General features: G+C 42.6%; 1 protein-coding gene across 1 annotated transcript; it reads right to left on the reverse strand.

Annotated features, from left to right (window-relative positions):
• Positions 1–29,612: 29,612 nt before the first annotated feature.
• LOC140188003 (paraneoplastic antigen Ma2-like) lies at positions 29,613–92,760 on the reverse strand. Its single transcript, XM_072243871.1, has 4 exons — positions 92,087–92,760; positions 71,437–71,443; positions 36,670–37,216; positions 29,613–29,752 (listed from the first exon to the last, which is right to left on the reverse strand). Exons 1-4 carry the CDS (start codon positions 92,758–92,760, stop codon positions 29,613–29,615), a joined length of 1,368 nt encoding a protein of 455 aa, XP_072099972.1.
• Between the last annotated feature and the right edge of the window lie 51,419 nt (positions 92,761–144,179).

The raw sequence follows: 144,179 nt of genomic DNA on the forward strand, positions 1-144,179 counted from the left end.
AAGCCATCCCTTAGACATTCTACAAATTCTCTCTCTTGAGATCCAGTACTGACCTGGTTTTCCCAATCCACTTTCATGTTAAAATCCCCAACGATTATCATGACATTGCCTTTCTGACACGCCTTTTCTATCTCCTGCTGTAATTTGTAATCCACATCCTAGCTGCTGTTTGGAGGCCTTATACAACTGCCATTAGGTTCCTTTTACCCTTGCCATTTCTTAACCCTGGCAAAAACTACACCATGAAGACAAAATACACTCCATGCAATTCCATGAGAAAGTTATTGAAAAGCTCAAGTCAGGAAATGGAGACAAGAAAATTTACAAGTCACTGAATATCCTTGGAGTACAGTTAAGTCAATCATCAAGAAATGGAAAGGCAGCTGTAAATCTGCCTGGAGTAGGCCATCCTTAAAAACTGAGTGATTGTGCAATATTGTGTGAGGGATGCCACCAAGAGACCTACGACAACTCTGGAGGAGTTGTATGCTTCGGTGGCAGAGATGGGAGAGACTGTGCATACAACAACTGTTGCCTGGGTGCTTCACTAGTTGCAGCTTTATGGGAGAGTGGCAAAGGGAACGCCACTGTTGAAAAGAACTCATATGAAATCTTGACTAGAGTTTGCCAGAAGTCATGTGAGAGATTCCGAAGTCAGCTGGAAGAAGGTTCTATGGTCTGATGAAACAAAAATTGAGCTTTTTGGCCATCAGACTAAATGCTATGTTTGGTGCACACTGCACATCATCAAAACACAGACAATCCTTACCATGAAGCGCGGTGGTGGCTGCATCATGCTGTGGGGATGCTTCTCTGCAGCAGGCCCTGGAAGGCTTGTGAAGGTAGTGGCCTAAATTAAATGCAGCAAAATACAGGGAAATCCTGGAGGAAAGCCTACAAGAGAACTGCGACTTGGGAGAAGATTTGTTTTCCAGCGAAACAGAGACCCTAAGCATGAAGGCAAAGCTATACAGGAATAGGTTAAAACAACAAAGTTAATGTCCTGGAGTGGCCAAGTCAGCATCCAGACCTCAATCCAATTGAGTTTGTAACTGGATTTGAAAGGAACAATTCACTCACAACCGCCATGCAATCTGACAGAGCTTGAGTAGGTCTGTAAAGAAGAATGGGGAAAATTGCGGTGTAAAGCTGATAGACACCTATCCACACAGACTCAAGGATGAAATTGCTGCCAAAGGTGCATCTACTAAATGCTGATTTGAAGAGGGTGAGTAATTATGCAATCAATTACTTTTGTTTAATAATTGTAATAAATTTAGACCAATTTGTAGAAATTTGTTTTCACTTTGACAGGTAAGAGCCTTTTCTGTTGATCAGTGTCAAAAAGGCTCCACTGTGATTCAATGTTGTAAAACAATAAAGCATGAAAACTTCCAAGGGGACTGTAACTTGAGGGATACAGAGAAAAAGGGTGAGGGAGTCATAGAGTCATAGAAAAGTACAGCTCCAAAACAGGCCCTTTGGCCCATTTAGTCTGTGCTGAACCATTTAAACTGCCTACTCCCATTGACCTGCATCAGGACCTCTATACGCATCCCCTCCATATACCTATCCAAATTTCTCTTAAATGTTGAAATGGAACTCGCATGCACCACTTGTGTTGGAAGTTCATTCCATACTCTCATGATCTTCGTTTCCCCTCATGTTCCCTTTAAACTTCTCACCTTTCACCCTTAACCCATGACCTCTGGTTGTAGTTCCACTGAACCTCAGTGAAAAAAGCTTGTTTGCATTTATCCTTTCTATACCCCTCATAATTTTGTATACCTCTATCAAATCTCCCTACAGTCTTCTATATTTCAAGGATAAAGTCCTAAGCTATTCAATCTTTCTATATAACTTAGGTCCTCCAGACCTGGAAACATCCTTGTAAATTTTCTCTGCACTCTTTCAACCTTGTTTACTTCTTTCCTATAGGTAGGTGACCAAAACTGCACACAATACTGCAAACTAGGCCTCACCAATGTCTTATAGAATTTGAGTGTAACATCCCAACTCCTATACGGGTTTCGGACCCAAATGTCGACTATATTTTTTCCATAGATGCTGGCTATTCTGCTGAGTTTCTCCAGCATTTTGTGTGTGTTGTTCATGTACTCAGTTCTTATATTCATGAAGGCCAATGTGCAAGAAGTTTTATATATGACTCCACCTACCTGTGATGCCACTTTTAATGAATTACGGACTTGTATGTCCAGATCTCTTTGTTCTAACGGACTCCTCAGCCTCCTACCATTGACTGTATAAAGCCTACCCTAGTTGGTCCTACCAAAGTGCAACACCTTGCATTTGTCTACATTAACTTCCATCTGCCATTTTTTGCCCTTTTTTCCAGCTAGTCCTGATCCTGCTGCATCACGATACCCTTTCTCGCTGTCCACTACGCCCACAATCTTGGTATCATCTGCAAATTTGCTGATCCAGTTAACCACATTATCATCCAGATCACTGATCTAGATGAGAAATAGCAATGGACCCAGCACTGATCCTGCCGGCACTCCACTAATCACAGGCCTCTAGTTAGAGAGGCAACCATCTACTACCACTCTCTGGTTTCTCCCATAAAGCCAATGTCTAATCCAATTTACTATCTCCTCTCGAATGCCAAGCGACTAAACCTTCTGGACCTACCTCCCATGCGGAATCTTGTCAAATGCCTTGGTAAAGTCCATGTAGACGACATCCACTGCCTTGCCTTCTTCATCTTTCTTGGTAACCTCCTTAAAAAGCTCTCTAAGATTGGATAGACATGACCTACCACACATGACGCCATCCTGCCTATCCTTAATCAGTGATGTTATACAAATATTCATATATCCAGTCCCTTAGAATAATTTTCCCACTACTAACCTCAGGCTCAACTGCCTATAATTTCCTGTTTATTTTTAGCGCCTTTCTTAAATAGTGGAACAACTTTGGTTATCCTCCAATCCACTGGTACTTCACTTTGCTGAGACAAATTGTGTTGTTGCACAGGGAGATACCATGGACCCATTTGGTTAAATGACCTCCTCCTATGACCTTTATAAAATAAAACAGAAATTATGTGATGGTGTTGGGTTTCTTGTCCATGAAGTTCTGAATTGAAACAAAGATCTTAAACTCTATCTGATATAGATAGCTACGAGTACCCTCACTAAAGGGAGATTATACTGTAAACACTTACTCTTCAAAGGCTAGATGATTTTACTGTTTATGCTCCATGTTGAGTTTAGCAGCCAATATCCACTATTTAAGGTGTGGGTCCTTCTCCTGACCCGGGTGGAGATACTTGCAACTATCAAAGTAGTTTAAACACAGTTCATTTATTTTTAGTGATACTTGTTTAAATTTACATTAAGTTCTTAAAACACATTTAAAGCTCACAGAAGATTTCTATCTTATAAAAGATTTCCAAATTACGAACAATTTCAAAAACACAAAGGATTTCTAAAGCACAGGTACAATTCCTATAAACTAAAGAAATCATGAGAATAGGTTGTAGGCAAAAGAGTGGTCCTTCACAGAAATCAAAGGCAGAGGAATGAATTCTAGTCACCCTGTCTTTCTGTCATTCTTCTTGCTGTTCCTTGACCATTCCTGACAAACCTGACTGTTCTCTTACACTTATGCTGTTTTTTTATCTGCCACTTGTGCTAGCTGAGAGTATCAGTCTGGTCTGCAAGTGTAGGAGAATGAAAGAGGTATGCAAAATTATGAGGGGTAGTGTTAGGGTTAATGCAAGCAGGCCTTTTCCATTGACATTGGGTGAGACTAGAACAAGATGTCATAGGTTAAGTGTGAAAGGTGAAATATTTAAGAGGAATCTGAGATGGGACTTCTTTGATCAGAAGGTGGTGTGAATGTAGATTGACCAGTGAGCGGAACTGGTGGATGTGGGTTTGATTGCAACATTTAACAGAAGTTTGGATAAGTACTTGGATGGGAGGGGTTTGTAAGGCTACGGAGCAGGTCCAGACTGATGGAACTATGATTAATCAGACTAGACTGGCCAAAGGACATTTTCCTCTGCAGTAGTGCTCCGTGACACTATGACTCTAGAATTGGACTATTCAGCCCCATGTACCTCTACCACCATTTAGAACATAGAACAAAGAAATTTACAGTACATTACAGGCCCTTCGGCCCACAATGTTGTGCTGACCATGTAACCTGCTCTAGAAACTGCCTAGAATTTCCCTAGCACATGGCCCTCTATTTTTTTAAGCTCCATGTACCTATCTAAGAGTTTCTTAAATAACCTTATTGTATCTACTTCCACCACTGCCGCCGGCAGTGTATTCCACGCACCTACCCACTCTCTGTGTGACTAACATACCCCTGACATCCCCTTGGTACCTATTTCCAAGCACCTTAAAACTGTGCCCCCTCGTGTTAGCCATTTCAACTCTGGGAAACAGCCTTTGACTATCCACATGATCAATGCCTTTCATCACCTTATACAACTCTATCAGGTCACCTCTCATCCTCCATCACTCCAAGGAAAAAAGGCCAAATACACTCAATCTATTCTCAGAAGGTACTTCCTCCAATCCAGGCATCATCCTTGTAAATCTCTTCTGCACTCTCTCTAGAGTATCCACATCCTTCCTGTAGTGCAGGGACCAGAACTGGACATAGTACTCCATGGAGTCTGACCAAGGTCTTACATAGCTGTAATATTACCACATGGCTCTTGAACTCAGGTCCCATGGTTGATGAATGCCAACACACCATACACCTTCTTAACAACACTGTCAATGTATGCAGTAGCTTTGTGTGTCCTATCGACATGGACCCCAAGATCTCTCAGATCCTGCACACTGCCAAGAATCTTGCTATTTATATTATATTCTATCTTCAAATTGGACCTGTCAAAATGAACCACTTCACATTTATCTGGGTGGAAGTCCATCCACTGTAAACTCCGACAACCCTCCAGACTATCCACAACACCCCCAACCTTTATGTCATCAGCAAACTTACTAACTTCCCCTTCTACTTCTTCATCCAGGTCACAAAGAGGAAGAGTCCCAGAACAGATCCCAATGGAACACCACTTGTCACCGACCTCCATGCAGAATGCAAACCATCTACCACCCTGGATTCTGTTACGGTTATGATTCTATTATCAATTTATTGAGTATTCCCACAAAGGAACAAAGCTATAAAGGGTGATGTTCTCAAGATGGGCCATGAAGCAACTCCTTTCACTTCTTTCATATTTTTTTTTATTTCAGATTTGATTCTGCTACTGTTGGAGGCTGTTATTTACTTCTCAGTCTTGGCCCGAAACATGCACTGTTTATTCCCCTCCAGAGATATTGGCTGACTTGTTGATTTCCTCCAACATTTTGGTGTGTTACTCAAGAGTTAGGATCTTGATTGGGTTCCTTTTATTTTGATCCACTTCCACCCATACCTTATTGAACTTACAGCACAAAAGAAGCTATTTCCACCATTTCTCAGTTTGAAAGAACTGTCCAATGGCTCCTTCCCAATTTCCTAGAAATGCTTATACAAATACTTCAGTTCTATTTTGAAAGTTGCTTTTGCATCTATTTCCATGTGCATTCCAGTTTACAACTTCTTTGAAAGAAGTGACTTACATTAACATATCATCTTTCACAGCCTCAGGACATCACAAAGCACTTTTTATCCAAGAGTAAAGTTTATACAGTAACTGTATAAACGATTATTTTAAATAGGATCATGGTCAATATTCTACCTCTCATCTACTTCTCTAGCTTAAACCCCTATCCATTAATTCCCTTAATAGTGAAAAAAATGTCAGTCTTGATTATACTCAGAGACTGAACCTCCACAGTTCGCTTGGGGAGTGAATTCTGAAGATTCCCTAAGATTTGGGTGAAGACATCTCTGTCTTAAATGGTCATCCCTTTTCTTTTGGGATCACAACCTCTGATTCTAGTCAGGAGAAACATTAGTTTTACATCTGCTCTATCAAGCCCTGAAGAATTTTGTGCATTTCAAAATTACCTTTCATTCATCCAAACTCAAGAGAATATAGATTGATTCTGTTTAGTCTTCTCTTTGTGCTCATTATTGTCTGAACTGAACCAGTGCTCATTATTGTCTGAACTGAACCAGTTTTAAAGATTTTCGCAGAATCACCTACACATGCTATCAATAAGTGGAATTTCCTGGTGGCCAACCATTTCAATTGCAACATGTTGGTCCATGGCCTCCTCCTGCCATGATGAGGCCACCTCAGGTTGGAGGAGCAACATTTCTGTTAACTCTTACCAGGAAATGTGGGAACACGCAATTCCATATTATCTTTTTGTCATGGTACGGTCTGTGAAGTCTGTATTCCGGTTCACGGTCCGGTCCATCGACCCTTGCTCCAAGTTTTCCTGTCTACCCTGTTTCTGTTCTTGTTGAGCTCTAATTGAGGCAGCTGATGCTCATTGGGGCTGGCTGCATAAATTCCTCCAGAGACCAGGGCGTGGTGCTGGATTGTTCTTGTCCTTACTCCTTGTATCCCTTCCTCTGCTTTCTGTTTCCTCGCCTGAAGCCCTGCCTTGTCTTGCTGGTAACTCTCGCCTCGCCTGAAGTTCTCGTCTCGTCTCGCCTTGCTTTGCCAGAACCCTTGTCTTGTCTTGCCGGTAACTCTCACCTCACCTGAAGTTCTCGTCTCGCCTTGTATTGCCTGAAGCCTTGCCTTGTCTTGCTGGTAACTCTCGCCTCAAGTCTCCTGCCTCCTGCCAAGCCTTGCCTCGGGTCTCCGGCCTCCTGCCAAGCCTCGCCTCGGATCTCTGGCCTCTTGCCAAGCCTTGCCTCGGGTCTCTGTCCTCAAGCCTGAAGAGTCTGGCCTCCTGCCTCCTGCCAAGCCTTGCCTCTAGTCTCTAGCCTCAAGCCTGAAGAGTCAAGCCTCGTTCTGCCTGCCAGCCAAGCATTGTCCTTGTCTAGTTCTGGGGTCCGAGCCAGAGGCAAGACCCAGGTACTGGGTCCTTGTCCAGTCTCTGGCTCAGAGTCCAAGCCCGGGCCCCTAGCTCTCTTGTCTGGTTCTGTTCCTGGTTTTCGTGTCCATGTATGTCCTTGGCCTCACCCTGTATCCCAGTCTTGTCCCTAGTACTTCAGTGTCTGTGTCTGGCACTTGGGTCCGTTCCTAGCCACCTCCCTATGACACTTATCCAAGTGATCACTCATTCTTTGTGGTTGTGCTTCGAAAGTGAAAATTAATAACATCACCTATAAGTAAGATTTTGCAAGGATATTTAATATCCAGAAATTATAGCTCCCTAGTGGTCAGAAGCAGGCATCCTGGAGTTCTTTGATACAGGAATAAAGTATCAACACCAAGTAATCTTCTATAATCAACTATATATTTCCCCATGCTAAATAACTGTAGATGAGAAGTTCAATTTAACATAATTCAATTGTTTTATACTGGGCCACAGCCTGTGCTCATTAGACAATGCTGTTTGTTTGCAAAATTGTCCTTTTAACTTCAGAAACACAAGAGATCCTGCAGATATCGGAAATCCAAAGTAACACACACAAAGTGCTGCAGGAACTCAGCAGGCCAGGCAGCAACTATGGAAATTAATCAACAGTAGACATTTCCATAAATGCTACCTGACCTGCTGAGTTCCTCCAGCATTTTGTGTGTGTTGCCCCATATTCATCTCTGCATTCTTCTGTCCTTCCTATCAGAGCTTTCCTAACTCCTTCCTTTCCTCACAGTAGTTTGTTCATTCCATTCTAAATCACATCTCCTTTTCCTCTCTGTGCACTATAAAGAACATGTGACTTACTGTTTTCTTCAGAATTGCTTTTGACTCTTTCCCCCTTTACCTCCACAACTGATGACACAGCTCTTTGGCCTTGTGCTCTGATTTTCACCTTTTGCTGGAATGAAGTTACACAAAATTCCTTCAGCACAATACCCATATCTCCCTGTGGATTTTAACAACCTGTGGATTATCGCAAAGTCTGAAGGCTCTTAATATAATCTTACTAATCCAACAATATTTCTTAAATTAATCAATAGCTAGTCTGAAGGAAATTGATCATCCTTAAAATATTATACTTGGTGAATTCTACTGTTAAACCTTCGTTTTAATATTGAACTTTCCCAGTCTTACTGTGACCGCACTTGTTTTTTTTTCTCTGAGTGCTGTAGTATTCTCCCATACCCCAAAGACATGCAGTTTGTAGGTCAGCCACTGTGAATTGTCCATAGAGTAAAAGTAGGAAACTATGACAAGACTGTAGGAAGAACAAGGAATCGGATTAATGTGGAATTGAACACCTCATATTTTGTCTAGGCAGTTTCCAACCTGATGGCATGAACATCAATTTCTCCAGATTCTGGTAATAATTTTCCCCTTCCCTTTCCTCTTCTTCAATTCCCCACTCTGGCTGCTTTCCTCTTCTCCTCACCTGCCTCACAACCACCACACCCCTTTCTGTGTCACTCCTGCTTTCCTTTCTCTCATAATCCACTTTCCTTTTCTATCAGATTCCTTCTCCAATCCTTTGCATTTCCCACTCTCCCCTCCCAGCTTCTTACTTCATCCCCTCTGCTCCATTCACCTGGCTCCACCTGTCACCCTCTAGCTTGTCTTCTTCCCTCTCCCCCCACCTCAACCTTCTTATTCTGGCATTTTCCTACTTCCTTTCCAATCCTGATGAAGAGTCTTGGCCTGAAACATAGACTGTTCACTTCCATAGATGCTGCCTGACCTGCTGAGTTCTTCAGCATTTTGTGTGTTTTGCTTTTAACTTCAGACTGATTACTGCTTGCAATTTACATCAAGAACTGAAGACTGATCCTTGTTTATGACAGGAAGCTGAGCAAGGAATATTGGGTGGGAGTTTAACTTAACTGAAAAACAACTCCTTGCTCCCTGGAAGTATCATCTGCTGTGTTAGAAAGCTTGGCTAGAAAGACCCCTGGCCCTGGACAGTGAATATCAATCACATCTAACAGGATTGCATGGTTTATAGGGAGCGCAAAGAAGTTCAAATCAACTAACTAGTTCACATAGAGGAAAGAAAAGTATTGAGCCAAATGATCTACAATTATGCTGGAACATTTTGAGACTCTGTCACCTTGGCAGGTTGCCTTACCCTTAGTTGCTATTGTATATCCTATATTAGCCTAAATTACCCTTAGGCTAATTGTTGACATGGATTCACAACTAAATCTTATTAAAATATCACCTGATATCACCAGAATATTATGTTCCAGCATTATTGTAGGGAAAGCTGTTACATCAAAGCTCTCTGCTGACTCCTCAAGAGCTAATTGAGACTATTATCTTACTCTTGGTGTGCTTATTCCTACATATCACTCAATTTATACAAACCCTCCTCCATCTTAGCTGCTGAAGTACCTGCAGATCCAATGCTCAAGGTGCTTTTGCTGAGTTTGTGAGAATGAGTGACAATGCCTCTTCCTTCACTGTCTTCCTGCACAGTCACTGCTGATTCCTCCTACCGGATATGTGAGGTAAATGGGATTGCATTGTACTGGTGGGGGTAATAAGTCTGTTCTCCCACTGAGAAGACATTAGCAACCAAATAATACCTGGCAATCTTTGCATCCAATCTCCTCTGCCTTGTCAATGGCTTTATACTTAACTCTGCCCTTTTCCGTGAAAGGAACATTGTCTCTTTCTCAGAAATTACAACGTGTACTAGTCCTCCCTCAGAGTTTAGCTGCTGTCTCAAATATAAGGCAGTGAGAGTCATGTAGTTAGCTGACCACAACTTGGTGTGTATGAGCTCTGAATTCCTCACATAATGCTGTAGTTGTTCTGGATGTGTATGTGAGGTGATGCTCATGAATTTTGGTGTTGAATGTTCTCTGTTGGGTGACAATTAGCAGGTGGGTAACAGACTTTCATTGAATTGAGCAATGCATGAGAGTAATGTTCCAAAAGCAATACGTGAAGACCTTGACACCTTATTGAACTTTTTCTTGGGATGTATTTATAATCACAAAGAGATGACTTCACTCACCGCAAGTTCTATGAAGAGTCTGAATTTCAAGCACTGAGGTTGGCCAAAATTGCTGGCTTTCCCTGAGTGTTGGCATCACATGCCCAGAAGGGGTGTTCTTAATAATATGCTTATATCAAATCATAACATAATGCACCCTTCAGCCCAACTTCTTTATTTATTTATCGAGGTACAGCATGAAGAAGGCCCTCTAAGGCCTTTGAACCATACTACCCAGCAATCCCCCAATTTATAATGACCAATTAACCTACCAGCCGGTCGGTCTTTGGAATGTGGGAGGAAACTGGAGCACCTGGAGAAATCCCACATGGTCACGGAGAGAGCATGCAATCTCCTTATAGGCAGCATGGGAACTGAACCTAGGTCACCTGTATAGTACAACGTTGTGCTCACCATTATGCTACTTTATCTAGGCCAACCATGGACAGGTTACAAACCTTCCCTGTTGAGATCTTTTCAATGTTCTGAGGGTTGTGGATCATCTGAAAAAAATATTTCCACTGGGTAATGCCATGTTTGGGGAAGGACCAAATGGCACCTACATCTTCATGGAGGCTGAGATGCCAGATAGTTTCGATTACCTGGAGGGGTGGAACCAGGACACTAGCTAACCTCTACTTTACTGCCTCTTCACACCAACTTGCAGTCTGTCTACAGTAGCTGAGCACTTCTAAAATAAGAGCCATGTATTGTGGACATTGCCATTGCTCTTATGAAAATGAATACCTGTACCCTCCCAGGGCCCCAGCAGTTCAGAGACTTCCCCTTGTGTACTATATATTGCACAAACCAACAGCTTGAAGGCAAGTGCCTGCAAAAGAGCCCCCTTCAGACTGAGAGGTTGAGCCACTTGAAGAAAAACTGGAGGATGAGGAGGATGAATGAGGTGACTGACATAAAGTCCCAGCAACACCTCATCAGCTTCACTGCCCATAGAGTCAAAGAGGGGGACATTAGCAGCAATAAGGAACTCCCTAATAAGAAGATGGTTTCCAAAGGGAGGCTTAGACCATAAAACAGTGAGGTGCAGGAACTGAAATATGCCCTTTGGTCCATTGCTTTGTTGTCATATTTCCCAATCCAGGCAAGTTATACCATCAGTATTACCATAATTCATCAGCCTGCAGAACCTAGATAATGCAGAGACCCTTCCATCCTCCATGAATGAAACCCTGATCCAGTTACTGGAATGGATGACAGCACTCAAGCTCTCCCTGACTTCTCTTGCAACAACATGAGATTAATTTCTGCTTTGCTGCAATGAGTGGGAATTCTCACATGCGGAAGAAACAGCTGGTGTCACTTCCTGCCAGGGCCTGCCATTGGTAACCTTAACAGGTTCCTTGGATCCACAGTGCTAGCACCAGTTTTGTGGAACTTACCTTGCTGTTCGGAGTGCCGGGTCTTTTACGACACATCCTCCTTCTATCAGTCTCTTTCTTCTCCATGGTAGCCAAGGTGTGTGTTAATGCTTAGTGGAGTTCACATTTAAGAAAAAGTGCCTTTCACGGACTGATGCACAGCAGCTTGTCAGTGACTAGTTCTACTTCACCTAAACCATACTCCACCATAGTTCCCCAGCCAAGAAAGCAATAAGATGCATAATCTCTACTACCCTCCTATGCAGGACCATCTAGACTGATCAAATAAGCCTAACCTATACTCTAACCTCTGTGAATGCATGTTGTATGTAGAAAGCTCTACTACATTAGGCCTTTACCAATGTGAGCAATCAATAAAGATCATGGAGAGTGGTGGCTGTATACATAAGTTACTTAAATATGCCTCAAATATACTGCACTTTTGATTGATGCATAACTACTCTAAATTGTGACCACTCCTTCCTAAGCATAAGGTCTTATCCAAGATCTCCCAACACCTCAGTAATATCTGGTTTACTACCTAGCTGAAGTTAGTTGGACTTATTCAAGGGCTTGAAGATTTGGATCATTAAATTCGAAAAGACTTGGAGGCCATTTATTCAGCATTTTCATGTAATTTGACCATTTCCAAACTTTGGCCACTTCTCTGTACTGTTGGTTGAGAGGAACGGAGTCGTCGACACTAAGGTTTTCTTTTCTCCCATTTTTTATGATGTTAAAACAGCCCAGGTCTTTTTTTTTAGTTTAGTTGATTAATTCTGTTTAGATTATTTTTTTGGGGCGGGGGGGTGGTTATTTTTTTTTCCTTTTACATGATTTTTGTTTAGATATTTTTCATTGTTTTACATTATTCTTTGGTATCCTATATGATTGGGAGTTTTATCATTATTATTAGTATTATTTGGCTTTATAATCACTCATGTTAATTATAACAATGTATTCCCAATAACTTTCTACTACTACCATATCATGTTTATATCTTTATGAAACTAATAAAAAGATTGAAAAAGAAAGAAGATTTGGGTCTATTCACCATGGCTATCCATCTCAATGCCCATTCCCAAGTTCTCCCCAAATCCCTTGATCCTTGACCATTCAGAAAAATTTCTACCTCCTTGAACTCACTATTTCAGAGATATATATCCAAATGTCAGTATTGTCATCCCAGGAACAAACCAAGTAAACCTTTATTTTATTCCCCCAGGACAAGAACATCCTTCCTCTGATAAGGCATCCTAAATTGCTGGTGGGTTGGGAACTCACCAAAGTGCTGTACAGCTGCAACAAGACATTGTTGCAATAAAAATCTTGCCATAAATCCTCAAACCATCTTCCTTCGTAACTGCTTGCTACACTTGAATACTTTCTTTCAGTGACTTGTGTACAATTACATCCGGGTCAGTTTCATCTTCTCTTTCCTCAGTCTATCATCATTCAGATAATAATCTGTTATTCTGATTTTGGAATCAATGCGGATAACTTCACATTAGTCTACATTAATATGCCTCTACCATGCATTTTTGCACTCAATCAGTTTGTTTAAATCACATTGGAGCCTCTTTGCATCCTTCTCACAGATGAAAGTCCAATCGTCTTCCTCCTCTCTCAGAGTTTTGTGGCATCTATAAACTTAGAAATGTTATATTTAGATCCTCATCCAAATTATTGATATGAGTATGTGGGAGTCAAATATTATTCTCTGCAGCATCTCATGAATCTTTGCTGCCATGAAAAAAAATATTTTCTGCTGTTTGTTGGATGGTTCTCAATAAATACCATTATATTAAACCCAATCCTAACTATTTTAATTTGGCACACTAGCCTCTTAAATGGGATCTTATCAAAGCCTCCTGAAAGCCCGAACACGTCATTTCGTTCTTACCTATTTATTATCTGTTCTACTAGTTACTTTCTTAAAAATAGATTCCAGTAGATTGGTTAAAGTGACTTAATTCCTTAATGGATTCCAGCATATTATACACTATTCATATTAGGCATACTGGTCTGTTTTATCTTTTTCTCTTTATTAAATCACGGGGTAATATCAGCCACCCTCCAGTCTCCAGTAACTGCTCTCAGGCTCAAGTAGTTAGGAAGGTGACCACTAATGCATTCACTATTTGTAGACATTGTTCACATTTCTTGCAATGTCAGCAATCACCTGCATCAATTTCCCTTCTATTGTTTCCTTACTAATACTGATATCTTCAGCTCCTCTCTCTTTCTTGATTCCATGACTGATCTCAAAAGTTATTTGTATCATCCTGGTGAAGACAGAATCAAGTATATACTTCTTTGTTCCCAATTATAATTCCTTCTGTTTCTCACTGTGGACAACCCCATTTGCCTTCACAAACCTTTTTCTCTTCACCTATTTATAGAAGCCTTTACGAACAATTTTGTGTTCCATGCAAGTCTACTCTCATACTCTAACGTTTTAGTGCTGCTTTTCAAGTTCCTGACTCCATTTGAAACCTTCCTGAACAGTACTAGCAAACCGACCTGAGGATGTTGGCCCTCGTCCTGGTCAGATGCAACAAATCATCTTATACCCTCCCCATGACTACACCTTCTCGACAAGCAAGTGTTCACCTACTACATCATCCTCCTTTTCTCACTAGCACATGCATTCAAAGTAATCTTTATGTTAACACAACACACACAAAAAATACTGGTGAATGCAGCAGGCCAGGCAGCATCTATAGGAAGAGGTACAGTCCACATTTCGGGCCGAGACCCTTCGTCAGGACTAACTGAAAGAAGAGATATTAAGAGATTTGAAAGGGGTAGGGGAGGAGGAGATCTGAAATGATAGGAGAAGACAGGAGGGGGAGGGATGGAGCTAATCTTTATGTTACTACCTTTGATGTCCTACTTTTTAATTGACCCCTTAACTCCCTGAATTTAGCTTATAGGATTTCATCTTTTTTTTTTAACCTATGCAATTGGTATTGATACCATGACAACTGGCTCTTCACTCTCCTCTGCGGCCCTCTGTTGGTCAAGGTTGACCATGGATGTTGTGTCCTAGCTGTCTATGTGATACATCTCCCCCTCTAGAATGTTCTAAAACCACAACAAGATATCCTTGACCCAGTTGATCCTTGATCATATGGATTATTTTTTATAAAATAAAGGATATTTACTTAATAATCCTTTGGTAAAATCATTCAAAATATGTCTTTGTTGGTTCCTCTTAAAGTCATTCACTTCTGATTCCGCGTTTCTAATCTTAACACCTGATAATGGAAATTAGTCCTGAAATTGGATCTATCAGCACTTGCTTATCTTGTTCAATATATAAATAAATCTAGCTTTATTCAGGACAAATTATGTTAGCAATCATTGTAGGTGAGATCACACCAATTTGAATTTGTCCTGGATATGTCCATACATTAAACCAGCTTGCAGAGGAAAGGAGGAGGAATGAGATGGTGTAAAAAGATAAAGGGAAGAGTGTTTTGGTTGATAGAAGGGAATAAGGAAACAATATATGCATAGGAATTGCCATTTCCAGAGGCAGTAAAGACATATTAAGATTTAATTGTGATTGAGTTGAAGCAAGTGTGGAACATTACAGTGATAGAAATAACACACATAAAAGTCGCTGGTGAACGCAGCAGGCCAGGCAGCATCTCTAGGAAGAGGTACAGTCGACGTTTCGGGCCGAGACCCTTCATCAGGACTAACTGAAAGAAGAGCTAGTAAGAGATTTGAAAGTGATAGAAATAGGCAGTTTTAATGAGTGCAGTTTTATGTTAGTTAGATACAGTGGCATGCAAAAGCTTGGGCACCCCTGATCAAAAATTCTGTTACTGTGAATAGCTAAGCAAGTAAAAGATGACCTGATTTCCAAAAGGCATAAAGTTAAAGATGACACATTTGTTTAATATCTTAAGCAAGATTACTTCTTTATTTCCATCTTTTACAGTTCCAAAATAACAAAAGAGGAAAAGGGCCTGAAGCAAAAGTTTGGGCACCCTGCATGGTCAGTACTTAGTAATACCCCCTTTGGCAAGTATCACAGCTTATAAATGCTTTCTGTAGCCAGCTAAGAGTCTTTCAATTTTTGTTTGGGGTATTTTCGCCCATTCTTCCTTGCAAAAGGCTTCTAGTTCTGTGAGATTCTTGGGTCGTCTTGCATGCTCTTTTGAGGTCTATCCAGAGATTTTCGATGATGTCTAGATCAGGGGACTGCGAGGGCCATGGCAAAACCTTCAGCTTGCGCCTCTTGAGGTAGTCCATTGTGGATTTTGAGGTGTGTTTAGGATCATTATCCTGCTGTAGAAGCCATCCTTTTTTCATCTTCAGCTTTTATTTTTACAGACGGTGTGATGTTTGCTTCCAGAATTTGCTGGTATTTAATTGAATTCATTCTTCCCTCTACCAGTGAAATGTTCCCTGTGCCACTGGCTGCAACAGAAGCCCAAAGCATGATCGATCCACCCCTGTGCTTAACAGTTGGAGAGGTGTTCTTTTCATGAAGTTCTGCACCGTTTTTTTCTCCAAACATACCTTTGCTCATTGTGGCCAAAAAGTTCTAGTTTACCTTCATCAGTCTTGCTTCTAAAATGCATCAGGCTTGCTTCTAAAATGCATCAGGCTTGTTTAGATGTTCCTTTGGAGACTCCTGATGCGGAATTTTGTGAAGAGGACACAGGAAAGGTTATCTTCTGATGACTCTTCCATGAAGGTCATATTTGTGCAGGTGTCTCTGCACAGTAGAACAGCGCACCACCACTCCAGTCTGCTAAATCTTCCCGAAGGTCTTTTGCAGTCAAACAGGGGTTTTGATTTGCTTTTCTAGCAATCCTATGAGCAGTTCTCTTGGAAAGTTTTTTTGGTCTTCCAGACCTCAACTTGACCTCCACCGTTCCCGTTAACTGCCACTTCTTAATTACATTACAAACTGAGTAAACGGCTACTTGAAAACACTTTGCGATCTTATAGCCTTCTCCTGCTTTGTGGGCATCATTTATTTTAATTTTCAGAGTACTAGGCAGCTGCTTAGAGGAGCCCATGGCTGCTGATTGTTGGGACAAGGTTTGAGGAGTCAGGGTATTTATAAAGCTTTGAAATTTGCATCACTTGGCCTTTCCTAACGATGACTGTGAACAAGCCATAGCCCTAACAAGCTAATTAAGGTCTGAGACCTTGGTAAAAGTTATCTGCGTGCTCAAATCTCTTGGGGTGCCCAAACTTTTGCGTGGTGCCTTTTCTCACTCTAAAATTGTGTACAAAACAAAAATAATATACTAACCTTGTTTAAAATGTTGAAAAGAATGTTTCATCTTTAACTTTATGACTTTTGGAGATCAGTTCATCTTCTACTCACTGAACTATTCACAGTAACAGAAATTTTGACCAGGGTGCCCAAACTTTTGCATGCCACAGTATGTGGTCCAAGACCTACTTCATAGACAAACCTACCAATCAACTATTCAATAATAGTTCAGCTTTAGAGAGACACTCTGTAATTTTCAAGTTGGTGTTTACTGAACAGTTTGCTCTGGCCACCAGAGAAATGGAATTTATAAGCAAAGAGTCTTATGGTATGTTGGGAGCTGTGGAGCTGGAACTTTACAACAAACTCTCAGTTGGGGGCGCTGAAAGTACGGTGTTTCTTGCAGTTTAATGTCGGATGCAGGGATCTCACTGCTAACTGTGGCTTCTGGAATGCTACATGCCCAAAATTTATTGTCATCCTTTCCATTCAGACATCCCAGAGAGTTATGGGTGAGCTGAACTTTGTAATGGAGAATTAGGCAATATAGTTTTTGAGCAGTATGTACCGTGGATGATGAGCAGACAGTGGGGTCTTTTACAGAGGACAGAAATAATCAGGGTAGCTTCACTTATCGGTAAACATTCTGGGATTTTGTAGTGAAAAAGGTCAGCATAGACATGATGGGTGTGTTTCTGTGACTTAATGACCCTAAAACAGATTGTTGTAATCTCCCTGATAACAGATTGAGATTATTCACATGTAATTAAAGAAGGCAGCGGTGGATTCTTTTTCTTATCTGAAAATTTATAATCATCACTTAAATACAGCAAAGGGCTCTTTGTGACTGTAGCTGATTGCAAGTCACGAACCATAAGGCAACACCTCCAGTGAAGTAATATAATTATAGAGTTGTTACACTAGAGGAGGTGGAAATAATGATAACTATCTTAATATATGAATTCGTAATTTGAAGAAAGTTGCACTTCATTTCAATGGGCACCGATTTTCTTTATCATTTCCTTCAATAGCCTCATTAACAATCAGGATTGCTGTGACTGTTTGCACATTTCTTTTGTGCTTAGCAAAGGTCTTGATGAACAATCTGTACTGAAACAGTGATCAGAAAGCTGTAGAGTTGTCACTACAAGGAACAGTAAGGTAGAACTTATGGGTTCATGCTTTGTTCAAAAACCTGATAGAAGATGGGAAGAAGCTGTTCCTAAAATGTTGAGTGTGCATCTTTCAGACCCCTGAAAGTACCTCCTCCTTGATGAGAAGGCATATTTCAGATGTTGAAGGTCCTTAATGATGGATGCTACCTTCTTGAAGTGCTGTCTTTTGAAAAAGTCCTCAAAGGCGGTGAGACTTGTACCTAGCTCAATCTACAAACCTCTGCAGCCATCTTTGATCCTATAGATTGGTGCCTCTGTAGCAGGCGGTGATGCAACCAGTCAGAATGCTCTCCATGGTATGTCTATTGAAGTTTGCTGGAGTCTTTGGCGACATTCCAAATTTGAATGCTGGAAACACTCAGCAGGTCAGGCAGCATCTGTGGGGACAGAAAAACAGTTAATGTTTTAATTTGGTGACTTGTTATTATTCCCATATGGCTGAATCTTAACATCTTCTGGACTGGCCCAGCAGATTACTCCCTCATTTACAAAGGAGGCTTACCACCACCCTGTCATGGATGGCTGGTCTGGAAGTTAGTGCCAACACCAGCAACAACATTAGAAGATATTGATGTGAATAGACTCAATGGCTTGGATGCAATAGAGATTAGATGTAGACATCATCTCAAATTTATTAGATTAGGAACATCTCCCAGGAAAATTATTCCTCTTTCAAAATTCATCTGTTCACACTTATGAACGTTAGTGGCGTTCACGGATTGATTTTTTTTTAGTTAGAATTTTCCAGGAAAATCTTCAGCAATCTATGTTTATTACAACAATGAAGAGTGAGAATAATCCTGTTTGGTTGTTAAATGAACACTTGGACAGTTTACTCTTTGATGGATTACCCATTCAGGCAGAAGTCAGGGTTTATGGGTTGTCATATGCTGGCAATTGGAAACAATGTGGAGCTCTGATCCTATAACGACTTCTCATCAGAAACCTTTCTTTCAATTTTTCAGATAAGATTCAGTAATTCCACACATTCCTCAGAGTATAAACCATGCATGATTGTCCAAGGTGCATTATTGGTCTGATGTGTGAAATTCAATCCATTCTGATCTTGACACCACAACCTATTGGTTGCTTTCCTTAAATTACACAATTGCTTTATGACTGAGAAGCTTTATGGAACATAGAAATGAAATAGAATGGTGCTGGGACTCATTTTTTCCAATATATATTTGATAGGGTTGGAAATGGCTCCCAAAGTAACAAGCAAACAAAAGCAGCCAGTCTTCAGCAGGCATTATTATCAGTGAGTGAAATCATTTACATGTGAACTGATTGCAGTGAATACTTCCCGACAGCTAATTGTGTTCAGTTTAATCACAGCAACTAAGACTTAATCACCTGTGTAATATGATTGTGGATGTCAGAACCATCTGGTTATACTTCTGCTTTATCTGATAAACCCATTAAACCCTGGTTAATTTATAAAAGGAAGGTTTCTTTTACCTCTGCTAATAGTGCATCAGGACACTTAAGCTGACTGTGGGATAAACTACAAAAGGTGGGTTTATTCCATCCAAAACATCCTTCTGCCTTTCAACACTATATATCAAACTTGACTCATTTCCCAGTTTCCAGTTTATATCAATCTTACCCATAATTTCAAGATTTCACGAAATTCTGTTTCTTCCGTTTTCCCCTCCCACCTGCAATCTCATACTTTGAACTAAATTATGTAATAATCAGGTGATAGTGTGGAATTTCCAATTACAGTGCTGGAGGCATCGTGGATCAAAGCTTATTGTGTTAACTTTTCCACCTTTTGTATATTTCAAAGCAAACAAAGTATATTTCATATCCCAAAAACAGTTTATTACAATATTTTCAAAGCATTACAAACTGGAGCAAATAGAACTTCATGGATGGAGAGAATATTACTATCTTTATATAGTTTAAAATGACTTTGTTGGTGATTCTAACCCTGTTTAGGAAAGCGCATTAGATAAGAAGTTTTATTGTGAGATCACAGAATCATTCGGTTTCCCTGTGTGATATTGCATTGAAGATATTGTTTACATCACTATGATATTTGCTATTTAAGTGTTGCAAGTTGTTGTATATGTCATAACTTAGCCCAACTGGAGCAGACTTTACAGCTATCTTGTAAAGAGAGAAAGCAAATTACTAGAAACACTCTTCTAGGTACAGGGGAGTGTTGCTACTGAAATATTGGACGCTGCATTTTATTTTATTTTTTTTATTTAAAGACACAGTGCAGAACAGGCCCTGCCAGCCCTTTGAACTGCACTGCCAGCAACCCCTGATTTAATACTAGCCTAATGAAAGTTCAAACTTCAAATTCAATTTATTGTCAAAGTACATATTGGTCACCATATACATCTCTGAGAGCCGTTTTGTTGCAGGCATTCTCAATAAATCCAATAACTATAATAGAATCAATGAATGATCATTTAATTGAATCAACGACTTTACAATGATCAATTGACCTACTAACTGGTAAATCTTTGGAATGTGGGAGGAAACTGGAGCATCCAGAGGAAACCCACACATTCTATGGGGAGGATCTACAAACTCCTCACAGAGGATGCCATCCAAAACATCATAACATCTATAATATTAGCGAGAAGAAAGATGTCTTGACCAATGAGCTTGGAAAAAAAGGACATTCAGGGGAGCACTGAACAAGTGGAAATGAGAGAGACAAGCAAAGTTGCAATATGGACAGAAACAGAGATTGGAGTGGAATGTTGAGATAGGATAACATTGGAAAACATTTTTTACCAGAGAGGAGTTAGTTCACTAAAAGAATGTTGAGCAATATTGTGTATTTCTTGCACCCAATATGTTCCAAAACACTTCCACACTCAATAAATTATTGTTGAAATGGAACCACTGTTATTACGCAAGCAAATATTTCAATTAATTTTCATCTGTCATAGGTCCATTAACTGTATTGGGGTAATTGACAGGTTTAGTTGTCATGGTTAAGGATAAATTACAAAAAGGCTTGGCAGAAGATGTATCTGCAGATAAAACTCTATCTTCCACAGAATGTACTGATGTATTATAAAGGGAATTATAGAGGCATGAGAAAGGAGCTTGCCCCGGTGGATTGACAGCAGAGCAGAGATGGCTCAAGTTTCTGGGATCAGTTTTCAAGGCACAGGATAAATATATCCCATAGAGGAAGAATTTCTCAAATGGCAGGGATAGGCAGCCATGGCTACAAAGGAAGTTAAGGACTGCATAAAAGACAAGGGAAGGGCAAATAAGGTAGTAAAAGTGAGTTGGAAGTTGGATGATTGGGAAACTTTTAACATTCAACAAAAGGCAACTAAAAAAGCTATAAGAAGGGAAAAGGTGAAATATAGGGGCAAACTACCCAATATTATAAAGCAGGATACCAAAAGATTTTTTTCAGTTATACAAAGGGTGAAAGAGAGCTGAGAGTTGATATTCGACCACTGGAAAATGCTGCTGGTGAGGTAGTAATGGGGGACAAAGAAATGACATGAATTTAATGGGTACTTTACATCTGCCTTCACTGTGGAAGACACTAGCAATGTGCCAGAGGTCCGTGGGTGTTAGTGAGCAGGAATGAGTGCCATTGCTATTACAAAGGAAAAAAGTGCTAGGCAAACTCAAAGGTCTTAAGGTGGATAAGTCACCTGGACCAGGTAGAATATATCCCAGAGTCCTGAGAGAGGTTGCTGAAGAGATAATGGATTTTTTGGTCATGATTTTTGAAGAATCACTTGATTCTGGCATGGTCTCAGAGGACTGGAAGATTGCTCTTTAAGAAAAGAGAAAGGCAAAAGAAGGGAAATTGTAGGCCAGTTAGCCTAACCTCAGTGGTTAGGAAGGTGTTGGGGTCTATTATTAAGGATGAGGTTTCGAGTTACTTGGAGACTAATGATAAAATAAGTCAAAGTCAGCATGGTTTCTGTAAAGGGAAACCTAGCTTGACAAATCTGTTAGAGTTCTTCAAAGAAGTAACAAGCAGGTTGGACAAGGAGGAGGCAGAGGATGTCATTTACTTGGATTTTCAGAAGGCGTTTGATAAGGTGCCACATATGAGGTTGCTTAAAGGACAAGATAAGATCCTATGGCTCTAGGATGTTACATGCCCATGTAAGATGCCAGGAAAGATACTGTCATGGATAATGGAATGGCTGACAGACAGGACACAGCGAGTGGGAGTAAACGGGGCCTTTTCGGACTGGCTGCCGGTGAATAGTGGTATTCCTCAGGGGTCAGTATTGGGACTGCTGCTTTTCACATTGTTTGTCAATGATTTAGATAATGGAATTGATGGCTTTGTGGCGTTTGCGGATGGTATGAAGATAGGTGAAGGGGTAGGTAGTGCTGAGGAAGAATGTGATTGCAGCAGGACTTGGACAAATTGGAAGAATGGTCAAAAAAGTGGCAGTTGGAACACAGTGTTGGGAAATGTATTATAATGCATTTTGGTACAAGGAACAATAGTCAGGACTATTAACTAAATGGGGAGAAGGTTCAAACATCATAGGTACATAGGGGGACTTAGAAGTCCTCGTGTAGTCCTGACGAAGGGTCTCGGCCTGAAACGTCGACTGCACCTCTTCCTAGAGATGCTGCCTGGCTTGCTGCATTCACCAGCAACTTTTATGTGTGTTGCTTGAATTTCCGGCATCTGCAGAATTCCTGTTGTTTGAGAAGGTTAATTTACAAGTTACGTCAGTGGTAAAGAAGGCAAATGCAATATTGGCATTTATTTCAAGGGGAATAGAATATAAAAGCAAGGAGATAATGCTGTGGCTTTATACGACACTAGCTAGGCTGCACTTGGAGTATTGTAACAGTATTGTCAACAGAAAGGATGTATTGTCATAGGAGCATGTCCAGAGGAATTTCACAAGGATGATTCTGGGAATGAAGGGATTAACATATGAGGAGCCTTTGGCAGCTTTGTGCCTGTACTCACTGGAATTTAGAAGAATGCAGTGGATCTCATTGAAACATACCGAATTTTGAAAGGACTAGATAGAGTGAATGTGAAGAGGTGGTTTCCTATGGTGGGCTGTATCCAGAACTAGAAGGTAAAGCCTCAAGATTGAGGGGCAACCCTTTAGAAAAGAGGTAAGGAGGATTTTTTTAAGCCAGAGAGTAGTAAATCTGTGGAATGCTCTGCCACAGCCTGTAGTGCAGACCAAATCCATGTATATATTAAGGCGGAAGTTGATAGTTTCCTGATTGGTCAGGGCATCAAAGGATTTGGCAAGAAGGCAGATGTATGGAGCTGAGCAGGATCTGGGATTAGCCATGATTGAATGGCGGAGCAGACTCGATGGGCTGAATGGCCTAATTCTGCTCCTATGTCTTTTGGTCTTATAGTGTTACTCTGCACTGCCATCATAGAGAGCATCCTCTACCATCACTGCAGGACTCTCTACATGCCCAGGATAAAGAAGCAGGCAGGAAAAATTATTGTGGACACTACCCACCCTGCAAGCTGCCTTTTCCGAAAACCCCTTTCTGGAAAAGTGCTATAGGGTTATTAAAACAAAAAATTTACACTATCTTGAAATTTTCTTCCCTCAGGCAGTTAATATGATCAACTATTCTAGGTGTCCCTCACCTACCTATTACCCCCTCATTGCATTGTAGTCATTTTAAACCACTTTTTGTAATGCTGTTTATATTGTAATTACCTGCTGGCATTTATGTGTTTGTCTACATTTTATTCCATATCCATCCATTAGCCACTAACTTTAGTTTCTATATATTTATTTATTCTTTATATTTGTTGAATGTTGTTGTATTCTGTTGCATGTTGTACCCTATCGCAGCAAGTTCCTAATACAAGTAACTGTATATGGTGAATAAAGTTGATCTTTGAAACATTGAGCAGAACCATGGGAAGAATAAGCAAACATAAAACAGAGATAACATGTCACCTGTTAACACCTGAATAGAATCTTTATTGTCTTTTAGAACTAGCCAAAGGACTTTGTTTAAAGACACACATAGATTTTTTTAATTCAGTGGTAGTCTTTCAAAAGAATATATTTATTCAACCTACGCATAAGATCAGAACACCATACAACATAGGGGCAGAATTAGGCCATTCAGCCCATCAAGTCCACTCCGCCGTCCTATCTTGGCTGATTTATGTTTGTCCTCAATTCAATGCCATTCACCTGCTTTCTCCCTGTAACCTTTGACACCCTTACTAACAAAGAATTTATCAAACTCAGCTTGAAAGATACCCAACGACTTAACCTCCACAGCAATCTGTGGCTATAAATTCTAAAGATTCTAAATTCATCACTGGCTAAATAAATTCCTCCTAATCTCCGTCCTAGCAATCAATAAACTGGGTACAGGATAGGATTTTCACTTGAGACTGGCAAAAATTTTAACAATACTAACTTACCTAGAAAATGGAGTCTATCTGAAGAAGAATGAAACATGAACTTTGGAAAGAAACTGTGGCAACTTCTCTCAATTCAAGCAGAATATTTCTAGCAAAAAATACAAAAAAGTTTGTTATGCATGATTTTTTGCCTCAATTTAGCCTTATCATTGCAATGCAAATCATCAGCTTCAATGACAAAGGAGTTGTGCAAATTCTTACATCTCTTTGTTTCCCTTTTTAAGTATTTCAAGGTAAGTAATGCACAACTAGTTGCCTATATCCTCCTTTGCACATCATCATCAGTATTGAACTTCTCTCCCAATAATTATGGAATGTAAATAAATTAAGAATTTATTTAAAAAATTAATTATAGCAATGTTATAAGGTATGTGTAAGGAATAAAAGAAAGTTTTGAGCAGTCCTAAACTACTTGGGTAGAATAGTCTATCATTCATGATGAGGAACAGAAAAGTACCAGGATGATTTGACCCCACAATTACCTGATTCAGGAGGGAAAATGCAACCATTTAACCAAGCTGTGCATGTAAGAACTAGGAGCCCTGAGGAAGTGGAGTCAACAAAGTGTTAAATATGACTGCTGTCTAATATAGCCACAGTGAAGGCATATATGCATTAAAGAGTAAATTGGCGTTTGCTTTATTCAGTTGTGCATGGGGAATTTAATTCTCTTCATCTTTCAAATTACATGGAATGTCAGGATAACACTGTGCAAATATATTAAAATGATCTTTGATTGCATGCACTTTTTATCTTCCATTTGCCAGCGAAATTTCATTTAAAATGTATCAAAATTAATGAAAGTAATTGAAATATGAATATTGGATTGAACTGTAGCATTTCTTCTAAAGATTAAAGATTAATTTGTTTCCCATTAGTGGGCCATGCTGTAAACTAGACTATTTTTCAGGATGAGGCAGGCTAATCATTTTTTCCTCCTTTCTCTTGCCATTCCTTTTAAATCTTGCTGAATATTTTGAGGCATGGTTCCAGGAATGCTGCTGACTTTCAAGGACTTACTACAAGGTTGCAATTCATTGTACAGAGATAGTCTGATTAGAGGAGGGATAGACTGGACTTAATTTAAGCAAATGTAGCTGGGCAAGTGGTTGGAGTGTCAGAAGGAAAAAGTGACCATAACTTTCTATGACTTAAGATAGCTATGTATGGTAAAGGATAAGAATGGTTCAGAGCTGGGGGAAGGCTGATTTTAATATCAAAAAATAACATCTAGCAAAAGAGGATTAGAAGCACTTCTTGCTGGTAAACATGAATCTGACAAGTGAGAGTCATTCAAAAGTGAAATAGCAAGGTTTCAGTGCCAATATATTTCTTTAGCATGAAAGGTGAGGACAACAAGTCCGAGGAACAGTGGACTGGGTAAAGAAGAGAAAGAAGCATATGACAGGTATAAAGAATTGAAGGCGGGAAAGAAAGAAATGAGGTGTGGGAGGGAGGGGACTTTAAAATTACTAGGACAGAGTAGAAGCATCAACTATCACTGTTAGATACTATTGAGGAAAACCCTGAAGAATTTTACAAGTATACTGAGGGCAAGAGAGAAACCAGAGAAAGATTAGAATTTAATAGGGACTTGAATCCAGAGGATACAGGAGAGGTCTTAAATTAATATTTTCCAACAGCATTCACTAAGGAGATGGGAACTTTAGTTGGAGAATTAAAGGGGATGATGAAATACTAGAACAAGTTATCATTAAAAAGGAGTAGTGATTAGATTTCTTAGCAGGCTTAACAGTAGATAAATCAGCAGGACCACATGAGATGGATCTTAAACTGACAAGGGAGGTAAGAGAGGAATTCTTGACAAAATATTTTATAGTTTCACAGGCTATAGGTAAAATGTCCCTATGATTGGATGTCTGGAGGACAGCAAATGTGTTATCTTTGTTCATGAAGAGTAGTAGGAATTAACCAGGTAATTTCAGGATTGTCAGTGGGAAGTTCATAGAAAAGAAAACAAAAGGTCAGGGTCTCGGCCTGAAACGTCGACTGCACCTCTTCCTACAGATGCTGCCTGGCCTGCTGCGTTCACCAGCAACTTTGAGGTCAGGATTAATCTGCACTTGGAAAGGTAGAGATTAATCAAAGATGGATATCATTGTTTTATTAGAAGTCTGAGGATGCTAAAAGTGGGAACACAGGTAAATGAGGTGGTCAAGGAGGTGTTATGTTTTGTAACTTCAAAATTAATCTAAAGAAAAACACAGGGAGACCAGGTATAAATGTGTGTTTACTTCGTTTTTACTTTCGTGAAGCGCGGATTTATGATGTGGCGGCATTAAGTATTCCGTTCATGTTCTTCATACATATAACTTGTAAAAGATTATGTAAACAAGAAAGTAGCTTAATCAAATGATATATTTACAATATTACTCAAATTTTACTGAAATATTAAATATACAACACTCCTCCTTGTTTAGCTATAAACTTCAACTCAATATGGAATGCATCTCAACATGTATCTGAATTTGAATTTATTTGAACTTATTTAAATCTGTCCCACAATGTGAGAGAATAAAAATTGTTGTGTTATGAGTCCATCGCAATGTAGAGACATGTGAATTTATAAGTTTAATGGTTGGTGCGGTTCCCATAGCCAGTCAGGATGCTCTCAATGGTGGCCCTGTGGAAGGTTTTGAGGATTTGGGGGCTCATACCAAACTCCTCAGTCGCCTGAGGTGGAAGAGATGCTGTTGTGCTTTTTTTTGCCACACAGCCAGTGTGAGACCTTCAGTGATGTGTATGCTGAGGAACTTATACACACAAATACACACACAAATACACACACACACACACACACACACACACACACACACACACACACACACACATATATATATGTTACCCACATTTCATCACCTCTGTAGTCTCTCACCAGTACTAATGCTTCAGGAATAGAACCTCCTTGTTTAAGGAGCCCTCAGTTTGTCTCAACTGTTTGTCCTGCATACTCCTTCTGAGATTGGGTTTGAGGAAATCCAAGTGCGATTGCAAGTTACCACCCAGGAAAAGCATTGCTGGTGAGTTGTTGGTTGTGGAGTGTGCTGCATTGCAATATGCCAGGAGGAAATTAGTGAGCTCAGCGTTTGTGAAATGTGTTTTGCTGACATTACTTGTGGTGTGTTTTTTATACACTGGGCAAACCTTTCTACCACCCTATTTTTAGTTGGGTGGTACTGTGCAGACGTAATCTGTTTTATTCCATTCATTTTCAGCAATGGCTGAAACTGTTCTGCGACAAACTGGTCCATTGTCACTGACTTAACGTTCTCGATCACCAGTCCTTGAGAAGAAGCTTCTCAACACATCAACTGTGTACGAAACTGCAGTGGAGGTCAATTGGGAACACGCCTGGCCCCTTTGTTGCTGCATTCACTACTACCAAGAAATTTGTGCCTATGAATGATCTGTGAAAATCCATATGAATCTTCTGCAAGGGCAATACACACCATTGCCAGGGATGGAGAGGCACTGACCTTGGCATCTTCTGGGCTTGTTTGCATCCTGAACAGTGCATGGAAAGTTGCTCGATCTGCTGATCTATCCCAGGCCATTAGACAAAGCTTCAAGCTAACACTTTCATTTTAACCATGCCTAGATGACTGGCATGTAGCTGCTCCTACAGTTTAGCTCTCAGCTTGGATGGATCAACAACCCTCAATCCCCAAATAAAGCAACCTCCGTCAAGGACAAGTTCATCCTGGCAGAGGTAAGAATGAGAGAACTAGAGTTTCCGCTACACATTCCAGCCATTTGTGGTTAACATTTAACCATGGGACTGGGGTCTCATGTGGGGTCTTGTTTCCCTTTGAATCATCTCTGCTGTAAAAGGGAGACTTCCATTTGCATTAGGAAGAATACGTCAAGTGGAGTGTTCTGTTTTGTAAATTCTTTTGGTATCCATCAGCATATCCATGATTAGTTATCCTCTTGAATTCGATCTTGTAATTGTGTCCTCTAAGAAACAGAGCCCATCACTGCATTTATGCTGCTGCTGTTAGTGGAACACCCTTCTGTGGATTGAAAATGGAACTAATGGTTGATGATCAGGAATGAGTACTTGTTGAAACATTTTACACCCCAAACCCGACTCAAGACCTCTCTGTCAATCTGTGTGTAATTTTTCCCTGCAGTGGTAAGGGAACATGATGCAAAGACTATGAAGCATTCACTTCCATCACTCATAACATATGTCATGACTACACCTGTACCATAAGACAAGGCATCGCAGGTAAGCTTCACTGGACAATGTGGATCATAACGTGTGAGGGCAGTGAAAGGTGCGACCATCTCCTTTGCCTTTTGGAAAGCCACCTCACACTGCTTTGTCCATTGCCATTTCTTCCTGATCTTCAGTAACGAGTTCAAGGGGTAGGGCACAGTAGCCAGGTTTGGCAGGGTACCTGTTATAGTAATTGACAAATCCTAAAAAGGACTGCAACTGTGACACGTCCTTTAGCCTTGGGGTATCCACCACTGCTTGAACTTTCTCAGCACACTTGTGTAATCATCGTGCATCAGTAAGTAATGTTGGTTTGAAGAATTTACACTTGTTGCGTTATGCTCTGAGCCCAGAGTTTTCTAACTTCTTTAGCACAGTCTTGAAATCGGAGATGTTCCTCGTCATCCTCACCAGTTACAATGACTTCATTGAGATAACACTACATGCCTGGTCTGCTTTACAGCACCTGCTCCATAGATTACTGCCAGAGTGCTGTCACAAGGGGGTGTTGGGAGCGGACCCAAATGCAATACAGAGACACTGAAGTACTAGGAACAGGACTAGGGTTATCGAGATAGGAAGGTGAGTAAGGAAGAAACAGTGCTGGACATTGACACAGGCCCTAGACGAGACTAGGATTCAAGGCCTGGGCTAGGACTGGGACTAGAAACACGAGACCCAGATGGGGAATTAGGAATGAGGAGCCTGGACTAGGAACACAGAACTCTGGAACCAGATCCTGGACAAGGACCCAGAACCTGGGTCTTGGTTGGGACTTGGAACCTGGGTCTTGCCTCGAAACCAGAACCTGGGTCTAGGCTAGGACTTGGGACTAGGATCTTAGCAAGGACAGGACATGGCTACAGGACAGGACTAGGTACTCCAGCACAGGATGAGGTACCCCAGCACAGGACGAGGAATCTCCAGCATTGGGCTGGGTGAGGTGTCAGAACTAGATAAGGACACGAAGCTCAGATTTGGACAAGGCTGAAACACGACACTTGGTTTTGGTCTTGGAACACAGGAACACGGAGCCTTAGACATGGACTGGACACTCAGAGCCTTGGACGTGGACTGGACGCTAAGAGCCTTGGATGTGGACTGGACGAGGTACTCCAGGGCAGGACATGGCTTTTGGACTAGGTTTGGCTCAGCTCTAGTACTCGGCTTGGTTAGGCTCTTGGGTGCAGAGCTGGGACTCCTTCTAGGAGTGCAGGGCCGGGACCCTTTCTAGGACGCAAGGCTGGGATGACTGCCAAGGACACTTGCCGAGGGAACTGCCGAGGTAAACTGCCGAGGTGTTCCTGGACTGGACGAGAAGATGAAGCCTTGACTTGGACAGGACTGGAACACAGCACCAGGAACTTGGAACACAGGAACACAGAATACAGAGCCGGGACCGCTCCTCGGAAACAGGACTTAGGGCCGAGGCTTTATACAGAGTCAGGACCCCTCCTTAGGAACAGGACCTAGGGCCGGAATTCTCCTTTGACATGGATACTAAACATGGGGACACAAAGAGATAGTTCCAAATTCAACGATAGATAGTCCCTTAACTTGGCGTGGCAAGGCTCCGGTCTCACTCCAGCGGTTGAACTTGACAGGGATGCAGGTGAGGCTTCAGAAGGAAGGGGAAGGGAACAGTCCAGCCCAAAACAAGAATCAGGTGGCTCAATTAAGGCACCCAATGGAACAAGGGAAAACAGGAAAACCCAGAATAAGGGGTAGACGGATTGGACCGTGAACCGGAATGCGGACTTCATGGACTGGACCATAACAGTATCCCCCAACTCTATGGGAGAATCATGGCGACCTAACAGGATTTCCTAGACTATAGACAACCTGGGTGGTTGGGGGGGTATTCAACAGGAGGGAACCCAGGATAGCGAAAGTTAAACAACAGTGTCTGTGTCGCTGGGTCCATGTATGGCTGGACCCTTCCCCTCCCTTCCTCGCCTGCTACCTCACCAGAATCCTTGTCAAGTATCCTCGGCAGTGACCTCATCAAGTATTCTCGGCAGTTACCTGGGCAGTTACCTCGGCAAATATCTTCAGCAGTCATCCCGGCCCTGCGTCCTAAAAAGGGTCCCGGCCCTGCATCCCAGAAAGGTCCCAGTGTCTCCGAGCCCAAGTAGGTGTCCCGGCTCCGTACCCTAGAGCCTAACCCAGCCAAGTCCAAGAGCCGAGCCAAATCTAGTTCAAGAGCCATGTCATGTGCTGGAGATTCCTCGTCTTGTGCTGGAGATTCCTCACTAAGCCCAGGAGTACCTCACCCAGCCCGGTGCTGGAGTTCCCTCATCCTGTGCTGGAGTTCCCTCATCCTGTCCAGGAGTCTTTTGTCCAGTCCAGGAGCCCTCGTCTAGTCCAAGCCACGTCCAAAAACCTTGTCCTGTCCAAGCCACGTCCAAAAACCTTGTCCTGTCCAAGCCATGTCCAAGCACCTCATCCTGTCCAAACCACATCCTAGAACCTCGTTCTGTCCACGTGCCTCATCCTGTGCAGGAGTTCCATGTCCAGTCCTGTAGCCTAGCCACGTCCAGTCCTGTAGCTACGTCTTGTCCTCACCTAGATCCGGGGACCGAGCCTGAGTCAAGACCCAGGTTCCAGGTCCCTGTCCATTCTCTGGCTTGGAGTCCTAGTCAAGGCCTCATCAAAATCCACTTTGATGAAGTGTTTCACTCTAAAAAGGTTGGCAAAGATGTCCTCTATCATTTTCCAATGTTCTATAGATTCAGGATCAGTTCCTGTGGATTGGAGGGTGGCTAATGTTGTCCCACTTTTCAAGAAAGGAGGAAGAGGGAAAACAGGGAATTATAGACCGGTTAGCCTGACGTCAGTGATGCTGGAGTCAGTTATAAAAGATGAAATTACGACACATTTGGATGGCAGTAACAGGATAGGTCTGAGTCAGCATAGAGTTACGAAGGGGAAATCGTGCTTGACTAAACTTCTGGAATTTTTTGAGGATGTAACTATGAAAATGGACAAGGGAGAGCCAGTGGATGTAGTGTACCTGGACTTTCAGAAAGGCTTTGATAAAGTCCCACATAGGAGATTAGTGGGCAAAGTTAGGGCACATGGTATTGGGGTCAGAATACTGACATGGATTGAAAATTGGCTGGCTGACAGGAAATAAAGAGTAGCGATTAACGGGTCCCTTTCGGAATACCAGTGGGGTACCGCAGGGTTCAGTGCTGGGACCGCAGCTGTTTACAATATATTAATGATTTAGATGAAGGGATTAAAAGTAACATTAGCAAATTTGCAGATGACACAAAGCTGGGTGGCAGTGTGAAATGTGAGGAGGATGTTATGGGAATGCAGGGTTACTTGGACAGGCTGGGTGAGTGGGCAGATGCAGTTTAATGTGGATAAATGTGAGGTTATCCACTTTGGTGGTAAGACCAGGAAGGCAGATTGTTATCTAAATGGAGTCAAGTTAGGAAAAGGGGAAGTACAACGAGATCTAGGTGTTCTTGTACATCAGTCACTGAAAGCAAGCATGCAGGTACAGCAGGCAGTGAAGAAATCTAATGGCATGCTGGCCTTCATAACAAGGGGAATTGGGTATAGGAGCAAAGAGGACCTTCTGCAGCTGTACAGGGCCCTGGTGAGACCACACCTGGAGTACTGTGTGCAGTTTTGGTCTCCAAATTTGAGGAAGGATATTCTTGTTATTGAGGGAGTGCAGTGTAGGTTCACAAGGTTAATTCCCAGGATGGCGGGACTGTCATATGTTGAAAGATTGGGGCGACTGGGCTTGTATACACTGGAATTTCGAAGGATGAGAGGGGATCTGATTGAAACATAAAAGATCATTAAGGGATTGGACACGCTGGAGGCAGGAAGCATGCTCCCGCTGATGGGTGAGTCCAGAACCAGAGGCCACAGTTTAAGAATAAAGGATAGGCCATTTAAAATGGAGTTGAGGAAAATTTTTTTCAACCAGAGAGTGGTGGCTATGTGGAATGCTCTGCCCCAGAAGCAGTGGAGGCCAAGTCCCTGGATGTTTTCAAGAAAGAGATGGATAAAGCTCTTAAAGATAGCGGAATCAAAGGTTATGGTGATAAGGCAGGAACTGGATACTGATTGTGGATGATCAGCCATGATCACAGTGAATGGCGGTGCTGGCTCGAAGGGCCGAATGGCCTACTCCTGCACCTATTGTCTATTGTCTATTGTCTATTATCCTGTGCAGAGGATATTGATTTACTTTCAGTACTGTATTGATGGCCACCTTAAAATCAGCACAATCCCTGACAGATTCATTCTTCTTGGTTACTTGACTATTCTTCTGACCATTGGCATGGCTCATGGGCTCCACTCAACTTAGAAACTCCACTCATCCTGTAAGACAGTATGGGTGAACCACAGTGACATTCTGCAGGCTACATAAATACTTCTAAATATACCTCTTTTGACTTAATCTCACTGCAATCTGCAGCATGTAATTTCCCTTTAAGCAGTGTCCTGTTAAAGAAACACAATGAATTATAGATTTCACTATCTTCTGAAGGACTTGGCAGACCTAACTCTCTAGCAAGCAGGTATGGCACCTTTAAGCGGACAAAGGTTCATCAGGATGGCCAAAAACATGGCAGCTGGGGGGTGGGGAGGGGTGATCTCCAGGCAGGTGGAGACACAGAGGAACGAAGCCCCCTCCACCCAGCATCTTGATAGCAAGTGTGCAGTCACTGGAGAACAAAATTGAGGACCAAAGGACAAAATTGCTCTATCAAAGGGAAATGAGAAATTTTTGTATTCTATGTTTTATCAAGATGTGGCTTACTCAGAGTATGCCAAATATGGCTTCTCGATACACAAGATGGACCGAACCATGGATTCAGACAAGGCTAAAAGTGGAGGTGTGTATTTCCTGACAAGCTTAATGTGTTGCTCCGATGTGGCAGTTTTGTCGAACTCGTGTTCCCCTGACCTTGAACAGCTCACAATCAAATGTCATCCACAGGAGTTCTCATCCATGATCCTGACTGCATTTTATAGACAGCCAGTGGCCAACTATAATCAAACTCTTGAGATACTGCATGATGTCAACATCACACAAGAAACAGACAATTCCAAAGCATTTCTTATCATAGTTAGGGAGATCAGCCAGGCTTGTTTGAAGAAAACCCTGCCAAATTACCATCAGCATATAACCTGTAGCAGTAGATGTCCTAGCACAGTAGACCACTCTTATCCTAAGATAAGGAATGCCTACTGTTCCGTGCCCGGATCACATTTTGGGAAATCTGATCACTTGGCTGTTCTTTTTCTACCTGCATACAGGCAGAGGCTAAAGAGCAAAGCTCCAGAGACGATGACAACAAAGGGGTGGTCACAAGAGGCAGAGGAGTGATTATAGGATTGCAACAAGGCAGTAGACTGGCCTGTGATCAAGGACTTATCTGTGGATCTGAATAAATACACCACTGTTGTCACGACATAATAAAGACAGCTGTAGATGAGTGTGTTCAGACAAAATCATTCAGTCTTCCCCATCTATCAACCCTGGATGAACCATGAGATCCACAATCTGCTGAGAGCCAGATCAGAGGCATTCAAATCTAGCAACCAAAAAAATTACAAGAGGCCCACTTAAAAGAATACTGGCAAGGAAGCAATTCAGAAGGCACAGGATATATACATCCCACACCTTTAACTTCCCACTAATCAATTCTGGCTAACTCCTCTCTCATGTCTCTGTAACTCCCTTTACTGTAATACTATAACACTGATATGCCAGACTTTAGCTTCTCCTTCTCATATTTCAAGATGAATTTGATCAGGATCTATTGCCCCCGAAGATTCTTTTACCATAAGTTCGAATCAATTCCAGTTCATTGTACAACACCCATTCCAGAATAGCTGATCCCCTAGTGGGCTCAACCATGAGCTGCTCTAAAAAGCCAACTCATAGGCACTCTAGAAGTTGTCCCTCCTGGAATCCAGCACAAACCCAACCTTCTCAATCTACCCGTATATTGAAATCCCGCATGACTATTGTAACATTGCCCTTTTGGCATGTTCATGACTTCTAGCTATTGTTATGCTGAAGGTTCACCCACAGGAGTCTTAAATATGTAATTTGAGGATACAACACTGTCACAACGGAGGTTTCCAACTGTGATTGTTGAGTTGCTTGGAGGTACTGTATTATAACAAAACGAAGTTCCCATTCCCACACTGACTTCCACTCCCCCATTGTTCCTGTCTCTGATGCACTGACATCTTCTTCTCCTGCTAATTGGAAAATAACTTACTTTCTTGATTGATTATTTTTTGATTGTCAGTCAGGTTGTTTTTTTATAATCACTATTTCCAATATTTTTATTACTAAATATATCAAATCTATAACTCTTGGAGCCTCTGGAATGATCCTGAAGAGCTGCCCAATCATAAATCACCAGTAGTATTTCTGCCAAAGGCTCTCTGACCATTGCTGCAATTTCACAAAAAGATTGCTTGCTTTTTGGCAATCTCACCACAAAGTTGTGAAAAAATGTTGGGGATGTTTCCTTTGTAAATTGCTGGTGAACCTTCTCATAAATCTATATCTCAGGCAGCGGCCATTAAGATATTGCAGCGAGTGATTGCACCAGTCATGTGACTAATTCCAGATACATGAAATTCAAACAAGAAGCTAAAAGGCTTTGAGTCGATTAGTGTGCATAATAATTTCCACTGATCAGCAAATCAGTATCATGAGGCTATTAAGAGAAGACTCCCATTTCCCAACAGAGGGGAAAGGTAGAATAGATTTTTATTACTCATTATCATTAAAGCATGAAATGCTTCACCATAAATGGCTACTCAACATGAGATACAGAATTATTTCTCCTTGAGATAGATACTTGAAAAGAAGAATATAAGGAAAGGTCACAGTCTTGAGACTAGGTAATTAATTTCAATTATTTGACTAATTTTATTCCTTTAATCAGTTTTACATGTTCCTACTCAAATTTTTCGCCTGCACTGACACATGCCAAATGTCATGACTAACTTTTTTCATCTGTTGTAATTTTAAGGGTCCTCAAGTTTAAGAAATATTAACACAAGTACAATTGAGTTGGTTGGGCTTTATAGACAATAGTTACCTGGTCTATATGTAACGCTCAGTTATATTGGCTCGTATATGTCTCGGGGAAATCCCACCCAGCACCTGCCTCAACGCTTCCCACGGAGTCGGTTGCCGCCTGAATCAATCCCAAACATCAATCATCAGCCAGCACACCCTGTACGTTTTACCAAGTACACTTTATAGATATTACTAATTCTATGACATTAATATAAATTCGATACAGAAAAGGAAGTAACGAAAGAAAAGGCACCAAGACTTATCAAAGTCCAAGTTCTTCATGCACAACCGTTGGAGCTCAATCGATTCCTGACGACCACCCGGATCCTGTCGACTCACAGCTCAGGACCACCCGAAGTGATCGACCGGAGCCTTTCCGCACGTCCGCCGTCCTCCCCGTCTCTCCTCCGACTCCCCGTTTCTCCTCCGACTTCCCCCCAAAAACCCCCGTCCGCCGTCCTCTCTGTCTCTCCTCCGACTCTCCCCAAAAACCCCGTCCACAGTCATATGATACAACATTATCATCCGAAAACAAAACGATACATGACCACCCATTGGCTAATAGCACCCTGCTATCTGTATTAACCCAAGCAAGTGTCTAGCTGGAGACTTTCTCAGCATTTAACATAACAAAGAAGCATTCCCCAGTATAACATAACAAAGAAGCCATTTTAAATTTAACATATAAAAAAAGAAAGACCCCGTACACTCTACCCCCACCAATAAAAGTCATGCCCTCATGACGTTAACAGGGTTCAGCAGTGCTCCTTGTAAAACACAAAACCCAACCCAGGTGCATAAAGCAGTGACATAACTTCCCAGGGCTGTAGAGATCACACCCTGTTCTCCCGGCGCCGTCAACCTCTCCAGGGGGTGCCTACTCCTCTGAGACCTCTGTACTTCCTTTGCAGACTCTTCCTGTTCAGACACCTCAGGTGACACCCTGGGCCTACCTGTCAGACCCTCACCCTCACAGGGACTCCTCGGCACCTGTGAGCCCTCTGCCTCAGGTTCTGGCTCCACCCTGTCCTCCCCCAATCTGGCTGTAATACAGGCGGCTCTGCAACACCCTCCCTCGTTTCCCCTAACTCAGTGAGGGAAGGGCCAGGAGCCTCTTCTCCCGGCAATTCTCCCTTCTTAGTGGCCCGGGTGCCCTCCCCCTTCAGAGCATCTCGTCTCTCACGATCCCTCCACAAGTGACCCGCTTCCCCACAGCGGTAGCACACCCCCGGCCACCCACACTCCCGCCGGAAATGCCTCTCCCTCCCACAGTGATGGCACCCGCTACCCGCCGCCTCTCTCCTCTCAGTATGCCCCCCCCGGGACCCCTTGGATTTCTCTGATCTCAACCCGGCTACCACCTCCTGAACCACTGAAGGCCATCTCTGGGGGTCTGAGCCTCCTGTTCGGCCCGAAGCACTCTCCTCCACCTTCACCTCTCTAATCAGCTGCCCGAATGATGGAGGGGGGCTCCTCTTATATGACTGCCGGATACTCCAAGCCACCCTGTCATCCTCCTGGGAACCTCTGCATATCTGGCTCATCCTCAACTTCGCCACTTCGTCCGCCTTCACTACCCCTCGGCGCCGCAGCCCCGTAAGCTTCCCTTCCAGCCAGAAAATGTATTCTGAGAGCTTTTCCCCTCTTCCCTGCCCCATTTGTTGAAACTCCGCTAAATGTTGCCAGGGATCTCCTGACAGTCCAAACACTTCCTCCAAAGCGTCCAAACACTCCGACAGGGAAGCCGAAGGGGCGTTCCACTCTCAACTCGCGGACTACACTGGCTGCCCCGCCCCTTAAGCTTTCCACCAATCGCTGTCTCTTTTCCTCATCTGAAACTGACCACACCTCTGACAACTGGGACTTATTCTCAATCCAAGCCTCATAATCATCCTCCCCTTCCGGGATGGGCCTGGCTCCTGAGAAAATTCTCAGCTTCGGGCGGGACCCCTCAACCCTCCTCACCAGGGAAGTAATGGCAGCCACTAACTCGGAGGTCTTACCCCTAACTGGGGGACGGGGCCTGGCCAAGCCTTCGCACTGTAACCCTCCACCTCTGGCTACTGGCACCCCCCCGGGGGCCTCATCTAGCTCCTCCTCCGGTACCTCCTCACTTTCGTTCTCCAGGAGGGTGTGGAGACCCCACGGCCCCGCCTCCCCCTGGACATGGACTGTAGCTGGTAGCTCCAACGTCATGACGTCGGCACTCGTCTGAACCAACATCCAGCTGGACTCCAGTTCTTTCCCACACCTTCCAGCTATAAGTTCTACCTGCCCTTTACCTTTAATCAAACTCAACCCTCGCACCAGTACATCTGCCGAAATGCGGAAATCGACCCCACTTAGCACGCACACATGACTCACCGGTACCTCCTCTAATTCACACCAACTTACAATCTTATCTCGATCCATCTTCACACCACTTAACGCGACGACTATTACAGCTTTACCGAAAATCCAAATCCGGGATGGTGCCCCCACTTGTAACGCTCAGTTATAATGGCTCGTATATGTCTCGGGGAAATCCCACCCAGCACCTGCCTCAACGCTTCCCACGGAGTCGGTTGCCTCCCGAATCAATCCCAAACATCAATCATCAGCCAGCACACCCAGTACGTTTTACCAAGTACACTTTATAGATATTACTAATTCTATGACATTAATATAAATTCGATACAGAAAAGGAAGTAACGAAAAAAAAAGGCACCAAGACTTATCAAAGTCCAAGTTCTTCATGCACAACTGTTGGAGCTCAATCAATTCCTGATGACCACCCGGATCCTGTTGAATCACGGCTCGAGACCACCCGGAGTGATCGACCGGAGTCTTTCCGCACGTCCGCCGTCCTCCCCGTCTCTCCCCCGACTCCCCGTCTCTCCTCTGACTCCCCGCCAAAAACCCCGTCCACCGTCCTCCCCGTCTCTCCTCCGACTCTCTGCCAAAACCCCCGCACGTCCGCCGTCCTCCTCGTTTCTCCTCCGACTCCCCACCAAAAACCCCCGCACGTCCATGTCCTCCCCATCTCTCCTCTGACTCCCCTCAAAAACCCTGTCCCCAGTCATATGAGACAGCATTATCATCCGAAAACAAAATGATACATGACCACCCATTGGCTAATAGCACCCTGCTATCTGTATTAACCCAAGCAAATGTCTAACTGGAGACTTTCTCAGCATTTAACATAGCAAAGAAGCATTCCCCAGTATAAGATAACAAAGAAGCCATTTTAAATTTAACATTAAAAAAAAGAAAGATGCCATACATATATAATGAACAAAGCCAGACTTCAGGGGATCACAGCTGGCACTGATCTTTATCTAATCTTGGGAAGTCCACTGAAGATTTGAGCCCCAAACAGAGGCTTATACAAAATAGTTATTGCATGTTTAAGGTTCTGCTGAAGAAAATATTAAACATTTAACAAACTCTCTCAGAAGGGAGTAAATTGTCCCAAGTTGGTATTCAAAATTGGAAAGAGGTGGGGGAGGGGTGTTATCCTTTTTAAAAACAGAAAATGCTAGAAATATTCAACAGGATAAGAAGCAGTTGTGGAAAGAGAAACAGTGAATTTTTAGGTTAGCAATTCATTTTTTTTCTGTTTATAAACTGGACTTCCAGTGTCTTCAGCTGTTTTAATTGTCAGGGGAGTTCTCCTTCTTACCCAGGCCATATTTTCCCTTGGTCATTAACACATAGGTAAATTTTCTAAGCATTATCTGTTTGTTGGTTTTGCACAGAGAATTAAATGCTATGCTTCTTATATTTAAATATTGTATGTAAAATTTTGTCTATGGGCAAAAATTATCCTTTTAATGCTGTTTTTCTCTTTAAGTATTCATTCATCCGGTCAACTACAAGAATTTGGTGAATAAAGTTCAAGGAAAAGGCTGTTGTATTGAAAGCAACATTAACCATGCTAAGATTCAGTTGTTCATGTAAGAAGTAACTGTGATTAATTGTGACCGTTTCCAATATCTTAAAGATGAATACCGACATATTTCCTACATTGCAACAATAATCTCATGTTCAAAGAACATAGTTGACTCTAAATGACTTAGGGATGTTCCGTGGTCATTAACTGTGCTGGATAAACATTATTGCATTCATTCTTCTATCGATCGTATGTTTAGCTATTTCATATAAAACACCAATTAACAGTAACTGGGAACCCTTGCTGTCCTCTTGCTTTCTGGCTCGAAGACAGTAGACTTGATCTCACAGAGACAGTATTAACTGAAATGAAAACAAAAAGATACTGGTATTTGTTTATTATTGTCAGAGGTAAAATCTTTTTCCCATCCAGTCAGAATGTGTCACATAGATCAGGCAGCTTCTGGAAATAGCAGCAATTAATCTTTCAGATCTGCAATCTATTGCCAGAACTGTGAAAATAAGTTGGTTTTTAGTTGGAGAAAGGTGGGGGAGAGGGATGGAAAGAACAAAAGGAATATCTATGATAGCATACAGTATGTCAAAATGCATTCATGAGTATGAAGATGTGATATTCCACACATGTGCCTCTGAAATCTCCAAATCTCATGTACATCCCACACCTTTGCCCTCACTCACTCTCCTTCTGACAGAGCAATGTCAGAAGGATTCATGAATACCTTATATTAAGTCTGACGGAATATTTAAAACTTCTGCATCCTTATCAAGAATTATTTATGCTACTTTTTAATGTTATTATAATCTAAATCCCCAGCAGATCAACTGATACCTATGAGTTAAAATCCACTGGTTTATCATTGTAGAGTGCTATCTCCCAGTTAAACTTTTCAACCTGAATTATTAATAATAATTCCATTTTTTTTCCTGCAACTGGTCCATAACATTCATTATTTCAGTTTCACATTTCCAGAATCTAGAGTATGTTGCTCTTTATTACATTTTAGTTAAAATGACCTTCTACTCCAGGTTTGTTGTTGAGTTGGCTGATTTCATTTGAGATATTAAAAAAAGTCAAAAACTGCATACTGGAAATCTGAAAAAAAAAGAAAATATTGGATGCAAAAAATATCAGAAAGGTCAATCAGAATCTATGGAAGCAAAAAGTTTCAGGTTGAAGACTTTCCAGCAGGACTCAAGATGATTTGAATTTGTAAATGAGAATATATGACTGTGTAATATCATCATCTGAAGAGCTGTGAACCACCACCCACTCACCCCTACTAAGCTTGAAATGTTCGACAATCACTTCCAGCTCAGATGTTACAGTGGCACAGCTGGTAGAGTTGGTGCCTCATAACACTAGAGAACCATGGCCAATTCTGTCCTCCTGTGCTGTCTGTGCCAAGTTTGCATGTTCTCCTGTTGACTGTGTAGTTTTCCCCAGGGTGATATAATTCCCTCTGAAAACCCTGCTGGCTGCTGGTCACTGTATGTTGTCCCTACTGTGGAGTTGCGTGGTAGAATCTGGGAAGAATTGACAAGGATGTGGTAGCATACTCAGTGGGCTGAAGGGCTCTTTCTGTGCTGCAGCTGTCTATAACTCTTTTGTCCCCAGCAAAAGAGCCAGAATGTAAAGGGAAGTAGATAATCCATGCGAAGATTCACATAGATTTGAGTTTGTCTGTGAGATTTGAGTTATCATGCAAAATAGGCAAGACAAAAGTATGATTTTATTCTAAACTGAGTAAAAAGGTCACAAGAGAGTAAAATATTTATGTTCTCATGCAAAATTAATGAGTTAAACATTATTTCCTGCCAGATTTTCTCCCAATGTAGGTTACTGCTGAAGAACATTTTTCCTTATTGCCAGAGATATTCAGTATCTCATCATTGGTGAGGATTGTCAGACTCAGACTGTGCAGGAGGTACACCAGCCAGGTCTGGAACTGGAAAGAATTAACTATTAATGTTTCATGGAATCCAGGCTAAAATGCCATATCTTGTCTTTACAGGGAAGGGAAACCTTATTAGAAGCCATTCTGAGAAGGTGTTGAATTGCGTCAGTCCCCATACTGTGGGGATTACGGACTGCACCCCTCTGTGGACTGTGAAACTCTATAGACTGTAAAAATCTGCACACCGTGAGAGTCCTTTAGCTGCAAAAGTGCCTGCACTGTGAGGAATCACTGACTGGAAGGACATGTATCTGTTTGGAGGATCCTACAACAGTGAGGGACCTCTGACTGCAGGAATACCCACAGCAATGATCACCTAGAGACTGTGAAGGTCTGAATGCTGAACATTGTCATATTATGAGCTTTGGTAGACCAAACGGAGACAGTGACCATCACCAGATTTTGAGGATCCATAGACTGTGTGGATTGCCAGATGATGAGGAATCTGCAGACGTTAACAATCCACAGGGAATGAAAGTAAGCAGATGCCAGAAGCCTAGGGTTAAAGCAGAAGATCAGAAAAAATACTCAGCAGGTTAGTCAGCATCTGAGGAAGGAGGAATGGAGTTAACCTGTCAATTCAGACAAATTTCCTCAGATATCATATGCAGATCTGAAGCTGTTGAGGATACACAGAATGCAACCACATATTGGTAAGTTTGTTAGGCAGGTAAAGAAGGTTGATGGCTGGAGGTTATGACTTTGAGTGGATGGCACACAGAGAGTTGTTATGTAAGTATGCCAAATGGGCTTGCCTCAATTATCCCTGATCTCACAATCTAAGAGCAGGCCATCAGGAAGTCGAGAATAAAAATTCCTGCATGAATGACTTGCAGAGAAGTGGTGCTTCTTACTGGCTGCAACTACATCTGCCCGGGTTCTTGCCACCGTACTGCTTCGGACACAGAACGTAAGACATAGAATTTGTGCAACTTGCGTAGAACTCCTGATTTTTTATTAGCAATGGTTTGTCACTGAAACTGAATCATATCACTTTGGAGATGTGTCAGAAAAATTATTCAAGAGAATCTGTCCGACATTTTGCTCGTCAATACAATGTGGAGCCATCCACATGTAACAAACCTTCAGAACTGTATCTCTTTGCTAGCATCTTTAAGCTAAACTCCTGTTCTGTTTCCTGGTTACATTTGTCTTATTGTGCTATGCCTGGATCTATAGCCAGTACTAGAGTGAGCATCACTTTCTTAATGAAAGCTGCATGCCCATTTATGCTGAAGCCTAAATGAGTTGATCCACTAATCATTCCTCTATTTCCTTACATCTGCACTTACAAGCTGAATTTTTGTTATATCAAGAGAGCATTGCCCTTCTTACCTGTACATGCCTTAGGCTTAGGAATTCATGTCTACAGCTGAAGTGATTCAATCTCTTCAAAGATCTCATCAGGACTTTTGCTTTCATCTCACTTATTTCCCAGCTGTTCATATGGTCCAAATCTTTTCCCTCTTGTCCACAAAAGTAGATATGGCTTGAGGCACATCATGATCCTGCTGCCCCCCTCACTGGACCCTCTGCAGTTCGCGTACCGTCCCAACCGTTCAACAGACGACGCCACTGCCATCACCCTCCACCTGGCCCTAACCCACCTGGACAAGAAAGCCACATACCTTCGAATGTTGTTCATAGACTTCAGTTCAGCATTCAACACAATCATTCCTCAGAAACTGATTGGAAAGCTGAGCCTACTGGGCCTGAACACCTCCCTCTGCAACTGGATCCTAGATTTCCTGACTGGGAGACCTCAGTCAGTCCGGATTGGAAGCAGCATCTCCAACACCATCACACTGAGCACAGGGGCCCCCCAGGTCTGTGTGCTCAGTCCACTGCTGTTCACTCTGCTGCCCCACGACTGTGTTGCAACACACAGCTCGAACCACATCATCAAGTTCGCCGATGACACAACTGTGGTGGGTCCTGCCTCGTGCTCCACTGCGTTTTTCCCCACTGCGATGCGCAGCCTCCCCTTCCCTCGCATCGCCGGTGACTGTAGCCAGCTGGACCGCTATCATTGTCTACCCAGGCGGTGATGGCTGGTCCACGTTGGGAAGAACATTGGGACGGATGGTAGTGATGTCCCATGTCCGCTAACGCATGGCATCTGATACCCTCCACCATGCAGTCCATGTGTAAGCCTTGCTCGTCACCCAAGTGGCCCACCTGGGCATTGGGGGATTCGGGCGACGCTGCCTGCTCAGCATTTCCCAATGGCTGCACTAGACTGTGGCGTGGTGCCAGTGCAAGGCAGTCCCGGGCCGAGTGACCTGCCTCACCGCACGGGTAGCAGAGATCATTTCGTGGCCCGTGGCGGGGTCGGCTGACCCCTTAGGTGGGGGCAGTGTGATGCTCTTGGGGGGTTGTGTCATGGTTGACAGCCTGCCCTGCATTTCTAATGACCAGTACTGTTTATTGTTCTTGCGTTAAAATGCTTTCGTGGGATTATGGTGGGAATTCCAGTTCATTTATTACTACATTTTAGCTTGAGTTATACAGTTATTCACTTGTATATTTGTGGGTCACCCTAACTGTAACCAGGGTGTGTGATGGTCACCTCCCCTATCTGTATGAGACTGGTTGGGTTCACTCTCCGGGTCATGGTGCCAGGTCTACTTTGTGTTTATTACAATAAAATGCTTGTTGGGTTAATGGACTTCCTTGTCTGTCCTTATGGACCAAATGCTCGCCACAATATACTCTATTTTGCTGATCCCTAACTCTACACGTATGTTTCTATTGTTTGACTATCTTTGATGGAACTTCTTCTCTCTGCCTTTTTTTTAACACTACTACTTTTGTCCTATCCTCCCAAGAATGCAGAAAGATAGAATATTTTGTTTGCAATCATGTACTCCTGCTGCTTGATCTTTGCAATGGTAATAGAGAAAACATTTAGGAAGGTTAAAGTAAGAAAGAGCCAAGAATTTATGCTGCTTAAATTTTGAAGACAAGTAAGTTATGTACATTAGATTAAAAATATCAAATAATAAAATTTACACAGAAAGAACAAAACAAACTAATAAGATAGAATCTGAATCAAAATTATTATCACTGACTTAATTGTTTTGTTTTGTGGCAGCAGTACTGTATAAAGACGTAAGATTACTATAAATTGCAAAAACAAATAAATCGTGCAAACTAAACGGAATAATGAGTAATGGCCATGGGTTCTTGGACTATTCAGAAATTTGATAAAAGAGGGGAAGATGCTGTTTCAGAATCATTGAATGTGAGTCCTCAGGCTCCTATACCTGATAATATAGTATTAAGGAAAAGAGGGCATACTCTAGATGGTGAGGAGCCTGAATGATGGATGCAGACCTACTGAGGCATCACTTCTCGAAGATGTCCTCAATGGTGGGGAGTGTTGTGCCTGTGATGGAGATGGCTGTGTACAACACCGCAGTTTCTTATGATCCTATGCTTTGGAGCCTCTATCCCAGACTGTGATACAACCAGGCAGAAAAGTCTCTTTTGTACTTCTATGTAAAAATCTTTTGGTAACAAACCAAAAAGGGGAGGGGAGGAGAAGATGGCGGCATGACGCAGCGCGTGCGTCCGCTCCTAATTGATATCGTATTTGTTAAAAAGGGGCCATGCACAATCCTGATTTGATGGAGACGGACGTGAGAAGCATGGAGGAACATCTGGAGAAACTTCTGAAATGCCTGCTTTGCTGCCACTGCTACTGTGCGATCAAGAATCTCCAGAGGGGAAGGCTCCAAATCCTCGGTTTTGCCTATTGCTTGTTGCCGGGGCTGGGGTCAAAGCGCTCGGCAAAGATGGTGCTCGGTGTCGGAGGACTGGTCAGGGGTTCGAAGTTTTCAGACGGACTCAGAGTTGGACTGTGGTCGGGTGCTTCCCGGAAGCTGCATCGGCAAGTTTGCGGCGCTGGAAGCTCATGGCTGGGAGAGCTTCTCCCTTCAACCGTCTGCGTGAGATGATGGGACTTTCGAGAGACTTTGAGACTTTTTTTTACTGCGCCCATGGTCTTTTCTTCATCGAGTTATGGTATTGCTTTGCACTGTTGTAACTATATGTTATAATTATGTGGTTTTTGTCAGTTTTTTAAGTCTTGGTTTGTCTTGTGTTTCTGTGATATCATTCTGGAGGAACATTGTATCATTGCTTAACGCATGCATTACTAAGTGACAATAAAAGAGGACTGTGTGTCCTCATAATCTAAAAAAAAAATCACCTCACACTGTTAATGAAGTAGAGTTGTTGTCATGCTTTCTTCCTGATGGTAGCTCAGTTTTTGAAGTTCAAATCCATTGTCATTCAATGATACACGTTTATAGAGTTAAATGAAACATTGTTCCTCTGGGGCCAAGGTGCAAACCATAATATATGTTGTCACACACAACACATATAGTTACAATCCAGCACACACAGTCACAAAGCAAAATTAGCTCAAGTCCCGGAGTGGCATGGCCTGAAAATTGACAGGTTGATATAATGTGCAAGGGGTATGTCTATGTAAGGCAGTATAATGTTACTGGCACTACTATAATAAAACAAGCAGTCATATAAATATGTAAAACAGCAACAATAAAAGATGAAAAGTGATTAATGGAGGATGGGAGTGTGTCTGTGCTTTGGGGAATGGAGTGGGGGGCAGCGGCTGGGCATTCAGACAGGGTGTACATGGGTGCTGGGTAGCACCAGGGTGTTAAGAAGTCCAATGACCTGGGGAAGAAGCTGTTACCCAGCCTGACAGTTCTGTTTCTTATACTGTGGTACCTTCTGCCTGATGGCAGGAGGTCAAAGAGTTTGTGGAAAGGGTGGGAGGGTTCTTTGATAATGCTGGAAATTAAGGTCTGTTTTGTAGGCAGGAGGTGTCTTCTGATGTTGAAAGCACTCATTTTCACATATTGGAGGACTGTTTAAAACAGAAATATAACAAATTGCAAACCTCGTGGATATGGGCTAACATTAGCCTATCATACTTCTTGTGTGAGCGTGTTTCAGAAAGGAGAATAATTGTTTGTAGTGTGCAGTATGCCACGTTAATCTTTTAGTCACATTAGTGATTTTAGAGAAGGATTAGAAATGAAAATATGGGCAGAAGGAGCAGCTGAGAGGAGTCTGATTTTGTTTTAAATTTTAAATGGTATTTCTGGACTTAAATCAGCAACCTAAGCTGGCATTTAATGTCTCAAATCAAGCAATTCCAGCCTTGGCTTCATCTGGATCTCTATGCTTCTTGGTGAGCCCGGGGAAGTTAATTACTCCTTCCTTTTGCCCTTTTTGCAAAACCTCTGCTGGAGATTAGACGAGTGAACTTCGGGGAGGGCAGGATTTCTCCTAGCTGTGATACTACCTGCAGAAAGGGTATAGGAAAGCATTTAGCTTCAGAGGAACCATATCTACCCAAGACCATAAAAGTAAGAGCATTAAGTTAAATATATTTTGATCCTACTGGCTGAGATATACAGAGAAAAGAAAGTAATGCTTTCTGGTGTGTAGTGATCTAATATTTTATCAAAACTATAATGCTCCCATTAAAACTTAAAATTTGATATCTCCTAATGATTGACAGCTTGTATTCACTGTACACAAATAGGAGATGCATCTGGGAGACCAGCCTTTTAAGATTCAATCTAATTCATGTGGTAATGGAATTCAGTAAAGCAGAACATGCATCCTGCAGAAGAAGCAAAAAAAAAGGTTCATCTGTCATCCCTCCAATGTACTTGAATCTGCTGCTGTCCGACCCTGTGAGCATCCTTTATATTTAAGTGAGGCTGCACCCATCATTTCTGCATTAGTCACTGCACAAATGTGAATGATTAGTTGTTCTGTAGATAGATGAGAAAGGCAGGTTGCAGATTTAATAATACTAGCATTCACAATCGTTCATCATATTGTTATGATATTTCATATTACACTTAACATTTGTGGCTGTCCTGATAGGTATTCGTAATTTAAAATGTTGTTTTGCTTAAAGGGAAAATTCCCCAAGGCTATTGTACTGCAGGATTTTACAATCTATCACCCATTTTTCGCTGAGATGATAGAAGTGAATAAAAGACCTTCTGAAACAGGCAGAAGCCTGGCTGCAGCTTCAGTCATGGAGATTTGACCAGTTAACTGGATGGTGGAAGTGAAATTGTTTTTCGCATTGTCTGTGCAGCCTGTAACTTCCTGAAACAGAGAGGGGGAGCTTGAACAATGTCAGTAGTGAAGTGTCCAATCTACACTCTCGCTTGGAGGAGTGGAATGTGGGAACATAAGCAATGGGGGCTCCACATCAGTAATGAGGTCCTGCGCAATCATATTAAATGTTTATGGCAGGATTATTAGCCCTACCTTTGATGGGGTGACAGGCTGGTTCCAAAATGGCATCCAATGTCTTTGACGTATTTGTGACATGAGATGCAAAAGTATCACATTGATGGGGACTTTAATGGACAGCTAAAACCAAATCATGAAATCAATGTGCAAACTGATTCGAACCCAATGTTGCTATTGTGGAACTCAAACATGGTTATTTTATGTGCTTATGAGTAGGACTTGCTGGAAATAGTACCAGCAACAGATAAAAATGATGAGGTTCCAGCCTAAATTTGCTGTTTACATTCTAAAAGGCAAAACCAGCATTCAATAGTGGAGCCAAATAACCTCACAAACAACGGATTAAACCAAGGTTCTGCTCTCCTACCACATTCAGTTATGAAAAGTGGTGGAGAATTATTCTTCACATATATTTCCATCTTTGTTCCTGCCAAGGCCCAGCACATAAGTGCAGATGACAAGGCTAAATCAGCAGTTTTGGTCAGCTCAGAAATGCTAAATGGATGACCAACTTTGCTTCCTCTTCGGATTTCCAATCTCACAATTCAACCAAAATGACTTACTCCACTGTAATGTCAAGAAATGGCTGACAGCACAGGACACAGCAATGGCTATAAGACCAAGCAGCATCCCAATTGTTGTTCTGAAGATCTGCACTCTAGCTATATTGATCCAGTATAAGTTATGGTGCTGACATCCTCCCTCATCTTCTTGTGTGTCCTATTTACAAATGTAGGATAAATCTAATCCAAGTAATTACTTCTGTGTCAGGCTTCTTTCAGCAAAGTGATGAAAGCTGTTGTCCATGTTGCTATCCACTGACACTTACTCAACAATAATCTGCTTACTTGATGCCCAGCTTGATTTTGTCAAGACCCTGCTGCTGATACAGACCTCATCACGGATGGACCAGAGAAGTGAAATCCAGAAATGATTATCCTCAGCATCAGTTCAGGCTGTGACTGAACATGACATCAAGGTATGCTGGTAAAACTGAATAGGAATTAATGAGGAAAAAAGTCCAGCAGTTAAAATCATTTCTCACAAAAGGAAAATGGTTAAATTGTCAGAGATCAGTCATCTCTGCGCCAGGACATCACTCTCAGGTCACCTTGGGTGGATCTGCTTGCCGTCCCCAGGGTCAAAAACAAACACGGTGAAGCAGCTTTTAGTTACTATGCTCCACATATCTGGAATAACCTTCCAGATGATCTGAAGTCTGCCCCAGCTTTAAGCTCTTTTAAATCGAGGCTTAACATTTTTCTTGTCACTGTAGCTTTTAGTTAGAATCTCCTGTGCTGTAAGTACTATTTATCATATCTATTTTTGTGTGATTTTATTCTCTTATATATTGTCTGAAATTTGATGTTTGATTTTTATATCTTGTTTTGTGTAAAGCACTTTGAACTGCCTTGCGTAAAGCACTTTGAACTGCCTTATGTTTGAAAAGTGCTATACAAATAAACTTACTTGCTTGCAAGAGTTCCTTAAGGCAGTGTCCTAGGCTCAAACATTTTCAGCTTCTTCAGTAACTCCTTAGAAAATTAAGATACCCATGTCTGCATGCAGCCATGCTGAATATTTAAGCTTGGCCTACTAAGTGACAGGCAACATCTTTATTCTACAGTTCTAGATAAACAAATTGTCCCCAGATATAATGAGGAATTATTCACATTAGAACAAAACATGTCTAAGAGAACAAGCAGAGTAATGCACAATTTTAACAGGGAGGGGATGATGATAATGAGGGAGAGAATGAGGAAGGGGTGGAGCATAATTCTCAATAAAAGTATTCAGGGTGCAACCATCCAAAATGAATTTCAATATTAATCTAGTAATAAACTCTTGCACATTGAGTTCTACCAGGATAAATCTGAGATGTTTACAGTGGTTTGTAGTCCACTGTTTGGTGTTTCATTACACACAGATATTGCTTCAAAGCTACCCTCTCCAATATGTAAAGTGCCACTATTTGACTACTGTGAATGTGCATGTCAGATGGATAATGGGATGTTTTCATGCTTGCTCTCCATAATTTTATGGAAAAAAAGGATTCTGAACCAAGAATTGGATTGTGGAAACTAAAAGCTGGTTTGTGAGGAAGGTAGAATAATTTTAAGTGGTGTTTCTTTACATCATCTGCAGATTATTAATGAGAACCAAACAGGATGTGAAAGAACAGATTAGCTATGAGGGTATCATCATGTCTTATTGCTTCATATCTGTTGATAGTCAGAGTCTCAGCAGCAGGCATTCTAAGGATGGTGTACAACTCCCTTACACTGTTGGATTACACAGTCAAATATTCATCCCACTACCTCTGATTATGCATCAACTTGCCTTGCAACAGCGAGGGAAGCATTTAGAAATGGAATTGGCTTAGAGAGTCAGGCTGAATGGTTCCTTGTCGAGGTGAAGAAAGGTATGCCAGCCTGTTCTCTGATGAGTGACAATGCATTTCAAGAGATATCGTCATGTCTTGGTCCCCATAGTAATGTCTTGGGCATCAAGTCCGACTCTGCAGATGAGGCAAAACCTGGAAATGGGGTAAACAATGAGGAGTAGAGTTTCGAAAATATGTATAGAAGAAAAACATTGCCTGCTGGAGCGGGAAGAGAATTGAAATTTAATACATATAACCAATACATATTTTGGTCAGAAGAATGAGCAAATCTAATATAATTCAATAGGAATATAATCCTGTAGCAGGATAAGGAAGACCATGTATATATACACATATGCTCAAAGTGGCAGGATATTTGAGAAAGTGATTTTAATAATTAGCATGCATCCTCCTGGGGCTTATATGTACAAGAGTGCAGTTATGTTGAATGTCTTAAAACACAGGATTACAGTTAGAAATGGCCAGGCAATTCACGTTGAAAATGTATTGTTTGAAATTCATCCTCCTGCTGGATCCACGGTTGCTGGTGGCTACAGTGCCGATAATGTTTGGGCAGTGGTAGGGGTGGGACAAGAACACTGACAATGGGTTAGTTTGGTCATGGATATGAAGAGGGGTTTGGCAGATGGACACTTTGAATGGTGACAGTAAGGTGGGATAGGGACAGTGAAAGGGGACTTGAAATCTGATTGGTCAGCAGCATGAAGAAAGAGTGGTGGGTGATTCAGACACATACAGTTTGATGTAAAATTGGGAAAAATAAGAAACCAGTAAATTGAATGGCATTGACTGAGGGGTGGAAGGGAAGAGAGGCAATGCTTTGGCAGTGGGTATGAAAATCAGGCCTAGGTCTTGGCAAGTCTAAATTTTGAGGGGGGATCAACAAGATTGGGGATTATCATACACTCTAGAGCTGTACAGCGCAGAAATAGGCCCTTGGCCCATCATATCCACGATGACCTTTTTGCCTATCTACACTGATTCTATTTGCCTGCATTAGGAACATATATTTCTATGTCTTGCCAATATAAGAGTTTATGTGCCCCTTAAATGTACTAATTTTTGTAACTAGCTCTATCATATCCTCTTGCAAAAGGTTCCAGATATCAACCACTCTCTTTGTTAAGCTTACAGGTGATTGTAGGGATGGTGGTGACTTAAGGATAAAAGGCAGGTATTTGACTTACCCTACAGATCCCATGGTCCAGCAGCTCAGTGGAACACCAGACCTGTTCACAATGGTGGTTGCTCTTAAGGCAGCTGCCCCGATCTCCCGCCCCCACCCTCCACAATACTTCAAACACAATATTACACAGGGAATCAGCAGTGCAATGGTAACTTATCCGAGAGTGTTAGGCTGAATTTCTAGAATGATACAATGACTTGGATTTTTGTTATTGTGTTTTATTCCATCTGAAAACTAACTTTCAATTGCTTAACACCAAAAATAAGTATCATGTGCGTCTCTTCTATCCTGTGCCAATGGCCAGCAGTGCAAATCAGCCATGTTTCTGTACATTTCATACCATTTCGACAACCATCATGGTGTCCCTAGACTTCCAAAAAATCGCACTGCTGATTTCATCCACAATATTGAACCCTTTCAGAGGCTTTCTCTAAATAACACAGGCTGCATGCAATATTTATCTGAGCAGGCACTCAACATGAAAATTGAAGATGCTATTTGGTCTGGACACAATAGTAGTAGATAAATCACTTGGATCTTTGGTCTATTTTTAGAGTCTCTCAAAGTTACTCCATTGTCTCTTTCAAATCAGTTCATGGATTTCTTGGTTAAAGATGAGAAGGCTGTTTAACAGGTTCTCTAAAATGTTTTTTCTTAAAAATCTCAGACCTGAAGAAGGGTCTCAGCCTGAAACATTCATTTCCGTAGAGGCTGCCTGAATTTTCTGAGTTCCTCCAGTGTTTTCTGTGTGTTGGTTTGGATTCCAGCATCTGCAGACTTTCTCAGGTCTCTGCGTGGAGAGGGGAGTTTGCCTTTTTATGGCTGGTGAGATCACTCTGCTACGGAGAGAAAGAATGTTGCCCAGGTTTTCTGCATTTTGGATGTTGACTTTTTTCAGTCTTACTTTTTTTGTATTCTGTGTTTTTCGCTTGATCGTTCTCATTTTCTTGTGTGTGGGGGAGGGGGATTTGGGGATCGACGTGGGCCTGTTCCATTTCAATTAGGGTTTTTTTGTGTAGGGAGGAGAGATTTTGGGGCTGACGATCACGCTGTCTTTTTTTTTCTTTCTTAGCTTCATGGCAATCTGGAGAAGACAAATTTCGGAGTTATATACTTGGATAATAGATGAACCTTTGAACCTTTGAAAATGTTTCCTGGTCCTTATATTGCTGCTAACTTCCTCTCAGTGAATAGGTTAATGTCCTTTTGCAGGAGCATGATGAGGAATTTGAATGAACATGTAAAGTGCCCAGAAGCTATTACTCACAATACAAACTCAGAACAAGAAGTTCATTATTCTTTTATGTTTTATGTCAGGGTTGTGATGTACGTATATTTATCATTTGTGGTTGCATTCACCTCCTGGGTACACTAGCCTTCCTTTGCATGTGTGAAGGGTTGCATTTGTAATTAAGCTTACATTATGTTAATAAGGAAAGAAATAGCTATCAAGTATGTTAGTTGAACTGTTGCTTTTCATTAGCAGAAGCGCCAGCCTCTAAACTCAGACCATGAAGAGATCTCCTTCCGAATTAGGACTGACTCAGAATTCATAATGTTAAATGCATGATGAGCAGCATTTCTGATAGTCATGGTCACACTTTATCGATCCCGGGGGAAATTGGTTTTCGTTACAGTTGCACCATAAATAATAAATAGTAATAGAACCATAAATAGTTAAATAGTAATATGTAAATTATGCCAGTAATTTATGAAATAAGTCCAGGACCAGCCTATTGGCTCAGGGTGTCTGACCCTCCAAGGGAGGAGTTGTAAAGTTTGATGGCCACAGGCAGGAATAACTTCCTATGATGCTCTGTGTTGCATCTCGGTGGAATGAGTCTCTGGCTGAATGTACTCCTGTGCCCACCCGGTACATTATGTAGTGGATGGGAGACATTGACCGAGATGGCATGCAACTTAGACAGCATCCTCTTTTCAGACACCATCGTGAGAGAGTCCAGTTCCATCCCCGCAACATCACTGGCCTTACGAATGAGTTTGTTGATTCTGTTGGTGTCTGCCACCCTCAGCCTGCTGCCCCAGCACACAGCAGCAAATATGATAGCGCTGGCCACCACAGACTCGTAAAACATCCTCAGCATCGTCCGGCAGATGTTAAAGGACCTCAGTCTTCTCAGGAAATAGAGACGGCTCTGGCCCTTCTTGTAGCCAGCCTCAGTGTTCTTTGACCAGTCCAGTTTGTTGTCAATTCGTATACCCAGGTATTTGTAATCCTCCACCATGTCCACACTGACCCCCTGGATGGAAACAGGGATCACCGGTGCCTTAGCTCTCCTCAGGTCTACCACCAGCTCCTTAGTCTTTTTCACATTAAGCTGCAGATAATTCTGCTCACATCATGTGACAAAGTTTCCTACCGTAGCCCTGTACTCAGCCTCATCTACCTTGCTGATGCATCCAACTATGGCAGAGTCATCCGAAAACTTCCGAAGATGACAAGACTCTGTGTAGTAGTTGAAGTTCGAGGTGTAAATGGTGAAGAGAAAGGAAGACAAGACAGTCCCCTGTGGAGCCCCAGTGCTGCTGATCACTCTGTCAGACACACAGTGTTGCAAGCACACATACTGTGGTCTGCCTGTCAGGTAATCAAGAATCCATGACACCAGGAAAGCATCCACCTGCATCGCGGTCAGCTCCTCCCCCAGCAGAGCAGGGCGGATGGTGTTGAATGCACTGGAGAAGTCAAAAAACATGACCCTCACAGTGCTCGCTGGCTTGTCCAGGCGGGCGTAGACACGGTTCAGCAGGAAGACGATGGTATCCTCAACTCCTAGTCGGGGCTGGTAGGTGAACTGGAGGGGATCTAAGTGTGGCCTGACCATAGGCCGGAGCAGCTCCAGAACAAGTCTCTCCAGGGTCTTCATGATGTGGGAGGTCAATGCCACCGGTCTGTAGTCATTGAGGCCGTTGGGGTGTGGCATCTTCGGCACAGGGACGAGGCAGGACGTCTTCCACAGCACAGGAACCCTCCAGAGCCTCAGGCTCAGGTTGAATACATGGCGAAGTACTCCACATAGCTGAGGGGCACAGGCTTTGAGCACCCTGGTACTGACACCATCCGGTCCTGCAGCCTTGCTTGGGTAGAGACATTTCAGCTGTCTTCTCACCTTTAGAGCTGTGAAGCCCACCATGGTGGTTTCATGTGAGGAAGTGGTATAGTAATGAGAGCAGGGTGGGGGACTGTGAGGAGGAGTAGGAGGGGAGAGTGGAATATGTGTTGGTTGGGGGCCGACAACAGATGGCTCGCGTGGGGGATGGGCAGGGGCCACAATGTCAAATCCGTTAAAGAACAGGTTAAGTTCATTGGCCCTGTCCACGCTGCCTTCCGCTCCTCTGTTGCTAGTTTGCCGGAACCCAGTGATGGTCTTCATCCTCCTCCAGACCTCTCTCATGTTGTTCTGCTGGAGTTTCCACTCAAGCTTCCTCCTGCACCTGTCTTTAGCCTCCCTGATCCTGGCTTTCAGGTCACTCTGTATTGCCCTCAGCTCCTCCCTATTTCCATCTCTAAACACCCTCTTTTTAGCGTTCAGGATGTCCTTAATGTCCTTTGTCACCCATGGCTTGTTATTTGAATAACAAAGGACAGTTCTTGTCGGAACATGGCAGTCCACACAGAAGTTGATGTAATCAGTGGTGCACTCTGTGAGCCCATCAATATCCTCTCCATGTGGCTCACAGAGTGCCTGCCAGTCTGTCACCTCAAAACAACCCTGGAGCGCCTCATAAGCCACCTCCGACCATTTTCTCACTGTCCTCGAGGTTGCAGGTTTACTCTTCACCAGAGGCATGTAGCAGGGTTTTAGATGCACCAGGTTGTGATCTGACCTTCCCAGTAGGGGGAGGGGAGAGGAGCTGTATGCTTGTAATGTAACAGGGGTGTTTGCCAGGCTGGGTTTGAACTGGGGTTGTTGTGGTGGAATTCCATATCTTTAACCAGTAGATTACTAGGAGAGACTTTGACTAGGTGGACCCAGCTGCAGAGGAGACCAGAAAAGAAGATGGAATTGAGCAAAGACTCTTTACTTGTGGGATTGTTTAGTCGAGAACACAGGCTAGGTCTCAAGAATCACTGCACTCAGAGTATGTAAACTCAGGACTGAGCAAAGAGGAATAAAACAACGAACAAAAAGGCACAGATGCATTGCCAACTAGAACAAGACACAGACGAAAATAAATAACTAATAGTAGGGGACGTTGAGCATCAGAGCCTAGAGGACTCTAGCGCCCCAGCTGATCACACTGAGGTATGACAGGACCAACCCCCTCCCATCTCCTCACCTACAGTCGGCACCTGATGGCCCAGTATGATCTGGGTGGCGACCGTGGAAGTCTCTGCCCAGGATATCATGACAGGGAACCCATAGCCTTTCTCCTGGGCTGTAAACCTCCCAATCCACCAAGTATGAGAGCCAGCTATGAACCAGACAGGAGTCCAGAAGCCAATGGATGGTGTGCACTGGTAGGGTGTCAATGATGTGAGAAGATGGAGGCAATCTCAGGACTGGCACCAGCGGACTGTACCCAAGGGGCTTTAGATGGGAGTCATGGAAGGTGGGGTTGATACATATGGCATGTGCCTGGGAGGATGGGTTCTAGGATGGCAACCAGGTCTGGTGGTTCATACTGCCTGGGGATGGTGTCCATTTTCTGATTCTTTCAAACTGGATGGTAGGTAATGATAAAATCAAAATAGTTATAAAAGAAAGGCCATCAAGTCCAGTGCAAATTTAACCGCTTTGCCCCTTGAATATACACCTGGTTCTTGCTGTCTATCCAGACCACAAATGAATGTTTAGTCCCCTCCAGTCAATGTCACCACTCCTCCAGGGCTAACTTGACCACCAACATCTCACCATTCTGGGAGAAGAAAGCACAGGGATGTAGTTTCTGGTCAGACAGTGTGGCGTGGGGGTGGTTGGTTGCAAGAGAACAGCCACAGCCCCAAAGTCTGAAATGTCTACTTGTCTATTTCAACAATGAATGACACTTCTGGGTCAGGCAGAACAAGAACAGGAGCCCTTGTGAAGCAATGGTTCAATTCCTGAAAAGCCAGCTTGGCTTCTAGGGTCCAGTGAAATGGGCCAGAGGTTCCTTTAGCCAGAGCAGTAAGCGGGGGTGGGGTTGGTTGTAGGTTGTGATGGACCTGAAGTTGCAGATAAATCTCTAGTGAGAAATTGTGAATCCCAGAAATCGCTGGAGCTGCTTGATCAAGGTGGGTTACAGCCAATCTCTGATGACCTGGGTTTGTATTTCCCCCTTGAGACAATAAACCTGAGGAGAGAGACTGTGGAGATGTGGAACTCACACTCCTCCAGCTTGATGAATAGCTGGTTCTGGAGTAAACACTGAAAAACCTGTCAAACATGTTGGATGTGTTCATAATAAGTCTTGGAGAAGATGAGTATATCATCTGGGTACATGAAGACAAGGTGATGTGGCATTTCTCAGAGAATATTGTTGACAAGGTTCTGGAAGGCCAAAGGGTGTTGACTAGACCGAATGGCATCATGCTGAACTTCTCCATTCAAACCGTTTCCCCCTCCGTGATTCTACACTCTTTTATACCCTTTGTTATCTCCTGTATTCTGTTCTTTCTTCGTGCAGGATAGAAAATTCATGTTTGCCGGTGATATAGGTAGAAGGGCATGCTGTTGCAGCAATGATTGTGATTAATTCTGTTTTATGTTAGTACATGCTGCTTTAGCAATACAAAATATTTAAGTTAAAGCAAAACCATGTCTATGCCCAATTCAACTTAAATATTGTTGACGTCTGTGATTATCTTTTGTTGTAATATCTTGATGAATTATCTCAGCCCAAAACATCGACTGTTTATTCCATTCCATAGATGCTGCCTGAAATGCTGAGTTCTTCCAGCATTGTGTGTGTGTGTGTGTGTGTGTGTGTGTGTGTGTGTGTGTGTGTGTGTGTGTGTGTGTGTGTGTGTGTGTGTGTGTCTTCTCTTTAAGGATGTTTCTTTCAGGGAGGAACAAGACCTCAGAGTTCACATGGGAAAGACCGGCAGATGCACTGGCTGAGAGACTAAGACATGTCAAGTACATTTCTCGGTCAATTAGAGCAAGTTTACAGAGATGAAATGTGTGCAAAGGCCAGGTGGAAAATATAGCATTTAATAGGCACCTTCCGTATCCTTTTCAGGACCTCCCAACTAATGAAGTTATTTTTGATGTACACTCCTTGGTATAATGCAAGGAATGTGGCAGTCAATTAGTGCACAGTAAATATTGTGATATTGACTGGATAAGCTGTTTAGTTGTGCTGGGTGATCCCATGTTCCAGGAGAGCTGTTAAATCATACTTGGGAAAAGTATTGTCCAGGGCATCAGGGATGAGTGAACTGCTCAACCCGAGTAAGGGATTTTTGTCAAGATTCTGCTACTGCTTCAGTCCTCAGTAAATATGGACCAAAGAACAGAAGTGCAGAAGTGATTGTCCACAATATTAAGGCAATCTGTGACTGAATGTGACATTAAGGTATCCCGGTGAAATTGAATCATGTAGAAAGTAATGAGGAAAAGGTCCAGTGGATTGGAGTCATTTCTCACAAAAGGAAAGTGATAGTTATGGTTGTCAGCGATCAATCACCCCAGTCCCAGGACATGTTCTAATGATTGCTCTTCCATTAGACCGTAGGCCATTCAGCCCATCAAGTCTGTTCCACGTTCTATCATGACTGATCTCGGATTCCACTCAAGCCCACACACATGCCTTCTCTCCATATACTACGATGCCCTGACTGATCAGGAAATTATCAGCTTCCACCTTAAACATACCCACGAACTTGGCCTCCACCGCAGTCTGTGGCAGAGCATCCCGCAGATTCGCTACTCTCTGGCTAAAAAAAATTCCTTCTTGCCTCTGTTCTAAAAGGTTGCCCCACAATTTCCAGGTTGTGCCCTCTAGTTCTGGATACCACCACCATAGGAAACATCCTCTCCACATCCACCCTAACTGACCCTTTCAACATTCAGTAGGTTTCAATGAAATCCACCCTCCCCCACTTATTCTTCTAAATTCCAGTGAATACAGGCCCAGATCTTACAAATGCTCCTCATATGTTAACCCCTCCATTCCTGGAATCATCCTTGTGAACCTCCTCTGTACTCTCTCCAATGACAACACATCCTTTCTGAGATATGGGGCTCAAAACTGTTGATAATACTCCAAGTGCAGCCTGACTAGTCTCTAATAAAGCCTTACCATTAACTCCTTGCTTTTATATTCTATTCCCCTTGAAATAAATGCCAACATCGCATTTACCTTCTTACCACAAACTCATCCTGTAAATTAACCTTCTGGGAGTCTTGCACAAGGACTTCTAAGTCCTTCTGCACCCCTGCCAGATATCTGAACCTTCTCCCCATTTAGATAATAGTCCGCACTATTGTTCCTTTTGCCAAAATGCATTACCCAACACTGCATTCCACCTGCCACTTTTTTTGCACATGCTTTCAATTTGTCTGTTCTGCTGCAATCACATTACTTCCTCAGCACTACCTACCCCTCCATTCATCTTCATATCATCCGCAAGCTTTGCCACAAAGCCATCAATTCCGTTATCTAAATTATTGAAAGCAATGTGAAAATTAGTGGTCCCAATACTGATCCCTGAGGAACACTACGAGCCACTGGCAGCCAACCCGAAAAGGCCCCTTTTATTTCCACTTGTCTGCCTCCTGCCAGTCAACCATTCCTCTATCCATGCCAGTATCTTTCCTGTAACGCTATAGGAATTTATCTTGTTAAGCAGCCTCTTGTATGGCATCTTATCAAATGTCTTCTGGATATCCAAGTAAATGACATCCACTGCCTCTCCTTTGTCCACCCTGCTTGTTATTTCCTTGAAGAACTCTAATAGATTTGTCAGGCAAGATTTTCCTTTACAGAAACCCTGCTGATTTTGACTTATTTTACCAGTAGTCTCCAAGTACCCCGAAACCCGATCCTTCATAATAAACTCCAGCTCTTTCTCAACTACTGAAGTGAGGCTAACTGGCCTATAATTTCCTTTCTTTTGCCTTTCTCTTTTCTTAAAGAGTGGAGTAAAATTTGCAACCTTCCCATACTCTGGGACCATGCCAGAATCAAGTGATTCTTGAAAGAGCATGACCAATGCATCTGTAATCCCTTCAGCAACCACTCTCTGGACTCTGGAATGTAGTCCATCTGATCCAAGTGACTTATGCACCTTAAGACCTTTCAGTTTGTCTATCAATTTTTCCTTTGTAATAACAATGGCACTCAGTCCAGCTCCCTGACACTTACGGACCTCTGGCACACGGCTAGGGCCTTCCACAGTGAAGACCGATGAAAAGTACTCATTAAGTTCACCTGCTATTTCTTTGTCCTCCATTACTACCTCACCAGCATTATTTTCCAGTGGTCTAATATCAACTCTCACCTCTCTGTTACTCTTTATATAACTGAAAAATCTTATAGTATCCCACTTTATATTATTGGCTAGTTTGCACTCATATTTCATTTTTCCCTTCTTACAGCTTTTTAAGGTACCTTTTGTTGGATTTTAAAAGCTTCCCAATCATCCAACTTCCTGCTCATTTTTTCTACCTTACATGCCCTTTCCTTAGGGTTTATGCTCACTTTAACTCCCCTTATCAGACACGGTTTCCTACTTCTGCCATTTGAGAACAACTTCTTCTGTGGCACATATCTATCCTGCGCCTTGTGGACTACTCCTAGAAACTTCAGCCACCTCTGCTCTGCCGTCATTTCCGCCAGTATCCTCCTCCAATCCACCATGCTTCTGTAATTCCCTTTATTCCATTGTGATACTGGTACATGTGGCTTATGCTTCTCCCTCTCAAACTGATGTGTGAATTCAATCATATCATGATCACTGCCTCCTAAGGATTCCTTTACATTAAGCTTCCTAATAAGATCTGGGTTATTACACAACACCCAATCTAAGATAGCCTTTCCCCGAGTAGGCTCAAGCACAAGCTGCTCTAAAAAGCCGTCTCACTGGCATTCAACAAATTCCCTCTCTTGTGATCTGATACCTACCTGATTTCCCCAATCCACTTGCATGTTGAAGACCCGATTACAATTGTGTCATTACCCTTATTATATGCTTTTTCCAGCTCCCTTTGCAATCTCAACCCTACATCTTGGCTACTATTTGGAGTCCTATATATGATTCCCATAAAGGTATATTTACCCTTGCAGTTTCTTAACTCCACCATAGAGGTGTAATTCCACCTCTTAACAACAGAGCCACACCACTGCCTATGCCTTCCTGCTTGTCTTTTCAGGACTAAGTATAGCCTTTGATGTTAAGTTCCCAACTATGACCTTCTTTCAGCCACGACTCAGTGATGTCCATAACGTTATACCGACCAATGTTTAGTTGCGCCACAAGTTTGTCCACCTTATTCTGAATGCTGTACGGATTTAAATACAGAATCTTCAGTCCTACATTCTTTGCCATTTTGAAAGTTGCCTCTGTGGTACAATTTAACTCTTTGCTTTGTCTGCATTTGTTACCCAATCATTGGCTTCCTTCTTTACATTCATGTTATATCCATTATCTGTTTGTAAACCTGCTGGCTCATCCTGAGCTCTATCATACTGGATCCCATTCCCCTGACTTATTAGTTTAAACCACTCCCAAAAGATGTAGTAAACCTGCCTGCAAGAATATTGGTCGCCTTTGGATTCAAATGTAACTCATCCCTTTATTAACAGGTCACACCTACCCCAGAAGAGGTACCAATTATCCAGAAATCTGAACCCCTTTCCCCTGCTCCAATTCTTCAGCCACGCATTTATCTGCCACCTCATTCTATTCATATTCTCACTGTCTGCTGGGAACTTTAAAACAATCCTGGAGGACTGATAAATTCTCATCAACTTATCCAAAACTTTGCCTCTTCCTTTGTTACAAGTTGCTCTTAAGCTTTTCTGTTAATGACTCTAGTCCTACATTGGTCTGCTGTCTTAATTTTTGTGTCAGGTATCCAGGTGAGACTGAAACCAAAACCTTTTTGCGTAAAGGCTGGAATGTGACCATTTGTGTGGCAAGGGATATTGATAAAATGCAAAGGAAATGGGGAATAAAGGTGGAGGAAGATTGGAGAGACAGGAAAGTGGATGCTGGAGAAGTAAAACTTTTCTGTTACTTTGAATCTTAGAGAGGAGCTTATTACTTGTTTAAGATGCTTCTGTGTCATTATATCTACTAGTTATGTAGACAAAGCGGCTTCTGAAAATATGCTACAGACAACAAGTAATCACTTAAGTTGCCGCACTTCAGTGGCAATGAATGAGGGCTGAACATTGACACGAGAAGGATGACCTGCTCTCTTCCAAATATAGTATGGGATATCTATGGATTGTCCAGGTTCACAACAAGGATGGAAAGTCAATGGGCAGTAGTTTTAACATTTATTCCAAACTACTTCACCTACATCAATGCAGTAATCTTTTCACCCTGATTCACTCCAGTTGGCAGCCCTCCAGGATTGTTTAGAAGCATCCAGGAACTGAAGATTAATTGTTAGAACTCCACAGCAAGCAGCCAGTGAGCAAAATCAATGAGGATTTAAAATAACTGTTTTGTCTTTCATTGAACAGATTGATTTGTTAGTTAAGCATATATTGGTGAAAAGTAAAAACTGCTGTTTGACTGGCAGTCAAAAATTATCCAAGTGTATAAGGTCGGGTTATTTCCCAATTGGTGAGGTATCACATGTCTTTGTGAACAGAAGTGGAAAGCCAGAGGAACAGCCGCACTAGAATAAGCGGCACTTCGGCACAGATAGTAGAGCTGCTGTTCACAGTAGCAGAGACCTGGTTTCAATCTGGACCGTGGGTGCTGCTTGTATGGATTTTGCATGTTCTTCATTTTATTTTTTATTTATTTAGAGGTACAGTGCAGAACAGGCCCTTGTGGCCCAACGAAACACACTGACCAGCAACCCACCTATTTAACCCTAGCCTCATCACAGAGGAATTTACAATGACCAATTAACCTTCTAACCGGTTGTCACAATAGGGGCATTGGGAGTGGACCCAAATGCAAGACACAGACACTGAGGTACAACGAACAGGACTTGACTAGAGTAGGGATGTGACAGGATACACAGAACACTGAACCTGAAGAGACGGATCTCAACACAAGGTGGTGGCAAACGGCCGGACCCACCTAGCAAAGGCGAGGACACAGAGACAGTCCCCAACATTAGGTAGCGGCAAATGGCCAGACCTACCTAGCGAAGGCGTGGACACAGACAGACAATTCCACACAACGAAAGACAGTTCCTTATCTTGACCTAACAAGGCTCCGGTCTTGCTCCGGCAGTAAAACTTCAGTGATGCAGGCGGGGTATCCAGGCTAGGTGAGCAGGCAGAGAGTCAGGCGAGGTATCCAGGCAGAGAGTCAGGTAAGGTATCCAGGCAGAGAGTCAGGCAAGTGGGGAAAGACAAGGAGGGGAACAGAACAGTCCAGCGGGGAATCCCTGGTTTGCAGAGGTATTTATGTCTCAGCCCCAAAACGAGAAACATGTGCCCACAACAGAAACTGGGGGAAACCAGAAACCCTGGAATAAGGAACTATGGACCAGACCGTGAACCGGAATACGGACTACACGGACCGGACCATGACACTGGTACGTCCTTGGACTGCAGGAGGAAACTGGAGCACCCAGAGGAAATCTACATGGTTTACGGTGAGAACGTACAAACTTCTTACAGACAGTGCAGAAATTGATCTCTGAACTCTGGAGTGCCCCGAGCTGTAATAGAGTCGCTTTTACCGGTACGTTACCATGGCGACCTATGTTCTCCCTGTGGTTTTCCTCTGGTTTTGTCCTACATCCCAAAGATGTTCAGGTTGTAATTTGTAGGTAGGTAGTGGAATCTGGAGGACCTGGAGAGAATGTGGGAAGAATAAAAGATGGGATTCATGTTGGATTAGTGCCACTGGGTGGTTGATGGTTGGTATGGACTGGATGGGCCATAGGGCCAGTTTCCATGGTGTATATCTTTATCACACTTTGATTCAATGAAAGGAGGAAACTGAAAACAGCACATATTACGTTTGTTAGCCTTATGTTTGTTACTGAGGAAGTACTAGAATCTATTGTCAATCAGTTAATTGTAGGACATTTAGAAAATTGTTAGCTAATCAAGCAGTTTAAATTTGTTTTATGAAATAAATCTAAAATTCAGGAAATACTCTGCAGCTCAGACAGCCGTCTATGGAATGAGAAATAAGGTTAGTCAATGTTTCAAGTCACAAATTCTTCTCAGAAACTGAAACCATTAACCCTGTTTCTCCTTCCACAGGTGCTGTGTTTATTCCTCTCCCTGTCACATTTTGTGCGTGTTGCTTTATCAGAATAATGTGTTGAAGAGCTAATGAAGGGACAGACTTTTAACATCTGGTAATTCAGTATGAGAAAGCTTTATTTGATGATCTAATAGTTTACGGAACCGTAAGGTGATAGGCAAGTGAGGAGAAGAGGTAAGAGGTCACAGTGGGGAATAGAAAAAGAAGGGAGGGGAAGGGGAAAAACAAACAAGGAGAAAAATAAGTATTACTGGAAGGAAAAATTGACGTTTATTCCATCAGTTTGGAGGCTACAGAGATGAAATATGAGGTGTTGCTCTTCCACCTTATGAGTGGTCACATCATGGCAGAAGAGAAGACCGTGGACCAGCATGTTGGAATGGCAATGGGGTAGGAATTAAAATAGATAGGCGTGGGGAAATTCCACTTTTCACAATGGAGCAGAAGTGCATGGCAAAGCGATCCCCAGATTTAGATTGGGACTCACCAATGTAGAGCAGGCCGCATCGGTAGCACCGAATACAATAGACAACCATGGCAGAATTGCAGGTGAAGTGTTGCCTCACCTGGAAAAACAGTTTGTGGCCCTGAATGGAGGTGACAGAGGAGGAGAATGGGCAGATATAGCATTTTCTCAGTTATAGAGAAGTGCCAGGAGGGAGGTTAGTGTAGAGGGATGAATGGATAAGGGAATCACAGAGGGAGCGATCGTTGTTGAAACTGCAGAGTGGGGAGCAAGTAAAGATGTGTTTGGTGGTAGGATCCCCTTCAGGATGGCAGAGTTAGTGGAGAATGATGTGTTGGATGTGAAGGTTCATGGCATGGTAGGTGAGGACAAGAGCAACTCTAAGCCTGTTAGGACGGAACCATTAGGACGGATGTCCAGGAAGTAGAGGAGATGCAGGTGAAGGCAACATCAATAGTGGAGGAATGGAAACTCTGTTCTTTGAAGAAGGGGGACATTTCTGATGTCCTGGAAGGAAAGGTTCCTCCTGGGAACAAGTGTGATGGAGACAAAGGAACCAAGAAAAGAGAATAGCATTTTTACAAGAGACATGGTAGGAAGAGGGACAGTGTAGTCAAGATAGCTGTGGGAATTGGTAGGTTTATAAAAAATGTCAGATTATTATTAGTATTATTATTTATATTATTATTATTAATAATAATAATAATTTTTTCTCAGTCAAAGCTGATAAAACCTCAGATATGGGCATACCATCACACTAATTTCTGAAATGCTGAGAACTTTTAGACTATTCTAGTGATGTTTAGTATTGTGGCTTTCTGGAGATTTAGATAAGTATTGCTATGTAGGCCTGATTGTAGATATTAGTATACATTGTTCATGCTCCATAGTCTTTCAAGTGTCTCTTTTAATTCAGCATATTTCTGGTGTTTTTCATTTGTTGATTTCTGTACATTATGTGTGTTTGGCATGGCTATATCTATTAAGTAAGTTGTTCTTTCATGTCTACCCTGTAATATTATATCCAGATGGTTATTATGGATGGTCCTATCTGTAATCATGGATTGGTTGGAATATAGTTTGAAGGACTCTGACTCTAAATCTGGATCAGGCTTGCATTTACAGTAAGGTAAGATGTTTATTATTATTATTATTACTGTTATTTATTTTAGACCATAAGACCATAAGATATAGCAAACAGATATAAGCTATTTAGCCCATTGAGTCTGCTCTGCCATTTCATCATGGCTGATCCACTTTTCTTCTCAGCCCCAATCTCTTACCTTCTCCCCACATCCCTTCATGCCCTGACCAATCAAGACTCTGTCAAAAGTCAAAGGTCAAAGTTAACGTAAAATTTATTATCAGAGTACCTACATGTCGACACATACAACCTTGAGATTCTTTTTCTGTGGACTTACTAATTGAATCTATAGAAGAGTAACTGTAAACGGGATTAATGGACAGCAAACTGTGCAAATGCAGATATAAATAAATAACAATAAATAATGAGCGTGAAATAACAATACAACAAAGTCCTTAAATGAGTGTAGTTATCCCCTTTTGTTCAAGAACCTGATGGCTAAGGGGCAGTAACTGTTCTTGAACCTAGTGGTACAAGTCCTGAGGCACCTGCACTTCTGCCTAATGGCAGCAGTGAGAAGAGAGCATGGCCTGGGTGGTGAGGATCTTTGATGATGGATGCTGCTTTTCTACAGCAATATTTCATGTAGATGTGCTCATAGGTTGAGAAGCTTTTACCTGTGATGTACTGGGCCAAATCCACTACCTTTTGTAGGATTTTCTACTCAAAGGCATTGGTATTCCCATACCAGGCCATAATGCAGCCAGTCAGCACACTTTCCACCACACAACTAAAGAAGTTTTCCAGGGTTTTAGATGGCATGCTGAATCTCCGTGGGCTCCTGAGGAAGTAGAGGTGCTGTGATACTTTCTCCACCATGACAGTTACAGTATATGATGTGTCCAGGACAGGTCTTCCTCTGCCTTTCATATTTGTAAAGACTTGTCCTCCACAGTCAACTATGACAACAGATTCCACAGATTCACCACTCTCTGGCTAAAGAAGTTCCTCTTCATCTCCATTCTAAAAGGATGCCCCTCCATTCTGAGGCTGTGTCCTCTGCTTCACTTTGAACTTTGTGTCACTTTGAAACTGGTCATTTACCCCTAGACAACCATAGAGCTTGATTGATCCTGTTATCCTAATTCTGTGTACATGTGTGTTTATCATTGCTGAACTGTTGCATTTATTATCCTTTTGATTAGAGTACTGTGTTGCTTGTTCCTTTAATAAAACTTTCTTAGTTCTAGTAATCCAGACTCCAACTGAGTGATCCATTTCTGCTGGTTTGGCAACCCAGTTACGGGGTACATAACATAAGTGGGGTTCTCGTCCGCGATTTTGAACGCTAAATTTGGGACGGAGTAAATTGATTGGGTTAAAATTCCCGAAAGAAAGAAACGACAAACAGCAGAAATGGAGGTTGAGGAATTTCTAAAGGCGCCGACCTTGGAGGCATTAGAGGATGCCAGGAAATCGGAATTGGTAGCTGTGGCCAAACGGTTGAATCTTGCTAAGGGGAAGTCGACAATGAGGAGAGAGGAGATACACAGAGCTATCGTAGAGCACTATGTATCTAAAGGTGTGTTTCCCCAAGGGGAGCTGGAGGTGGTGACTATTGAAAAACCTGCTAGAGACGCGATACAGGTGCAGCTTGAAAAACTGAGACTAGAGCACGAGTTCCGGGTACAGCAGTTAGAACACGAAGAGAAGCAGTTAGAAAGGCAGGAGAAAGAGAGAGAATTAAAAAGGTGGGAGAGAGAGAGAGCGAGACAGTTGAAGCGAGAGGAGAAACAGAGGGAAAGGGAATTCGAGTTGGAGAAGTTAAAGGTAAGGGCAGAGCAGGGGCCCGTGCCGAACCAAGGTGGAGGGTTCCAGGCAACTCAGGAGGTTAGGCTGGTTCCCCCATTTGACGATACCAACGTGGATCGGTACTTTCTCCATTTCGAAAAAGTTGCTACAAGTCAGGACTGGCCGAGGGATAAGTGGGCTGTTTTGCTTCAGAGTGTACTGAAAGGGAAAGCCCAACAAGCTTACTCAGCTTTGTCCGCGGAAGATGCCCAGAGGTATGAGGTGGTGAAAGAGGCCATCCTCAGGATTTATGAGTTGGTCCGGCAGAGGTTCCGGAATGCGAGGAAGCAGTGGGACCGCACGTATTTAGAGTTTGCCCGTGAGATGCAGACATATTGTGAGCGTTGGTGCGCCTCGAAGGGGGTAGAGGGGGATTATGACAGACTGCTACAGCTGATCCTGATTGAGCAGTTTAAAGGTTGTGTCCCTGAGGGTATGAGACCCTACCTAGATGAGAAAGAGGCAGCTACGTAAGCCGCAACTGCTAAGTTAGCGGATGAGTATGTGTTGACGCATAAAATGAAGTTTGCCCCGAGTAAAGGCTACCAGAAGGGTAGTCAGGACGGCGGGGAGAGTCCGCCAGAAAAGTCAGAAAGTAAGCCGGGGACTAGTGAGAAGGATAGGGTAGACCAGGAGCAGTCTGGTAGGAAGTCTCCTGGGGTCGTCTGTTACAATTGTGGAAAAGTCAGACACTTTGCGTCCAGGTGCTTTGCCCCAAAGAAGGAGACGGGAAAAGGAAAAACGCGATTTTGACTGGCTGTATCGAGCTGGTAAGCGAACCGCTAGGAGAGGACAGGTCTGCCAAAGTTCAGGAAGGGCGCGAGAGGTTTATCTCGGCCGGATTGGTGTCGGTGAAGGAGGGGTTAAAACCAGTTCCAGTGCGGATCTGGAGAGATACGGGAGCGTGTCAGTCACTGATATTGAAGAGTGTATTAGAGTTTAGCTCAGAGACCCAGACTGGGGAGGTCAAGGTCAAAGGTTTTGGGGAAGGGACAGAGGCAGTCCCTTTGCACCAGATACACCTACAAAGCAACCTGGTCTCTGGACTAGTCACGATCGGGGTGAGGCCCGAATTACTGATGAAAGGCGTGGAAGTCTTGCTCGGTAATGACCTCGCCGAGGGAATCGTGTTCCCAGCCGTGAGATTGACAGGTCAGCCTGCCAGCATTGAGGCCCCGCCCATGGACTCACAGGTTCATCACGGGACCGCAGTAGTAAATTTAGCTGAGACGTTTTTGCCAGCCTTGTATGAGAAGGGGGTAGAAAGTGAAAAGAAGGAGTGTAGTGAGGCAAGAGGTAGTGAGGGAGCTAAGACAGACTTAGCATTAGCCAGGAAAGAGTTTGTGCAGGTGCAGGAGTGAGACGAGGGGCTGATGGTTTTGGTGGAGACAGCTCTCTCTGACGCAGAATTAACAAGGGAACCAGTAGGCTATTGTGTGGAGGAGGAAGTGCTAAGGAAGAAAGGGAGACCAACTACCGTACCCGCAGATGAGGAATGGGGAGTGGTGCAAAAGAGTTATGGGGATGAGATTTTTAACCTGGCCCACAAGGTACCCCCCCAGTGGACATTTTGCGGTGCTGGAGGAAACAGTTGGTGGAATCATGAAAGAGGTTTACTGGCTGCCCAGGAGGAAGGATGTTATTGATCATGGCAGACGCGAACTGAGACGGTCACAGGCTTTTGACATGCTAACAAACCTAGTCGGTGTTAGCGCGGAAATCAATGAAGCTAGGGTCCCCCTGATAAGAGAAAAAAACCATTTTGAAAAGATGAGTATGGTATCGACCAGATGGGAGAAGGCTATTGTTTTGGCCAGCTCTGCTGATAAGGTCTCTCCCTTAATCCCCGAACAAAGCGACTCTTTAGGAGAAGCAATTAAATGACTCGCACACGTGTGTTTGATTGTCCCGAGGCGATGCAAAGAACTGGAATGCTGGGTGGTGTCTGGTACGCTAGGCTAGCCTAGTGAACAACATCCCTATAGAATGAGTAATTCAGTGACGAAAGGGCTGACGAACACAGAGGTGTGTATTGGCGATGTAATACGGCTGTCTGAAGCCAGCTTGATAGTGAATCTTGAAAAAAATGAGATCGGCCACACGAAGGTCACTTATCTGGGAATTGTGGTGACACAGGGGCAGTTGGCAGCAATGCAAGCTAAAGTGTGGGCTATCTCTGACATCCCAACCCCGACAGACAAGAGGGCCCTCAGAAGGCTCTTGGAGATGGTGGGGTACTGTAGGAAGTTTGGCAATAACTCTGCGGTTACTACCCCTCCCCCTCCTACTAAGCCCTTGCGAGAGAAAACTAAGTCGGAATGGGACGACCCTTGTTATTGTGGTCCGGGACGAAACCCAATGAGAGGTTACATTGATCGCAATTCATCAGTGTTTTTGGCCACTATGAAGTTTGCTAAGTTGGAGCCTGGTCTAAGGGATTATTAATAACACATATAAAAGGAACAGAAAATGTGATGGCTGACTGTCTGCCAGGTGTTGGCAACTTAAAATTCGCTGTATTAGCCAAATAGCTGATAAAGATGTATATTTGTGTGTATCAAATAATGTATTCATGTTTGTAATTTTTACCCCGGTAAAAACCCTTAAAGGTGGGAGGTGTGATGAGAATACACATAGATTAAGATGTTAGCTGGCCTATGCTGGCACCAGTGGGATCAGCAGTTGGTCTGCCACCTGTCTTCAGGAGAAAGAGAGATAAGGAAAACAATGGAGCAGCATTTGGAGATGTTAATGAAGGGACGGGAGAGAGTAACGGAAGGAGAGCTGTCAAGATCGTCTCCCCCTTTGAACCCTGAACTGTTTGAAGTGATGGACAGGCGATACCCCAGCAGGGGGATAAAAAAGGACAGGCAACACACACGACACCCCGAGGTAACGAGACCCTGGAAGCGGTGCATCTCCCACAAATCGGTGGGAAGTTTTGGAAGGCTGGTCGCGAGACCAAGCCATAGACACAAAGGGTGGAAAGGCACGATCAGCAAGAACCTGGTGTGTGTCGGCCCTTGCCTGGGTGCCAGGTTCACTGCAGAGAAACGATCGTATCTGGAAACGGAGGGGGTCACAGTCGGTGACCTCAGAAGACATCACAAAGGGCTCGCCCGAAAGCTGACTGCGAAGAATATCGAAGGTCTATGTGGAAGCCGTTTGAATATTCATTCGTTTTGCTCTCTCTCTCCTTCCCCTCACTGTCCATCTCCCACGGCAGTGATTACGGTGAACTGAACTGAACTAAATTGAACTGAACTTTGCGTCACTTTGAAACTGGTCATTTACCCCTAGACAACGATAGAGCTTGATTGATCCTGTTATCCTAATTCTGTGTACATGTGTGTTTATCATTGCTGAACTGTTGCATTTATTATCCTTTTGATTAGAGTACTGTGTTGCTTGTTTCTTTAATAAAACTTACTTAGTTCTAGTGATCCAGACTCCAACTGAGTGATCCATTTCTGCTGGTTTGGCAACCCAGTTACGGGGTACGTAACACTATGCATGCATATTGTTCTCTCTCTTGCTCTTGCTGCAATATGAATACACCAGTTAAAACCAAGTCAAGTCAAGTCAAGTCACTTTTTATTGTCATTTCGACCATAACTGCTGGTATGGTACACAGTAAAAATGAAACAACGTTTTACAGGACCATGGTGCTACATGAAACAGTACAAAAACTACACTGAACTACGTATAAACAACACAAAAACTACACTAGAATATAGACCTACCCAGGACAGCATAAAGTGCACAAAACAGTGCAGGCATTACCATAAATGATAAACAAGACTATAAGCACAGTAGAGGGAAGTAGGTTGGTGTCAGTCCAGGCTCTGGGTATTGAGGAGTCTGATGGCTTGAGGGAAGAAACTGTTACATAGTCTGGTTGTGACAGCCCGAATGCTTCAGTGCCTTTTGCCAGATGGCAGGAGGGAAAAGAGTTTGTATGAGGGGTGCGTGGGGTCCTTCATAATGCTGTTTGCTTTACAGATGAAGCGTGTGGTGTAAATGTCTGTAATGTCCAAGATGATCTCTCAGTTGACCTCACTATCTGCTGCAGGGTCTTGCAATCCAAGATGGTGCAATTTCGGAACTAGGCAGTGATGTAGCTGCTCAGGGTGCTCTCAATACAGCCTCTGTAGAATGTGGTGAGGATGGGGGCATTGGGAGATGGACTTTTCTCAGCCTTCACAGAAAGTAGAGACGCTGCTGGGCTTTCTTTGCTATGGAGCTGGTGTTGAGGGACCAGGTGAGATTCTCCGCCAGGTGAACACCAAGAAATTTGGTGCTCTTAACAATCTCTATGGAGGAGTCATCAATGTTCAGCAGAGAGTGGTCACTCCGTGTCCTCCAGAAGTCAACAACGATCTCTTTTGTTTTGTTCACATTCAGAGACAGGTTGTTGGCTTTGCACATGTCCATTAGCCGCTGCACCTCCTCTCTGCATGCTGACTCATCGTTCTTGCTGATGAGACCCACCACGGTCGTTGTCCAGGGAGAGGAAATTGGAGAGCAGAATGGATGGGAGAGCCGGCCAGCTAGGGTTTGCTTTTTGCCTGGCACAGACTCCTGCCCGTTTGCCTCGCTTCCGCTTCCTCGCACACCGCTTACAACATCCCCACCTCCGGCCACCAGCATCGGACGACTCTGAGGACTGGAGGCCCAATCCCCTCAGCAAGCCGAGGTTGCGTAATTTAACCAGCAGATCTTCATGAAGGTCTGTTTTCGGGCGATCTCTGTATTGTAGCATTATCTGGCGATGGTAGATAATCGCTCTGTTATCCATGTGCCCTAATCAAAAATTGTGCCTTAAAATTAAATTTAAAAATTACCATCTCCTGTATGCATGCTTTTATTTAATCGATATGTAGTTGTGCATAGATAAAACACTTCCTGATGCTGTATTCTATCTCTCACTTCTTTGCCCATTCTTCTAACCTGTTGAAGTCTTTCTGTAGCCTCTCAACTTCCTCAAAACTACCTGCCCTCCACCTATCTTCATATCATCTGCAAACCTTGCAACAAAACCATCAATTCTGTCATCCAAGTCGTTGACGTGTTACATAAAAAGAAGTGGTCCCAACACAAACCTCTGTGGAACATGTCTAGTCATTGCAGCCAACCAATTAAGGCTCCCTTAATTCCTGCTCTTGGCCTCCTGCCAATCAGGCACTGCTTTATCCATGCTAGTATCTTTCCTATAATACCATGAGCTATTAACTTGAGAAGCAGCTTCATGTGTAGCACCTTGTCAAAGGCCTTCTGAAAACTTAAGTACCCAACATCAACCAATTCTCTTTTGTCTATCCTGCTTGATCTTTCGTCAAAGAATTCCCACAGATATGTCAGGCAAGATTTTCCCTTGAGGGAATTATGCTGACTATGGCCTATTTTATAATGTGCCTCCAAGTACACTGAAACTATATCCCAGGTTGGAGAATGGCAGTGGGGGAAAGGCAATCCTGGGGCCTAGTGGCAGCAAAGAAGGTCTTGGCCTGAAGATGGTGGCGGCCAAGGCTGGGGCTGGAGCTAGAGGCCGGATAATTCGTGGTCTGAAGATGTCTGGGGTTATTGGAACTGGAGCTGGTGACAGTGTGATCCGTGGTCTGGAGACTCCCTGGTTTGTTTGAATTGGAGTAGTAGGCAATGGGTCCCATGGTCTGGAGGCATTCAATTGAATTGAGGTTTGAGAGAGAGGCAGTAGGAGTGGCAGTCTGGAGACACCCAGAGTCACCTGATCTAGAATTGGAAATGGCAGGATCCAATGGTCAGGAGACGGGCGATTGTCTGATCCTTTCTGGACACAAGGAAGGCAAAGCGTTGGCGTTTGAAGGCATAGATCTGGAAGAGGATGAAATGACAGAATTTCCATGGCAGGTGGAGGAGAACGAGGCCCAGAGCTGTGGCAGAGCCTGAAACAGAGCCCACATGTATCTTCACATAGTGAAGGGAGTGGCATGTAGAATGTGAAGGGAGAAAGAACGGGAGAGCAGTCAATCAATTTTGGATAATGGAGCAGAGCTGCTCAACAAAGCAGTCCCTCAATTTATGTTGGGTTTCACCATTGTAGAGGATGAAGGCCTCATAGAGAGCACCAGATACAGTAGATGACCCCAACAGAATCAGGTAAAGTGTTGCCTCACCTCATCTGGAAGGACTGGGGCCTTGAATGGAAGTGAGGGAGGAGGTGAATGGGCAGATATAGCAGCTCTCTCACTTACAGGGATGTGTGCCAGGAGGGAGATTAGTGGGGCAGGGACAAAGACAAGGGAATCACAGACGGAGTGATCCCTGTGGAAACCGGGGAGTGGGGAGGAAGTAAAGATATGTTTGATGGTATGATCCATTGAAGTTGGCACTGGTTGTAGAGATTGATGTGTTGGATGCAGAGGGCCAGGGGGTAATAGGTGAGGACAAGAGCAGCACAAACAGGATGTGAGCACAGATCTCCTGGAAGTGGAGGAGATCAATTTTGGGTGAAGGCAGCATCAATGGTGGGGGAAGGGAAACCCATTCTTTGAAGAATGGGGACACCTCTGATTTTGGGAACAGATGAGTTGGAGACAAAGTAACTAAGAAAAGGAAATAGCATTTTTACAGGAGATGTAGTGGAAGAGATACAGTATTGTCCAGATAGCCGTGCGAATTGGTAGATTTATAAAGTACATCGGTAGACAATTTGTCTCTGAAAATGGAGACAGGGAGATTGAGAAAGGGGAGGGAGGTGCCAGAAGTGGATTGAGTGAAATTAAGGGCAGGGTGGAAGTTGGAGGCAAAGTTGATGAAATTGATGAGTTCAGCATGGGTGCATGAAGCAGCACCAATACAGTCATCAATCTAACACAGAAAAAGAATAAATACATTATTTATGAGCTTTATATGTGATGTTAAAGTTCAACAATGCAATAGGAAAAGTAGTCATCCCATTGCTATCAAGAGAATGTAAAGATAGTATTAGATCTAATGAGTGTTGCTATGGAGGGCAGTAAACCTGCGAATGGGGAACTGTATATATATATATATATATATATATATATATACACACACACACTTGGAGTACTGTGTCCAGTTCTGGTCACCTCACTATAGGAAGGATGTGGAAACGTTGGAAAGGGTACAGAGGAGATTTAACAGGATGCTGCCTGGTTTAGAAAGTATGCATTATGATCAAAGATTAAGGGAGCTAGGGCTTTACTCTTTGGAGAGAAGGAGGATGAGAGGAGACATGATAGAGGTATACAAGATATTAAGTGGAATAGATAGAGTGGACAGCCAGTGCCTCTTCCCCAGGGTACCACTGCTCAGTACAAGAGGACATGGCTTTAAGGTAAGGGGTGGGAAGTTCAAGGGGGATATTAGAGGAGGATTTTTTACTCAGAGTGGTTGGTGCATGGAATGCACTGCCTTAGTCAGTGGTGGAGGCAAAAGTACTAGTGAAATTTAAGAGACTGCTAGACCGGCATACGGAGGAATTTCAGGTGGGGAGTTATATGGGAGGTAGGATTTAAGGGTCGGCACAACATTGTGGGCCGAAGGGCCTGTACTGTGCTGTACTGTTCTAGGTTCTATATATATATAATGGGGGTCCTTAATGATGGATACCGCCTTTTTGAGGCAAAGCTCCTTGAAGATGTCCAAGATACTACAGGGGCTAATGCCCATGATGGAGCTGACTAAATTTTTAATTCTCTGCACCTTATTTTGATCCTGTGAAGTAGCACTCCACACCCCCCACCCCCCAAAACTAAGCAGTGATGCAGCCAATTAGAATGCTCTCCATGGTACAGCTGTAGAAATTTGTGAGTGTCTTTGGTGACATAACAAATCTCCTCAAACTCCTAATGAAATACAGCCACTGTCTTGCCTTCTTTATTGCTGTATCAATATGTTGTGTCCAGTCTGCAGAGATATTGATATCTAGGAACTTGCAGTTGCTCACTCTCTCCACTTCTGATCCCTCTATGAGATTGGTTTGTTTTCTCCTCGTCTTACCCTTTCTGAAGACCACTGTCAGATCTTTGGTCTACTAACACTGACTGCAAGGTTGTTGCTAGTACACGACTCAGCTAGCAGGTATATCTCACTCCTGTATGTCCTTCCATCACCATTTGAAGTTCTGCCAACAATGATCATATCATCAGCAAATTTATAGATGGCATTTGTGCTGTGCCTAGCTACAGTCATAGGTGTAGAGACAGTAGAGCAGTGGGCTAAGCACACATCCCTGAGGTGCGCCAGTGTTGATTGTCAGTGAGTTGGAGATGCTATTTCCAATTTGTACAAATTGTGGCCTTCTAGTTAGGAAGTCAAGGATTAAGTTGCAGAGTGATGTACAGAGGCCCAGATTTTGGAGCTTTTCAATCAGAACAGTAGGAATGATTGTGTTAAATGCTGAGCTGTAGTCAATAAACAGCATCCTGACATAGGTATTTGTATTGTCTAGGTGATCAGAGGCTGCTTGAAGGAACAATGAGATTGCATCAGCTGTAGACCTATTGTGGCGATAGGCAAATTGCAGTGAGTCCAGGACCTTGCTTAGGCAGGGGTTAATTCTGGCCATAACCAACCTCTCAAAGCACTTCATCATCATAGAAATGAGTGCTACTGGACAATAGTCATTAAGGCAGCTCACCCTGCCCTTAGGCTCAGGTATGAATATTGCCCTTTTGAAGCAGGTGGGAACTTCTGAGTGTAGCAATGAGATTGAAAATATCTTTGAACACACCTGCCAGTTGGTTGGCACAGGTCTTCAGAGCTTTATCTGGTACTGCATCGTAGCGTGTCACCTTGTGGGGACTCACTCTCGCGAAAGACAGTCAGATGTCTATTTTCCCTTTAAAAGTGAACGGAAAAGGCATTAAGCTTTTGATGTTTCTTTATTGAAGAAAGGCAGCAAATATAATTCGGGCATTTACAGGTTGGTGAGCCTCAAACGCTGGTAGGGAAATTATTGGAGAAAATGTGAAGGAATAACATTTCCGTACATTTGAAAATATAGGAGATTATTAGAAATAGTCATAATAGCTTTATGGGAAATCCTACCTCACTAATATAATTGAGTCCTCTGAGAAAATAATTAAGAAGACTGATGAAGACTGAAGACACTGGTGTACACATTACCATATCTAGTATTCTGACAAGGTCCCTCATTGTAAACAGGTCCAGAGATTAAGACACTTGGGATACAAAGCAAACTGACTAATTGGATACAAAACTGACTTGATGATAGGAGGCTGAGGGCAAAGGTGGAAGGATGCATTATTGATTGGATGTCTGGTGCCAGAGGTGTATTGCAGGGATCAGTTATTGTTTGTGATATATAATAATGACTTGAAAATGAATGTAGAACATGTGATTAACAAGTTTATGGATAACATGAAAATGAGAGGTGGTCTGAATGGTGAGAGAGTTTGTCTAAGGCTGCAGCAGGATATAGATTAGACAGAAAATTGGGACAAGCATAAGCAGATGGAATTTAATCCCAACAAATACAGGGTGATTGGGAAGTCAATTAGAAGTAGGTTATGCTGTATATGACATAGTAAAGTGCTAAGGATTGTTGATGAATGGAGGGACCTTCGTGTTCAATTCTATAGTTCCTTGAAAGTGGCAAAGAAGGGACATGAGATGCATGCCTTCATCTATGGCATGGGTTAGTATTCTATAGCGTTGTTTGCAGCTCTGGTTGCCACACTAGAGGAAAAAGCATGCAGGAACTTGTTAAGTGCTTTACTAAATTACATACAGAAAATGCTGCTGCCCTGCCTTATTAAATTTATTATCAAAGTACATTTATGTTAACCATATATTATGGGGAGATTCATTTTCTTGTAGGTATACACAGTAAATCCGAGAAACCTAATAGAATCAATGAAAACATGAGAAAATCTGCAGATGCTGGAAATTCATGCCTCACACACAAAGTGCTCGTGAACGCAGCAGGCCAGGCAGCATCTATAGGAAGAATTGCTTTATGTCTTTTGAGCAGTTATCTGAGAAATTTGATATGCCTAGATCCCACTTTTTTAGATGCTTACAAATAAGAAATCTTTTAAATATTACATTGCCTACCTTTCCGACTTCCAATCCTTGATAAAATTTTAGGCTTTAATCCTTTGCAGAAGGGATTAATAGCAATAATTTATGATATAATTATGAAATTACAGCCAGATATATCTGACAAAATTAAAAATGAATGGGAAAGGGGACTTCAACTTTCCCTGCCTACAGAAAAATGGGATAAAATTTTTCAATTAGTTAGTACTTCTTCTATATGTGCTAAACATACTTTAATACAATTTAAAGTAGTACACAGAGCTCATATGTCCAAAGATAAACTAGCTCATTTTTATTCCCACATAAACCCTACTTGTGATAGATGTCACTCTGAAGTGGCTTCTTTAACTCATATGTTTTGGTCCTGTCCTCGTTTGGAAAAATATTGGAAAGACATTTTTGATATTATTTCAACTGTTCTATGTTTCGATTTAAAACCCCATCCTATTACGGCAATCTTTGGATTGCCAATGGTAGAACATAGATCTTTGTCTTCTTCAGCCTGTCGAATGATAGCTTTTGTTACTTTAATGGTGAGAAGGCCTATTTTGTTGAATTGGAAGGAAACTAATCCTTCAACTACATTCCAATGGTTTTCTCAAACCATATTAAGTTTAAATTTAGAAAAAATTAGAAGAGATATTTTTGACCCTTCGGTTAAATTTGAAGAAACCTGGAAACCTTTTATGCAACATTTTCATATGATGTAATCTGACCTTTCCGAATCTTTTTTCTAAATTTAAATTATATGATGAGAGGAGCGGAGTTAACGACATTATTGAACATGTCCAATATTAGCTGTTGGTCTAGCCCTTGTTTTTTTTCTTGGGTTTTTTTTTCTTTTTTTTCTTTTGGGGTTTTTTTGTTTATATACTTTTTTTCTTTTTAGTTCTTTTTTAATGTTTAATCTCATTATGAGTTTGGAAGTCTTTTATATCTATGTTACTTAAAATTCATTTTATATATGTTGAAGAACATTTTTCCAATCTCTTTGTACCAACTCTGTTATTGAGTTTGTAATTTTGAAAAATTAATAAAAAGACTTAAAAAGAAAGAAAGGAAGAAGTACAGTTGACGTTTCAGGCCGAGACTCTTCGTCAGGACTAACTGAAAGAAGAGATTGTAGAGATTTGAGGGGGGGGGGGGGGGATATCTGAAATGATAGGAGAAGACAGGAGGGGGCTGGAAGAAGCTAAGAGCTGGAAGGTTGATTGGCAAAAGGGATACAGAGCAGGAGAAGCTGGAGAAGGGGGAGGATCATGGGATGGAGGCCTAGGGAGAAAGAAAGGGGGAGGGGAGCCCAGAGGAAGATGGAGAACACGCAAGGAGTTATTCTGAGAGGGACAGAGAGAGAAAAAAGAAAGAGAAAAAAGGCAGGGGGAATAATAAATAAGTAAGGGATGGGGTAAGAAGGGGAGGAGGGGCATTAATGGAAGTTAGAGAAATCAATCTTTTTGCCATCAGGTTGGAGGCTACTCAGATAGAATACAAGGTGTTGTTCCTCCAACCTGAGTGTGGTTTCATCTTGGCAGTAGAGGAGGCCATGGATTGACATATCAGAATGGGAATGGGACGTGGAATTAAAATGTGTGACCACTGGGAGATCCTGCTTTCTCTGGCAGTACCCTGCTGAGGCACAGCAACAGCTCGCTGATACCTCTTATTTACCCCTCGACCATGACCCCACTAAGGAGCAACAGGCATTGTCTCCCACACCATCACCAATCTTATCAGCTCTGGGGATACCCCATCCACCGCCACCAACTTCATAGTTCCCACACCGCGCACTTCCCGTTTCTACCTCCTACTCAAGATCCACAAACCTGTCTGTTCAGGTAGACCCATTGCCTCAGCTTGCTCCTGCCCCACCAATCTCATTTCGGCATACCTCGACACTGTTTTATCCCCCCCATTCAATCCCTTCCCACCTATGTTCGTGACACTTCTCACGCTCTGAATTTTTTTGATGATTTTAAGTTCCCTGGCCCCCACCGCCTTATTTTCACCATGGATGTCCAGTCCCTATATACTTCCACCCCCGACCAGGAAGGTCTCAAAGCTCTCGGCTTCTTTATGGATTTCAGACCTAACCAGTTCCCCTCTACCACCATTCTCCTCCATCTAGCGGAGTTAGTCCTTACTCTTAATAATTTCTCCTTTGGCTCTTCCCACTTCCTCCAAACTAAAGATGTAGCCATGGGCACCAGTATGGGCCCCAACTATGCCTGCTTTTTTGTTGGCTTTGTGGAACAGTCCATGTTCCAAGCCTATACTGGTATCTGTCCCCCACCTTTCCTTTGCTATATCAACGACTGCATTGGCGCTGCTTCCTGCATGCATGCTGAGCTCGTTGACTTCATTATCTTTGCCTCCAACTTTCACTCTGCCCACAAATTTATCTGGTCCATTTCTGACACCTCTCTCCCCTTTCTTGATCTTTCTGTCTTTATCTCTCGAGGCAGCTTATCTACTGATATCTACTATAAACCTATGGACTCTCACAGCTACCTGGACTATTCCTCTTCCCACCCTGTCTCCTGCAAAAATGCCATCACCTTCTCGCAATTTCTCCGTCTCTGCTGCATCTGCTCTCAGGATGAGGCTTTTCATTCCAGGATGAAGGAGATGTCTTCCTTTTTTAAAGAAAGGGGCTTCCCTTCCTCCACCATCAACTCTGCTTTCAAACACATCTCTACCATTTCACGCATATCTGCTCTCACCCATCCTGCCGACACCCCATTAGGAATAGGGTTCTCCTTGTCCTCACCTACCATCCCACCAGCCTTCGGGTCCAACATATAATTCTCCGTAACTTCCGCCACCTTCAACGGGATTCCACTATCAAGCACATCTTTCCCAGCCCCCCCTTTCTGCTTTCCGCAGGGATCGCTCCCTACGTGACTCCCTTGTCCATTCATCTCCCCCCCACCATCCCTTTCCACCGATCTCCGTCCCAGCACTTATCCTCGTAAGCAGAACAAGTGCTACACCTGCCCTTACACTTCCTCCCACACCACCATTCAGGGTCCCAGACAGTAGTTCCATGTGAGGCGACACTTCACCTGTGAGTCGGCTGGGGTGATATACTGCATCCGGTGCTCCCGATGCGGCCTTCTATATATTGGCGAGACCCGAAGCAGAATGGGAGATCGTTTCGCTGAACACCTACGCTCTGTCCGCCAGAGAAAGCAGGATCCCCCAGTGGCCACACATTTTCCACGTCCCATTCCCATTCAGATATGTCCATCCAGGGCCTCCTCTACTGTAAAGAGGAAGCCACACTCAGGTTGGAGGAACAACACCTTATATTCTGTCTGGGTAGCCTTCAATCTGATGGCATGAACATCGACTTCTCTAACTTCCGTTAATGCCCCTCCTGCCCTTCTTACCACATCTTTTATTTATTTATTTATTTATTTATCTCTCTCTCTCTCTCTCTCTCTCTCTCCCCTCCCCCACCTGTTCTTCTCTCTCTCTGTCCGTCTCACAATCACTCCTTGCTTGCTCTCCATCTTCCTCTGGGCTCCCCTTTCCCCTTTCTTTCTCTCTAGGCCTCCCGTCCCATGATCCTCTCCCTTCTCCAGCCTTGTATCCCTTTTGCCAATCAACTTTCCAGCTCTTAGCTCCATCCCTCCCCCTCCTGTCTTCTCCTATCATTTAGGATCTCCCCTCCCCCTCCTACTTTCAAATCTCTACTATCTCTTCTTTCAGTTAGTCTTGACAAAGGATCTCGGCCCAAGATGTCGACTGTACCTCTTCCTATAGATGCTGTGTTCCACCAGAATCAATGAAAGACCACACCCAACAGGACAGACATATAATCGATGTGGAAGTTCAAAAGAAAAAAAAAATAAATAAGCAATAAATGTCAAGAACATGCGATAAAGAGTCCTTGAAAGTGAGTCCATAGTTTGTGGGAGCAGTTCAGTAATGGGGTGATTGCAGTTAAGTGGAATTATCCCTGCTAGTTCAAGGGCCTGGTGGTTGAGGGGTAATAACTGTTCCTGAACCTGGTGGTGTGGGTCCTGAGGCTCCTGTACCTTCTTCCTAATGGCAGCAGTAAGAAGAGAGTATAGCCTGGATGATGAGGGTTCTTGATGATGAATGCTGCTTTCCTGTGACTGTGCTCCATGTAGATGTGCTCATTGGAGGGGAGGGTTGTATCCACCAATTTTTGTATGATTTTCCATTCAAGGGCATTGATGGTTCCATACCAGGCCATGATGCAACCAGTCAATATACACATCACCACACATCTATAGAAGTTTCTCAAAGTTTTAAATGTCATGTCAAATCTTTGCAATCTTCTAAGGAAGTTGAGGCATTGCCATACTTTTTTCATAATTGCACTTACGTGTAGGACTCAGGACAGATCCTCTGAAATGATAACACAGAGGAATTTAAAGTTGCTGACCCACTCCACCTCTGACCCCCGATGAAGAGTGGCTCACTGACCTCCTCTTTCCTCATCATGAAGTCAATAATCAACTCCTTGGTCTTGACATTGAGCAGGAGATTGTTGTTGTTGTGTCACCACTCAGCCAGATTTTCAATTTCCCTCCTATATGCTGAGTCATCAACACCTTTGATTTGGCCGACAACAATGGGGTCATCAGCAAGCTTAAATATGGCATTCAGGCTGTACTTACCTTCACAGTCATAAGTATAATGTGAGTAGAGCAGAGGGCTTAGCACGCAGCCTTGTGGTGCACCAGTGCTGATGGAGATTGTGTATCGATCTGAACAAACTGGGGTCTGCAAGTGAGGAAATCAAGGATGCAATTGCACAGGGAGGTATTGAGGCCAAGGACTTGAAACTTAATGATTGGTTTTGAGATAGTAATAGTATTCAATGCCAAGCTGTAGTTAATAAAGAACATCCTGATGTATGCATTCAGTGTTGAGTGAAGCGTTATCGAGTTGGCATATGCTGTGGACCTGTTGTGCCAGTAGGCAAATTGGAAGGGATCTAAGTCACTTCTGGAGTTGATACGTTTCATCACCAACCTCTCACTGCACTTCATCACACTGGATGTATTGAAGGTGCTACCGCACATTAATCATTGAGGCAGATTGCCATTTTCTTTTTAGGCACCAGTATAATTGAAGCCTGCTTGAAGCAGATGGGTACCTCAGGCTGTCGAAACAAGAGGTAAAGATTTTGGTGAACACTCCAGCCAGTTGATCAGATCAGACATTTTGTACTCAGCCAGGATCTATTGATCTTCCCAGTTGCCTCAAACTTACAAATCTCTACCTCTACCTATATTCCCCTGTGTTACAATTGCAATTTAATGTTAATTTTTAATTAAGCGCAGGAATAAATGGTGAGGTTTGAAGTGGAATGTGCAGGCTCTAGCCTTGAAGCCTGGAGATGGGGCGCGAGCCCATGATTGATTCCACTTTTCTCTCTGATTGAGGTGTGGAGGGCGCGAACCCATGATCGACTCCATTGCTTTCCTCTGATTGAAGGATTGAACGAGGATGAAGTTGATGAAGATGAGAGCGGAAGACGAGTGGGTGTTTGGAGCCACCTGCCTGTGTTCGACTGGTCTTCCTCCCCCTCTCGTTAGTTGTTGGAGGAAAGCGCAGGAGTCTTGGGATCCATGGTGCAAGGATTGATTGGAGAGGCTGTAGACATGTTTTGGAGGGCTCTGGGGTTCGTGTTGCATGAGTTCCTGGGTTCCAGTTACTCTTTTTTTGTTATTTTTGAGCAATTTGATCAGGGTAATTGACGCGGTCTAGGGTGCTTCTCTGAAGAATGCTTTGTTTTTCAGCCAGCAGAGGGCGAGCGGCGCGACGCTGAACTGAATTAAAATGTATACTGCTGGTCTCCTGGTTTGACGTTTGATAGCCTATATGTTGTCTGCTTGCTTTTTACCATTTGCTCAATTTGTTCTTTTTTTGCGCGTTGGGATCTTGATGTTTTGTTGACTGGGTTTCATGGTGTTTCTTTGTTTTATGGCTGCCTGTGGGAGGAGAAATCTCCAAGCTGTATTCTGTACACCTGCTTAGATGTATTTTGAATCTTGGAATCTTTGAAAAGAATCTACCTCCTGCAAGTTTCCATCAACCATTGAGGATGGTTAAAATTAATTAGGTGAGTCTCGGTCACTGAACTACTTCAGCCAAGATCTTTTTGAATGGTCAAGAGGGGCTGAATAGCCTATTCCTGCCTCTACGTATTTCTTAACTTCTTATGTTTTGTGGGGTTTTGCCTATATGCTTAACTCTAAAATGTATACCCTCCTATTAATGCTAATGTACAATTTCTATTTGCACAGTAATAAACAGAAGTTCTCCCATCAGGGACAAACCTATGCTGTGTTGTGGGTAATAATAGTGTTGGTAAGTACACATCAGAAGTCCTATGGGAGCTGTGGATCCGCCAAGTCCCACCACTATATGTGATAAATTGTCTCATTCTCCTTGTGTGACAATGCGAAGATAGAGGTCAGCTAGCTCAAACTGCAATGGCAACAGCATCAAAAAGCTTAACCTAATGGGGAAAGTAAGAGCTGTAGCCTCATCCGAAGTAGCAAAATAATAGTGTGCCTAAACAATGATCATTATTGAATTATCTTATCCTGAATGTGGCAACTTTCTGGCTCATAACCCAGATGATGTGAGCTCCATGCAGTCAGCTGTACATTGACATAACAGCTGAAGAACCCCACAGGCTGATGGCTATCAGAGCAGCAGATCAGTACAATATCTGGAAACAATTAGCTTCTCAAACTTTAGCTCTGTCGAGAGATGGGATTGATCAGGGGCATGAGAAGCTGGGCAGAGTAGAAATAGATATAAAGGAGACTTGGCAGACCTCTATTTAATGAAGAAGAAAGAATTAGAGAGATTTGAGTAGTCTTCTCTCACACATATATCCCCTGACTTTGGCTTGAAACTGTTCAGCTGGGTAGCCGGACAGCAAGATAATTTCACAATTTAATTAAATCTGAATATTGGATACAGTTAAGTAGAGAAACAATAGATAACATTACAGTTAATATTATGTGAGCTTACTTAAGATAGTATTTGGTGAAATATAGCAAACTATTTGTCAGGACGCTGAAGCAGGGACCCAATTGCAGACCAAGTACTGTGCGCACGATGATATTTACCGAGTAGCAAATCCAGAGGAGCAACAAAGTTGGTGTCAAAGTTCAGGGGGAGATCAAAAATGCCAGAGAAATCCAAAAACCGGAATTGGGAAACAGGCAGAGTCGATATTCAGACGGACAGAGTTCAGGTACAAATGCTGAAAAGGCTCAGGAAAACTCACTGGCACAATGTGGCAACAAACAGGCGAAAACACAGGACTGAAACACACTGAGCAATAAACAGAGAGGCAGGTGATAGGTGGAGCACAGTGAGACAGAAGTGGCAGCAAAACAGGTAATAATGAGAAACAGGTGAGAGACAGAGTACTCAGTAATACAGGGGCCAGAGTAGAGCAGAAGCAGGGATGGGAGCACATGGGGCATGAAAACAAACCAGAGCACATGACAATACAAAACCACAGACTGACGGCTAGGGAGAAAACACACAAAAAGGCAGTTCAACTGGAGGTACTGACACTATTGTACATTAATATGACTTCTGTAGTCATGTATCTAATTCAGTTTTAGCAATTACCTAGAACATATTATATGACATTCTGTGACACTTTACAGGCATGAACTATATTTGCAATTGGTTCCCTTATAAGCTGTTCTTAAGCATCCACCTCCATCCACAGCTATCTACAGGATGGCATGGTAGTTCAGCAATTAGCACAGCTCACTAACAGCTTCAGGGGCCTAGGTTTGATTCTGATCTTGGATGATGTGTAAGTTTTACATGGTTCCCTTGTGTCCATTTGTATTTAGTATTTTGGAGATTCATTGGTCATTATAGTTTGTAATGTTGGAAGGTGGCAAAACAACCAGAGGTCGATGGGCACAAATGAAAAAGAATAGGTTACAGGCTAGAGGAAAATAAGGAAAGGAGGGATAGCACAATGGGATTTCTGTTGTGAGCCAGCATAAACCCAATGGGAAATTCCTTTATTGGCACCTTGGTGTTCATCCTGCTTTAAAGTCACAGAGACATCCATTCACACAACATGGAATCAAACTCTTCAGCTCACCGGTCCATGCTGATTGAGATTCCCATCCATTCGCCTGCCTTTGGCCCATGTCTCTCTAAACCTTTCTGTAACCCATGTTAGTTAAACCCGAAGTAGTAATGTTAGAAAGTTCTACCTGCGGAGGGATGAAAACGAGATTTACCAATTTTTTTTAAAAGAAAGAGAATTTGAAAAAAAACACACTATACGAAAGAGGGGCAGGGCTGGACACAGGAGAGAAAGGCAGCAATGATTAGAAGCTGAAAACATGATCTGTTAACAGTGGAATTAGTAGTGAGTATCTTTACTCTACTAATGTGAAACCCCTGGATGAGAGACAATAGTGATAAAAGATTTATTGAAGCTACAGCTATAACATGCAGCAGCTTTAACGAGACAATATCTGCAGACGAGAGTCCAAAATCCCTACCGTGTAGTCGGGAATTAGTTCTGCAAAATCATACCAAGGGATTTGGCCATGTTTTGTACAAGTTTGTGAATATACTTTCTATGGATGATAAAATATTTCATTCCAACGAACCAAGAAACAAGTAGGTGAGCCACCCAAAATGAAAAGCCAGTGTGGAAACAAAATATGTAATGATGCAGAGGATTTAATACGGTTGGATGTATAAATTTATTTCCATTTGAAGAATCCAAATTTGATTTTCTGCAAGAACTGATTATTTTTGCAAAGACTTTGATAAGTTACTGAATGAGATTTACTTTGTTTAAAAGTTGTGATGTCGGAGAATTGTCATGAAAGGAGTTAATCTGTGTATATATAATTTTTGAATTTGAATTTACACTCGTAGATTTACTGCCTGGAACTGAAACTGAAGTTAACTATAATACTTGAGAATAGGAATTATATTTGGTTTTCTAACTAACTAGGGATGTAAAAAGGGAAGTTTAGTCTGTAAACTTTTAAATAGGGAATAACACTAGATCTAATTAGTTAGAGAAATTGGAGCAACAAAGGTTATTCTAATGAATATCACTGATTCTAATTAAAAAGGAATTTGTTGTGGTTTGATATCTAAGATTTGGAACCGAAACAGAATGTTTGAATTTTGAATTGTTCTTGCTCATGGAAATATTTTGTACACATTGTTTCTTTTCTTATAAACAAAAACTTATTTCCAGAAGTGTGTGGTTTCTATTCATTGCTTCCTTCTGAGACCTAGAACCATCTGATGGCCTACTAGCACCTTGTGTAATTTCATTTTCTCAAAAGAGTGCGATGAGTAGTCACACGTGGTAAGACCAGAGCTACATTTCCCATCCATGTACCTGTCCGTTTCTTTCAGATATAGTTCAAGCACCTGCCTCAACTATTTCCTTTGGTATCTCATTCCATATACTGACTATCCTCTGAGTGGAAAAAGTTACCTGTTCAGGTCCCCATTAAAGTTCCCTGCTTTCACCTTAAACTTATGTTCTTTAGTTCTTGATTTCTCAGCCCTTGGTAAAAGACTGTGTACATTTACCTTATCTATACCCATGTGATTTTATACAGTAGAGCACAAGTGTGTCCTATATCTCCTGGCTAATTTACTTGCTGTGGTAGTTTTCTGGTTGTGTTTGAGCTTTGCAAATAAAATGATGGTGGACTCAACCCCCAGCTACAAGTGTGAATTATTTAGCTGCCACACCTGCTGTTTTAGCTTCAAAATGACATCCAACACAGCGTGTGTTGCATCTCAAGTTACCCTGGATGCTGTGCTCCTGAGGACAGTGTTGTCTCTTACCAAGCACTGACAAACAAGAACTAGAGGACACAGCTTTAGGTTGAATGGAATGAGTTGTCAGAGGAGCTGGTTGAGGCGGGTACGTTAACAACATCTGAAAGAAACAGACAGTACAAGGATAGGAAGGTTTAGAGCAAAATGGGCCCAATGGAGGCAGATGGTATTATCTGAGATGGGAATCTCGGTTGGCATGGACCAGTTAAGCTGAAGGGTCCAGTTCCATGCTCTGTGACTCTATATCACTATGACTTAAAGCAGGTTGAACACCTAGGGACCAATAAAGAAACAATAACCATATTTCTTTATCTACTGTGTATCAACACATAAAAGAGATTATTTGGCCCATCGGCTATATGCTGGCTCACAATAGGAATCACATTAATGCTAGTGTCTCCATTCCTATTTTCCTGTAGCTTGTAACCTATTTTTTTTCACACCCCTCTCCCATATAGTAGGCAAATATGAAGTCAATTAGCTTGCAAGGTTGATTTGATGCCAGGTTCAGCTAATGCCTTCCCTTAATCCTGCACAGCTGAATATGTGTTCAGCAGCAGGAAGGAACACCCACTAGAGCTTCTGGGGGAGAGCCATCAATTCCTTTCAGATCTAATGACACCAGTGACGCTGCACTGAATGTGACTGAGCAGATGATTAGGGAACTGAGATCATGCTCCTGATGTGCTGGTGGAGCAGGTGGCTGCATTAAAGGAGGTCTAATTGACTTTTTCAGAATTTCACCAGAGTGCAATGTGAAGCCTAGAGCCACAGCTGGTAAGGCAACAGGTGATGGATGAGAGACTACAGAGAAGTAGGAGGAGAAGGAGAGGCGGTATTGCGGGCATATCTTTCCTTGTAAGACTGAAAGGGAGCAACTCAACTGAATGCAATGCCAAATACTAGTACGCTCTTATCGAAAGACCACAACTTACTTCCATTTGTTATGTTCCATCACGTTTCCATTAGTCAGAATGCATAAGTAAAAGGTCATGCAAAATAATCTGTCCACCACTATTATGCCCGCGTAATTTGCGAATTTATTATCCACAAACAGGTTGCCTTGAGGTGAGGTCGCCTTGAGGGGTAACTTCAATTTTATTTTTAGAACACCAGAAAAATGGAATGCGTGGCTTTACCCACGAGGTCAGTCAGAGAATGGGCTGGAGGCGGGACACAGCTGTGGGTAGAGAGAGGGAGTCCAGAGTGCTTGTACGGGTCAGCTTATTTTGATAATTGAAGCCTTAGGTAAAATGTCTAGAATGAAGCATACTGCCTAAAATGTAAAACTTGATGCCTGCCTGTCCATAGGGTGTCACTGTAGCGTAGCGAATCGCACGATGCATTAGAGCTCAGGGTGTCAGAGTTTGGAGTTTAATCCCAACGCTGTCTGTAAGAAGTTGTACGTCTTTCCTGTGAGCATGTGCATTTCCTCCAGGTGTCTGGTTTCCTCCCACATTTCAAAAACTTACCGGTTAGTCTGTAATTAGGCTAGGATTAAATAGGTGAGTTGCTGGGCAGTGGAGCTCATTGAACTGGAGGGGCCCTGCTGTATCTCTAAATAAATAAATAAAATTTGCCTATCCTGGTGATTCTAAATGGATCTGGTTGTTTTAGTTACTCATGTTATCTCTACCCATTGCCTCGGCTGTCAGCCACTCATGCCCAAAGTCTCGCTGCACTCATGGTACCTCTGAGGCAACATCATGTCTAGTGATGTTACCTGAGCAAAGACAGATGAGCGAAAGCAAGTGATGATGTCCTTTTGTTACCGGCGTCCTTTGCCGCACTATGGGCTGTTTGAGTTCTGGAATATCCAAAAGGAAGAAGTTTATGTTACATGCTTACCTGATACATGATGATTTGGTAAGGCAACTGCCCTGTCCAAGCCCGCACGAAATTGCAGAGAGTTGTGGACACAGCCCAGTCCATCATGCAAACCCACCTGCTCTCCATTGACTCTATCTACACTTTCTGCTGCTTCAAAGTGCAATGTTCAAAGTAAATTTATTATGAAAGTACTTATATGTCACCACGTACAACCCCGAGATTCACTTTCTTGCGGGCAGTCACAGTAAATCGAAGAAACACAATAGAGTCAATGGAAGACCCCACCTAACAGGACAGGCAAACAATCCATGTGTAAAGGACAACAAACTGTGCAAATATGTGTAATGCTCAGTTATATTGGCTCGTATATGTCTAGGGGAAATCCCACCCAGCACCTGCCTCAACGCTTCCCACAGAGTCGGTTGCCGCCCGAATCAATCCCAAACATCAATCATCAGCCAGCACACCCAATATGTTTTAACAAGTACACTTTATAGATATTACTAATTCTATGACATTAATATAAATTCGATACAGAAAAGGAAGTAATGAAAAAAAAGGCACCAAGACTTATCAAAGACCAGGTTCTTTGCGCGCAACCGTTGGAGCTCAATCGATTCCTGATGACTACCCGAATCCTGTCGACTCACAGCTCAGGACCACCGAAGTGATTAACCGGAGCCCTTCCGCATGTCCGCCGTCCTCCCCGTCTCTCCTCCGACTCCCCGCCAAAACCCCGTTCCCAGTCATGTGATACAGCATTATCATCCGAAAACAAAAGGATACATGACCACCCATTGGCTAATAGCACCCTGCTGTCTGTATCAACCCAAGCAAATGTCTAGCTAGAGACTTTCTCAGCATTTAACATAACAAAGAAGCATTCCGCAGTATAACATAACAAAGAAGCCATTTTTAATTTAACATATAAAAAAAGAAAGACCCCGTACACTCTACCCCCACCAATAAAAGTCATGCCCTCATGACGTTAACAGGGTTCACCAGTGCTCCTTGTAAAACACAAAACCCAACCCAGGTGCATAAAGCAGTGACATAACTTCCCAGGGCTGTAGAGGTCACACCCTGTTCTCCCGGCGCTGTATAAGTCAACCTCTCTGGGGGGTGCCTACTCCTCTAAGACCTCTGTACTTCCTCTGCTGTTCAGACACCCCAGGTGACACCCCGGGCCTACCTGTCGGACCCTCACCCTCACGGGGACCCCTTGGCACCTGTGAGCCCTCTGTCTCAGGTTCTGGCTCCACCCTCTCCCCCCCAATCCTGGCTGTAATACAGGCGGCTCTGCAACACCCTCCCTCGTTTTCCCTAACTCAGTGAGGGAAGGACCAGGAGCCTCTTCTCCCGGCACCGGGGAATCAGCGAACGGAAACAGGTACCACACGTTCGAATCATCGTCTTCTGATGACATATCCCTTTTCGAGTTGGGGACCGGCCCCGTCTCCTTCTCAGCGGGTTCTTCCCTCACCCTGCACCCTTGCAGAGTCCTCGTACTAGCCGTAAACTCCCATTCGGGCTCTGGGTCTACCTTCACCTCTCGACCCAGAGGCAACAGGTGGTTCCGATGGAGTACCTTGACAGACCCCTGCCCGCCCTCAGGTCTCACCCGGTAAACAGGGAGATTCGGCATCTGACTCTCCACCACATAAGAGGTGGCTGCCCAATGATCTGCCAACTTGTGCTTACCAGGTAGTCCTAAATTCTGGATAAGGACTCGGTCTCCCAGCAATAGCTGGACGAACTTTACTGTCTGATCATACCTCTTCTTATTCCGCTGATTCCGCTTGGTGGCTGCTGCCTCAGCCAACTCGTACGCCCTTTTTAACTCTCTCCTCATATCGGACACGTACTTCAGACATGGCTTCGAAGGTATTTCACCCGCTTCAGTCCCAAAACACAGATCAATGGGCAACCTTGTTTCCCGTCCGAACATCAGATAATACGGCGAGTACCCCGTAGCGTCATTGCGAGTACAATTGTAACAGTGAACCAAATGGGCGATGTGCTGACTCCACTTACTCTTCTGTCCGATCTCCAAAGTGCCGAGCATATCTGGCAGGTTTCGGTTAAACCTCTCGGGCTGATGATCACCCTGCAGGTGATAGGGGGTGGTTCTGGATTTCTCAACCCCAAGCATACCCAGTAATTCATGGATAAGCCTGCCCTCGAATTCCCGTCCCTGATCACTATGGATCCGTTGGGGAAGGCCATAATGAACAAAGTACTTCTCCCATAACACCTTCGCCACTGTAATCGCTTTCTGGTCCTTAGTAGGAAAAGCCTGCGCATATCTAGAGTAGTGATCCGTGAGGACCAAGACATTTGCGGTATTGCTGGTGTCTGGCTCAATAGACAGGAAATCCATACACACCAGGTCCATGGGTCCTGCACTCTGCAAGTGGGATAACGGAGCCGCCTGCGCAGGCAAGGTCTTCCTCCTGACGCAACGGCTACAGGTCTTACAGTATTCTTCCACCTCCCCCCTCATCCGGGGCCAGTAAAACCAGTCCTTGGGTAATCCATAGCTCTTCTCTACCCCTAAGTGCCCGGAATCATCATGTAGTGCCTGGAGCACAGTTTTCCGATACTTCTCAGGCATGACCAGCTGCCAGCGTCGGGGGTGGTCTGAGGGCAACGTGACCCGGTACAAGTTGTGGTTCTTCAGCTTCAACTGAGGCCACTCCTTCAGTAGTAGGGGAATGGAGGCATGCTTCGCCTTATCCACCTGGCCCATATCACCCTGTCCAACCGCGTACCAGATAGTGACAATGCTCGGGTCATTGCGCTGAGCTGCCCCCACTTCCTGGGGGCTCAACTCTGGCAGCTGCCTGTTCCTCAGAGCAGTCAAATTACAGTAAACAGTGGGTAGCGCGTCATCATCAACCCCCAATTGATCCACTGCCCGATCCGTTCCCATCGGGGCTCCTGTTTCCCCTTCCCTCCCAACTTGACACATGGCCTTTACTCCCAGGGCAGGGACACTCTTCCACTTCTCAGCCGTACCCGACTTGTCGTGCGCCCGACGAGATAGAGCATCTGCATCGATGTTCCAACTCCCCAGCCGGTACTTCAGGCTGAACTTGTAGGCAGACAAGGCCGCTAACCACCGGTGCCCAATAGCGCCCAGCTTTGCCGAGGTCAGGATATAAGTGAGGGTGTTGTTGTCAGTTCTCACCTAAAAATGGGCCCCGTAAGCATCCCTTCCAGCCGGAAAATGTATTCTGAGATCTTTTCCCTTATTCCCTGCCCCATCTGTTGAAACTCCGCTAAATGTTGCCAGGGATCTCCTGACAGTCCAAACACTTCCTCCAAAGGATGCAAACACTCTGACAGGGAAGCCGAAGGGTGTTCCGCTCTCAACTCATGGACTACACTTGCCGCCCCGCCCCTTAAGCTTTCCACCAATCGCTGTCTCTTTTCCTCGTCTGAAAGTGACCACACCTCTAACAACTGGGACGTATTCTCAATCCATGCCTCATATCCGTCCTCCCCTTCCGGGGTGGGCCTGGCTCCTGAGAAAATTCTCAGCTTCGGGCAGGGCCCCTCAACCCTTCTCACCAGGGAAGTAATGGCAGCCACTAACTCGGAGGTCTTACCCCTAACTGGGGGACGGGGCCTGGCCAAGCCTTCGCACTCCACGCCTCCACCTCTGGCTACTGGGACCTCCCCTGGGGCCTCATCTAGCTCCTCCTCCGGCACCTCCTCATTTTCGTCCTCGGGGAGGGTGTGGAGACCCCACGGCCCCGCCTCCCCCTGGACGTGGACTGTCGCTGGTAGTTCCAATGTCATGACGCCAGCACTCGTCCGAACCAACATCCAGCTGGACTCCAGTTCTTTCCCACACCTTCCAGCTATAAGTTCTACCTGCCCGATACCTTTAATCAAACTCAACCCTCGCACTAGTACATCTGCCAAAATGCGGAAATCGACCCCACTTAGCACGCACGCATGACTCACCGGTACCTCCTCTAATTCACACCAACTTACAATCTTATCTCGATCCATCTTCACACCACTTAACGCGACGACTATTACAGCTTTACCGAAAATCCAGATCCGGGACGGTGCCCCCACTTGTAACGCTCAGTTATAATGGCTCGTATATGTCAAGGGGAAATCCCACCCAGCACCTGCCTCAACACTTCCCACGGAGTCGGTTGCTGCCCGAATCAATCCCAAACATCAATCATCAGCCAGCACACCCAGTACGTTTTACCAAGTACACTTTATAGATATTACTAATTCTATGACATTAATATAAATTCGATACAGAAAAGGAAGTAATGAAAAAAAAGGCACCAAGACTTATCAAAGGCCAAGTTCTTCAAGCGCAACCGTTGGAGCTCAATCGAATCCGGATGACCACCCGAATCCTGTCGACTCACGGCTCGGGACCACCTGGAGTGATCGACCGGAGCCTTTCCACGCATTCGGCGTCCTCCCCGTCTCTCCTCCAACTCCCCGTCTCTCCTCTGACTCCCCGTCTCTCCGCTGTCCTCCCCGTCCCTCCTCCGTCTCCCCGTCTCTCCTCCGAATCCCCTCCAAGAACCCATCTCTCCTCCGACTCCCCCCCCCCAAAACCCCTGTTCCCAGTCATATGATACAACATTATCATCGGAAAACAAAACGATACATGACCACCCATTGGTTAATAGCACCCTGCTGTCTGTATTAACCCAAGCAACTGTCTAGCTGGAGACTTTCTCAGCACTTAACATAACAAAGAAGCATTCCCCAGTATAACATAACAAAGAAGCCATTTTAAATTTAATATACCAAAAAAAAGAAAGACCCCATACATATGAAAGAGAAAAAGGTAATAATAATAAATAAGTAAGCAATAAATATTGAGAACATGAGATGAAGAATCCTTAAAAGTGAGTCCATAGGTTGTGGGGACAGTTCAGTAACGTGGTGAGTGAAGTTATTCCCTCTGGTTCCAGAGCCTGATACTTAAGGAAGGATAATCGTTTCTGAACCTGGTGGTATGGGTCCTGCAGTTCCTATATCTTCTTCCTGGTAGTAGCAGTGAGAAGAGAGCAAGGCCTGGGTGGTCTGGGTCCTTGATGATGGATGCTACTTTCCTGCAAAAGCACTTTCTGTAGATATGTTCGATGGTGGGAAGTGTTTTACTCCTGATGGACTGGGCCACGTTCACTATTTTTTGTAGGATTTTCCATTCAAGGGCATTGGTGTTTCCATATCAGGCTGTGACACACCCAGTCAATGTACTCTCCACCACACATCTATAGAAGTTTGTCAAAGTTTTAGATGTCATGACGAATCTTCACAGACTTCTAAGGAAGTAGGAACACTGCCATACTTTGAACAGATACTCTGAAATGATAACATAGAGAAATCTAAAGTTGCTGACCCTCTGCACATCTGATCCCACATGAGGACTGACTCATGGACCTCTGCTTTTCTCCTTCTGAAGTCAATAATGAGCTTAACGATGTATTGTTAACATTTAGCAAAAAGCTGTTGTCGTGACACCACTCAGCCAGGTTTTCAGTCTCCCTTCTCTGTGCTGGTTTGTCACCACCTATGATTTGCTTCGCTTCACAGTCATATGTGTAAAATGAGTAGAGCAGGGGGTTTAACCAAGCAGCCTTGAGGTGCACCTGTACTGATGGAGATTGTGGAGGACATGTTGTCAATCCGAACTGACTGGGGTCTGCAAGTGAGGAAACTGAGGATCCAATTGCACAAGGAGGTATTGAGGCCAAGATCTCAAAGCTTATTGATTAATTTTGAGGGGATAATAGTATTGAATGCTGAGCTGTGGTCAATAAAGAGCATCCTGATGTATTCATCTTTGATATCCAAATGTTATAAGGTTGAATGAAGAGTCAATTAAGCGGCATGTGGTTTGAACCTGTTATGCCGGTAGGGAGATTGGAGTGGATCTTATTTGCTTTTCAGGCAGGAGTTGATATGTTTCATCACTGACCTCTCAAAGCACTTCATCACTGTGAATGTAAACTGCTACTGGGTGATAGTCATTGAAGCAGGTTGCCATATCCTTCTAATGCTATGATTTGAGCCTCAGCTGTGGCAGCGTATTTGTGTCCTTGAGCAAGGCACTTAACCACACATTGCTATAGTGTCTGTGCGAGGAGTGGCACCCCACACAGACTTTCAACCTGCACCTTCTAATGCATGAAAATGCCCGACTCAGGCCTCTCATTGACTGAGTCGACGTTCCCCTCTAATGCACCAATATTATTGAGGTCTGCTTCAAGCTCATGAGTATCTTATACTGCTGAAGTGGGAGATTAAGAATATTGGTGAACACTCCAGCCAGTTGATCAGCACAGGTTTAGTACTTGGCCAGTACCCAGTCTGGGCCAGGTGCTTTCTGTGGATTCACACTCCTGAAGAATGCTCTCACATCAGCCTCAGAGTCTTAAATCACAGGGTCTTTGGGGGCTGTGATGGTTCTTCCATGTTTTGATGGTCAAAGCAAGGACAGAAGGCATTGAGCTCATCTAGGAGTGAAGCCTTATCACCTGTTTTCCTTGGTTTCACTTTGTAAGTGCTAATACCATTCAAGATCTGCCACTGCTGTCGAGCATCCCCCACTGACTTAAGTTTGGTCCGGAATTGTCACTTCGTATGTGAAATAGCTTTCCAGAGATTGTACTTGGACCTCCTGTATCTAGCTTGGTCATCAAAGCTGAACACCACTGATCTGGCCTTCAGAAGATTGTGGATCTCATGGTTCCGCCAGAGCTTTTGTTTGGGGAAGACTCTGAAAGATTTTAGGAGGACACACTCATCCACGTTTATTTTAATAAAGTCCATGACAACTGTGGTATATTCATTCAGATCCTCTGATGAGTCTTTGAACACTGCCCAGTCCACCATCTTGAAGAAATCCTGTAGCTGCTCCTCTTCTTTGTTGTCATTATCTCTAGAGCCTTGCTCTTTAGCCTCTGCCTATATGCTGGTAGGATAAGGACAGCCAAGTGATCAGATTTTCTGAAATGCCTTCTGGACATGGAATGGTAGGCATTCCTAACTGTAATATTTAGATTTAGATTATGAAGACACGCAGTCCTCTTTTATTGTCATTTAGTAATGCATGCATTAAGGAATGATACAATATTTCCTCCGGTGTGTTATCACAAAATACAGGACAAAGACTGAAAAAACTGACAAAACCACATAATTATAACATAAAGTTACAACAGTGCAACAATACCATAACTTGATGAAGAAGTCCATGAGCACAGTAAAAAGTTCAAAATCTCTCAAATGTTCCACATCTCACACAGACGGGAGAAGGAAGAAAAACTCTCCCTGCCATGCCGGACTACAATCCGTCTCTGAGTCATCCGAAAACTTCGAGCCTCCGAATCAGCTCTCTGACACCGAATACTGAGCGGCATCTCTGTCCGAACGATTCGACCTCAATCTCGGTCGCCAACAGCAGGCAAGAACGGAAATTTTGAGGCTTTCCCTCTGGAAAATTCCCGACCGCGCAGTAACAACAATAGCAAATGAGCGTTTCAGAAATTTCTCCAGATGTTCCTCTGTGCTTTCACGTCCGTCTCCATCAGATCAGAATTGTCCAAGGCCCCTATTTAACGGATACAATATCATTTTTCACCGGAGGGCTGTGCAAGTGTGGCACGCTGCTCTCTCTCCTCAAAACGCCAGCAGTGGTTTTGTGTGTTGGGATTCCTGTGCTGCAGGTTATACGCTAAAGATAAGTGTGCAGACAAGTAAGCCTGATTGAAGTCTCTGATTTGAGAGCCTGGTTAATTCCTCAGGAAAGTAGCCAACATATTCAAAGACCTGTCCCAGCTTGGCTATTCTTTGTTCTCTCACATCTTACTGGGCAAAAGGCATAGAAGCTTGAGGACACATACTACCAGGCTTAAAGATGGCTTCTATCTTGAATAGGACTCTATTGTGATAAACTTGGGCTCTTAATGCCCTAGTCTATTTACTCATGGCCCTTTCACCTTCACTAGACTGTAAATGGAACACCATATTTTAGGTTCTGTTTTTTACTGTTCCTTCTGTGCTAGCTTGATGTACTTATGTAGAGAATGATCTGTCTGGATGGCATGCGACCAAAAGCTTTTCATTGTATCTTCGTATATGTGGCCATAATAAACTAATTACCAATTAAATTATTTTCCCTTTTGGAATCAGAATAGATTGTCAATGTGGGGAAGGTAAGATGTGAGGAGTGAACTTTGAAGGTGTCATCACTTTCTAGAGTTTTAACCCCACATGAGCAATTGGGATGCCAGTAATGTCCAGCAGTTTCCTTTGAAAGAATGTAAAGCTGAACCTATCCCTCTCGGTTGACTATGGATTACATCGGTTCTATGCCACCCTATCCTGTAAGAGAAAGGAAAGAGTCTCAGTGAGCATTGCATGGGAATATAAGTCAGATAGTTGGTCATGTAAAAAAAACTCTGAAATTTGGTGTAAGGTTTGTGTCAGCAAGGTGCAAGGATATAGCAAATCTACAAATATTCTGTCCGAGGCCTGATTTTGAAGCTTGCATTTGGGTGAATAATGGTGATGGTGACCTCACAGTTTTTTAAATTTGGCATGGTCTTTAAAGATGCCTTTAATGACTGACCACATACAAGGGCCCGTAAGATATATGACACTTCATCCGGTTCCTTGGGACTTGGCTCAAAGCTGTGATTAATGTGGCACTATTGCCTTTTGCGACATTGCCTTGAGGATCTTGTCTGGGCTGTTGTGGATAGAATACACCTCTCCTAAAATCTGCTTCGTCTATCTAGGCATCCAGAGTGTTCTGGAAAAATGCTGTGGCCTTCTCGCTTCCATATTCCACAATTTTTACAGCAATTTCAAAAAGCAGAATGAACTCTGAAAGGATTTTCACAACTTGCTGCAATCACAGTGCAGGAGATGGAGGCTTAGAATAGAAAGTGGAAGCTGAAAATGAAGGAACAGTAAAAGGGGCAACCCCTGAGCAGTTCCACCCTACAAACAAATAATCCTGTCTTCACTGACACACCTCTTTTTAAGAGAACTAATATTGGGAGGGCTAAGAGTATTTAAAGATCCTTTATCATGATTTTAGGAAGAACAAAAGCCCTTCCCGTGTCACAGACAACATGGTTCCCTCAAAGAATACCTCAGATCCAGGAATGTGAAAAATGTATGTTGTCTGTACCCTGCATAGTAAGTGTGTGAGAGAGTAATTTCTATTATACAAAACACTTCTTGTTTTGGTATGATTTATTTAAAAGCCAATTCTTTATTCCACGCTGGCTTACATTATGCTCTGCGATAGATGGGTTTGTGAAGAGCACGTCAGACGATTGGAGCTCAATCATAAAGGTCACATGGACCATTGTAACATGCCTCTGAGGAGAAATTTTAAAAAATATGCATCATTGTTTCTCCTCTCTCATTGTTGGAAACAAAAGCTGGTATTTATTGAATAAAATAAAATAGACTGCTGTCATTCTGGTTGTCCTTTATGACAGGTTAATGAAGGTTGTCTAATTCCTGGTGTCACTCAATATGCTTCAGAAACTATTTAGATATTGATTGTCAGTCTTAGTGAAGGACTAATACCTATGGTGTGAAACACCAGTAAGGTTGGAGAAAAGATGAGGCAAACTAAGATATATTGATTAGTAATTAACTTGGAGTCTCGGAGTCCAGTAGGAAGATGTGTTCCTTCCTGTAAGTTTTTAGTGAGGAACCTTGGTAAAAGGTCAAGACACAACATGCTGGATGTAACATGTCTGTACAGGTCATAAAATGAAAGCAAAATGTTGCAGAAGTTAGACAACTGAAAGAAACCCCTTGACTTTTAGAAGTAGTCAGTCAACTTTGTAACAATTATGAAGTATGAAACAATTTACAACTTTTGTTGATGACGCTTTACTAAATGCTAACAAGATGTCTGTTTAGGACTTTGAAAAGGCTTCAAACCAAGTTAATGGTGGGGGGGAGGGTGAAGTAAGGAAATTTTCTTTGATGTCCCCAATAAGAAACGATTTACAGTAGGAAGCAAAGAAAGAGGCCTAAATTTCAAAACAATGGAGCCGAGAGCAGGGTGTGAGAATAGAAGGATGGATTTGTATGTTCTCTCCCTCTGAATTCCTGGTGGCTAGATGTATACACCTGTTTTGATAGTCTTGGGGTGACATTGATTTTCTCCTGCTGATAGCCTAGTGCAGCAACACCCAAACTATAATCTTTGCTTGTTGTAGCTCATGGTAATGAAAGGGAGAATCCAAGGTGTTTTGTGTAGTAAAATGAATTATGGAGGGAACAGCTGAGGAGATTGTTACGTGAGTGAGAGGGAGAGGGTTGGGAAGAATATTAGTGGGGGAACAGGCAAATGTTTATAGAGGTTTGCCAAGCGCACTGTTGAGGCTGAGCAAGTAAATGAAAGGCCAAGCAGATAATAGGAAGCACTAGGAAGTTGATAGGGTTTTGGACTGAGAATGCAGGGAGTCACCGAGGACATTGCCAATGAGGTAGAGGTCTGGGACATTCAGAACTGTTAGAAGTGGCACCTACTTGGAGGAAAGTGCATATTTCAGAATCTCTAAATCCTTATTTAATGAATCAATGGTAGGTAAATAGAGTTGAGGTACAGATTTAAGTAAAAGGAGGAATAAACACTTATCCTGCTCCTGCATTTCTCAAAAAGGTGGCATCCATCACTAAGGACACCCATCACCCAGGACATGCTCTGTTCTCTTTGCCAGCATTAGGAAGGAGGTCCAGGAGCCCAAAGGCACACAGTCAATGATTCAGGAACATCTTCTTCCCCACTGTCATCTGGTTTCTGAATGGTCATTGAACCCATGAACACTATCTCACTACTTCTTTTTATTTATAGTGTTGCACTACTTATTTAATTTAACTATTTAATATACATGATAAACTTACTGTAATTCATGTGTAATTCATGATTTTTCTAATATTATGTATTGCATTATACTGCTGCCACAAAGACAAAAGTAATTCATGACAGATATCGGTAATAGTAAACCTGATTCTGATGGTACAGTGTTAACTTGGACCAAGATTTCGATTCATCCTATCCTATTGCTGAAGTTGTACTGAACTAAATCCGACGGCCTATTGGGATTAACCTATTGCTCCCAAAGCATGCAGCATACCGACGTCACTCTGTCTCATAAAAATGACTGCAGTGCACAGCCAGTACTGACTGTCTGATGAATGATGCATGAGTTGTCTACCTGGGACATGTCATTTGACCTGCAGAGCAATTTGGAGATGGAGAGGAAAGATCATGGTCCATGTGTGCATGAACAACATAGGAAGAAAATGAAAGAGGTCCGACTGACGAAATTAGAGCAGCTGGGCGCTAAATTAAACTGCAGAACCAAAAAGGTGATAATCTCTGGATTGGTAGCTGAGCCATGTACAATTTGGCACTGGGTTACTAGGATCAAAGAGTTAAATGCATGTTGCAAAGATTAGTGTGGGAGAAGTGGATCTGAAATCATTGGACATAGGCACCAGTATTTGGGAAGGGGGGAGCTGTTCTGATGGGGCAAGCTTCACTAACAGTATGCTGGGACTAGTACTGGCAAAATGCATGATTAGCATTGTGGATAAGACTTTAAAGTAAACAGTATGGAGTGGGTTCAACAGCTTGGAAAAAGTATGGATTAAGTAAAAAGGAAAGGAGAGTGTGGAAGAGATTACTGAGGTCTTTAGAATATAAAAGACATAAGCTTTAGGAAGGGAAAAGAGTTTAACATCAAGAACTATAGAGACAAAATTGAAAAGAATGGTGGTGAATACAGGACTGAAAGTGTTACATTTAAATGCACTCACTATATGAAATAAGATAGACGATCTTGTAGCGTAGTTAGAGATTGGCGAGTATAACATTGTGGGCATCACAATGTCGTAGTTGATAGAAGATGGAAGCTTAACATCAAAGGATACACGATATATTGAAAGAACAGGCAGGTGGGCAGAGGGAGAGGGGTAGTTTTGTTGGTAAAATATGAAATCATGTAGTTTTGTTGGTAAAATATGAAATAATATCCTTAGAAAGAAGTGACATGGGATCAAATGATGTAGAATCCTAGTGGGCAGAGTTAAGAAACTGCAAGGGTAAAAAGACCCTGATGGGAGTTATATAAAGGACTCCAAACAATCAAAAAGATGTAGGCTACAAATTACAACAGGACTTAGAAAATGCTTGTAAAAAGGACAATGTTACGATAGTCATGGGGGATTTCAACATGCAGGTAGATTGGGAAAATTAAGCTGGTGCTGAATCCCAACAGAAGGAATTTGCGAAATGCCTGAGCTGACTTGATTAGTGAATTTAAGGTAAAGGAACACTTAGGAGTCAATGATCATAATAAGATAGAATGCACCTTGCTGTTTGAGAGTGAGAAGCAAAATATATCTGTATTAACGCTGAACAAAAATAACTGCAAGGGCATGAGAGAGGAATTGGCCAAAGCTGATGAAAGGTGTCTGTAGAAGGGATGAAGGCAAAGCAGCAATAGCTATAGTATCTGGGAGTAACTTGGAAATTACAGGATAAGTTCTTCTCAAAGAAGAAGAATTGTAAAGGGGGGATGATACAACCATTGTTGACAAGGGAAGTTAAAGACAGCATAAAGCAAAAGAGAGGGCATACAGTAAACCAAAAAACTAGTGTTAAGCTCCATCTATCTTTGTATCATTCACAAACTAGGCTGCAAAGTCAATCCATCATCCAGATCATTAAGTTATAACATGACAAGTAGCAGACCCAACACCAATCCTCGTGTAACATCACCGGCAGCCAACCAGAAGAGGCCTTCTTTATTCCCACTCTTTGCCTCCTGCCAGTAAGCCATTCCCCTGCCCAAACTAGTATGCTTCCTGTGATAGCATTGGCTCTTATCTTGTTTAGCAGCCTCCAGTTTGGTACCTTGTCAAGAGGTTCAAAGGTCAAATTTAATGTCAGAGAAATGTAAACAATATACATCTTGAAATGCTCTGTCTTCGCAAACGTCCACGAAAACAGAGAAGTGCCCCAAAGAATGAATGACAGTTAAACATGAAAACTGTAAAGCTCCCCACCAGTTCCCCCTCCCATGCGTAAGCGGCGGTGAACAGCAAACCCTCCTCCCCCACACCTGCAAAACAAAAAGCGCAGCCGCTACCAAACACAAGCGTGAGCTAAGTGATAGCAAAGACAAAGACCAAAGTTACCCCAAAGGCTTCATATTTTATCCGATGTTCGACAAACCACAGGTTCTCTCTCTCCCTGGTAAGTGTAAGATTTTCTGGCCTCCCTGACAAGACATGAGTCTCCTGTGTGACACCGACCCTCAATCTGCCCGTTTCCAGAGCCCCGAGCTCTTAGGCTTCTGAACACGATCGAGACTCTCAGGCCAAATCCTTGGCATGTCAAATAATGGCCAGTCATGGAACCCCGAGAATTGATCCGATTCCCGCAAAGAACCGAAGCCTGCATTTAACTCCAGGTCAGGATCTTCAAAAGAACCGTGAAAGGGAAAAATAAAGATAATAAAGTAGAAATAGAGCTGTTTCCAAAGATGCAAGCAAAGGAGTTGTCGTTAGGAGCCATTATCCTGAAATCATCCTGAAGATTCAGGTACAACATCTACACAACATTCTCCACAATTTCCCCCATCTCCAAAGGGATCCTAGATCCTTCCGCCAAACATATCTTTACCTTGTTACACACCTCGTGGGTATCTTGTGACTGTCTTATGACCATGATGTAATTGAATCTATTGTGAGTTTGATGTAATGGTCTTGTGATGGTGGGGCGATGTAATTTTCCCACCAGTGTGAGTTCATGTGATGACATGTTCTCAACAAGTATGTAATGGGAAACCCCTGTTGTTACGCAGTTGATTCGTTGTTTAATTCGTCAGTTACTCTGTTATGCTGCGTATTCGTCTCACGAAGCAGTTTTGTTTTTAAAGTGGAGTTTTACTTTCTATTGTAAGTCTAATATTGGAGAGTGAAGACCTTACTAAAGTACAGGAACCTGAAGGATTGTGTAAAGTTGGTGTCATTCGGCGGTTTCATAAAGGATCGATCTTATTGAGTCTCGTTCAGAAATAGTGACCTGCATCTGAGATAAACCCTGTAAGAACAGGAAAGTTTGTGCAGTGTTCATGCGCCAAGAAAAGGTCAGTTCCTTTAAGCTGTTTTATTTGCTTCGTCGTGAATCCTTTGGGCGGGTCAGCAATAATGTCACGTCTTCGAAGAAATCCGTTTCCAGAGAAGTCTCTCCTTATTGACTGTGTAAATCACTCGGACTTTCGAATTTACCACTTTAAGACTGTGTTCGAATTTACCACTTTAAGAAGTGTTCCAGAGTTGCCGTATAGTAGTTACCTTCTGGTTAAGTTAGTCATTTGAGTACTTTTCACTATTCTTGAGCAGAGTTTAATAAATGTTTATGTTTGTTTATAAAACCTGACTCTATTCTATATTCATTGTTGCTGGTCACGTGACAAAATTGGGGCTCGTCTTGGATTGTTCCGATTTTGAACTTACGTGCTTGTTTAATTATCAACCTGATTTGGAAAAGGGAAATACCCAATTCTTTTGTTTGATTGGTCTGTGGGTGGTATTCGGCAGCAATGAATATTGATGAGTTTATGGCATCGCCTGACCCGGAGTTATTAGCGAAGGCAAAAAAGGGTGATGTATCCGAGATTGCTAAAAGGTTGGACCTTAAAGAAATTACGAAGGTTACAACAAAGCCAGTAATTCAGAGAAAAATCGTGGCATAGTATAAAGAGTCGGGTGTTTTTGATTAAGAAGTGTTAGATATGTTTCCAGTGAGTAATCTAGAGATGCAATTACATATTGAACAGATAAAGTTGAAATTATTTAAAGCGGAGGTGGCCGTAAGAGAAGCCAATAGGATAAAGGAATTCAAAGCTAGAGAAGCAGATAAACAGAAGGAATTCACAGCTAGAGAAACAGATAAAAGGAGGGAGTTTGAGCTAGCGATGGAGAAATTAAAGATGGAGAATCAGTCCTCTGATTCTAGAAAACAGTTTATTGCTAGTCGAGAAGTTATATTGGCTCCTCCATTTAATGAAACAGAAGTGGACAAATATTTCCAACACTTTGAAAGTGTTGCTCTGATTTCAAAGTAGCCGAAAGAGAAATGGCCAGTGATGTTAGAAAGTGTAATTAAAGGTAAGGCACAACAAATTTATACAGCTTTAACTGCTGAGTAAGCACTTGATTATGATATTGTGAAGCAGCATATACTGAAAGCATATGAACTGGTTCCAGAAGCTTATGGAGAAAGATTCCGAAATATGAAGAAATCCGTGGAAAAAACTTACGTGGAATTTGCTTATGATAAATCTATGTGTTTTGAGCGATGGGTTTCCTCTAAAAATGTGAATAGGGAGAATAATAAATTAAAGGAATTGATTTTAATGGAGGAATTTTAAAAAAGCATTCCTGTTGAAGTAAGAACAGACTTAAACAAGGGGGACACTGCTATATTGCAGGAGTCTGTTAAATTAGTAGATCAGTATGCTTTAATCCACAAGAGTAAATGCCCTCTGGGTAGAACTTTTAAAAGGAAAAATAGCACATGAGTCAAGGTAAACCAGAAATTAAATCAGAAGTTAGTGAGAAAGGTAAGCATGAAGGGAAACATGTGAAGGAAAGACATTTTGGTTCTATTTGTAATTATTGTAAGAAACCTGGTCGTGTAATAGCTAACTATTTCCGATTGAAGAAGGAGAAGGAGGCAGTCCCAGATGCTTGTGTGCAACATATTGAAACACCTGTAAATCTACAGGGTTCGATAAATACAAATGAAGCTTTGTCAGAGTCTGACCAAGTTAAGAGGGATATGATCATTTTATAACTGAAAGGTTTGTATCCTTGACAGAGGGATCCACTCCAGTGCCAATAAAAATCCTTCAGGATACTGGAGCTTCTCAGTCACTTATGTTAGACAGTGTTCTAAAATTTAGTGATGAGTCTGACATTGGTGAGGTAAACTATATACCAGGTGTTGGGAGTGCCCTTATGCCTGTACATTTGCATAAAGTAAATTTAAGGGCAGGGTTAGTTACAGGAACTGTTAAAGTAGGACTATAACCCAGTTTACCCGTGAATGATGTTTCTCTATTGTTAGGAAATAACTTAGCAGATGGACAAGTTTTTCCTGAAGTGCATTTGACAATAAAGCCCATCTTGGAGGAACCGAAGATGGATTCTAACACGGCTTCTTCCTGTGTTGTAACCAGAACTATGGCTAAAAAGACTGATGTGCAGGATGGGTCTGTTACCCATAACCGTTCAACTCAGGATTCAAATTTTGAGGATGTGTCAGAAACGTTCTTACCTTCATTGTTTGATCAAGATTCTTGTAGCAAGTCTGACCATGTAGGTTTGTCTCTGTCTCGAAGGAGATGATAGCAGAGCAGAGTAGAGACCCTGAGATTATCAAATTAAAGGAACAAGCTCTTCCAGATAGTGAAATTGAGAAGGTGTCAGTAGGATATTATTTTGAGAAGGGAGTATTAATGAGGAAGTGGAGATCACCTACAATTCCTGCAAGTGAGGAATGGAAAGTTTTTCATCAGGTAGTAATTCCTAAAGTTTATCGGAATGAGATTTTAACTATAGCTCATAGTATGCCTTTGGGTGGCCATCAAGGTGTGAAGAAAACTGTGAACAAGGTTTTAAAACATTTTTACTGGCCTAGTTTAAGAAAAGATGTAGTGACATTTTGCTGAACGTGTCATACTTGTCAGATTGTGGGTAAACCTAATCAAGTTACTCCAGTGGCCCCACTGCAACCTATTTCCGCATTTGGTAAATCGTTTTCCAAAATTATTATCAATTGTGTAGGCCCATTGCCAAAAACCAAAACTGGCCATCAATATTTGCTGACCATCATGTGCACAACGTCTATGTTTCCAGAGGCAATACCACTTCGGAATATAACGGCTAAAACTGTAAGAAGGGCTCTTATAAAATTCTTTATTTACTTTGGGTTGCCTGAGGAAATACAATCTTATCAAGATAGTGATTTTATGTCTGGACTGTTCCAGCAGATAGTTTATAAACTGGGAGCCAAACAGATTACCTCATCTGCATACCATCCAGAATTGCAAGGAACTTTGGAGAGGTTCCATTCTACCCTCAAAACCATGATTAGGACGTATTGTGTGGAAAATGAAAATGATTAGGATGAGGGCATGCATTTACTTCTATTTGCAGTATGGGAGTCAGTTCAGGAATCCTTAGGTTTTAGTCCTTTTGAACTTGTGTTTGGGCCTTGTTAAAAGAACAGTGGATTAATAAAGAAGTACATACTAATTTGTTTGATTATGTTTTAAAAGTTAAGGAAAGCTTGCATAAAGCTTGTAGCTTAGAGGGAAAATTTAAAATTGGCTCAGGAGAAAATAAAAACTTGGTATGATAAGAAAGCTAGAATGAGGTCATTTAAGCCTGGAGGTAAGGTGTTAGTTCCTTTCCCGGTGCATCCGAACCTTTTACAAGCTAAATTACATGGTCCTTATGAGGTTATATCTAAAATTAATGATGTGGATTATGTGATATAAACACCAGATCGAAGAAGGCCAACACAGCTTTGTCATGTAAATATGATAAAACCATATTATGAGAAACAGTCTGCTACTATGACTGTTGTGGTTAATAATAATGTGTCTGATCCCACTAGGAACGTAATGGATGATTCATCTGAAACTCATTTTAAACCCAATATTATTTCTGCAAGGTTACCAAACTCAACAATTCTGGAAAATATTGATGAGAAATTAGCTCATTTACAGCCTGAGCAGAGGCAGCAGATGAAGCAGTTAATCTTAAAATATCGGGATTTATTTCTAAACGTTCCTAAAAGAACCACAGTAGCTTCACATGATGTAGATGTTGGAGATGCCAAAACCCAGAAAGTAACATCCAGTTCGGATGAACATGGAAAAGGGTGAATTTACTGAACAAGAAATGTTAGAGAATAATATTATTAGACCTTCTAATTTGAATTGGAGTTCACCGTGTGTTATGGTGCTTAAGCCAGACAGTAGTATATGGTTTTGTACTGATTACAGGAAGGTGAATGCTGTGACAAAAACTGATGCATATCCAATCCCTAGAGTGGATTAATTCTGTGATTCATGGATTAAAAGATACAGATGCCTATATTGATGATTTAGTTACAGGTTTTGATACTTGGGAAGCACATATTACTGTGGTGGAGAAACTATTTGAAAGGCTTTCAAAAGCTAACTTAACTATTAACTTAGCTAAAAGTGAATTTGGTCATGCCACTGTGACTTACCTTGGTTATGTTGTGGGTCAAGGTAAGTTAGCTCCTGTTCAGGCAAAAGTTCAAGCAATTTTAGAGGTCCCCACTCCAACTGGTAAAAAGACTCTCAGAAGATTCTTGGGAATGGTAGGATATTACCGTAAATTTAGTAAGAATTTTGCTGACACTGGAGGAAGGTGTTACATACCTTGTGGGTATCCTGAGACTATCTTATGACTATGATGTAATTGAGTATTTTGTGAGCATGATGTAATGGTCTTGTGATGGTGGGGTGATGTAATTTTCCCACTAGTGTGAGGTCATGTGATGACATGTTCTCAACAGGTACCTAATGAGAAACCCTTGTTGTTATACAGTTGATTCGTTGTTTAATTTGTCAGTTACTCCGTTATGCTGCGTACTCGTCTCATGACGCAGTTTTGTTTTAAAGTGGAGTTTTACTTTCTATTGTAAGTCAAGTATTGGAGAGTGAAGACCTTATTAAAGTATGGGAACCTGAAGGATTGAGTAAAGTTGGTGTTGTTCGGCGGTTTCATAAAGGATCAAACTTATTGAGTGTCATTCAGAAATAGTGACCTGCATCTGAGATAACCCCTGTAAGAACAGGAAAGTTTGTGCAGTGTTCATTCGCCAGGAAAAGGTCAGTTCCTTTAAGCCGTTTTATTTCCTTCATCATGAATCCTTTGGACGGGATCAGCAGTAATGTCACATCTTCAAAGAAATCCATTTCCAGAGAAGTCTCACCTTATTGACTGTGTAAATCACTCAGACTTTCGAATTTACCACTTTAAGACTGTGTTTGAATTTACCACTTTAAGAAGTGTTCCAGAGTTGCCGTGTAGTAGTTAACTTCCAGTTAAGTTAGCCATTTGAATACTTTTCGCTATTGTTGAGCAGAGTTTAATAAATGTTTATGTTTGTTTCTAGAACCTGACTCAGTTCTATATTCATTGTTGCTGGTCATATGACAACCTCCTCACATTTCCCCTCCACCATTTTCAGCAGGGATTATTCCCTCCATGACTTCCTTGTTAATTTGTCCCTCCCCACTAATCTCCCTCCCTGAACTTATCCCTTCAAGCAGTCTAAGTGCTACACTTGCACATTCACCTCCACCCTCACCTCCATTCAGGGCCCCAAACAGTCCTTCTAGGTGAGGCAACAGTGCACCTGTGAATCTGCTGGGGTTGTCTATTTTGTCTGGTGCTCCTGATGTGGCCTCCTCTACATTGGTGAGACCCATCGTAAAATAGGGAACCACTTTGTTGAGCACCTCCCTCTTCCTTTCCAGTCCTGAGGAAGAGTCTTAGCCCAAAATATTGACTGTTTATTCATTTCCATAGATGGTGCTGAGTCCCTCCAGCATTTTATGTGTGTTGCTTTGGATTTCCAGCATCTGCAGAATTTCTTGTGTTTTTAACATCTACTAACTCTCCTATGTCAATCCTGCCTATTATTTCTTCAAAGAATTCCTCTTAAGGAAACCATGCTGACTTTGGTTTATGTTATGCCTCCAAGTACACTAAAACCTCATCCTTAATAATTGACTCTAACATTTTGGCAACCACTGAATTCAGGCTAACTGTCCTATAATATCTTGTCTTTTGCCTCCCTCCCTTCTTTTAGAGTGGAGTAACATTTGTGATTTTGCTGTCTTCCAGAACTATTCTAGAATCCAGTAATTCTTGAAAAATCATTACTAAAGCCTCCACAATCTCTTTAGCTACCTCCTTCAGAACCCTGGAGTGAAGTCCATCCAGTCCAGGTGACCCATGCACCTTCAGATCTTTCATCTTCTTAAGCAGCTTCTAATTGGTGAAAGTAACTAAACTCATTTCTGCCTCCTTCCCCCCAATACTCTTGAATTTCTAGTCTGCTAGTTAGTGTCTTCCACAGTGAAGACTGATGAAAAATAGCTATTCCATTCTTCATCCTTCATTAATACCTCTCCAGCATCATTTTTCAGCAGTCCAATTTCCACAAAGCCTTTTCTGCTTGGCTGCTGGTGACTAGTGGCATTCAGTAGGGGTTGGTGTTGGGTCTGTTTCTTTTGATGTTATATGTCAATGATTGGGATCTAGGAATCAATGGCTTTGTGGCCAAGTTTGTGGATGATACAAGGATAGGTGGCAGGGCAGGTAGTATTGAGAAAGCAGGTAGTCTGCACAAGGGTCCAAAGGAGGTTTACGAGTGAATTATAGAGTTAACATATGAGGAGCATTTGATGTCTCTAGGCCTGTACTAGCTAGAATTTTGAAGAATGGGGGGGGGGAATCTTATTGAAATGGCATACCAGATTCAATGGGATGAATGGCCTATTTATGCTCCTTCTGTATGTCATCTGATCTTATGCTCAGGCCACAGTGGTAGAATAACATTAGGAATGACAGGTTACTTCTAAAGTTAGTTTCAGCTGAAGCCACCCACGCTGCACTTAACACTCTCATCAGGGTCCTTGTAGTCCTTGTGAGGTCTTAGCACCAAGAGAGTGGAGTTCCCTATTTGTTGCCGCACATGCTTTTCTCCCAATAGTCCAATGGGTCAATACTTCTTTTGAAAGTTAAGTGGGTAGGTATGTGAACTGACTTTGTTAACCTAATGGGGTGATTTGGGTGCTCCTCTTTTGGTTAGAAGGTACATAGCCTGATGAGGTACTCGTCTACGTTTTGTCCCTTGGGAGAATGATATAAGGTAGGGTCTAATCTTCACTCTCTTTGATTGCTCGTTCTTAATTTAGGAATGCTTGTGACAATTCAGCGAAACTTTTCTCCTGATCATAATACACTGTACTATAAAACACTTGCTATTGAATTTGACTTCATTGCTGTTTCACTGCCAAGATTACCATCCTCACTTTAATGAGCATCGAGTCAATTAAGCAAGGCATAAGCTACCTGTCTTTTACTGTGACAATAATTTTCACTTGTTTGTGTGTTTTTGTCAATTATGAATGAGGAAACAGGATTCTTGTCATTACGTAAACTCTTCTGGATTTTATAATGTGGTTGATAGCCATATAATTGCATTGTCTTCTTATTACCTTGCACAGTTGCAAGCTCCCACACTCTGATATGACAATTCTCACTAAAGGATGATAGATCTTTTTTTGTTAGTTCTTTCACCCATTTTGTGCTTATTCACTTAACATAAGAAAGCATTTGTTCTGTGTTAACAAATTCTGCTCTCTTTGCTTCATCCAGCTGGCAAGACTCATTAGGCACATCTGAATATTGTCAATCATACACCATTAATCTACCAGTTGTGTTGTTTAATTGCTTGTTGGATGTATTCTGTTTCATTGCAGGTTTTGCTAGTTCAGACATTAAGAGGAATACCACAGATCTGGATTTTTGAAGCAGAAAAGAAAGCTCTCCTGTGGAGTATATGAGCATGGATGTGCCTTTGAAACTGAGTGCACCACATGATATGGCCTCACTACGTTGTTGTACTGGACATAATTAATTACACTGAGAAAGATTGCTTTCAATATAGTATGTTCTCTTGTTAGCTCTGTCTAATCTGAGTGATTGAGTGATCATAGTTTTTAGCAACACCAAGACAACAGACTGACAACAGGCAGGAGGAGAAGATGGCAGCGTGACGCAGCGCGCGCAGCTCTCCGGTGAAATGATATTGTATCTGTTACATAGGGGCCGTGGAAAATTCTGATTTGATGGAGACAGATGTGAAAGCACAGAGGAACATCTGGAGAAATTTCTGAAACGACAGTTCGCTGCCGCTGTTACTGGGCGATTGAGAATCTTCCGGAGAGAAGGCACCAAACTCCCCGGCTTTGCCTGCTGCTGGCAACCGAGGCTGAAGTCGAATCGTTCGGATAGAGATGGTGCTTGGTACTCAGTGTCGGAGGGCTGATCAGAGCTCGAAGTCTTCGGACGATTCAGAGTCGGACTGTGGTTGGGCATGGCAAGGAGAGTTTTCTTCCTTCTCCTTTCTGCATGAGATGTGGGACATTCGAGAGACTTTGAACTTTTTTACTGTGCCATGGCCTGTTCTTCATCAAGTTATGGTATTGTTGCACTATTGTAACTATATGTTATAATTATGTGGTTTTTGTTAGTTTTTTAGTCTTGGTCTGTCCTATGTTTTTGTGATACCACACCAGAGGAATATTGTATCATTTCTTAATGTTTGCATTACTAAATGACAATAAAAGAGGACTGTGTGTTCTCATAATCTAATCTAATCTAATCTTCCTGGACAGGATAGGTAACCGTGGTTCTTTACAATGGTATCAAGAATAGGATTCCCACTGCTGCCTGTGAAGAGTTTGTATGTTCTCCCTGCGACCACATGGGATTCCTCTAGATGCTTTGATTTCTTCCCACAGTCCAAAGATGTGCCAGTAGGTAGGTTAATTGGTCATTGTAAGCTGTCCTGTTATTAGTCTAGGGTTACGTTGGGGGTTGCTGGACTGCATGGCTCGAGGGGCCGGGAAGCGTATTTCATGCTGTGCCCCAATAAATAAATAAATATTGTTGTTGGTGAGAAATAGGTAATTTTTAGCCAGAAAGTGTCTGTGGAATTTGTTGCCACAGGTGGCTGTGGATGCCAGCTTATTGGGTATATTTAAAGCAAAAGTTGATAGATTCCTGATTAGTCAGGGCATGAAAAGAAACAGGGAGAAGGCAGGAGACTGGGGATGAGAAGGAAAATGGATCAGCCATATTGAAATGGCAGAGCAGTCTTCATGGGCCAAATGGCCTAATTCTGCTGCTATATGAGGGTGATTGATATGTTTGTGGCCTAAGGTGGAAGGAGATGAGTTATACAGCTCTCGTTACATGCACATGCAGGGAAACTCTTTGAGTGATTATGCAGAAAGTTTGAAGTTAATAACTCATCTCCTTCTACCTTAGGCCACAAACTTATCAATCACCCCTGATGAGTTATTAACTGATAAGTTATTAACTTCAAACTTTCTACATAATCACTAAAAGAGTTGAACTGCATGTGCATGTAATGAGAGCTGTATAACTCATCTCCTTCTACCTCAGGCTACAAACTCATCAATCACCCTGCTGTGGACACTTTCTGGAGGTCCAAGTTCCGCATGTTTCACGACCGCTGAACTAAGTGTGTAAATGTAGGAGGGGACTATGTTGAAAAATAAATGTGCTAGGTTTTCTAAAATTGACTCCTTTTACCTTAGGCCACAAACTTATCAATCACCCCTTGTATCTTATGGTCTTATTTTGTCCAACTAGCCTACGGTAGCTCTATTTGAATCTCCTACATTCTTTCCTCACCTTATTAAGATTCCTCACATAAAAATTTTTACTCCTCATGTATGTGAAGGATGAAAGAAATAAAGTCAATTCAAATTCAACTCATGTCAATTCTTTTGAATTCAATTACTAATTCAGCCCTCCATTCACTCTCTATCATATGCTTGTTCCACATCCATTAGGTACATCTAAATCATTCACTTCTGTCACAACCATGGACTCTGGATCAGGAATTTCGACAAGGGGTTGTTCTGAATATTCAATGTACTGTACCTTGTGCACAAAGCATTGGGCTCTGGGATGCTTCTGTTTTGTATGGCTGGGTATTTCATTGAACAGTTCTTTTTTAATCCATAGAATAGGGCATCAATTATTTCAGAAAGGAGAACCATCACGAATTTATAAGACCATAAGACTATAAAACATAGGAGCAGAACTAGATTATTTGGCCCATCGAGTCTACTCTGTCCTTCAATCATAGCTGATCCTTTTTTCTCCTCCTCAACCCAATCTCCGGCCTTCTCCTCGTAACCTTTGATATCATGTCTAATCAAGAACCTACCAATCTCTGCCTTAAATACACCCAATAGTGTTGGCGCGTGGCCAAGAGGTTAAGGCATTTGTCTATTGATCTGAAGGTCGCTAGTTCGAGCCTCAGCTGAGGCAGCGTTTTGTGTCCTTGAGCAAGGCACTTAACCGCACATTGCTCTGCGATGACACCGGTGCCAAGCTGTATGGGTCCTAGTACCGTTCCCTTGGACAACATCAGTGGTGTGGAGAGGGGAGACTTGCAGCATGGGCAACTGCCGGTCTTCCATACAACCTTGCCCAGGCCTCAGTCAACATTGAAATCGATGGACAACCGAAGAAGAAGAAGAAATACACCCAATGACCTGGCCTTCACAGCTGCATGTGGTAACAAATTCCACAAACTCGCCACCTTCTGACTAAAGAAATATCTCCGTATCTCTGTTTTAAATGGATGTCCCTCTATCCTGAGGCTGTGTCCTCGTGTACTAGACTCCCCCAGCATAGGAAACATCCTTTCCACACCTACTCTAACTAGGCTTTTCAAAATTCAAAAGGTTTCAATGAGAATCTCCCTCAACCTTCTATATTCCAGCGAGTACAGACCCAGAGCCATCAAATGTTCCTCGTATGATATCCCTTTCATTCCCAGAATCATCTTTGTGAACTGCCTCTGAAACTTCTCCAATGCCAGAACATCTTTTGTTAGATGAGAAGCCCAAAACTGTTCACAATACTCAAGGTGAGGCCTCATAAAGCCTCAGCATCACATCCCTGTTTTTGCATTCAAGACCTCTTGAAATGAATGACAATATTACATTTGCCCCTCCTTACCACTGACTCAACCTGCAAGTTAACCTTTAGGGTGTTCAGCACAAGAACTCCCAAGTCCCTTTGCATCTCAGATTTTTGAATTTCTCCCTTTTTAGAAAATAGTCTGCACATTTATTTCTACTACCAAAATACATGAACATGCATTTTCCAACATTGTATTTCATTTGTCACTTTCTTGCCCATTCTCCTAATCTGTCTATGTCCTTCTGCAGCATATCTGTTTCCTCAACACTACCTGCCCCTTTACTAACCTTTGTATCATCTGCAAACTTGGCAATAAAGTAATCTATTCCATCATCTAAATCATCTATATAAAGCATAAAAAGAAGTGGTCCCGACACCGACCCCTGCGGAACACCACTAGTCACTGAGAGCCAATCAAAAAAGGATCCGTTTATACCCACTTGTTGCCTCCGACCAATCAGCCAATGCTCTAACCATGTTAGTAACTTTCCTGTAATACCATGGGCTCTTAACTTGGTAAGCAGCTTCATGCTTGGCACCTTGTCAAAGACCTTCTGAAAGTCCAAATATACAACATCCACTGTTATCTCCTCAAAGAATTCCAACAGGTTTGTCAGGCAAAACTTTCCCTTAAGGAAACCATGCTGACTTCGTCCTATTTTGTCCTGTGTCACCATGACCTCATCCTTTACAATTGACTCCAACATCTTCCCAACCATTGAGGTCAGGCTAATTGGTCTATAATTGTTTTCTGCTGCCTTCCTCCTTTCTTAAAGAGTGAAGTGATATTTGCAATTTTGCAGTCCTCTGGTACCATGCCAGAGTTCGATAATATTTGAAAGATCATTGCTAATGCCTGCGCAGTCTCTAATGCTACCTCTTTCAGAACCTTAGGGTGCAGTTCATCTGGTCCAGGTGACTTATGTACCCTTAGCTCTTTCAGCTTTTAGAGCACCTTCTCCCTTGTAACAGTACCTGCAGTCGCTTCTCTTCCTTCATACATTACAATACCTGGCACACTGTCAGTGTCTTCCACAGTGAAGGCTGATGCAAAATACTCATTTAATCCACCTGCCATATCCTTGTCCCCCATTATTATTTCCCTGGCCTCATTTTCTAGTGGTCCTATATCTACTGTCATCTCTCTTTTATTTTTTACATACTTGAAAAAACTTTTACTATCCACTTTGATATTGTTTGCTGGTTTGCTTTCATATTTCATCTTTTCCTTTCTAATTAGTCTTTTAGTTGCTCTTTGTGGGGTTTTAAAAGCTTCCTTATCTTCTAACTTCCCACTAATTTTTGCTTTGTTGTATGCCCTCTCTTTTGTTTTTATATTAGCTTTGACCTCCCTTGTCAGCCACAGTTGTAATATTTTGCCATTTCAGTATTCTTTGTGTTTAGAATACATCTGTCCTGCACCTTCCTCATTTTTCCCAGAAACTTATGCCATTGCTGCTCTGCTGACATCCCTGCCAGCAGTTCCTTCCAATTTACTTTGGCCAGCTCTTCTCTCATACCACTGTAATTTCCTTTACTCCACTGAAATACTACTATGTCAGACCTTACTTCTCCCTATCAAATTTCAAGTTAATTCAATCATATTGTGATCATATTATGATTGTCTGTCACTCAAATATCTGGATTGATGATGTTTTAAACTAGTAAATGATGTCACTTCTAATAGTAACACACATAAAAGTTGCTGGTGAATGCAGCAGGCCAGGCAGCATCTCTAGGAAGAGGTACAGTCGACGTTTTGGGCCGCGACCCTTTGTCAGGACTGAAACGTCGACTGTACCTCTTCCTAGAGGTGCTGCCTGGCCTGCTGCGTTCACCAGCAACTTTCATGTGTGTTGCTTGAAATTCCAGCATCTGTAGATTTCCTCATGTTTGCATTTCACTTCTAATATAGCACAATGCACAACGTACAATTCAGCACTAGCTTTTGCCTAAAGCAATTAGTAATGCCAACTTGGGCAGTGATATCCACACTTCATGTTTTAAAAACAGAAAGAAAGCAAATACTTCTCATTTTCTCATCCTTTTCTATCTTATCACCATCAGCTTGGTAACTGGTAAATATAAGCCCAAATCAAATCAACATTCCAAGCTGCAAACAAGAGAAAATCTGCTGCTGCTGGAAATCAAAGTAATACGCACAAAATGCTGGAGGAACTCAGCATGCCAGTCAGCATCTATGGAAAAGAGTAAACAGAGTAAACAGCTGAAACCCTTCATCAAGAACCATTCCAGGTTCAATGTCCCAAACCATATGGATAACACCACAGCACAGCACTAGATAATGCTTTACACTGCCAGCCACTGGGGTTCAATTTCCACTGCTTTCTGTGTAGAGCCTGTACCTTCTCCCAGTGACCATAGGGGTTTCCTCTGGGTGCTCTGGTTTCTATCCACATTCCAGGGATGTATAGGTTAGTAAAGGGTTTTATGTTTATCCAACAAACATGGGAAACCATGGTCTAATAAGGGAGAGCTATCGCTTTGTATGGGGTAAATTGCAACTTCCTAATTTGTTTGAGTTCTTTGATGAGGTGATATAGGTAATTGATGAAGGTGGAGCTGTGGATGTTGTCAACATGGATTTTGGTAAGTCATCCACAAGATTAAGATGCACAGGATAGAGTTCCTTTTGTCCTCACCTACCACCCCACCAGCCTCAGCACATAATTCTCCATAACTTCTGCCATCTCCAACAGGATCCATCTTTTCCTGCCCCTCATTTTCTGCCTTCTGCAGGGAATGCTCCCTAAGCAACTTCCTCGTCTATTTGTCCCTCCCCAATGATCTCCCTCCTGGCACTTATCCTTGCAAGCAGAACAAGTGCTACACCTGCCCCTTCACCTCCTCCCTCACTATCATTCAAGACCCTAAAAAGACCTTCCAGGTGAGGTGATACTTCACCTATGAGTCAGTTAGAGTCACATACTGTGTCTGGTGCTCCCAGTGTTTTTCCTGTATATCAATGAGACCCGACCTAGACTGGGAGACTGCTTTGCCGTGCATCTATGCTCCTTCCACCAGAAGAAGCAGGATCTTCCAGTGGCCACCCATTTTAATACCACTTCCCATTCCCATTCCGATATGTCAATCCATGGTCTCCTCCACTTTCATGATGAGGCCACATTCAGGTTAGAGGAACAACACCTTACATCTGTTTGAGTAACTTTCTTGAGCTTCCAGTAATGTCCTCCCTTCAACATTCCCCATCTCCTTTTCCCTCTTTCACCCTATCTCCTTGCTTGCCCATTGCCTCCCCTCTTTCCTCTTCTCCCCTCTTGCTTCTCCCCTCTTCTCCTTCAGTCCTCTCCTATTAGATCCCCCCTTCTCCAGCCTTGTATCTCTTTCACCAGTCAACTGCCCAACTCTTTACTTCACCCCTCCCCCACCCAGTTTCATCCATCTCCTTGTGGTTCTTCCTCTCCTTCCCCTCGCCCCCAGTTCTGATGAAGGGTCTCGGCCTGAAACGTAGACTATACTCTTTTCCATAGATGTTGCTTGGCTGCTGAGTTCCTCCAGCAGCTTGTGTGTGTGGTGTGGCATTTCTCTTGATGGTAAATTAGCTGTTTGGATTCAGAACCGGTTTGCCCACAGAGGGTACTGGTCGAAGGGGTTTATTCTAACTGGAAGTTGGTGATTAGTGGTGTTCTGCAGGGATTTGTGCTAGGACCTCTGCAGTTTGTGTTGTATATAAATGACCTGGATGAAAATGTAGATGGGTGGGTTAGTATGTTTGCAGATGATATGAAGATTGATGGTATTGTGGATAACATAGATGACTGGCAAAGAACTTAGTGAGATACACTGTAAATCAGTTACAGACATTGACAGAGGAACGGCAGATGGAGTTGGTCAAATGTCCACTGACAGTACACTGTCAAGGGCAAGACCATTAATTGTGTTGATGAGCAGAGGGATCTTGGAGTTCAAGTTCAAAGCTCCCTAATAGTTAATAGGGTGGTTAAGAAGCCATATGGCATTCTTGCTATTATTCGTCAAGGCACTGGGTACAAAAGTCAGGAAGTTATGTTTCAGCTTTATAAAATTCTATTTATGATGCATTTGGAGTAATGGGTACAGTTCTGGTTGCCCCATTATAGGCTTTGGAGAGGGTACAGAAGAGACTAACCAGAATTCAAGTGCATGTGCTATTATGAGTGGTTGTTCTGTCTGGAGCAGTGGAGGCTGACGGGATAGCTGATAGAAGATTATGAGAGGCATAGATAGAGTGGACAGACAATATCTTCTTTCCCAGGGTCAAAATGTCTAATTCCAGAGGACATACATTTAAGGCAAGAAGGAGTCATTTCAAAGGAGATGTGAGGGGCAAATTTTTTACACAGAGAGCTGTGGGTTCCTGGGGTGGTGGTGGAGGACATGAATGTGAGGAAAATTAAGAGATATGGATGGACATTTTATAGGCATAGGGATTAAGTTAGTTGGTCATTTGATTATTAATTTATTTGATTTTGTGGGCTGAAGGACCTGTTACTGTGGTGCACTATTTTATGTTTTATAACTTTTGCTTGTTGGGATTGTACATTGTTCAGCAACTTATGTTATAAGCTGAGATGTTGGAGAGTGTTGATGTTCAAAGAGACAGATCTCTCACCATTTCACAAACAATTGTTAAAGAAGACAAAATATATAATATTGCTTTTTTTTCCCCACACTACATTCGATCTGCCATGTTCTCACCAATTCACTCAGCTGGTCCATCTACCCGTTTGAAGCTTAGTGATCTGTTGAGAGTGGATTGTTGGAGTGCAGATACACACTTAACATCATGAGGCGAGCAGTGTGGGATTGCTTGGCGTAAAGCTAGCACTCTCTCTACAGCACTCAGAACCGAGTGGCTTCCTCTACGTTGTCCTTTTATTCAGCCCACTTCCAGCAGGTTGAGTGGGAATTCCTGATTTATGGAAAGAAGAAAGACATCAGGGTGATGAGAGGTGATGAATGGGAGAACATAAAAGGTGTACACTTCCATCATTTGCAGCACCACATTAGAAGAGATTGAGGTAGAACAGAAATTGGAGGAGCACTAGGTTTTATCTTGCTGTCATCTTCAATGATCTGCCTGTCCCACATAGGCAGGGACATGAAAGCAACCATTCCGATTATTTCTAAGCCACTTGTTCAGAAAAAGAGCAAATGAACATGGGCTTGTCTGTAACCAGACTGCTGGGGTGGTCAATGCCATGTGCAGATATATATCTGGATGAGCTGGCTCCTGTGGTTTGGAGGCCAGTAGTGTGTTGTAGATTTTGATATGAGGTTTAGAAAGATAGGGAACGTGGAAGTGTGTGAAGAAGCCTATAAATATTAGGTATAAACATGAATGGCAGTGAATGATTACATTTAGGTGTTGGATGAAAGTTTAATAGCATGGAGTAATATCCTAGACAGGTGGTGCTGCCGCTGTGAGTTCAAAGTTTGAAGTGAAGTTATTGTCAAAATTTATATATGTTATCACATACTACACTGAGATTCATTTTCTTGCAGGCAATTACAGTGAGAAAGAAATACAAATTTTTAAAATAACTATGCATAAACTGACAAAGACTGACAAACAACCAATGTGTACAAGATGACAAATCGTTCAAATAAAAATAATACTGAGAACATGAGTTGTAAAGGGTCTTTGAATGTCAACACATTGGTCATAGAATCAGTTGAGAGTGGAGGTGAATGTAGTTATCCACACCAGTTGAGGAGCCTGGCGGTTCCTGTTCTGGAACCTGCTGATGTGGGGCTGAAGGCTTCTGTACCTCCTGCCCGATAGTAATAGAGCGAGAAGAGGGCATGGTCTGGACGATGGATACTGCTTTCTGCCTGCAGCAGTCAACATAAGTGCACTTCATGGTGGGGAGGGCATTACTTGTGGTGATCTGAGCTGTATCTACCAATTTCTAAAGCCTTTTCATTCCTAAAGCCTAATTTATACTTCTGCGTCAATGCGACGCCGTAAGTACTGCGTTGCCGTAAACCCTATGCAGAACCGACACGGATCTCTACACCAGAGCCTGCATTGCTGTGACGCGCACTCCTCCCAAAATGTAACTGCACGTCGTGGCAACACAGAATGCAACAGCTGTGATTGGTCCGCCTGGTAGCATCGCATTTCATCCTACGCCGCAATAGCTTCCCATTGGGCGACTGAAGGGCAGGGAAGGAACTCTGGCTGCAATACTTTCCATAAAGCTTTACAGACCTCCGAAATTATGGAGGACACATTTCTCTGTTACGAAAAAGACGCTCGCTTCTTGTTTACCCTGAGAAAGACTACCATGACCATGAAGCCTTGCGTGGGCAGGTGTGTGTGCATGCGTGACGTGCGCGAATTGCAGAGCAATGCCACCACACCAATGCACAAGTAAAATGCTCACAACACACATCGGTCACTTGCGTAGGTTCCGGTGTCCAGTTAACGCAGAAGTATAAATCAGGCTTCAGCATTGGAGTTTCCGTACCAGGCAACAATGCAACCAGTAAGGATACTGTCCACTGTGCAGTTATAGAAGTTTGCGAAAGTTTTTGGTAACATGCTGCATCTATGCAAACTTCTAAGTACAGTAATTAGGGGTGCTGTTGTGCCTTCTTTGTGATGACTCATAAGTGCAAATACCAGGATCAATCCTATGATACGCTGATGATAAGTTCAATGGCCTTAGAATTCCACTCTTGGCATTGACATTCAGTAGGAACTCTTGCCATTGTCTCTTGATTTTGGACCTGAATGCTCCTTGGGAGGATAGAATGCCATGCCTGAGTGGATGATGATCCAAGCTGGGTTTGCTGCTGCCACAAATTCGAAAGGAATATTAATGGGTACTTGACGGTCAGCATAGATATGAAGGGCTGAAAGGCCTGTTACTGTTTGACTCACTGACTCATGCAAATAGAAAATCTCTCTCATTTCTTTCATCTCATCCACCAGATATCTGAGCTATATATTAGGGTGCCTGCTTTATTTTATAGTTTGTTCCATACTTCAGAAGATTATGAAATGATTTTGACCCATGCTTGTTGGTACAACCATACCCCCCATAAACAATTTCAGGCCTCACATGAATCCCATAAGTACACTCTATTGTAATAAAACAACACAGCCAATATCTTTCTGATCGAGAAATCATGGGGAGTTTTGAGTCCATCCAGCACTATGGTTAGTTAATCGTGCGTCAGAATCCTAGAGCATGGCTTCCATGATGCCTAGTTCAGCTCCCACTAATAAACAAGGACATATTTGAATTGAACTACTTAAATAAATTTGCCTTTCATGAAAAATGTGAGCTGGCTCCATTGTAGTATGAAGTGAAAGGGTGAACTGGCTTTTGAAAGCCGAGAATTGAACTGTGGGCTAAACTGCCTGCAGTGGATGATTTTTTCCATTATGTAAAAAAAATAAGTTGCTGACAGAATTCTTGTGTTTTTTATTTGTTCTGTTGTGCTGCTCACAGACTGAACAACTCTTAGAGCATCATCTGTTGCACTGCACAGAGTGGATTTTTTTCCCCCAGGATGCCACTTGTTAATTAATTTGAGAGTCTGACGAATTCTTCTTTCAAATTAGGATGCTGTGTGAAAAGAGCCTGTGAAAAGCTTGCAGGAAATCACCAACTCTTGGAGCTAGCAGCCGATGTGTTCCGTGAATTCATCTAAAAGCTCCAATTAAATCCCTGTTTTGACATTTGGAATTAGTTCATGACCTACTATTCCATACCAGGCTATTTGCCTCAAGTCAAGAACACTCTTCACAGTACTAAGGAGCAAGTCCCTTAGCAGCACATTGCAGTGATTTGGAATAGGAAACATAAAATGGAGCATTTGCTTCTGCAGCACGCTAATTGGAAATGTTCTTCTTTATTAAGGTTTTTAAGCATTCCAAGATCCAAGCTCAGAAGTGTTTCTTCATGAAGAGTGGATTTCCTGTAGATACCTTTTGGTGAAGTTTACTTACGCTGAAAATATTATTTTTAATTGTGTACAGAAATTGCTTGTTGTCTGATCTTTCCTCAAGGATTCTCCAAGTCCTGGCAAAATACATGAAGCAAAACTGAGAAACAGAGATCAATTAGCTATGTCAGTCCTTTTCAATGTAAAAGGTTTTTGCGATATATACTGGGCTTGAATCTAAGTAACCTCCAAGAGCGCCATAATCTTGTCAAGGTTTGGAGGCTTGCATGCCTCAATGACCCAGAGAGCTATGTTGGCTGGAGTCTTGACCTTATGTCTTGGCCCTTGGTAGGGTCACCCATGCCAAACAGGTCAAAGGGCAGAGGACAGACTAAAAGCGGTTCATCAGTCTTCCAGGTTTAGGGGTTCAGCTCAGGGCTAACAACACTGACTGGTCAAACAAAGATGTTATGGAAACAGCAGTGAAGAACCCTCAGGAGAGGAAAGGGGAAGAGTCAGGTACTAGAGAGTACCCCTATGGCTGTATCCCTTGACAATATGTACTCCTGTCTGAGTACTGTTGCGGGGACAGCCTACCTGGGGGAAGCAACAGTGGCTGTGCCTCTGGTACAGAGTCTGGCCCTGTGGCTCAGAAGGGCAGGGAAAGGAAGAGGATGGCAGCAGTGATAGGAGACTCTATAGTTAGGGGGTCACACAAGCGATTCTGTGGACGCAGGAAAGAAACTCGGATGGCAGTTTGCCTCCCAGGTACCAGGGTCCGGGATGTTTCAGATCGCGACCATGATATACTGCAGTGGGAGGGAGAACTGCCAGAGGTCGTAGTACATATTGGTACCAATGACATAGGTAGGAAAAGGGAAGAGGTCCTGAAAAAGGACTACAGAGAGTTAGGAAGGAAGTTGAGAGGCAAGACCGCAAAGGTAGTAACCTCAGGATTACTGCCTGTGCCACGCAACAGTGAGAATAGGAATGGAGTGAGGTGGAGGATAAATGCGTGGCTGAGGGATTGGAGCAGGGGGCAGGGATTCAGATTTCTGGATCATTGGGACCTCTTTTGAGGCAGCTGTGACCTGTACAAATAAGATGGGTTGCACTTGAATCCCAGGGGGACCAACATCCTGGCGCGGAGGATTGCTAAGGTTACTGGGGAGAATTTAAACTAGAATTGTTGGGAGTGGGAACCAAACTGAAGAGACTGGAGGAGAAGAGGTTGGCTCACAAATAGAGAAAGCTTGTAGACAGTGCAAGAGGGAGGATAGGCAAATGATAGAGAGGGGATGCGCTCAGACCGATGGTTTGAGATGTGTCTATTTTAACGCAAGGAGCGTTGTGAACAAAGCGGATGAGCTTAAAGTATGGATCAGTACTTGGAGGTATGATGTGGTGGCCATTTCAGAGACTTGGATGGCTCAGGGACAGGAATGGTTACTGCAAGTGCCGGGTTTTAGATATTTCAGAAAGGACAGGAAGGAAAGCAAAAGAGTTGGGGGCATGGCACTGTTGATCAGAGATAGTGTCACGGCTGCAGAAAAGGTGGATGCCATGGAGAGATTGTCTACAGAGTCTCTGTGGATGGAGGTTAGGAACAGGAAGGGGTTAATAACTTTACTGGGTGTTTTTTATAGGCCACCCAATAGTAACAGGGATATCAAGGAGCAGATAAAGAAACAGATCCTGGAACGTTGTAATAGTAACAGAGTTGTCATGATGGGAGATTTTAATTTCCCAAATATCGATTGGCGTCTCCTTACAGCAAGGGGTTTAGATGGGGTGGAGATTGTTAGGTGTATTCAGGAAGGTTTCTTGACACAATATGTAGATAAGTCTACAAGAGGAGAGTCTGTACTTGATTTGGTATTGGGAAATGAACCTGGTCAGGAGTCAGATCTCTCAGTGGGAAAGCATTTTGGAGATAGTGATCATAATTCTATCTCCTTTACCATAGCATTGGAGAGAGATAGGAACAGACAAGTTAGCAAGGCGCTTAATTGGAGTAAGGGGAATAATGAGACTATCAGGCTGGAAATTGGAGGCTTAAATTGGAAACAGCTGTTCTCAGGGAAAAGTATGGATGAAATGTGGCAAATATTCAGGGGATATTTGTGTGGAGTTCTGCATAGGTATGTTCCAATGAGACAGGGAAGTTATGGTAGGGTACAGGAACTATGGTGTACAAAGGCTGTAATAAATCTAGTCAAGAAGAAAAGAAAAGCTAACAAAAGGGTCAGAGAGCTAGGTAATGTTAGAAATATAGAAGACTATAAGGCTAATAGGAAGAAGCTTAAGAAGGAAATTAAGAGAGCCAGAAGGGGCCATGAGAAGGCCTTGTGGGGTCAGGATTAAGGAATACCCCAAGGCATTCCACAAGTATGTGAAGAGCAAGAGGATAAGATGTGAAAGAATAGGACCTATCAAGTGTGACAGTGGGAAAGTGTGTATGGAACTGGAGGAAATAGCAGGGGTACTTAATAAATACTTTACTTCAGTATTCACTATGGAAAAGGATCTTGGTGATTGTAGTGATGACTTGCAGCAGACTGAAATGCTTGAGCATGTAGATATTAAGAAAGAGGATGTGCTGGAGCTTTTGGAAAGTATCAAGTTGGATAAGTCTCCGGGACTGGATGAGATGTTCCCCAGGCTACTGTGGGAGGCGAGGGAGGAGATTGCTGAACCTCTGGTGATGAACTTTGCATCATCAGTGGGAGAGGTTCCAGAGGATTGGGGGTTGCGGATGTTGTTCCTTTATTCAAGAAATGGAGTAGGGATAACTCAGGAAATTATAGACCATTGAGTCTTACCTCAGTGGTTGGTAAGTTGATGGAGAAGATCCTGAGAGACAGGATTTATGAACATTTGGAGAGGTATTATATGATTAGGAATAGTCAACATGGCTTTGTCAATTGCAAGTTATGCCTTATGAGCCTGATTGAATTTTTTGAGGATGTGACTAAACACATTGATAAAGGAAAAGCAGTAGATGTAGTGTACATGGATCTCAGCAAGGCATTTGATAAGGTACCCCATGCATGGCTTATTGAGAAAGTAAGGAGGCATGGGATCCAAGGGGACATTGCTTTGTGTATCCAGAACTGGCTTGCCCACAGAAGGCAAAGAGTGGTTGCAGACGGGTCATATTCTGCATGGAGGTCGGTCACCAGTGGAGTGCATCAGGGATCTGTTCTGGGACCCTTACTCTTCATGATTTTTATAAATGACCTGGATGAGGAAGTGGAGGGATGGGTTAGTAAGTTTGCTGATGACACAAAGGTTGGAGGTGTTGTGGGTAGTGTGGAGGGCTGTCAGAGGTTACAGCAGGATATTGATAGGATGCAAATCTGGGCTGAGAAGTGGCAGATGGAGTTCAACCTAGATAAGTGTGAAGTGGTTCATTTTGGTAGGCCAAATATGATGGCAGAATATAGTATTAATGGTAAGACTCTTGGCAGTGTGGAGGATCAGAGGGATCTTGGGGTCCGAGTCCATAGGATACTCAAAGCAGCTGCGCAGATTGACTCTGTGGTTAAGAAGGCGTACGGTGTATTGGCCTTCATCAATTGTGGAATTGAATTTAGGAGCCAAGAGGTAATGTTGCAGCTATATAGGACCCTGGTCAGACCACACTTGGAGTACTGTGCTCAGTTCTGGTCGCCTCACTACAGGAGGGATGTGGAAGCCATAGAAAGAGTGCAGAGGAGATTTACAAGGATGTTGCCTGGATTGGGGAGCATGCCTTATGAGAATAGGTTGAGTGAACTCGGCCTTTTCTCCTTGAAGCGACGGAAGATGAGAGGTGACCTGATAGAGGTGTATAAGATGATGAGAGGCATTGATCGTGTGGATAGTCCGAGGCTTTTTCCCCGAGCTGAAATGGTTGCCCCAAGAGGACACAGGTTTAAGGTGCTGGGAAGTAGGTACAGAGGAGATGTAAGGGGTAAGTTTTTTACTCAGAGAGTGATGAGTGTGTGGAATGGGCTGCCGGCAACGGTGGTAGAGGTGGATACGATAGAATCTTTTAAGCGGCTTTTAGATAGGTACATGGAGTTTAGTAAAATAGAGGGCTATAGGTAAGCCTAGTAATTTCTAAGGTCGGGACATGTTCAGCACAACTCTGTGGGCCGAAGGGCCTGTATTGTCCTGTAGATTTTCTATGTTTCTATGTTTTCTATGTAACCCTTCTATATCTGTGTGGCCAAGAATAGACAGAAATGGAGGACCTTCATTGCTGCCCTAGATGCCAGTGGTGTAAAGGGCAGCAAGTAAGTAAGAATCTAAGTAAATACAAACAAGTGCAAGTCTGCCATGGGGAGTTTGAATAACCAGACCAGTGCTCAGTACAGCCACTATTTGACAAATGGTGCTAAATGATACATTTGAAGCTTACTCCTAAAGAGACTTCCAACAAGTGTTAGTTTTGTGCTTTGCTAATGGTACCTCTAAAATTTGCAAGCATAAGGTACAGAATGCAACAAACCAGTATTTGTGATCTGTACTCCAAAATTAAGGCATCATGTTGTCAGGAGAAACTCAAGCTGAATTTCAAATCCTTTGTGTTACACCTTGCTCTACTGCCTTGCCCCTTCTGACCTCTGGACTATTTCTACTCCCATGCTGCTTGTTCCTCAGACTCTGGCCTCTTTTCATTTACTCTACCATTGCTGGAAATGACCTTAATCATGATGCCCTGAATCCTTACACCCTCTACTTTGTGCACACTTTTGACTAAGTGTTGCATCACCCCTCCCCTTGCCTGCAGGTGATATCCAAATCTATTTCTCTGTGAGGTGTCTTGGAACACTTAATTAACCAAAGGTGTTTAGCAACATCAAAAGGCATTAGCTAAAGACATCTTTTCTTTAATGAAAGAGTTATCAATTTGCATTTCGAAAGTTTCTTCAAATACAATGTCTTCAGGATAGAATAACTCATACTAAAAGATATCCACTGGGGATCTACAACTTCATGTAGAAACTTAAACCGCTTGGATCTCAGAATGAACAAAGAATAGCTAATGAGGGAGAACTATAGTGAGCCAGCAGAGGGCTGAGTTTGTTACCAGAGAATTCAGCTGCAGGAACATACAACTCTATAAAAATTGCAGATACATACAATTGCATAAAGCTGATGTTTTCATTTATCATTGATACTTTAAAAAATGGTGCAAGATCAGCTGCATTTGTAAGTATTCCTCACCATAGTGTTAAATTAAAATGGCTACTGTATTGAAAGGTTTAACAATAGAGAATTGTCAGAGGCTTTCAATGGAATAACAGTTAGTGGAAGTATCAACAAACACCTTGGTTGGAATTAAAGGCCTTGTGAACCAATGTTGGTAAAACAGAACTTGAAACAAGTTTCTGAAGAACATCAAGCAACACACATCAAATTTGCTGGTGAATGTAGCGTTCTGAAGAACATCAGCAGTTTTCTTATATTTCTCCCTTAATGTTTAGGCAGGTGTGTATGGTTAATGTGCCATGGCGTAGTTGTAGATGGCCATGCAGCTGAGACCCAGACAGAAAGTGTAGAGTTTGATGAAATTTTGCTTTTTGCTCTTCCATAACATATGTAGATAAACTTCTGAAACCAATTTGCTGAGCCTCTTGCGACAAAAGTGTAATTTAGAAAGGGAAGGATCTCCACTGAGATCCACATTCATGGCCTTCCAGCAGGGAGCTCTTGGGCACTTAAGTACACAGAAACAAGCACAAAAAAACTATAAAAATTATGTGGTGATGCATCTGGAGGCACCTATTCAGCACAGAACAGAAACAGTTCTTCGGATTCTTCTGATTTGTAGGCAAAGGATCACACTAGGTGATTGATTCCCATCTATAGTTCACCCAGCCTCTTCCCATCCCTGTCTCCATGCTGTTCAATATCTAAAACAAGGGAGCCACTGAAGTATACTTTCAACCTTCCTTTTGCAATTGAAAGTCGATAGCAAAGTACAATCAGAAGTATTATAGGGGTCTCTTTCCCAGCAAGGAGCATTGCGAGACCTGGTCAGAGAAAAGTTACACAGCAACACTGATTCCATGACTCGATATCAAACCATACGAAGGTTTGTGTTGGGAGAAGCCATCTGAAAGAAGGCAAATGAGAGACATAAAATCAGAAGTCATATTTTTGAGAATATTGTTTGAAATTTGGAATTGCAATTTTCCTGACCAATACTTTCAATATGATCATGGACAAGGATAGATCTGGTCCTAGGGTTGAGGTTCTGAACTGGAAGAAGGCCAAATTTGAAGAAATGAGAAAGGATCTAAAAAACGTGGATTGGGACAGGTTGTTCTCTGGCAAAGATGTGATTGGTAGGTGGGAAGCCTTCAAAGGGGAAATTTTGAGAGTGCAGAGTTTGTATGTTCCTGTCAGGATTAAAGGCAAATTGAATAGGAATAAGGAACCTTGGTTCTCAAGGGATATTGCAACTCTGATAAAGCAGAAGAGGGAGTTGTATGAAATGTATAGGAAACAGGGGGTAAATCAGGTGCTTGAAGAGTATAAGAAGTGCAAGAAAATACTTAAGAAAGGAATCAGGAAGGTAAAAAGAAGACATGAGGTTGCCTTGGCAGTCAAAGTGAAGGATAATCCAAAGAGCTTTTACAAGTATATTAAGAGCAAAAGGATTGTAAGGGATAAAATTGGTCCTCTTGAAGATCAGAGTGGTCGGCTTTGTGCGGAACCAAAGGAAATGGGGGAGATCCTAAATAGGTTTTTTGCGTCTGTATTTACTAAGGAAGCTGGCATGAAATCTATGGAATTGAGGGAATCAAGTAGTGAGACCATGGAAACTGTACAGATTGAAAAGGAGGAGGTGCTTGCTGTCTTGAGGAAAATTAAAGTGGATAAATTCCCGGGACCTGACAGAGTGTTCCCTCGGACCTTGAAGGAGAGTTGAAATTGCGGGGGCCCTGGCAGAAATATTTAAAATGTCGCTGTCTACGGGTGAAGTGCCGGAGGATTGGAGAGTGGCTCATGTTGTTCTGTTGTTTAAAAAAGGATCGAAAAGTAATCCAGGAAATTGTAGGCCGGTGAGTTTAACGTCAGTAGTAGGTAAGTTATTGGAGGGAGTACTAAGAGACAGAATCTACAAGCATTTGGATAGACAGGGGCTTATTAGGGAGAGTCAACATGGCTTTGTGCGTGGTAGGTCATGTTTGACCAATCTGTTGGAGTTTTTCGAGGAGGTTACCAGGAAAGTGGATGAAGGGAAGGCAGTGGATATTGTCTACATGGACTTCAGTAAGGCCTTTGACAAGGTCCCGCATTGGAGGTTAGTTAGGAAAATTCAGTCGCTAGGTATACATGGAGAGGTGGTAAATTGGATTAGACATTGGCTCGATGGAAGAAGCCAGAGAGTGGTGGTAGAGAATTGCTTCTCTGAGTGGAGGTCTGTGACTAGTGGTGTGCCACAGGGATCAGTGCTGGGTCCACTGTTATTTGTCATCAATATCAATGATCTGGATGATAATGTGGTAAATTGGATCAGCAAGTTTGCTGATGATACTAAGATTGGAGGTGTAGTAGACAGTGAGGAAGGTTTTCAGAGCCTGCAGAGGGACTTGGACCATCTGGAAAAATGGGCTGAAAAATGGCAGATGGAGTTTAATACTGACAAGTGTGAGGTATTGCATGTTGGAAGGACAAACCAACGTAGAACATACAGGGTTAATGGTAAGGCACTGAGGAGTGCAGTGGAACAGAGGGATCTGGGAATACAGATACAAAATTCCCTAAAAGTGTCGTCACAGGTAAGATAGGGTTGTAAAGAGAGCTTTTGGTACATTGGCCTTTATTAATCGAAGTATTGAGTATAAGAGCTGGAATGTTATGATGAGTTGTATAAGGCATTGGTGAGGCCGAATCTGGAGTATTGTGTTCAGTTTTGGTCACCAAATTACAGGAAGGATATAAATAAGGTTGAAAGAGTGCAAAGAAGGTTTACAAGGATGTTGCCAGGACTTGACAAACTCAGTTACAGAGGAAAGTTGAATAGATTAGGACTTTATTCCCTGGAGCATAGAAGAATGAGGGGAGATTTGATAGAGATATATAAAATTATGATGGGTATAGATAGAGTGAATGCAAGCAGGCTTTTTCCACTGAGGCAAGGGGAGAAAAAAACCAGAGGACATGGGTTTAGGGTGAGGGGGGAAAAGTTTAAAGGGAACATTAGGTGGGGCTTCTTCACACAGAGAGTGGTGGGAGTGTGGAATGAGCTGCCAGACGAGGTGGTAAATGCGGGTTCTTTTTTAACATTTAAGAATAAATTGGACAGGTACATGGATGGGAGGTGTATGGAGGGATATGGTCTGTGTGCAGGTCAGTGGGACTAGGCAGAAAATGGTTCGGCACAGCCAAGAAGGGCCAAAGGGCCTGTTTCTGTGCTGTAGTTTCTATGGTTCTATGGTTTCTATGGTACTGAATCTCCTCAGATTTAGGGTCTAATTCAGGCTTCTTCCATTTCATTTTATTTGCATCTCTTTCAGGCAGGTCAGGTGTGACTAACAAACTTTCACCACTGGCACAACAATCTCTCGCCATTTATTCTTTTTTGATCTCTAATCTGTCGATAGACATTTCCTTTGGTCTCTCCACCCCTCGCTCTGCTCTGCAAATTAAAGCACGCTTGATCTCTGCCTTTGCTGAATTCTAATGATTAGCAGCCTGAAACATAAGCTGTTTCTCTCCACAGACATGGCAAATTGAGTATTTTCAACATTTGCTTGTTTACTTCTCTTATTTTACACATACTTCTTCAGTGTAGGACAGGAAATATGTCTCCACTAAATTTACAGATTTTGTTTTACTTAGATTAAGATCATCAGTGGAAAGTGAGTTGAAGGTGGGCCAGATCATGCTACGTTAGGTCACGTTACCTTGGCACTTCACTAATCATTTGAAGCCTTCAGCTCATCTTAAAATTTTAGAAGTATTTTTTAACAGAATGAAAATCTGTTCATTTTCCATAGAGATGAATAGAAAGAGGAAATTGATCTGTAGCTTCGGAAATAACCTTAGTATTATGCATCCAGAATTGACTCTCTTGGTATTGTTTGTCAGAGAAAGGATTAGCAGCTGCATTGGCCACTGGGTGTTTGTATTACTCTGGGAATACTTTGCTTGCTGTTTAGAAACCTTGTGCCTGCAATCATCTCAGATAAGTGCGCCAACATTTCTGACACTCTTACATAACTTTTGTTTACTGCTGTCTCGACTCTAAGCTCTGAAAATCCCTTTGCATACCTCTACACTTCTCCTTTCAAATGCTTCTGGAAACCAGCCCTATTGACCAACCTTTGGTTATTATATCTTATCTCCATCTTTGTAGAGTATGTTCTCATGATATAAATATAATCTCCTTCCAACTTCCTTTCTGTACTGGCTGGCTTAAGGCTTAATTTAACAGTCTATTCATGGCCCAGCCATTGTCTTGCACCAGTACTGCTTGATTTTGTAGGGACATAGGGCACTGCAGATGACGGAATCCGAAGTTAAAAAAAAAGCTAAGAGCTCCTGGAGGAACGCAGTGGGACAGGAAGAAGCTGTGGAGTGAAATAGACAGTCATCATTTTGGGCTGTTAGCTTTCACCTGGATGAGAAAAGTAGAGGTGAGATAACAGGCGGAGATCAGGCAAGGGCTGGCAAGTGATAGGTGGATACAGATGAGGGAGGGTTGATTAGCAGATGAGATCAGGTGGGGAGGGAAGATAGGAGATAGTGACGGAGGCTGGGAGGTAATAGGTAGAGTTAACAGAGGACTGCAGATGATGGAATCTAATAACAAAGGAAGGAGAAGAGTAGAAGCATGTAAGAGATGGATAGATGGTGAACAGGAAGGGATAGTGCGATAGGGGATAGGGAACATAGTGAGAGGAGTGTGTGGGTGATAGGTAGATAGAGTAGGGAGGGAAAAATGAAGGACATTGGGTGTAAGGCTGTGCAGTTTTGGAAATGAAAGTGCATGTGAGAGGACCTGGGTAGATCTGAAGGAGGAAGGAAGGGTCAGGAGAGGAGTGGGTTAACTGAGAGTGAAGAATACACTCTTCATGCCATTGAGATATAGATTGCCATGTTTAATTTTGTATTTAATGGTCTCTTGCCAACCACTGTAATTTTCTCCACTGTGGACGTAGCTGCTTTTTGAACTACAACAGTGCAATGGGCTACATTCCTGACTCTGAGATTTAAACCCAAGGTTAATAATCCAGTACTGTAGTAAGGGGATGCTGTACTAATGGATGTGTTTTATATCAGATTAATAGTTAAGCCGAAGCATTAACTGACTTCTCAGTGTAAACATTTCCATGCCATAATATCTATGGTGACAGTAGATGCTGCAGAATGCAGAGGAAGCTTATGTATTATGCATATTCAAAGGACAAGTTTCAATAAAGGTTCATTGAGCTTTTCCCACATCTCAGTTCTTGGCAAAGGTAGACCATGATGAATGAAATTCACATCCACTTTTAATGTGCTCGCACAGTCTTTTGTTGATTGCGGAAAAGGGTATTGGAAGGTCAAGAACTTAGAGCTGGCACAATGCTTATGATCCATCTGGAACACGAGGAATTCTGCAGATGCTGGAAATTCAAGCAACACACATCAAAGTTGCTGGTGTTCGCAGCAGGCCAGGCAGCATCTCTAGGAAGAGGTACAGTCGACGTTTCGGGCCAAGACACTTCATCAGGACTAACTGAAAGAAGAGCTAGTAAGAGATTTGAAAGTGGGAGGGGGAGGGGGAGATCCAAAATTGTTCACTAGCAACTTTGATGTGTGTTGATCTATCTGGAAGAAGTGATTCCTACTCTTGTATATTATGCACTTCAAATCTCTGGAAAAAAACATTACCGATGCTGTCTCCACAAAATCATCCGAATTCCCTGAAAATATAAATGAACTAACATCATCATTGTTTCTTAAACCAACCTGCACAGTATCAAGATCCTAGTCATTCTCAGTTGGTTGTGTTCAGCAGGCTAAATCATTCTTTTGTCACCAGACTCTGAAACAAGCACCCTATTCCAAGCTCTGTCATTGGAAAGGAATATCAGACGCAGACAATGACATGTTCAAGAATGTGTCCAAAGCCTCCTTGAAGAAGTGAAACATTCCTATTGACTCTTGCAAGACCCTGGCCTATAATGGATCAAATTGGAGAAAGAGTATTGGGAATGATGTTGAGAAGCTTAAGTCAATGCAGTGGGATAAGAGTGAACCCCTGTGCAAACAATACGCCAGCTCACAAACTACCCACCCATCTGTCCTGTCACGTTCCTTCTGCCATATTTGTGGAGGAGTCTAAGTTTCCCACTTTGGTCTCATTAGCAACCTCAGGACCCTCAAAACCAGAGTGAAGAAATGTCATTCTTGAACCTGAAGGACTGTCGAAAAAGAGGAGGAGTATGTGATGTTGATTGAATATACCAAACAAAACATCATCCTGGCATTATCATATTCATGTTTGCTAAATGCTGCAGGGTGAAAATTGATATCTATCTTTCTTAGGTCATTGCAGTGACTACACGTCAATCATATTCATTGGCTGTGAAACAGTCTGGGCATTGTGAAATCTGTTATAGAAATGCAAGTCCTTTTTTTAACTAAATAATTCTCCGGCATAACCCTTGTGTTAGCCCTCCATCTCGAGAGAAATGGGCTTTCAGAGGAAGACAGGTTTCAATGTTGCCAAGCAATTTAACTTCTCAAGTGCTTTAACTGGCATTCACTTACCTCTGTTATTAACAAACTCTCCCCTGAAGGATTGAATTAGACATTAGTATTCTGCCTCTGGACCCTGCCTTTAAGTCTAAACCAGATTCTTGGATGGAAATCACTTCACTCTGCTGACTGTGAAAGTCTTTTATAAAATGAATTTTGACAATGTCAATCTAGCTCTTTTATAATGATGTAAAACTGCCCTCAATTTGACATTAAATTAATAAGTTCATATTGAGAGGTTATAGATTGGGTGCACTTGGTAAAGAGCAATGGAAATAAATCATACTAATGCAGTAGGAGTGTTCTACTGCATTTGGGACTGGCATACATTCTCAAATAGCTGGAAATATTTGGTACAGTCACAAAGCTCCTGAAATGTGAAATACTTCCTCTGCTTCCATTACTCACCACTCAGTGGGTGAACTATACTTACCTGCTAAAAAAAGCTGACACATTGCTCAGAGTATTCCATAGTATTCCATTGTGCTTACAGCACAGACATAGGACATTCACCCCAGCAGACCCACACCAAAGTTTATCCACTATACAAGCTTGCTTCGCCCTGCTATGTCAACATATTTCTGAGGGCTTCAACAAACAATCAGAGCCCTGCATCAGGACTGGAGAGGCAAGATGGCCAGAGATCAGTGGAGAGGTGAGATGGCCAGTATAAAGGAGAGATAGAAAGTAGTGAGAAAGGAATCTAAGTTGATTAGTGAACTAAGGATGTATGTAAGAAAACAGACAAGTTGTGCCAAGTAAGGGTGGGGAGCGGGGGTGAAGTTGGAAGATGGTGGTAGGGAAATGGTACAGACAAACGAAGAAAGAGAGGGGAGAATAAAAACATTGATAAATATGGGTGGGGGTTGGGGAGAGGGGAGTGTGAAGATGGGAGACAGCTTCTGGAGAGAGATAAGCAGGAAAAGCAGGGACTACCTGTGCTAGATTTTAATAAATAAAGAGGTGAGAGTGAGAATCATTAGGGAAGAGGTGTACAGCACGTTGGAACTAGAACCAAATAGGGGAGGGGTGGAAGTGGGTGAACTATTTGTGTACAGTGGGTGGTTGGAACCTGTGAGGACAGGTGGATGCAGATGGGTGAAGGGGAACTGGATAGTCTATTAGGGAAAGGGGCAAAAACAAGAGAACTGTAACAGGTTTGGAAGGAGGGCTAACATTATCATAGGTTTATCTGTCTTCCTCTTCGATAGATTGAAAACACAGAAAACCTACAGCACAATACAGGCCCTTCGGCCCACAGTGCTGTGTTGAACATGTACTTACTTTAGAAATTACCTACGGTTAGCCATAGCCCTTTATTTTTCTAAGAGATTTTTCTAATCCAAGAGATTAAAAGACCCAATTGTATCTGCATCCACCATTGTTGCTGGCAGCCCATTCCAGGCACTCACCACTCTCTGCGTAAAAAACATACCCCTGGCATCTCCTCTGTACCTACTTCCAAGCATCATAAAATTGTGCCCTCTCAAGTTAGCCGCTTCAGGCCTGGGAAAAAGCCTCTGACTATCCACACGATCAATGCTTCTCATAATCTTATACACCTCTATCAGGTCACCTCTCATCCTCCGTTGCTCCAAGGAGAAAAGGCCAAGTTCACTCAGCCTGTTCACAAAAGGCATGCTCCCCAATCCAGGCAGCACCCTTGTAAATCTCATCTGCGCCCTTTCTATAGTTTCCACATCCTTCCTGTAGATCTTCCCATTTGTATCAACTACTCCTTATAGTTCTAGGCTCTTATTCTCTTGAGATAAAAAAAAAGTCCCTCTCGAACTGTTTAGGGCTGTCTTGTACTTACAGTAAGTAGTTTTTGCCTTGGATAACATTGTCTATGGGTGGTATGAAGATAAAGAGGAGGTATCAGGGATCTATATTAGGGTAAATGTAGAAGAGCAGGCAATCGCAGAGGTTGAAATGGCTCATTGGTCAACATTTACTCTTAGGTTGAGCATTCATCATCTTGTTGCACTGCAGCCCCTACATCAGAAGCGCCCAGTGCCACGGGACACAGAATTTACATAGAAAGGTACATCGCAGTGCACACACCCTTCAGCCCACGATGTTATTCTGACATTTTAACCAACTCCAAGATTAATCTAATGCTTCTCTCCCACTTTATCCTCCATTTTTATTTCATTTCTGTTCCTACCTGAGAATTATCTAAATGTCCCTAATATTTCTGTCTCTACTTCCATCCCTGGCTGTGTGTTACACACACCCTTCACTCTGTAAAAAAACCTACCTCTGAAATCCTCCCTATCATTTCCTCTAATCAATTTAAAACTGTGCCCACCTCTCCCTCAAAGAATTTATCAGGTTCATGAGGCATGACCTGCTACTCACAAAACCATGCTGTCTATCCCTAATCTGACTATGCTTCTCCAAGTGCTTGTAATTCCTGTCTCAAAGAACCCTCTATAATAGTTTGCCTATCACATAATTCCCAGGATTATCCTTATCAGCTTTCTTGAATAAAGGAATAACATTTGTCATGCTCCAGTCTTCTGGGACTACTCCTGTGGCCAGTGAGGATGCAAAGGTCATTGTCACAGGTCAGCAATCCCCTCTCTCACTTCCCATAGTAACCTGGGTGTATCCTGTCCAGCAATAGGAACTTATCTATCATAAAGTTTTACGAAATTTACAACACATCTTCTTTCTTAACATTGACATGTTCCAGCATATAAGCCTGTTTCATACTGATCTCACAGTCGTCAAGGTTCTTCTTGCTACTGATCAATATTGAAGCAAAGTATTCACTAAGGACCTCCACTACCTCCTCTGATTCCAGGCACGTTTTCTCTTTTATCCCTTATCGATTACATATATCCTCACTCCAGTCATCCTCTTGATTTTTTTTGTGTGTGTGTGTGCAGAACGTCTTAGAGTTTTTGATAATCCTCACCAAGGCCTTCTCATGTCCCCTTCTAGCTCTCCTGAGTCCCTTCTTAAACTCCTTCCTGGCTACTTATGTTCTCAAGAGCTCCATCTGATCCCAACTATACTTCTTTCTTAGACCACAGGAGCAGAATTAGGCCACTCAGCCCATTGAGTCTGCTCAGTCATTCCATCATGGCTGATCCCGGATCCCACTCAACTCCATACACCTGCCTTCTCACCGTATCCTTTGATTCCTTGACCTATCAGGAAAGGATCAACTTCCGCCTTAAGTATACCCATGGACCTGGGCTCCACCACAATCTGTAGCAGAGCATTCCATAAATTCACTATTCCCTGGCTAAAAAATTCTCTTTATCTCTGTTCTAAAAGGTCGCCCCTCAATTTTAAGGTGCCTTCTAGTTCTGGATACCCCCACCAGACGGAATATCCTCTCCACATCCAACCTAACTAATCCTCTCAACATTTGGTAGATTTCAATGATATCCCCCTGCATTCTTCCAAATTCTAGTGAATATAGCCCCAAAGCTGTCAAACGCTCCTCATATGTTAACCCCTTCATTCCTGGAATCATTCTTGTGAACCTCCTCTGGACTCTCTTCAAAGACAATACATGCTTTCTGAGATGTTAACAATAACAGGGATCAGCCATGATGGAATGGCTGAGCAGGCTTGATATACTGAATGGTCTAAGTGTGGCCTGACTAGTGTCTTATTAAGGCTCAGCATTATCTCCTTGCTTTTATATTCTATTCCCCTTGAAATAAATGCCAACATTGCATTTACCTTCTTTACCACAGTCTCAACCTGTAGATTAACCTTCTGGGAGTCTTGCATGAGGACTCCTAAGTCCCTCTGCACCTCTGATGTTTGAACCTTCTCCCCATTTAGATAATAGTCCGCACTATTGTTCCTTTTCCCAAAGTGCGTTATCATGCATCTCCCAACACTATATTCTATCTAACACTTTTTTGCCAATTCTTCCAATTTGTCTAAGTCCTGCTACAATTGCATTGTTTCCTCAGCACTACCTGACCCTCCACCTATCTTCGTATCATCCGCAAACTTTGCCACAAAGCCATCAACTCCATTATCCAAATCATTGACAAAAAATGTGAAAAGTAGCGGTCCCAATACTGACCCCACTAGTCACCAGCAAACAACCAGAAAAAGCCCCTTTTATTCCCACTCGCTGCCTCCTGCCTGTCAGTTATTTCTCTATACATGAGTATAGAGTATACTCCTCTATACTCTTTCCTGTAATGCCATCAAATTTTGACTTGTTAAGCAGCCTCAAGTGTGGCACCTTATCAAATACCTTCTGGAAATCCAAGTAAATGACATACACTGCCTCTCCTTTTTCCACTCTACTTATTACTTTCTCGAAGCACTCTAACAGATTTGTCAGGCAACGTTTCCCTTTAAAGAAACCAATTTCCGTTCTTTTACCTTCCTCCCTTCTTAAAGAGTGGAGTGACATTTGCAATCTTCCAGTCCTCTAGGACCATGGCAGAATCAAGTGATTCTTGAAAGATCATGACCAATGCATCTGCTATCTTCTTCTGACGAAGATAGAAGAATCTGTCCTGACGAAGGGTCTCGGCCTGAAACGTCGACTGTACCTCTTCCTAGAGATGCTGCCTGGCCTGCTGTGTTCACCAGCAACTTTGATGTGTGTTGCTTGAATTTCCAGCATCTGCAGAATTCCTCGTGTTTGCTATCTTCTTCTACTTGATTAGATATTCCATATCTCCTTTCAACTACGGTTCCTTCATCCTATCATCCTTTCTTTGCATCAATGGGACAGACCTATGCAAGTGCTCCCTAAACAACACCCACATTTCTGTTGCTCATTTCTCTTCATACAACTTATCCTCCTAGGTTCCTGCCTCATAGATTCATAATCTACTTTCCCCCATTTAAATGCTTTCCCCTACCATCTGTTCCTACTCATATCCATGGCTATGATAAAGGTCAGGGAGTAATAGTCACTGTTTCTGAAATGTTCACCCACCGAGAGAAAAAAAAACTTATCAGATAATAAAATATGCTATTAACCAACTTCTGTACTTTAACAAGAAGTCAAAGATTATAACTGTTTTTATTCTAACAGTTCTGCTGGTTTGAAGTCCAAGGAGAGCTTTGAACAAAGGGAACCAACAGCTCTGGATACACAGTGACAATGAGAATGACCTTTTGATCTGACCTTTCCAGAATATCCAGCTTTATCATTACCACTTTGCAACTTTCATCAGTTTGTTTGAATGAATGTCGTGTCTTATTCTGGACCACTAGATGCGCCAAGTCATCACAGCTCTCTGTTAACCAAAGATGATGCCTGCTAATGTTCATCTTCTGTATTCTGGTCCAGCTCAATATTCTACATCACAGTATTTACCTTACATTGTTGATTAAATATATCCATTCAATATTGCTCATGATGGTGCTGCCTTCTCTATTGTCATTCCTAAACAATCTTTAAGATTGCACTACTGAAGATGTGCAATAGTTTACTGATAGTTCGGAAGGCAAAAGATTCAACTAAAAATATTACTTACAACACCTTTTCTGAAGCAAATTGTAGTGAGCTATTGCCACAGAGAGTGAGGAGGCAAGGCTGATTCGGGGAACGAACCATGCTGGGTCATTGCAACGTGCAACAATTTCGAGCCGGTGTCACAGATAGAGTTGGTATCACTGCTGGAGATGGAGTGAGCAATTAGGAGAGGAGTCAATGTGGAAGAGTATTGATGCTTATCCACTGATTTAGTGAGATCAAGACAGGCTGGGTGGCCCACGCGGATTGTGGTGCCATGGTCCGGATCTTAGAGAAAGCCACTACCTGGTGTTTGGACAATCTAAACGCCGACACAGATAGACCGGTAGCCCGAGTGATGGGAATGGAGACAAGTGTCATGCTGATATCACTCGCTCTTCCATGAATATTCATTCTTTTCTGTAGCGCTGAGGCTGTGAACTGATTCAGCTACTGTGCATTTTTGCCCCGCTGGTGTTTTGCATTGGGACAAAGGCTCAGGCGTACTCTGGCTGCTCCAGGAGCAGATCTCAGGCTGGTTCAGAATGCTTGTTTCTATTGTTTGCATGGTTAGTGTTTTTTTTCTCTTTTTCTGCACAGTGGTTTTCTGGTCTTTCTTGTTTTTAAATTGGGTTATTTGGGTTTCTTGCTTTGCAGCTGCCTGTAAACAGACAAATCTCAAGGCGTATAATTTATCCACTTTCTGATAATAAATGTGCTTTGAATCTTTTGAATCTTAAAAAGGACACAGAATGCAGATGCTGGAACCTGGAACAACAGACAAAATGTGGGACAAACTCAATGGTTCAGGCAGCATCTGAGGATAGAAATGGACAGTGAATGTTTCAGGTTGAGAATCTCAGCCTGGACTGTTCATTTCCCAGTATAGATGCTGACTGACCCATTTGGTTCCTCCAGCATTTTATTAGCTGAATCTTAAATAAAAGAAACACACATGAAGATGTTTAAAAGTCAAGGTAATAAAATAATATGGTGGTAAGGTAGCAATATTACATTATTTATTTGTCATGGCTCAGTAAAGGGACAGGTTATTGACACTCAAAGTCAATGAAGAGAATCAATAGGTTTATTGCATTGAAGTTCAGAGAATGAACTGTCTCAGTGTCTGTCTTTCTCTCTTTCAAAATACAGGAGAATACCAATTCAAATCAACAATAGGAGTATTTTATTAAATAAGAAGAAAATTTGAAGTGTCAAGGCAACACTTCTTATGGTAGATTTCTCCATGGAAACAAACTCTGGGCTTTCCACAAAAAAAAACAATGCAGCAACACAGTGAGCAGTTAGTCACATAAGAATATTAGAAGTAGGAGCAAGAGAAGTCAATTGAGTCTGCTACATCCTTCATCAAGTCTGTGGTTTATCTTACACCTCAGTGCCACTTTCCTGCATTATACTCACATCCCTTGATCCTTCTAAATACCAAAAATCTATTGATCTCTGTTCAAAAAGAATTGAGTCTCCACAGTTCAATGTGATAAAAAAGATTCAGTACTTCTTGACTGAAAAAAATCTCTACTCATGTCAGTCCTAAATGGCCTAGCCCTTAATCTTAGATTGTATCATCTGGTTGTAGCTCTTTAGCCAGGAGCTCATCCTCCTTGAAACCAACATGCCAAGCCCTGTATGAAGTTTTTAAGTTTCAATGAAATTTCCTTCCATTATTCAGTAGGTCAGTCCGTTAATACACTCTTGAAAACTCCTTATATCTTCCTTCTAACATTTACAGGTAGTATAATCCTACATGGTTCAGTATGATCTGCAAATTTGGAAATGTAACATTGTATCCCCTCATTCAAATGGAAGTTGTATAGTTTACAAACCTGAGCAGGATCCACTTATTCCCATTCTTTGCTGACTGAGTGGTAACCAAGATACAACTCTTAACTTCCGCCACCTCCAACGGGATCGCACCACAAAGCGCATCTTTCCCTCCCCCCCCTCTGCTTTCCACAGGGATTGCTCCCTACGTGACTCCCTTGTCCATTCGTCCCCACCATCCCTTCCCACCGATCTCCCTCCTGGCACTTATCCTTGTAAGCAGAACAAGTGCTACACCTGCCCTTACACTTCCTCCCTCACTACCATTCAGGGCCCCAGACAGTCCTTCCAGGTGAGGTGACACTTCACCTGTGAGTCGGCTGGGGTGATGTACTGCGTCCGGTGCTCCCAATGTGGCCTTTTATATATACTTTATACTTTATTGTCGCCAAACAATTGGTACTAGAACGTACAATCAACATAGCGATATTTGATTCTGTGCTTCACCCTCCCTGGATTACAAATATTATTAAAAATACTAAAAATAGTTTAAATTATATAATATTAAAAATTTAAATTATAGATCATAAATAGAAAATAGAAAAATGGGAGGTAAGGTAATACAAAAAAACCGAGAGGCAGGTCCGGATATTTGGAGGGTACAGCCCAGATGCGGGTCAGGATCTGTTCAGCAGTCTTATCACAGTTGGAAAGAAGTTGTTCCCAAATCTAGCCAAACCAGTCTTCAAACTCCTGAACCTTCTCCCAGAGGGAAGAGAGACGAAAAGTGTGTTGGCTGGGTGGGTCGTGTCCTTGATTATCTTGGCAGCACTGCTCCGACAGCGTGCGGTGTAAAGTGAGTCCACGGATGGAAGATTGGTTTGTGCGATGTGCTGTGCTTTGTTCACGATCTTCCGCAGCTTCTTTCGGCCTTGGACAGGATAACTTCCATACCAGGTTGTGATGCACCCTAGAAGAATGCTTTCTACAGTGCAGTTATAAAAATTAGTGAGGGTTTTAGGGGACAGGCCAAATTTCTTTAGTTTTCTCAGGAAGTAAAGGTGCTGATGGGCCTTCTTGGCAGTGAACTCTGCTTGGTTGGACCAAGTCAGGTCATTTGTGATATTGACCCTGAGGAACTTAAAGCTTTTGACTTGTTCCACTTGCGCACCACCGATGTAAATTGGGTCGTGCAGTCCGCTACTCCTTCTGAAGTCAACAACCAATTCCTTCGCCTTGCTGACGTTGAGGGATAGGTTATTGTCTTCACACCATGCCACCAGGTTCTTAATTTCCTCTCTGTACTCAAACTCATCATTACCCGAAATACGGCCTACAATTGTTGTATTATTATTATGTTGGCGAGACCCGGCGCAGACTGGGAGACCGTTTCGCTGAATACCTATGCTCCATCCGCCAGAGAAAGCAGGATCTTCCAGTGGCCACACATTTTAACTCCGCGTCCCATTCCCATTCTGAAATGTCTATCCACGGCCTCCTCTACTGTCAAGATGAAGCCACACTCAGGTTGGAGGAACAACACCTTATATTCCGTCTGGGTAGCCTCCAACCTGATGGCATGAACATTGACTTCTCTAACTTCCATTAATGCCCCTCCTCCCCCTCGTACCCCATCCGTTATTTATTTATTTATTATTATATATATTCTTTTTCTCTCTCTCCTTTTTCTCCCTCTGTCCCTCTCACTATACTCCTTGCCCATCCTCTGGGCACCCCTCCGCCTTTCTTTCTCCCTAGGCCTTCCGTCCCATTACCCTCTCATATCCCTTTTGCCAATCACCTGTCCAGCTCTTGGCTCCATCCCTCCTTCTCCTGTCTTCTCCTATCATTTTGGATCTCCCCCTCCCCCTCCCACTTTCAAATCTCTTACTAGCTCTTCTTTCAGTTAGTCCTGACAAAGGGCCTTGGCTGGAAACATCGACTGTACCTCTTCCTATAGATGTTGCCTGGCCTGCTGTGTTCACCAGCAACTTTTATGTGTGTTGCTTACAACTCTTATGTGTTGTCTTAAAATGGGACTTATTTTTCACAACCACAAAAAATGATGCTTATATTACATGGATCTTCGGAGAGCAATTACTAAAATTCCTCATAATTGACTTGTTAGCAAATTTGCAATTTTTGTAATCAAAAGAGCAAAATCTGCAAGAATGCATATGTAGCCCCCCGGCCAGCCTCAGGGTCGCTCAGCTTGCTGTCGTCTAGGGAAACAGCCCTTGGCCCCGCCAAACTGGGTAATTAGTTTGAGTGGATGCTGTGTGATGTACCCCACCCCGCCCAAATAACAGACAATACACCAGATACGATTTAATGAATTACAGTTTATAGATATTACTGGAACTATATAATTAATAGAGATAAAATATAAAAGGAAAATAAAAGGTGCTACACTTATCAAAGTTCAACTCTTCGTGCACAAACAGTTGGAGCTCAGGACCCTCCTTCTTCACCCTGCGACCCCCTCGGACCACCTCAACCTGCCACCTGGGACCAACAACATTGGTCGATCAGACACTCCACACGAGTCCGTCTCCGTCTCCTCTCCTCGCCGAACACCCTGGACCTCGGACTGCTGATTGGGATCCAACCCCATTAGCCGACTCACAGCACCTTGTCCATCCTCTGTCTCTCTCTCCCGCCTTCTGCCCAAAAACCCATGCATCACAATTTCTTACAGACACACAGAAAGAATAACGTTTATCCCAATTTATTTGTTCACCCTCTTATCAGTAACATAATCCAAACAAACTGCTAGCGGGAGGACTTTCTCAGCAGTTAACATAACAAAGAAGCTATTTTAATTAGACTACGCAGTAACATAAAAGAAGAAACCCCTTACACATAACTGGCTAAGGGAGAGAAAGTAATGTTGAGTGGTTATTTTTGTACTGAATGTAAATATGCAGTAGCATCCCCAGGACTGGTGAAGAGACCAATGTACTGTGCATTGATGAGTTGGACAGTGTATGAAGTTGAAAAATGAAACAATATTCAAAAATAAGGTAAAAGGAGAAAGCAGAATAATAAAATGCAGCAGAACATAGATGAACTGGTGAAGTGTAAGGTGATGCATTTTTCTGTGGAAAATAGAGAGCACATTGATTCAGACCACCTGTCTTAGCTTGCTACACAGGCATCACTTAGGTAAAAGGAACCTTGAGAATTTTACTGACATTCAGAATCAGGTAACATACGTATGTCGTGAAATTCGATGTTTTGTGGCAGTGCTACAATGCAGTACATAAAATATGCTCGCAATTACAATAACAAATATAAAAAAGATGAATAAATAGCACAATAAGAAAACAAAAGTAGTCAGGTAGTATCCATGGCCTCAATGTTCATTTAGAAATCTGATGCCGGAAGGGAAGAAGCTGTTCCAAAAACACAGTGCGTGCGTATTGCCTTTTGAAGATGTCCTTGATGGTGGGGAGGCTGGCTGACTTTAGAACTCCCTGTAGCTTTTTATGATTCTGTGCAGTGGCCCCTAAATACCAGATGGTAATACAACCAGTTAGAATGCTCTCCACGTACATCTGCAGAAATTCGATAAGAGTCTTTGATGACACACCAAATCCCTTCAAACTCCGAATGAAATTTAGCACACCCCACCCCC

The sequence above is a fragment of the Mobula birostris genome, chromosome 26, assembly GCF_030028105.1.
Source record: "Mobula birostris isolate sMobBir1 chromosome 26, sMobBir1.hap1, whole genome shotgun sequence".
Lineage (NCBI taxonomy): Eukaryota > Metazoa > Chordata > Chondrichthyes > Myliobatiformes > Myliobatidae > Mobula > Mobula birostris.

Excerpts from the sequence above, each read along its gene's own strand:
- LOC140188003 (XM_072243871.1), bottom strand. The coding sequence starts at position 92,760 with ATGGATCGAGATAAGATTGTAAGTTGGTGTGAATTAGAGGAGGTACCG. Across the intron at positions 29,753-36,669 it reads GGGTCACTTGTGGAGGGATC|TCCTGTCCAAGTCAAGGCTT; the intron begins GTGAGAGACGAG and ends GCTGTGTTCCAG.